The sequence below is a fragment of the Taudactylus pleione genome, unplaced genomic scaffold, assembly GCF_031769625.1.
Source record: "Taudactylus pleione unplaced genomic scaffold, aTauple2 ptg000117l, whole genome shotgun sequence".
NCBI lineage: Eukaryota > Metazoa > Chordata > Amphibia > Anura > Myobatrachidae > Taudactylus > Taudactylus pleione.
Window position 1 is genome coordinate 20969824 of NW_028284519.1, and position 144179 is coordinate 21114002.

Sequence of the window (144179 nt, forward strand, 5' to 3'; positions counted from 1 at the left end):
TTTATGTCAAACAACTATATAAATTATACTTTAAACTATAAAATTGTGAATTCATTTTTTTTTCAACTGTATTCAATTGTCAAATCATTTGCTTTCTGTATTAGTGAACTTATAAATTATAAATTAAATTGTATATTAAAACCCATTAAATTGCATTATACATTGTCTATTATATTAAAAGTTTGGTCATTGCCATTATATATGTTTATTTGTTTGTACTATTATTATAAATTAACCGTCAAATAGTGGCGGTTCTAGGCATGGGCTAGCAGCCAGAGCGCAGCCCTTCCTGAACTTACCTTCAGAACGGCCAGCTCCAGCGGAAAACCCACCCCCCACTCTCCCGCTGGCATTATTGGGTAAACGCTCAGGGGGATGGGAGGGGCACGACAGTGCAGCACGGGACGGCGCTGGACGCAGGGAAGCCTAATGCCGGCCCTGCCATCAAACATACATAATATAAATGTAACTAGAACTGGAGCACTGAGCTTAACTAGATTTTAGCAGCTCAGTAAATAGTAAAATGTTGCTAACCTCTGCAATAGCATATTCTGGTAGGTAGAGCAGTAATGTTACATTTTGAGAATAAACCTAGTATACTCCACAACGTTCTTACTGGTATCAATGGCTCAGATTGAATAATACATACAATACTGTTTTATTTATTTTCCACATATGTACGCTAAAAAGGAGGGACAGTCTGATAGTATTATAGAACAGCATTAGGGGCCTGATTCAAGGGTAAATTCTAATATGGCAGCATGTGCGACTTTTTACGCAGCACAACAGCGTCTTCATGCTATAGCTCCTCTAAGGCATAGCCTGTTCTCTCTCTCTCACTCTATATATAAAGATCTCCTCCTATTTCTTGTTTGGAATGAATAGATGTATGAACAGATAATCTGCATTTCATTTCTGTATTTGACTGAGTTGTAAAAAATGAATTGTACCCCGAATGTGTGACCATAGGGAGACAGCCTGAGGTTGGAGATGGGACAACCAGGGGTGTCATTGAGGGATTAGTAAATGTGATAGTATTTGATAGTGATTGGACGTGCTGGAAACAGGAAATCTCGTTCCTCACTGTACAGTTATGAAGAATATTAGATCTGAAATAAATTCCTGTGTACTCCAACCTGGGCTGCCGAGAGTTTGGGTGGGCCTAGGTGCTGGGGCCACTGGCTATGTATAATTGCTATGGTGTACGCATGACCATAACATTACAGTGGAGGCATGATTGCCCCTTTCAAGGCCTGCCAGATCCATGCCCGGCGGTTGGAATCCCGACAGCGGCATCCCGGCAGAGGAGGAAATCCCAATCGTCCTAAGGTAATTATATACTAACCTATTTCTATCCCCTAACCCTCCCTTAGGGGTGCCTAACCTTAACCCTCCCCTGCAGTGCCTAACCCTAATCCCGCCTCTAAGTGCCTAAACCTAACCCCCCCTTCCCCGCCGCCTAAACCTAAGTCCCCTGGGGGGTGCCTAACCCTAAGTCCCCCCCGGGGGTGCCTAAGGCTAACCCCCCCTTCCCCTAGCCTAAACTTAATCTTCCAGGGGGGTGCCTAACTCTAAGTCCCCCCCGGGAACCCTAAACCTAACCCTCCCCCCTGCGCGGCTATCTGCGCTCGGCATCCCTTCAATTGGGTTGCCGGCCGTCGGGCTCCTGGCGTATGTCTAATGACATGCGTCGGCATATCGACGCCTGTCTTTAGACCCTTGCCGGGATATGACAGTCGGGAAGCCGGCTGTCGGGATTAGGTCCGCCAGCTTCCCAACTGTATACCCTTTCAAGGAACCCTGCAGAGGCACAGGTAATCTGTACAAGCTCCCTCCCCCTCTCGGCACTCCTGGCAGCTCCTACCCACATATACAAACCCTCTCATGCCCAACTATGTAATTTACTAAGGAAACACATTCCCAACAGGCTACCAAATATTGGATATCAGCACATAAGCAGTATTAATAAGTTAGCATTAATAAAGATATATCTATATATTACTATCAGACAGGTTAATACCAAATAAACATATATATAGAGATGACAGCATTGCTAAGGTACCTGTTCTGTTAATGTATCCTTTCATCCTGTCCCAAAAGCCCTGCACCAGAGGATACTCCCAGACCAAATGCCCAAAGGTGCCAGGTATGGCAACACATTTAGGGTAGGAAGTTGGTCGGCCACCTCCAAGTTAGCCATCCTGGAGTGAGTGATATATATAAAATATAATGTTGGACATGCTGGAACAGTGCTAACATAGTACCACACCACAGGGGGCCTAGCGCAGTTTCCCAGTCCTCATCCAGGAGCGGACATAAATCTTCTCACCTGGAACAAGCTGGAGCAGGCCATCTTCCAATACATAGTCGTAAGTTCGTAACATTGCAAAACAAATAGAGAAAAGCTGCCTGGACCAGGGTTGTAGTCAGATTTATTATAATGTACTTAAATACAGTTTCAATTTCTATGTGACCCTGGTTCTTTCTCCTCAGCTGCCCATTGGAGGGGCTGGGTAAGAAATTTCCATATACATTCTTAATGCAGTCAGATGCTTGGTTGTCAGGTAATGGAAGCACACGAAACCCCCTCCTCAGAAACACATTCCTCATACAATGTTGTACTTAGCGTCTATAGAAATAAATGTATATACTGTATATTGGGATAATAATTCCCACAAATATACCCAGGCCTGGTGTGATTGGTTCTCTTAAATCCCAGGGCTTTCCAGACCATCTACTGTAGTCACGTTAACATAAACTAATCAATTGTATCCGTTCAATGTGTTCTATTGTGTTCTGCCTTCCATCAACCAGGGCAGTAGAGGTCCCGGATGCTAGGCCTCTGGTGACATATATAATATATATATATAATAGCTGCCCTTATGTCAGCTGTTTTCATATTAAAATATAGTCTTATTTTTAAATTAAAGTTCTTAAAAACACAAAAAAGGTCACTAACTTATTTCCTGTAAAATAATGCATGTTTTTGGAATATCTATTTCTGAATAGACTCCTCTGTTGGCTCACAACACTATGCTTACCCTACTGCAGTATGTATATGTATTTATACTTAGAATAATATCCTGCACACTATTACCTGTATACCATCACCTATGATACAGGTGCTTCACCTCTCAATTTTTCTTTAGAATGATCCATCATTTGGGAACCTCTCAGGCCCTCACAAAATGTCGGTGCAGGTAACAGGTGACACCTCCCCGGAAGCCTACGTGATAATTGGCCAACACTTTCCATAGTTCAGTTTTATGGCCAATATGATATTAAATTACAAATATCTCAATACATGAGGGAGGGCAGTGTTGTAACAGTGTTTTATCCTTAGCTGAGGTGATTACTGATGCAATGTACACAAAGATATAAAACACAATGCAGTGACAGTGATAACTGGGCTCATATAGTAAATGATCACAAGGAAAGCCCGGACATACATTAATAAATAATATTCTGATGTTAGTGGAGCAGTTTTAAAAACAGAAAGAGAAATTACTTTTGCACATTTCCCTTAAACTGGTCTTGGCCAGATTATTGATTTAAAGTCAACGTAGAAACAATATTTTTTTATTTAAATAAGAATACATTTAAGGATTTTCGATGGTTTTGCAGTAGGATTTAAAAGTAGCAATTTTTCTTTCAAAGGCAAAACACAGCGTATTGGTAACACACCCCTATATCTTGTTCACATCTAAACTTAGTTACAGCTACTGGAAAAATAATGTTGCATATATGCCGCAGGTATACTGGGTCTCATTCAGACCCGCTCGCAAGTGCAGGACGCTCGCAAGCGGGTCGATGTTACCCAAATGCGCATGCACATAACGGAGGGAGCTCCGTCGTGCGCATGCGCGAGACCCGGCTAGTGACAGCTAAGCTGTCGCTCCGTGTCTCGCACCAAAGGGGGCGTGCTGTCGATGGTGAGTGACAGCATGCCCCCTTTGGTGGGCGTGCCAGGGGCGAGGCTGCCAGGCGGAGGCGTTCCCATGGGAAGGCCTACCGTCTTGGTCCGGCCCCACTGACATCACTAGTGATGTCAGTGGGAGTAATTTTGGCTCTGATAGAGCCAAAATCACTCCAGGGCTTGCGGCAGTGAGACCCTACCGCAGGGACTCGTCGCAAGCCCGATGGTCGTGATGGTCTTGACCATCGCGACCATCATCATGGACGCTCGCATAAGCTGTGGGTGGTAACCCACAGCTATGCGAGCGTCCAAAAGGCCGCTCAAAATTTAAATAGGACGGCCTTGATTCAGAGCGAGCGCTCTGAATCAGGGCCACTGTACGAAAAGGTCAAGTCACATTATATTTCTATCTCCTTGGGATTCAACATGTCCTGGAAAAAAGATTTATGAATGACTCTTTGAAACAATAAAAGTGATTGGTCTGTAGTGTAGGTTTTAAGGAGGGTATCCACTACCCGACAGTGAAAAGACTGAACGATATCTTTCAGTTGTTCACTACACTGCAGGGTGCCCACACTGAACGATATGTCGTTCAGTGCAGGCACAATCAATCATCTGCAAACATGCTGAACCTGACGATATCGTCAGGTTGACCAGCATGTTTGTACGATGATAGATGTCTATAAGACCAAATTTTCAAACGATGTGCAAACGATTATCGAACGATTTTATCATTATCGTTGAATCCTTTATTGTGTGTTGTGTCACACAGACCTTGGACCACATTTATGAAGCACAAAACATCTGAGGTAAAATTCTCTTTGGAAACGTGCACATTAATTGGTGCACGCATGGCAGGGTCTCTGCTACATTGCACAGGGGTAAAGAGCAAGATGGCCGTGTTTGAGAGGAGCATAAGTTTACGACGGCCATTAGAAGGTGTTGGGTGTAAAGAGGACGTACCTTATAAAGTACGGAGCGGGCACAATGGTGCATAAAGGTTAGTGGATCAGTGAAAAATAAAAGATTTCAATGTACAAAGAGTATTACAATTAGATAAAGCAGTGAATAGAGCACATTGTTAGAGGTGATGTTCGCTGTGCAGAGAAGCGCGCAACTTTTTCAACTCTGAATAAGGAATTGATTTTTGCACCAACTCTGAGCTGAGACAAGCTGTAACTAATCCAGTGTTCTCCCCAGAAATTTTTTGGAGCCGGGTGGCATCAAGAAGTAGCCAGGTGGGGGCCTTCGCAATTATGCGCGTGCCGGGAAAAGGGGTATCTCCCTTACCATTCCAGCCAGACAGGTCTCAGGCTGCTCCCCCACTGGCTCTCAGTCAAAAGGTGCCCATTATGCAGTGCCCCCTGTAGTTATCCCCATATGCAATGCCCCCCCTATTTGTCCCCTTTATACAGTGCCCCCTGTAGTTTTCCCCTTTATACATTGCCCCCTGTAGTTTTCCCCTTTATACAGTGCCCCCTGTAGTTTTCCACTTTATGCATTGCCCCCTGTAGTTTTGCTTTTCCCTTATGCAGTGCCCCCAGGCTGAAGTAGTGTCCCCAGACTGGACCCTTATGCAGTGCCCCCAGGCTTAGTGTCCCTTATGCAGTGCCCCCAGGCTTAAATAGTGTCCCTTATGCAGTGCCCCCAGGCTTAAATAGTGCCCCTTATGCAGTGCCCCCAGGCTTAAATAGTGCCCCTTAGGCAGTGCCCCCAGGGTTACATAGTGCCCCTTAGGCAGTGCCCCCAGACTGGTCCCAGCCCCAGCCCAGAGCTTACCTTAACTCGCTCGCTGCTCGTGCTGCCACTCCCGCTGCCTCGCTCTAACTAGATCCAGTAGGCGTGCGGGGCAGGCTCCTCACGTCGCAGGTGACGTCACCCGCACACTGCATCACTGGCAACGCTTGCCTCTGAAGCCATCTGAGGCTTCTTTAGCCTCCGGTCACTTCAGAGGCCAGCGTTCCACAGCAGGGGTCAGCGGGGGAAAGTGCCGGGCAGTAGACTGTTTCTGCCAGGCGATGCGCCCGCAGAAAACAGCCTGGGGAGAACACTGTAATCCCCATAGTTTTGATGTCACACATTTTACACCTTCCAATAGGAGAAACATTTCTAGGTAGAGTCTTGCTCAGTGTAAAGCAAAGCTTTATATCCATGAATTAATATACACATATAATAAATACAGTCCCAAAATTCCCTCATTCTCATATTTGATTTAAACCACAAATGAGGCAAAACCAAGGAGAATTTTGGCAAAATGACTGAACGGCTTCATATAATGAAGTTGATGGTTATAAAGTGGTAGGAAGTTGGAGTAGTGATGTAACGTTTACAACTGTGCACCAAGGTGGTAAAATCTATCTCAGGAGTGGAAAGTAGTTATACACAATAACTTGGACAGGATGGATGCACAGGTGCAATATATGCATTTTACACTGTACATCAAGTGGGTTTCGTAAGTGACCTCCATAAAAAGTTTCCTGAGGCTAGCAACAATATTGGGCAGATATAAATACAGATTAGCTATGAATATGTCTCATATATGTCTAGTGTTCCTGCTAGGGTGGTGTAGCGGGGCGCCGCGCCCTGCCCGATTTTAAAATGTCAAAATACACCCTGTTCTTATGGCAGTACATCTCTGAAGCAGCCTGCACTCAGCTGACCCCACCCTCAGGCTGCGGTGGGAAAGTTGCGGTTTAGCACTCACAGCCGGTGAATAGACGCTGTGTGAACGTGCACCGCTTCTATTCATAGTGCGGGGAGAGCTGGGGGCAGACCAGCATTTCCGTGAGTGTGGGCATGCCCCCATGAGTGATGTAAAAGGGGCGTGACATGAAGCCACACCCCTCCTGGTGTGACCACGCCCTTTTTCGGGAGCACATGCGCAGAATAGTGCTCCTTCTCCCGGACAGCGCCCTGCCTGCTGTTTAACCTAGAGCGTCTATGGGCCAAATGTATTAGGGTGAGAGTTTAGAAAACGTGAGAGTTTTGCAGTAAACTCTCGCACTATTACATCAGTCAAGTTGTATATTTAAAATGGGAAAATATCTGGATGAGAGTTCAATCGTCAGTTTTTTGAGTCTGAAAAATATACGAGTTTGCATGTTCTCGGACTCTATTACATTGGCTGAGTTTCAAAAGTGAGAGAGTTTACTGCTAAACTTTCACATCCTCTAAATTCTCACCCTATTACATTTGGCCCCTTATGTCTAAAGTTAATGTTGATCTTTAGGTGTGACAGATGCTGGCTGGTGATAAGTTGCCTTCCAAGGATGCTTCTCTTTGACAACTTTCAGAGTGTATCTCTTCAAATGAGGACAGTGCATCATAAAAGCCTGAATTACATCTGGTTCTACAACACAGTAGCAGTGAATTTCTTCCAACTTTATGCATTTTCTAGCTAAATCAATGAGACACGAGTTGAGACTGCTGGAGGAGGTAGTCTGTATTACCAGCTTCCTCAGAGTCTTTGTGTAGTGATTGCTGACGAAACGCAGCTGATTTGACATTTCATTGTAAGTGTTGAGTTGTAATGTGGCCACAGGGATATTTGGTTTTAAGTTTCGTGGGATTTTCCATGCTGGAACCGTGTGGTCAAACTCCAGATCCACAGACAGAGAGAGGTGGCGTTGACAGAGTGCTCCCCAAACTTTATCAGAGACAGCAAGAGAGTATTTGTCTAAACGCTCACACAAGATGTCCAGGTGGGTAAAGGGCGGCCTTTCTGGCTTCATCAGTTCTTGAAATACGTCTTCTGATAGACTAGCACAAAAGACACCTAAAACAGACAATTTAGGACACACTCGTAGAACCTCTATCAGAGTGTCAGGAGTCACTTTGCAAACTAACGTTCTATTATTGATGTACAAACTACGGAGGTTTGGACTCCCAGTAGCAATAAGTCTTGTAAAACCATCACTTAAAGTAAATGGGAGTTTACGTAAGTCAATATGGTGGAGGTCTATGTGACTTTCCTTCCGGCACAGCTCCATAATGCTGTCCAGGATTTCCAGACCAGAGTAGAACAAAGGGTTCTCCCCACAACAAATGATGTTCAAGCTCTCCAACTTCCTGCTCTCCTTGGCCAAACATTCCAGGATTTGAATCACATTTTTTCTTGTTGCTTCCTTGGATTGATCAAACTGAATCTTTAGCTGCCTAATCTGGCCAATAAAATGCTGCAGAGCTTCAAGGGATATTATCTCTTCTTCCGTTTCCAATCTTTAATAGAAGGGAAAATACAAGGTTAAATGAATGGACAATTTGGAACAAGAGCTAATTAATACACTGCATATTCTCTACACACTAGCAACACCAGAAATGTTTTTCTCATCATAGAAAACATTACAGAAACCATTTATTTCATGTGTTTTTCAAACAATTGTTATATGTGATTCCCAATATTCTTTAGTATTATTAAGATAAAAGTGTAGGAAGCTGTACATGACTTTTGCACTTGAATTTGTTGCTAGGATTTATGATCAAATCCTCAGTCAGCTATTGTCACAGGATATGGTCATTAGATCAACAATAAATAATGTTGTCATTTTAACAATGCCGACATCATATATGTCAGTGTCAGCACTGTGGTGTCGACATTGTGAATGTCAACAGACAACATGTCAATATTCTCAGAATGTCAACATGTGAAATGCCAACATTGTCGGTATTTTGGCATTAGGGCTAGGCTGCGGGACAGGAGGGTTGGGGTTAGGCACTAGGGTCAGGCCCGCTGAGAGCCGCAGCGGGCCCGGGTAATAGGGGGCGTGGCCTAATCGTGGGAGGTGTGGCCACGCCCCCTTCCTGAAAAAAAAGTTTTGCAGCACGGCGCTGCGCGCTGGGGAGGGAGGCGCTCTGGGCCCCCTCAGCCCTGCTCAAAGCCAGGGGGGGCGCGATCAGTGTGAAAACTCCCCCCCACAGGCATAGGAGACTGCTGTGGCTGCTGCTCAGCAACCACGAGCAGTCTCCACTGCAGCTCAGCACACGCTGTGTGCTGGGCTGCTCTGAGGGAGGGGGAGCGGCGCCGGACCCGGGCCCCCTCCGGGCCCCTCAGGAAGCCCGGGCCCCGGTAATCCCCCCCCTCTCGGCGCCCCTGACTAGGGTTAGGCTATGGGGTAGGGGTGAGGTTTGAGTTAGGAACTACAAGGAGAATTAGGGTTAGGGATAAGTAAACTCATCTAACCGCCGGGACCTGGAAGACGCCGCTGCAGCTGGTCGGGAGCAGGTAGATCATTCTAACATGTCAACATTTCATCAGTCTACAAGGTCAATATCAACATTATGACCATGTTGACATTCTCAGTTCGACATTATGACCTTATTGTCACCTATACAGCTTTAACGCCGAGGTAATTGATACTGTCTTCCCATGGCCTAAGACGTTCTACATCTACAATAGCAGAGAACTCTATGACATGTAGATCTTCTCATGTATATCCTGACCTGCCAATGCTGCTTTTTTTATGTTATTTTGACTCCGCCAGGCTTACTAAAGCCAAAAGTGCTGAAGATTGCCTCGTTTTACAAAGCGCAACATTGCCATCCCGATTTTTATCAGTGAACACTGGCCCTGATTCAGAGCCGGACGCTCTGACAGAGCGCTCGCTCTGAATCAGGGCCGGGCTATTTTTTTTTTAGAACGGCCTCCTGGCTGCTCGCATAGCTGTGGGTGACCACCCACAGCTATAGCGAGCGGCCAGGAAGATGGTCGCGATGGTCAAGACCATCGTGACCATCAGGCTTGCGACGAGACCCTTGTGGTAGGGTCTTGTTGCCGCAAGCCCCAAAGAGATTTCGGCTCTAACAGAGCCGAAATCTCTCCCACTGACATCACTCGTTATACGCCTCCGTTTGGGCAGCTACTCCCCCGGCCCGCCCACCAAAGGGGGCGTGCTGTCACTCAACATCGACAGCTTTCCCCCTTTGGTACGAGACCCGGAGTGATGGATTGCCTGTCCCTATCCAGGTCTCGCGCATGCGCACGACGGAGCCGGCTCAGTCGTGCGCATGCGCACTGCCCCACCATCGATCCGGTTGCAAGCGCACAGCGCTTGCGACCGGGTCAGAATCAGGCCCACAGAGCTAAATTTATCAATGTGTGATTTGTCAAACCAGAGTAAACTAAGCCAGAAACCCAGCAGGAGAAAGAGATGGTTGTGATTGATGAGATAGCGGAAAGTGCCGCATAGTGCCGGCAATTTTCACCTACAAACTGTTGGATAGTAAATGCAGTAGTTTTGAAGTGAAAATCATTAGCGATGTGCAGCGGTTTTAATACCGGTAAAAAATAAACAGTACATTTCCCTCCAAATGTCAGCGCTGTAACATATTTAAGTAATAAACCCTCCAAAAGACAGAGTTACTGCTTGAATGAGTTCAAGGCATGATGCAGAGTAACATCAAACTACCCAGGGAATTACTGGCCAGTAATAGTCTGTCATAAGGGGATTATTACATAGGCTCCCAGTCGAAGCAACTCGGTTTGCAGCAATGTCCAACTAAAGCAACCCTGTAGTTTGTGGCAAAACTCTCTTTTCTCACTCCCTCTCTTCCACCTCTGAAACTTTCAGTGGTTACACCATTAGGCTTTGCAATAAGCTCTGCTAAAGCCACTGCCCTCATAATATAAATTACTGTTATTGGTACAGCACACTCTGAGCCGGCTGGCTGCCAAAATTTCCAATCCAGGTATTACTAGTAGAATAACGCGTTAGATCAGGCGGTCAACTTCGACAGCTGCAAATGATAACAGTCACAGTCTATAATAAGATATAGGGCATTGGGGTAGATGTATGAAGCTGTGGAAAGTGATAAAGTGCAGAGTAATAAATGACCAACCAATCCGCTCCCACCTTTAATTTTTCAAACACAGCCTGTAACATGACAGTTGTGAGCTGATTGGTTGATCGTTTATCACTCTGCACTTTATCACTTTCCAGTGATCTGCCCCATTATGTAATAGCCTGCGAGATCATGCACGAGCGTGATTTGGCAAGGTTGGTTTAGCATTTTAATTCACTACCCCTTTAAAAATACAGAATCACGCCCGTGCCTGTGTCTCGCAGTTTTAATGTACAGATATTTGTAAAAATGAATTACCCATATTAAAATACATTGCTAGTGTGTACAAGCTATACTACAAGGTACATGACAGTAAGAAAGCAGAGCAATAAATAGGTAAATATTTTTAGGTGCAACTGAGGAGTGTCAGCCACTCACTGTACCCACTGTATAAAACTGGTTAACTCAGAAAAGCAGATTAAACCTTAAGAACAAATAGTTTTGATGTGAGGCTCCCGTCAAGCTGGTGAAGGAAAACTAGTGTGATATGTGCCTCTATAGCAAACTTTTCATGCTTTTACCTTGTTTAATATATGTACATTAAAAAGTTGTCTTGCAATGGGAAAGCATAGTTAATATTCCTGGATGAGAATCCCATTTCGGTTTCAACTGATCTCTTCCTTTTTACGCACTGGATTAAATCTTCCTTCCAATATTTAAATAAAAATGTTTTCGCGTTAATATTTGTCATTCCATTTCCGAATATTATTGCAAAGATTGAAACCATTGTAGATAAAAAAGCAATATTTCATTAATATCAGCCACATCTTTAATACAGACAACTTTTATATCAGCACTTGTCTAAGACGCCAATTGTGAAACGCGACGGTACATGCTGGCGCCATATAAATAACTCTTACTAAATAAAAATAAATAATAAAGAAGGCTGAAATTACATACGGCATGGCATATTAGTCTGCCATTTACAATAAGTGTGCAAAAGGTTTATATATTAATGTTATTACTATTGCTTTGTTTAAAAATTAATAATTTACTAAGTATCTATTTGAAGGTTTTCATTCTTTTAGTACTGGTCATAAAGTTAATAAGGCGCTACGTATATGTTTTCCTAGGTATTAATCATTTATTAAAGAAACCTGGAGTTTAAAGTGTAATACATTAATATATTTCACATCTATTCAAGTAAAATAAAAAAAATAAAAAATAATAAAAAAAAAATTTCTGCACTTCCCATGCTTGTATATTAAGCAAGTTAACTTTACACTTGGTTTGTACGTGCATATGGTAGAAAATTAGATTGTCAGCTCCTGTGGGGCACGAAGTGTTGTTTCTGGATAGTAGGAAATGATTGTGTAGTCTGTGGAAAGTGTTGGCACTTTGTACAGTTTGTCATTTCGGAGTAATGTACTCACAGTAACAGTATTCTTAATCCTTTCCAGATTGTTTGAGCAATAGTTGGCAGGGATGGCAATCTATACTGTAACAGTCCAGCTGGCCAACTATTTCTGAGATCAGATTCAAGACTCTAATTCCTGTAACCATTACTCACTGGCCAGTTACTCTTCCAGAAAAGGATTATAGGATTTGGGTAAATCCAAAAAACAAGTCCTTTTTATCTGTGTTTTTGTATTCGTAAGTTAGAAAAATAAATAGTACCCCCACCACCATTACCGCTTCCTCCCTTCTCTCTATAGAGATATTTTCGTGTGAGTGTTCACAGTACATCCGCTTCTATGTAACGTGTGTAGGATTTATGAATGTAGAATTAATGCTGCAGCAAGATAATTAGCTCAGTGCAATAAGTTACATAAGTCAAAATTCAATATCAAAGTACTGTATTTGCTGTAAGTCCCATTTAGTACTGTTGATGGGACAGGATGCAACAGGATTTAGTGATATCAAAACCTTGGATTGTACGTCTAATCAGCATTGAAGGAAGTTGTAATTGTTGAAATTAAAAGCAGGATGTTCAATATTTCTGAAAAAAATAGAGCGCCAAGAAAATTTTTCAACCACACAAACGAGAATTTGCTTTGCAAGAAAAAATATTGTAATTAATAAAAACAGATATATAATAGGAGAAATATATAGCACTTACATACTATATAAAGAAGGCAACCAGTGGACTATATGCACCAGATACCTGCAAAAGTGTTTATGCTCTATGGCTAACTTCCTCCATTTTCAAATGTATGCGCTCATCCTACAGTGCTGCCCTTTCCCTCTCTAAACCATAAAATCTTTTTTTCAAGGACCTCATCTCCTCCCAGTCCTCAAACCCCCGGCGTCTTTTCGCTTCCCCTCCTCACTCTCTGCCTTTGACTTGCCACCTACTTTACATCTAAAATTGACTCCAGACCCTCAGCACTCCACCCTGCTCCTTTCCCAGACCACCTCTCCCCATTCATCTTACCAACTCTGACATCTTTATCCCTAGGAAAGTCATGACTCTCATCCGGTCCTCCCCCCCCTCCCCCCTTGACCCTATCCCCTCCCGCCTCCTCTACTACCTCTCTCCTTCTGCCTGTTCCAATCTTGCCCACCTCCTCAATCTCTCCCTCTCATCAGGCACTGTGACATCTGCATTCAAACATGCCCTTTTCTTCCCCATTCTTAAAAACCTACCCTTGATCCTAACACACTCTACAAATACCGACCCATTTTTTTCCTCCCTTTTGCCTCCAAACTCCTTGAGCATACCACCTTTCTTTCCTCCCACTCCCTGCTTGACCCATTTCAGTCTGGCTTCTGGCTTCTGTCCTTTCCATTCCACCAAACTGCCCTCACGAAAATCTGTAATGACCTCCTTGCTGCCAAATCCAAGGGCCACTACTCTCTGCTCATTCTCTCCAACCTCTCTGCTGCTTTTGACACTGTGGACCATCCTCTCCTCATGCAAATCCTTCACTCCCATGGTCTAAGTGATACTGCCCTCTCCTGGCTGTCCTACTACCCATCTGTCCATTCCATCTCTGTCTCCTCTTATCACTCCTCCCCCTCCCCTCCACTTCCACTAATGGTGGGTGTCCTCCAAGGTTCTGTTCTTGAACCCCTCCTATTCTCCCTTGACCACTCTCATTCGTATCTCCAAATGTCTCTCTGCTATCTCTTCCAGGATGTCCCAGCACTTTCCTAAACTTAACATATCTAAGACTGAGCTGATCGTTTTGTCACCTTTCCGCATAACCTCACTTCCTACAATTTCATTATCTATTGATGAAACAACCATCTCCTCTAGTCCCCAAGTACGTTGTCTTGGTGTTATCCTTGACACATCCTCTCTCCTTCAAAACACACATTCAGTACCTTTTAACTGCTGTCATTTCCATCTCGAAAAGATTTCCACTCACTGGTCATCTCCAGATTGGACTACTGTAACCTCCCTCTATCTGGCCTCCCTGAATCCCACCCTGTCTCCACTATAATCTGTCCTCAATGCTGCTACTCAGCTCATCTTCCTCTCCAAATGTTCTACATTTGCCTCTCCTCTCCTACAAGCCCTCCACTGGCTCCCTTTCCCCTTCATAAGCCAATTCAAGCTTCTCACCCTCACCCAATCCCCTCCCATTTACATCTCTGACCTCATCTGCCTTAACACACCTGACCACCCAATTTGCTCCACAACTGCATGCCACCTCTCCTGCCAACTAATTACTTCCTCCCACTCCCAGCCCGTTCTGCTCCCTACCTCTGGAATTCTCTCCCTCTATCAGACTTTCCACTTCTCTACTAACCTTCAAACAGGCTCCCAAGACCCACTCCAACATCTAAGCCTTCCAGCTCTCATCCTAACCCACTGCTCGATGATCCTTCCTCACTTGACTACACCTGTGTCAGCCCCTCCCCTTAAGAATGTAAGCTCTCACAAGCAGGGCCCTCTTCCCTGATGTGCTTCTCCTTCCCTTACTTACACTTTCCCTTACTTACACTATCACTTACTCCTAACTCCCCACAAATGCACCTAAAACTTGGCTGCTGACCCCTTGCTTCTTGTTGAAGTGTTATGATAGCGAATGCAGCAAATTGTATAAACCATGTCCTTGTCCCGCATTGTTTAATAACTGTTTTCTTGTGTGATCATTTGATTATGTACTTTGTAAGGCGCTGCGGAACTCTTGTGGCACCATATAAAAGGATAATAATAACTATATATCAGATGGACATGGCAATAATATCCAAAGTACATACCAGTTCAGTGATGTACCGTACATAACAGACCCTCCAACATGACCCCTTCCATTAGGTACAAAATGCTCTGCTCCTGGATTTCCCTCTTAATTTATGATTGCAGACACCTGTGCTGAAACACCTGTCTCATCAACTAACTAGCTCAACACAGGTGACTGCAATAATAAATTAGGTGGGAAATCCAGGAGCAGAGCATTTTGTACCTGATGGGAGGGGTCAAATACAAACGTCTTGTTTATTTGGCATATTCTGCCTAAAAAAACAAAAAATTGGGATTTAATCCTGACTAAAGAAATTGAGATTAGTGGCATGTAAACGTTGTGATTAGTGGCATGTAAACGTGGCGGCCATTTTCCGGCATTCTGTGCATGCACAGCAAACTCCTGGCACTAGAGTGTGCCTGGAGTCTACTTCGGATGCGCAGAACACCGGAAAAATGGCCACGGCGGCCATTTTCCGGTGTTCTGAGCAGCACTGACACCCGCCGCGGGACCACGGACAGGTAAGTTTAAAATAATATGGGTGCAGGGTGAGCGGTGCCCCCCTGGACCCGGGGCCCGTGTGCCCCGCACACACTGCACCCATTATAGATACGCCACTGCCCTGACCTAAAGTTTTGTATTGTATTACTAACATACTGGACCCGGCCTGCACTGGGTCATGGGGTCTCACATCCCCATCGCCCCTTCACCTACACTTATCCTGGACGCACTATCCCAGCTGCCCCTACTATCTGTTCCTGGTAGTGGAAGCAATTAGCGTTAGGAAGATGTGTGCACCGGCTCCCACTTCACATGTGTAATGTCCCATTTTAACTTGGGACCAGGTTCGAATTCAATCAGAGGGGCAAGCAATGTGTTTCGCTATTTAACAACAGACACAATGACAGACATATTTACAAGGGTTCAACGCAATTTTAATATGCAATAAAACAAATGACACATAACAATGGTCCATTTAATACATTATCTCAACTTCACTTTAATAGAGTTTTGCTACAACTCATTCACCACAATAAACATTTCCTAAACAGCTTGTTTCAGAAAACAATTACACTTTGTGTTATATACAGTATTAAATAAAAACACACATTACAGCATAACAGTGGAAGCAAGGATTTTCCTACAGTTCCACAGTTTTAGTTTTTAACAAAGCATAGTCCAGCATAAAGAAATATCAGAGATTTGCATACAGTTCATGGCTTAAGCCTTAAGCAGAGTCCAGCATTAAGGGAAATGAATAGAGATTAGCATACAGTTTGCGGCATTAGCTATAAGCAGAGTCCAGCATTAAGGGAAATGAATAGAGATTAGCATGCAGTTTGCGGCGTTAGCTATAAGCAGAGTCCAGCATTAAGGGAAATGAATAGAGATTAGCATACAGTTTGCGGCGTTAGCTATAAACAGAGTCCAGCATTAAGGGAAATGAATAGAGATTAGCATACAGTTTGCGGCATTAGCTATAAGCAGAGTCCAGCATTAAGGGAAATGAATAGAGATTAGCATACAGTTTGCGGCATTAGCTATAAGCAGAGTCCAGCATTAAGGGAAATGAATAGAGATTAGCATACAGTTTGCGGCATTAGCTATAAGCAGAGTCCAGCATTAAGGGAAATGAATAGAGATTAGCATACAGTTTGCGGCATTAGCTATAAGCAGAGTCCAGCATTAAGGGAAATGAATAGAGATTAGCATACAGTTTGCGGCATTAGCTATAAGCAGAGTCCAGCATTAAGGGAAATGAATAGAGATTAGCATACAGTTTGCGGCATTAGCTATAAGCAGAGTCCAGCATTAAGGGAAATGAATAGAGATTAGCATGCAGTTTGCGGCGTTAGCTATAAGCAGAGTCCAGCATTAAGGGAAATGAATAGAGATTAGCATACAGTTTGCGGCGTTAGCTATAAGCAGAGTCCAGCATTAAGGGAAATGAATAGAGATTAGCATACAGTTTGCGGCATTAGCTATAAGCAGAGTCCAGCATTAAGGGAAATGAATAGAGATTAGCATACAGTTTGCGGCATTAGCTATAAGCAGAGTCCAGCATTAAGGGAAATGAATAGAGATTAGCATACAGTTTGCGGCATTAGCTATAAGCAGAGTCCAGCATTAAGGGAAATGAATAGAGATTAGCATACAGTTTGCGGCATTAGCTATAAGCAGAGTCCAGCATTAAGGGAAATGAATAGAGATTAGCATACAGTTTGCGGCATTAGCTATAAGCAGAGTCCAGCATTAAGGGAAATGAATAGAGATTAGCATACAGTTTGCGGCGTTAGCTATAAGCAGAGTCCAGCATTAAGGGAAATGAATAGAGATTAGCATACAGTTTGCGGCGTTAGCTATAAGCAGAGTCCAGCATTAAGGGAAATGAATAGAGATTAGCATACAGTTTGCGGCATTAGCTATAAGCAGAGTCCAGCATTAAGGGAAATGAATAGAGATTAGCATACAGTTTGCGGCATTAGCTATAAGCAGAGTCCAGCATTAAGGGAAATGAATAGAGATTAGCATACAGTTTGCGGCATTAGCTATAAGCAGAGTCCAGCATTAAGGGAAATGAATAGAGATTAGCATACAGTTTGCGGCGTTAGCTATAAGCAGAGTCCAGCATTAAGGGAAATGAATAGAGATTAGCATACAGTTTGCGGCGTTAGCTATAAGCAGAGTCCAGCATTAAGGGAAATGAATAGAGATTAGCATACAGTTTGCGGCATGAGATATAATTTAAAAAAAAAACCAGTTCACCATATTTCACTGCAGTTGGCACTAAACATATACCTAGGAGCAACATGGAGGCATTTCACATAACAGTAATAACAGTTCATTTCAATAACACATAACAGTTAATTTCTTAACAGTAATAAGTGTAGCCCATCCTTTTACTTATTACAGGCCTCCATAAGAAGGCATTAGGATGTGCTTACTAGCAAATAATCCTAAAATGCTAGCAAAGAGAGGCGTGTAAACATAAAGCATTTAAATACATTGTCATATACGAATGACCAAGCAAAAAAAACAGTTGTCAGAGATGAATAACAGACTATGGGCCTGATTCAGAGCCGGACGCAATTAGCGCTCGCTCGTCCTGATAATAGGGGTGGCTATTCAAATGAACCGTTCGCTGTTTGCGGTCTGTTCACGCCTCTAGGTCTGAACGAGCGAACAAAACTTGTGGTCGTTTTTTGGGAAACTACGCCCCCTGGCCGCTCGCATCCTACGTCATGTCCGCTATTTATTAGATTAATCGAGTACATCGACCAGGGTATGAACTGCTCGCTATTCTTGTGGTTGGTTTTTGCTACCACAATTTTGCGAGCAGTTCTGGCTATTAAATAACCCAGTGACGTGGTCAATGACGCTGCTGTTTTAAATATGCACACCCATAAAACGCCCGTTTTGACCTTTAAGCACGCCTGCGATCGGATCTCCACTCCCCGTTTTCAAGCACCTTCCCCTGTTACCACCCACATACGCCTCATTCTGTCACTCAAATTATCAGGCATTCGCTATTTTGCGAGCACATGAATTTCGGCCGCACTGACTGGTTCGCGCATGTGTATAACGATCCGTGCGCATGCGCAGTTGGGCAAACATCACTCGGAGCGAACGAGCTGCCGCTTGCGAGTGGCTCTGAATCAGGCCCTATGCTATTAGCAGTAACGTCCCTATGGTAGTAGATTCAAACCAGAAGTTTCCTTCCCTAAGGTTACACAAAAGCTGTAGGTCACTGGTAAGTCACGTAATAAGCTGCCAAACCATTATGCACAGATTTCCATACAAGTAGCAGGTGATAAAAGAGCATGCAATGAAGCGCTATGTTCTATTTATAAATGACAACACCAGCCAGCACTACTAATCCTCATTCTGCACATCGGCAACACTATACCCCCAGACAGGCATCCACACCACGAGAGAGAGAGAGAGAGAGAGGAGAGAGAGAAAAATTAAACCATGGGCCTCACCCCCAGCAGCGGCTCTTCTGCCTCCCACGAACTCCAACACAGCCCGGGATGCTGAGCACCGCACCGGGCTGTGCTCCATATGGCCAAGCTCTAGAAATGGGCTCCTTTAAAGTGTCCTCTATGGGTTTTCCCTCCGGTGTGGTGTAGTCCGGGGCTCCGTCGTTTCCACAGGTCCAATCAGCAGCCATTTCTGCGGCAGCAGACAGCGTCAGCTACCACTCTGTAGGGGTCCTCTCAGCAGGCGTCTCTTTAGCGGCAACAGGTCTGTCCCAGGGTCCTCGTCAGCAGGACCGGTATGCAGTTGCGGGTGCCTCCTCAGCTGTGTCCTATTCTTCTTCCAGGCTCCAGTCAGCGACAAAAGGCTCTCCCCAGCGGCAGCGTCCTCCAGACACTATCCTGGGCTAGCAGTGGGGTCCTCCAGGTTTGCGATCAGCAGGGGCTGTCCTCCTCAATGCCCGCGCTGGCCAGCGGTCCTCTCCGCTCCACCTGCAGAGTTTCCTGGCAGCCGGGGTACCCTCGACTGGCGGCTGCGTCCAGTTCCAGGCAGCAGCGACCTTCTCACTCCGGCAATGGTCACCAGCTCTTCAGTGGGGGTCCTCCGGTCCGCGGACACTCTTCAGACATGGTGAGTGGGGCCTTCCTGCTGGGACCTCCGGCTTTCCCAGCAGATCCCTGCGGTGGAGTCCTCCGTTTACACAGAGGGGGACTTCAGGCTTAACCCCAGTTGGCAGGGTCTGGCTTTACTCCAGATAGCAGACGGCTTCCAGCTGAGTCATCACCCTGTGGTGCACTCCTCCCGGAGTTCAGGCGGAAAGGCAGGATTTTCTGGGAACATTCTTACTCTCTGAGTCCCAGCAGCAGTCACCAGCAGGGGAGAGCAGGTGGGTGTTTAGAGGTGTGTGTGAGGGGTCCGGCAGACAGTCCTCAGCTCCTCTGGTGATTGCTTCTGCTGGATCCAGCTGCACTTCACCCTGACAGGGCAGTAGGTCCAGCGATCACTCTCCTTTACCCTCCCCAGAGCTGGGATCCTCATAACAGCTCCCTTGTTCCTGCTCTGCATGCAGCAACTCACTCTTCCATCAGCCCGGCCAGGTCCCATTACAGCCAGGGTCTGTCAGGGTCAACCCTGACACTAGCAGGGGAACTTGCCAGGCTTTACACAGCCGGGTACACTTCACTGGAGCAGCTCCCTGTGCCCTCAGCCGCACCCTCCTGCAGGTACACTTTTGATTTTTCTCCCAGCTACATGGTGACTCCGCAACACAATTAATTTCCCATGTGTGTCTTCCCTTTTGTGACAGCTATTTCTCCAGGGTCAGGCAGTCTTTCCCCTACTGCAGGATCTCTAAACTCCATATTAACTACATGCCAGCACCTGGTGCCCAGCTCCTTCCAATCAGGGTTCTCTTCCACCCTCCGGGGAACCATTTTTATAATCTCCCTACACTGCTCTGCCCGCCTTCCTGGGTCTGTACCGACTCCTCTGAGTGGACAGGGGGCCCCAGTAACACACCGCACCTGGGCTCTTCTACCCAGACACCACCAATAAAAGAAAGGACATTTTCCCGTGCAAAGGGGTTGCTGGCCGGCTGTAGAATCTTCCCCCCTGGGTTGTGCAGGCTCAGAAGCAGTCAGAGCCAGTGGGGTCAGAAAACATTCATCAGCCTGCTAACTATAGGGAATGGGGCTGCAGTATATGTATAGTAAATGGAATACAATAATAAAAAAATAAAAAAAGTGGGGGACCTCTTTTTGGGTACAAATATGGGGGTACCACACATGTCTGACTTGGGATAGACCATTTATTATTGCTCTGCATGGAAAACCTGTTGATATGACATAGAAATGTTATATGATCAGGTAGATTAGAGGTTATGCTGATGTAAGGGAACATGGGCTATGATCACTGTCAACCCTGCTAGCATAAAAGCTCGCATGATGTGCAGTTTCCTTATAGTGTGTATATTGATATACTGGAGTATATAAATACCATAGTTGCCTACTTTCCCAGAATATCAGGAAGACTCCCAAATTTCAGGACTAGACCAGCCTCCTGCATCCGCCTGAGGAGTAGACGACCCGGAGGCTCGATTATGCAATTTGCAGTGATTTGCGTCACTGTACAGCGTGGGTGGGTCCACGACTCATGACACTACGCAGCCGACACCTCATACCTGCCCCCCCTCCGCATATCCCAGGTAGAAAGTTGACAAGTATGATAAATACAAATCTGTGTTATTTTTCTAGTCCAACCCTAACTTGCTCTGTGGCACCAATAATACGACCTGTGGGGCCTTGAAACTAGTTACAGCTCTGACATGAATCTTGGAAGCTGGCAATGCAGAAAGACAGACTAGTCAGATATGTCATGTATTAGCAAGTGCAAAGTTCTCTTTCTTCTGATCTTTACCAACTATCTATGTAGTCAATTGGTAATATAACAACATCATGTCCCTACCTGATTTCTGTGTAGTGCCAGACAGAGTTTGATGCCACCGCAGATGCCCAAAAGTCACACACCCGGGAGACAGCCCATCTGTCTGCAAGAGGCAGATAATAGAAGATCTGTGCAAGCACTTCCTGTGGCATGTACTCCCACTGTAAGGACATGGTGGCTGGCTTGACCGCTTCTAGGTAAACCTGTGTACAGATGCAAAGTGAGAGGCAGGTAATATATATTCCATGATACAGGATATTGCAGAACAATGACTCAGCACATTCTCTGCTCCCTCATTGGTTTATTGGAACAGCTATTGCTCAAGGCTAGTTTATGGCTCCCTAGGTAAACATTTCATTAAAAGGTTTTGCTTTTAAAATGATATCATTGAGAACAGGTTTAAGGTGACTTGGTCATGTAAGGAGAGGCTCCACTTAATAAGTCACAGCTAACAGGGCAGTGCTTTACATACTGTAATCAGTGGCACAATCCCTGGGTGGGGAGACTAGGGGGTACATTTACTAAGGGACTTTTTTTTGCCACTTTGCAGTGCTTTTTAGCCCTCAAAACCACAGGATTTACTGTCCTTCGGTTTGGAGGGTGAAGACTCAAACTGCACCCAAAAATAATACTGGATCCCCCACTTATAATAAATACATACTTTCCCCACTGAAATTTATTGCCTCTCTTGATAGGGATCGGTATGAAATACCGGCGGCTGTTTAGTTCAAATCCCGACAGGAGATGCACGACAGGAGGTGATCCCGACACCGGCTGGTAAGTACCATAATCCTCCCTTAGGGGTGCCTAACCTAAAACAACCGGGGTGGTGCCTAAACCTAACCCCCCTTTCTCGCACCCTAAACCTCCCGGGGGGGCATAACCTACCTCCGGCGGTGCCTAACCCTTCCCCCCTAGGGATGCCTACCCAAATCTCCCCCCCCAAACCTAACCCCGCTACACTACCTAACCTAACCCTCCCCCCTGCGCTGCTACCACTAAGGACGCTCCAAGCTTACCTCGTCCGGGCTGTGGTGCCTCGGTGTTCCAGAGTCAGGATTAAAATAGGAGTCAGTATTTCGACGCCTATCTTAAGTTCCCCGTCGGGCTTCTCCTGTAGGGATATAAACCGGTGGCATTTGGTCCGCCGGTCTATTAACTGCTTCCCATCTTGATAAACTCTTAATGACAACACTGATAATAAATATTTATTGCCCACATTCATGATAAATGGTTAATGCCCCTGCTGTTAATAAATATGTGAATCCCCGCTGACAATTAATATTTAGAGGCTAATGCAGACTTGCCCGTATTGGCATTGCACATACTCAGAAAGTTAATATACGCATATAAAGACCAGCACGCATTTTGCATGTATTAAACTTTGCACCTGGAGAGGCACACTGGGGGAGAAAAGGGGCTTTGTCATGTAGGAGGTGGTATCTTTTGCACCTGCTATAGGGCTGACACAAGTTAGCAATGATGATGATGACGGGTAGTAAACCAGGTATATATGTTGCCGATGCGTCCACATCTCAAATGCTTACAGCGCTACATAAATATACAATTATTCCATGCACTTTTCTAATTTTGCTAGTAATTTATGCCCATTTTACTCCTGGCTGCAATGTCGCCTCTGATAATGAATATTTAATGCCCCCGCTGATAATTACTTCATACTTACCTACTTTTCTGCCTTATGGGAGATACAAGGGGCATAGTGCTGCAATCGCATCATAGTGCCCCACCCCCCACTATACAAGGCAGAGATTACTGGCCTTAGTGGGAATTCAATGGTTGCCAGCTATCGGATGCAGCTTTCAATGACCATCCGATGGCTGGCTGTGGGAGGAGCATTCACACGGCATCTATTCACAGTATAAGGCCTATTTCACACCTGCCGGATTTTGTGTAAAATTTAATTAAACAGGGAACCTGCTGGGTCCTTACATACGGCATGGGTACGTCACAGTCGCCGTGTAACAGCCGGGAGTATCCACTGAGCAGGACGGCTGCCGTGCCGTCCAAGCCGGCTTGTACTGCAGCTGCTGCGCATGCCCAGGGGAAAAAAAAAACACATTAAAAACGTCTCAAAGCCATTCCATGTGAAAGTCACTGAGTGCCTGATTCAGAGCCGGAAGCTATTTGTGCTCACTCGTCCAGAAAAAGGGGCTGGCTATTTAAATTGACCGTTCGTTCTTTTCGGTCTGTTGACGCCTCTATGTCTGAACGAGCGAACAAAACATGCAGACTTTTTTTTGTAAAAAACGCCCCCTGGCCGCTCGCATCATACGTCATCTCCGCTATTTATTAGATTAATCGTTTACATCGAAAGGCATCTGAACTGCTCGCAGTGCTTGTGGTTGGATTTTCCTACCGCAATCATGCGAACAGTTCAGGCTAAGAAACAACCAAGTGACGTGGTCGATGGCGCTGCTTTGTTAATTATGCACACCCTTAAAACGCCCGTTTTGATCTTTTGGCACGCCTGTGTTCGGATCTCCACGCCCCGTTTTCAAGCACCTTCCCCTGTTACCACCCACAAACGCCTCATCCTGTCACTCAAATTAGCAGGCACTCACTATTTTGCGAGCACACGATTTTCGGCCGCACTGACTGGTTCACGCATGCGTACTAAAACCCATACGCATGCGCAGATGTGCAAACATCGCTCGGAGCAAACGAGCGGCTCTGAATCAGGCCCTGAGTGCCTGAAAAAAACCGTCCGGCTCCTGCCTGTTTTGTGTCCGGCCGGCCAACACCGGCAAGTGTGAAATAGCCCTAAGGGAAGCCTGTAGGCAGCCCAGCTTCTCAGTGCTGGGCACACCCCCACAGTTATGTGAATGGAGATGCCTCGAAGCTCTGCCCCTTTCAGCCTTCAGTTATACCATTGAATGGTTGAGATGCGATGGCAACTAGCCAATGCTGAACTTCATGTCGAAAGCCCGGCAACCATTCAATGCCGGGCTTCCGATGTCCATCCCTAAAGTTTCGTACATACGATACAATATATCCCATGATATATATCGTTCCAACGCAGATCAAAACAATACATTGCACACATCGGAGTGCGTACGCATGATCCGTCGTTAATGGCGGTCGTTCATCACATCGTCCCATCTGCTGTCTGCAAAGCAGATCGGTCGATGCAATGAACGACGCAGTGCTGTTACATGAAGCATGTAACGACACATTGCGCCATCGTACACCAGACCGTGCAATGTGTGCGGCACGTACGATATATAGTTACATCGCATTGCACTGTGGCTGGGTGACACATCGTATAGTGTGTACCCAGCTCAGGATTGATGCAAGCCAGGAGAGCAGATGTCCCTCAACCCGGCGAATGATGGGTCAAAAAACTAGTGTCCTCATAAAACAACATATAATGTGGATTTTTGTATTCTACTAGAAAGAGTGAAAGAATTGCTTTCACAGTGCTGCGGAGTAGTAGATGCCATTAGGCCACAGAAGGGGGTACATAAGTCATCCTGGCAGCAGACCCCTCCCAAATCTCCTTCCTAGTTGTGGAAACATCAGGGCAGGCAGATAAGTGGTTAAAAAATAGTTTCTTTAATGCAACAGCAACACGCAGTTACAGGGTTCTATGCAATATACAGACATACATGTGTATAATAATGTAAAATATCATATCCCATATATCACAGCAGTTAATGCCAATCATGCAATGCACACCCATTAAACTCACCAGCATAGAAATCCTGAATTCCCTTCCTGGTTCCTTCCTGATACAAGTCAGCTGCCAGTTTCCTTTCCCTCCCACACAGATGTATTGGCTCTTTAGAGTCAGGTGACACACAGAGAACACACACTGTAACAGGCTGCTTACGATAATAGTCTAGTTACTTGTATGGCCAAGTTTATAATGAGAGAGATAAGTTAGTATAAGATTAACTTATATCTGTACTAGCATACAGGAAAACCATATTAGGTCCAGGCACATAACCTACGCCGGCCAGATTGTTGCTTAGTTTTTTCAACTATTGTAACACGTAAACTGGAACTAAACTTATAACTGAAAGCATCTACACTAACATAAGGCATAATCTATTCACTCATTTGAAAAAATTGCCTTATAGTGATTCCCACCATCTGTGCATTCTCAAACTAGCATGTTAAAAAAAAAGTTACTTTAGGATGTAGGGAAGATTATTGTGACATACATTTAAACATATATGGCATCATGCCGTGAGCACGTTATAATGTTGAAAACAGGGGCGTCTTAAGAGAGGAGGGGGCCTGTGTGCACTCCCTGTGCGGGGCCCCTTCCTCTCTCCCTGTGCGGGGCCCCTTCCTGACGCGGCTAGCCAACCACCGGTGCCATAGTAGACTTCGGGCACTAGAGTGTGCCCGGAGTCTACTGCACATGCGCAGAACGCCGGAAAATGTCCGTGGCGGCCATTTTCCGGTGTTTTGAGCAGCGCAGACACCCGATGTGGGACCACGGACAGATAAGTCTAAAATAATATGGGTGCAGTGTGTGCGGTACAGTTAGAAGCTGATTGGTTGGTGATATATATATCTTACAATTGCAGGGGCAAATGTAGGATTTTTAAGGGGGGGTTTCCATACATTACAGTATATATTTATATATATATATATACACACAGGGCCGTAGCTAGGGTAGTGTGGCCATCGCACAGGGCACCACAGGTCAGGGGGCGCTGTTTGGGCCTGTAAAATTTCTGTTTATTATCATTTTTGCTTGTAGCTTCCTCTCCTATCTTTTCCCTGGCCCTTCCCCATGAAGCCATGGCCCTTTTTTGGGTGCATTATGTCCCTTTGAAAAATGAGGGGGGCGCCAATGCTCTTTCTGGCACAGGGCACCAACAAGTCTAGTTACGGCTCTGTGTATATACTGTGTATATATAGATAGATAGATAGATAGATAGATAGATAGATAGATAGATAGATAGATAGATAGATAGATAGATAGATAGACATATACACAGGGCGATTTTTCTGGTAAAATACACAAACACACTTATTTTGTTTTACTGTAGTAGATTGAATATGTATTGGGCAGGCACTGCCATTAGTGAACCTAGATGGTTACCTACTTAGCCAGGGTTTTTTAAAACCCTTAGAGCACCCCTCAGACACGCGCACCACACACACACCTCTGCATATAAACACTGCTGACATAATTTTATTAAAGATGTGCCCCCCCAACACAAGTTGTCCCCACATAAGAAACAATCACATTTCCCCCCACATTAAAATAAACATTGCATTGTCCCCACAGAAGGCAAAACAATACATCCCACATAAAAATAGAACCACACTGGCTATAAGATTTTATATTGGCCCTACCTGTCCGTGGAAGAGAAAGGTGTTTCCTGCCCCTCAGGCATGGAAGCGGGTACAGCGGCAGCCTATCATGGAGGACCTCTCACTGCGCAGCAGGGAGCACTGTGCGGGCGTGACGGCGAAGCTGCGGGCGTGACCTATGATGTCACGCCGCCGCGTGTCCATTGGTCATGGCCCGGGCAGCGGCTGAGACCCAAAGTAAGTTAGTTTACTGCGGGCACGGGATCTCTCCACCTCTTCTCCGGCGGCACACCTGGAAACCTCTCGATAGGAGGAGGCAGATGCCGCGTTACTGACACAGCTGTCTCATATCGGTCAGAAGCAGCGACTGATCAGCAAGCACTCAGGTACTAAGAAACCCCCCCTGCGTGCGCTAGTGAATTGTATCTCACATCAAGCTTTGATACATAGGCCCCCATGTTTCATAATATATACAGTTGCCATCTGTCCCTATAGTCCAAGTAGAGTCAAAGTTTTCTAGGCTTATCCCTTAAATTATTTTTATTTCAGCAAAAAATAACTACTCGGTACAATCCATATATGCTTTCTAAAACTAAAGAGAAGGTCCACTTTCTGATTACTTAACTCTGCTTGATGATATAAACGTGAAAAGCACACAAGGATGTAGTTGGCACACAATGTCTGTGCTCGGAATCCCGAAGTCGGAATTCCAACGGCTGCGATCCTGACGGTGAGTATTAGGGTTAGGCACTAGGGGGGAGGGGGCTTAGGTTAGGCTGCGGAAAAGGAGGGAGCGATTATGGTTAGGCTGTGGGAGGAGAGGGTTAGGCTGCGAGAGGGGAGGGTTAGGGGAAAAGTTAGAATACTTACCTACATGCGTCAGGATTTCCACCATCGGGATTATGCTGCTGTGATTTTGACCTCATTATTAAAAAATAACAGTAGCGCACCTGGAAATGATTTAACTGCTTCCGTGCTAACTATTTAACAAATAGACAGATAATAGTATCAAGTATGAAGGAAGCACTTACCTAAATTGCAAAATAAAACATATGTATTTGTGATCGAATGATTGGACACAATTAGCAACAAATATGTGATTTTGACCTCTGGCATTATTAGCGCCAGGATGGCGTACCCGACCTAGCACACAGACTAGCATGAATAAGCAAGGTATTTGGCAAAGGATGCCGGAGGGCATATACAAGCCAGTAAGCTCGAGTCATCTGAAGGTGGAAAAGTCCTTCCATATTTAACGCTTCAGAGTATTAAAAATGCAAAACAAATACGTATTAACTAAACTCAGCAAACATTATACAGGGGTTATAGTTTTCCAGTGTCCACCTACAGTATACAGCATGATGTCCTTCCATGCAACTGGAAATTATTTTTAAAAAGTTGATAATTGTGTAAAATATACAACATTTAGGTTTAATTCCACTTTAAAACAATTTTCTCATAAAGGGACCTATTTGTCAATATGGGACACACACATTTTGGGTAATATCTGCAAATTTTAAGTATCACCTAGGTGCATGTAAGGGGGGGCACAGCAGCAGATAAGAGAGAAGCCTTTACCCTTTGTCAGAATTGATTGTTTCTTATGTCAGCCAATTGTAGCATAAGCCAAGGTTTGACTTTTCTGTTTGATTAGCCGCACCCTTTATTCATTGTGATGGTTTATAGCCTCAGTGTTTTCAATGACTCACTCTGCAATAAACTTGAGACAAAATCTTAGAGCATTCCAGCATTGTTCAGCTACATGAGAGCGCTGTACACTCAACACGGAATATGGTTCATAAGTGAAACACCCCTTTGGTTACATGCCTTTTTGGTGAGGTTGTGTACAAGTGATGCCCATGCAACAACAGTCTTTTTTCTGTATCTGTGTCTAAATATTGGCAGTGCCTCCACCTGAATCTGTAAAGGCCTCAGGGGTAATGAATGGATCTTCCGCCCACCAGAGATCGATTCAGGAAACCTCTGCGCCAACACCGCTAACCTTTTAGAATAAAGTAAACCAGTATGAACTACGTAATGCTTGTTGCCAAAACCTCAATGTTATATTTATCTTAAATATAGAAAAATTGGTGGCAACCTTTAAGCTGGGTACACAGTAGACAACGTGTGTACCTAGCAATGCCTTAGATGGAGATAAAGTGAACGGAGATAAAGTACCAGTCAATCAGCTCCTAACTGCCATGTCACAGGCGGTGTTTGAAAAATGACAGTTGGTACCTTCTTGTTGTCTGTGTCGTTATTTATTAGTTTAATTTAAGTAAGCTTGGCAAGGTTGTTAAGGGTTAGAAGCAAATAACCAATGTATATCTTAAACCAAGTAGGATTTTTTTTAACCTCTGACATGAAATGATAGATGTATTATCAATAGGATACTGACATATATGAAAAGATCTGTGTGTATCTAATGAAAAAAACATTCACCCCATGACTGGTTCAAACCCCAGCTTCAGTTTTTTTCATTGTTTATTTCTCTGATTCCTGACGTATATTTGATTATGTATAGAACTGTCAACCCTTTTGTGTTGCCCTAAACTAAACCACCAAATCAGTTTTGCTGCTATGCATGATAGGATTTTGATGTAACAAAAATAAGATCCCCAACTCCTTGAAAAACACAACCTAACATGGTGTCACTCAGACCAGATTACTGTGTGACAGCCGAGTTGTGTGGTTTGCACACTACAATAAATTGCAGGGTCTTACGCTTTGCGCTCTTCATCCATCCGGTTGATTTGTCTGCCAACAAATACTCGAATCTTAGATTTCTCCCATCTCTTTTTGTGGCTCAGAAGGTAAGGGATCAGTAGAGTAAGTCCTGCAAGAAAGAGACTTTGTGTAACCACATGACCCCAATAACTGTCCCTTTCTTAAAATATTGACGCTATAGGACATGTAACGGTCACCAGTAGGATGGAGGATAATGTGGAAACCACATAACTGGTTCTTGGATTCTGTGAAGTGTTCAGTTTCTGGACAGAACAAACATTATAGCATGATCTGAGCAAACACTAAGTGAGTCACACTCACCTCCATCATCAAACAGCCAGTAAATATCAATCTTCTTGTTTCCTTGGTTAATCTGGAAAATGGTGCTGGCCTGTTGTTCAGCGGTGACAGCCTCTGGGTCCACTGTAATCAAGCAATTGTACACCTTTTTTTCAATTATAATGTGACCTGTAGACATATGGGAGGTTATTTATAATGAGCTAAATGTCATCTGCTTGGGTGTATTTCTGAGGTTACTGCATGGGTGTGAATGTGTCAGCTCTGTATGACAAAAAAAGGCGGCTTTGGCAGAGGAGAACACAGCTTTGTGGAACAAGATGGCAGCAATAGAGCTCATTGTTATATAAGAAAAACTCTAAGGTGGATATTTTCTTATGTTAGTTTTTTAAATGGGATGCAATCGGCTGCTTTAATACCGGCTGCCTTAATACCGATAGCCGGCTTCCCGACTGCTTTATCCCAGCGTGGGTTAAATGACAGGCGTCTATATCTAGACTTAGGGTTAGGCACCCCCCCAGGGGACTTAGGTTTAGGCAGTGGGGAAGGGGGGGTTAGGTTTAGGCACTTAGAGGGGGGATTAGGGTTAGGCACTTGGGAGGTTAGGGTTAGGCACCCCTAAGGAGGGTTAGGGTTAGGGGGTTAGGTTAGTTTATACTTACCTTAGGGACGATCGGGATTTCCAGTGCTGTCGGGCTTCCGCTACCGGGAACTCTGCATCTGTTGGCCTGCCGCTGCCGGGAATCAAACCGCCAGCCGGCGGTATTTCATAGCGATTCCTTTTAAATAAGTGTTTTGAGGTACTGTGAGGTAACTAGAAGCTTGACAGTGCCAGCAATAGAACCCAGTAATACTGCACTCAGGCTGCAATTATCTGCCCCCCTCTACTGCTGCAGAGCTACATGTGCAGATGATGATGGAGTAACAGAGAAGGAATTGTAGTATCCGTGATACCCATGACTGGTGTACTTACTAATCTCAAACTTACATGTTCCTTGTGGTAGACAGTCCGCTCCATTCTCATCCCCTTCTTTCAGTGTTGGTCCCTCCGTTTTTGAAACACAGGGTTAACTATATAGAGAGGATTATATATATTTGGGTATGGATGACAAAAAGCTTCTGAACATATAGTTCCCATAGATAAAGCCCCATTTACACTCGGATTTCCAACATTATGTTCTCATAAAAGACACACAGGGTTTCATTCATTAAGTCAGTGGTTCCCAAACTTTTTTGAATCACGGCACCCTAGAGTATCAGCATTGTTTTCACGGCACCTTTAAGCCAAAAGTTTGTTATTGAGAGATTCAGATAAAAATTATTAAGTAAATTGTGCTTACCTGCCATCCTTAGGGTCAGTTATGTGGTAGTGCACAAGTCTTTGCGCATCTGTTTGTCCACATATTTACATTACATTGACCAGTAATAATTTGATTTGGTGCTGGACCACTAACCTGAGGCACCCCTGCAAGTGTTCTGAGGCACCCCAGGGTGCCACGGTATACAGTTTTGGAACCACTGCATTAAGTACAAAAATGGCTGAGGGGCATCTGCACAGGCTGCAGGGTGCCGTCCTCTTCCAGACACCCTGCAAGCCACACGCAGGTCATACTTGCCTATTTTGAAAGTCTTCTCTCTGGGAGAAGCTGGGAGAGGAGATGCAGCCAACCACTTCAGGGGGTGGGGTCATACTCTCACATAAGGCCCCGTCATGCCAAAATGATGTTAATCACAGATCACTGGGAAGGGGCCAGAACTAAAATGATGTGTTTTGCATTATCTTAGCTCTGCCCTGCCCTCTCTCTACGGAAAGGCGTTTCCAAGTATTCTCTTCACCCACTTCACTAGGATGTGGGAGGGAGATCCGGTCACTGTTCCAGTACTGCGAAAAGAAATCGTGAGTCTCCTGCACCTTCTGGGATAATAGACAAGTATAATGCAGGTGCCGTGGGGCAACGACGATGCTGTCCCCAGGGCCCTGCGCAATTGCACTGCTTGCACACCCCTAGTTATGGCCCTGGGGCAGCGAATGCCAGCTCTCCTTAGGGAAACTTTGGAGGGAACCAGCTACTAGATATTTCAATTAGCGTTTCACCCCTTATACCCAGGTCAGACCCAGGTTTGTTTCTAGCTTTCACGCTATAAAATACATGAATTTTGCACTAGCTTTGAGGAGATGTTTGAGGCTTGTCCTAAATTTGTTTCATGCATTGTACACTTTTCTGTAGACCTACGTTGGCGCAGGTCATTTAGAAGCGCACAGTAAAAGAGTTGTAAACACACAAAAGTACCACATGTAACAGAGACATGTCCTTTTATTCATTATACATTTAAGCAGGGGCATTTTAAGAGCTGGAGGCCCATGTGCAGCTCCACCCCCCTCCCCCATACCTGGTCTCAGTGACGCCATCTGTGACCATCGCCATGAGTTACGGCGAATCATCAAAGCCCCATGTCATGACTTTATGTATTTTTGTGTGCTCTGGATAAAGTGTGTGTTATTATAATTCTATGTTCCAGGAATGGATACAGTATGGCAAAGCTGGATTGCATAAGCTAATCAGGACTAAAGGGTCAAGTGACACCTGGCCTTTGAAGCCAAAGCTTCCTTAATGTAATGTTTGTTCACACACTAGGGGGCCATGATGCAAGTCCAGTACACAGTCACACTGGCTACTAGAAGAGTCATTTGTAACACTTTATGCTAGCAATCTTCCTATCATAAAATACCTTAAAGGTCCAGGGAGGTATATTAGTGTCAGGTCTTGTAGTTGTGCTAATTTGCATCTACAGAGACCCTGGGAGAACAAAGGACAGTATTTTTTAGCCTGAAAAGGGTGGAGGCTACTGGGGGAGAGCAGGTCATGGAACTATAAGGCTCAGCAGCCCACACTGCTAGTTGTTCACTCTTCCAGAGAGTAGCTGAGAGCTAAGGAGTGCTCCCCATGTCGGTCTGTGGTGGTCTCCCTCCACACAGATCCCCTAATATCTCATCGTAAGATACTTTAGGATTCTGATACTTCATTATTTTCTTTGACCATATGGAAATGAACCTCTATATACCCCTGCCTGTACCTTCTAAAACCCTTCCTATAAACCTCTAAGGATGACGCTAATTTGCGTACGCAGTCATACAATAAATAGAGACTCCAGACTCAGAACATGTGGTTCCGAAGCACAAAGTATTATTCAAGTAAAAGTACAGTCAGTTACACGCTATGATCTGTGTACAATAAGCACAAATAAATCATAAAGTCACAAGATACAGTTGATATACATATGCATGATTATACAATGAGAGACACAGAGTGAGAGACAGAGAGACACAGAGAAAGAGAGACACACAGAGAGACACAGATAGAGAGACACACAGAGAGAGAGAGAGACACACACAGAGAGATACACAGACAGAGAGAGAGACACAGACAGAGAGAGAGAAACACAGAGAGAGAGAGAGAGAGAGAGACAGAGAGAGACACACAGAGAGAGAGAGACACACATAGAGATAGACAGAGAGAGGCACACAGAGAGAGAGGCACACAGAGAGAGAGAGAGACACAATTTAGGCGCAAAAGGAAATTATACAGACCCCAAGTACAGTATACATATGCAGGCGCTTCCGGACCCAGAGATAGGCATCAGCAAGAGACCCCATTCAGCACGAAGACCCAGAACCAGCGTTCGTGCACTCATATTTATACCCCCCCAGAATAAACAGAAGAATAGGGAAGTCTGTTGCTGATATCATTGGTTCCCAGGGGTGAAGCATCTTTTACAGCACATTTAACAGGCTGGTTCAAACAGACTCTCCCTGCCTCTAACAGCTGGGGGTCTTCCTCTTCACGCCTCCTGCAGCATCCTAACAGTTTCTTCTAAAATATACATTTTGTTGCTTGTAGGCTCTGCGATCCATAACTCGGGAATGTATGATGCGATCTCCCCACCGATAACACCGGAATACTGTAAAAAGGATATGCATCAGTACAACTCCAAACATGACTTGTTTAGCATGTATAATACCTTAGTTATCAAATATCTTTATTTTTCAGCATTTAACTAACTGAACCAACTTAAATCATACACTTTAGAGCTTATTGAACCTTATGTGTGAATATGTAATGTGTGGGTATTCGGGGTTTGATATAAGGACGCTAGTTATTAATGGGTGAGATTTGAGTGCATAATTTCTCATACACGAAGTGAACATTCAGCAGTGTGGATTGCTGAGCATTGTAGTTCCATGCCCTCTGTCAGCAGGCCCCCACCTGTCCTGTGTTCAAAGGAAAAAACCTCTTTTGTTCTCCCAGACTCTTGTGTGAACTGTGAATCAAGCTGTGAAGTTGGAGCCATCCTGTCTAGGATTCAGACAAATCCAATTGTGTAGATCAATGCTTGGATTATATTACAATTGCCACAACTATACTTTATCTGCATCCAGGGATTCCCAATTTGTATGTAAAAATACCCATTGTCTATTCTATTTACTCTTAATCAGAAAGCTTGTTCCTCCAGTTGCCCTTGGTAGATTAACAAAAACATTGCCATCTGTTCTTAGCTGCTGAGTTGTAACTTGAAATGACGCTGGTCACAAAATGACCGCTGCACGCTTCAATTTTAAACTGATCTTGTCTCAGCCAGTTATTCAGCTTCGACATCTTTTATCTGAATCAATCTGTGCATTTATTACTGTATGTCTTATTTATTCACATATTTCCCTTGTAATTTAACCCTGGAGATATTTCTCAATAAATTCTAAAACTTTATCAGCGTTATCTCTGTTCTCTAATGAATTCAAGTGCCTGGAGAGGCCCATGCTATATTTGTGTATAAATGTTAGTGTCAGTGAGATTTAAGTGTCTGGCGAACGTAAGAGCGCTATTTTAATACTCTTCATGGTGGCAGCTTAGGTAAAACCCACATTACAACCACCCAGCTACATCAGGTTGGCGTATCTGAGCGTAAGCTGGGCACGGTTTCGTGACACCATCTTTCTGGTGAAATATTCCAAAAGATGGCGCATTCACAGAAGAGAGCAAAGACCCTGGACCAAAGGTTCCAAAAATCGATCCTCAGGGCTCCCCAACTGTCAAGATTTTAAGGATATCCATGCTTGACCACAGGTGACTTAATTAGTACCTCAGTCAATTTGATTTAACCACCTGTGCTCCATCATGGATATCTCTAAATCCTGAACTGTTGGGGTGCCTTGAAGACTGAGTTTGCCCTAGACCTTATCACAGGAAAGATGTTGCACAGGGGAGGCACAACTCCACAAGGACAGCTACAGTGGCCAGTCCCCAGTGGTGGGTGTATGGCACTGCATTTAAGCTATAGATGAGTATAACCCAGATAACATTGTAACAGTAAAAGATCTATAGTGGTGGGAGTTTAGATGTTGATGTGCTGTTTACACATTTACACAGTGCACCTCTTCCGATTTCCCTGCCTCCCTGAGGGCCTGATTCAGAGCCGGACGCTATTTGCGCTCGCTCGTTCAGAAAAAGGGGCCGGCTATTTAAATTGAGCGCTCGCTCTTTGCGGTCTGTTGACGCCTCTATGTCTGAGCGAACGAAATACGCGCTTGCTATTTTGTAAAGACGCCCCCTGGCCGCTCGCATCCTACGTCATCTCCGCTATTTATTTGATTAATCGAGTACATCGAAAGGCGTCTGAATTGCTCGCAGTGCTTGTGGTTGGATTTTCTTACCGCAATCATGCGAACAGTTCAGGCTAAGAAACAACCAAGTGACGTGGTCGATGACGCTGCTTTGTAAATTATGCACACCCTTAAAACGCCCGTTTTGACCATTTGGCACGCCTGCGTTCGGATCTCCACTCCCCGTTTTCAAGCACCTTCCCCTGTTACCACCCACAAACGCCTCATCCTGTCACTCAAATTAGCAGGCACTCGCTATTTTGCGAGTGCTCGATTTCCGACCGCAATGACTGGTTGGCGCATGCGCATTACGACCAATACGCATGCGCAGTTGTGCGAACATCGCTCGGAGCGAACGAGCGGCCGCTTACGAGCGGCTCTGAATCAGGCCCTGAGTCCCTACACACCTAGGTGCACTTTTAGTCTGCAGAAGCATCACCAAACACTGGTGTACACAGTGCACTTCTCAATGTCAACAGATGTCAAAGTGTACTTACTATGAGCCTGCATGACACGGGATACATTGAGACCATCTTTCATCCTAAGCACACACAGGCCATAGTTAAAGTCAAATACATCACTGTACAAAGAAAACAGTATTTTGTTTACTTGATTAGAAGCAATTTTCAAGTCTGGGTGACTATAGTACAGGTGAAAACATAATTAATAGGTGGGGGGTGTCACGACCAGCCGGCCAATTCTTCAGATACCTCAATCTGAGAATCGCCACCAGTGACTTATGGTTACCTCAGCACGTGCGGTTACTCTAACACGTTTCTGCCACCACCAACGAAGTTAACGGGAGTCGTTAGGTTCTCCCCTTAAATCTCAATATGCACACTCACTTACATATAGGTACGTAGCTTTGACCTCACAGGCTCGTGAATTCGACAAGAACACGTAGAATACACTGGATTAAGAATGTTTAATCCGAAAAATATTTCCAAGGTTATTGATTACAGAAAAAGATAGTACAAATATGGACAATACAAATATATCACAAATAGGTTTCAGAAAATAAAAGGAATTAAAAATGAAAAAAAACCCAGAGTCTTTACATCTAGACTCCGTCGTGAAGGAGACACAGGAGCATTGGATTCCGGTCAGTCGTCAGGACTCTCCTTGGGCACAAGAACACTTATCACTGAGGGAGATGCATAGTTATACTCTCACAGCTGCACTAGCCCCCACCTTTGGGTTTTTAACGCTTTCTTTGCTGGACACTGGGCATTAAGAAATCAGTCACACCCTTCCATATTGTCTATAGGAAGTAGGGGGTCTTGAAACAGTGTGGAGGGGTCTTTAGAAACCAATAAGCAGGTAACATACCCTACATTCCTGTCATCTCCATCCTAAAGGATTTTATATCCCATGACCTGGCTTGACCAGGTCTGACCATCTGCATTAAGGATGTATCTTTCCCCAAACTTTATGGCCTGTAGAGATAAGAGATGGTTATCTAGATGCCTGGTTCCAGGAAGACAAATCTCCTCCAAGCTTTGTATTCCTACAGGTCAAATACAGGACACTGCCTAGAAACCATGATACACACATTTATATATACATTTACATGGCATCATTCCTGGCGATTATTCTTGAGATAAATGCCACAGGGGGGTTCCGTAGATATATATATATATATATATACATATAGAGAGAGAGACAAATAGTGGTATATGGCGCTAGTCCTTTAAAAAGTCTTATAAAGTCCTTAAAATAAATCAAAGCACTCCAGCTCTTCAGAGTGGCAGCTCCTTCTCCCAGATACTGTAGTTCCAACAGTTGAAATCTAAAAAACACAAAATGGAAAGGGAGCGCCTCCTAGTGCAATCTCATATGGACTTAGGTACCCTTCACCAGTAAAAATCACCTATGTGATGGAGGTGTACCTTCAGCGGTGGAATTTAACCACAAATGAATCAGCATAAAACACACCGGTGTAGTCAGCACTTCACTTTCTTATTCAGAGCAGGGTTGCTCAATTTCATAAAAGTACCATCCGTAATGACATGCAATAAATAGTATAAACAGAGAAAGGACCATAGTGTAATCCAATAACACAATAAAATATTAATGCACACATAAGGTAAAGTAAAAATGCCCATACATAATAAAATCATTCTATTAGCTTATCTATAATGTCAGTAGTCGCTTAGCAGGATCCCTGGGCAGAAGATATCACCAAGCATAGATAACCTCAACGCGTTTCGTCCAAAATTCATATACAGGACTTCATCAGGAGGATAACAAACAATCATAACCATGCTCCTTATATACCCTAAAACATCCCTTAATTAATGGCCGTGAGTACCACCATTCTATAACCGGAAATGTGTTCCAATAACCCAGAAATGGGCTGGAAATGCGTTCCACACACCTGGAAGTGGTTTCTCTAAAAGTCCATTTTAGGACTCATAGTAGTATTAATAAATGTTCCCTATCATGAGCGTTTCGCCCGCTCAGAGCTCACCGGCATGCTGGATAAGCTGACTAGGTCACAGTGCCCTCAGCTCCAACTGCCGCGTGTAACTCCGGCGGACTCCGCTCGTGAATGACGGTGGCCATTTTGTTGTAGATCAACCTCTAGCAATCCCTCTAGCGTTTGGCAATCGCCATTTTGCCATAGTCCGCACAAACACATACATGATAAGAAGGGTGCAACCTATAATATCCAATACCAGAGGCATTTTAGTAAATATTAAGGGGCATAATTCAATAATAATACATAAACCAATATATTAAAAAACTATTAAGGATCATAAAACTTCCCATAAATAACAACGGTAAGTAATTCAGGAGATTAATAATGAAAATATAGGAAAATATACATATGAATATATGTATATATATATATATATATATATATATAATAACTATATAATTATAAAAAATAGGACCAGACGTAAAATTTAATATAATAGCAGCAATGGAGAATAATATAATAAAACATGTAAAAGCTATATATTAAAACTGTATATTAAAACACCATGTTATTAAAAGGTCAATAATTATATGTAATTTAGAACCTAAAACAAACCATAAAAAAGCCTAAAAGAATATATAGCAGTAATAATAATATAAAAATTAAAAATTAAAGCCAGTATTTAAGTCTAAAAATGGAGCAATTTCATAATTGTCATTAAGACCATTGGGGACCATAGTATTCAATGAATATATCCAATACATCTCACGTCTAGATAATTTATTATCTAAATTACCTCCTCGTTCCCCAGTGGTGACATGCTCTATGGCCTTAAATTTAAAACCATTTAATTCAGAATTATGGAATAGTTTAAAGTGCCTGGGGACATTTTGATTATCTAATTTATTTTTTATACTCCGTACATATTCCTGAATCCGCATTTTCAATGGTCGTTTTGTTTTGCCAACATACTTCAACATGTAAATTTACATTCCAACATGTAAATCACCCACGTTGTTAAGCAATTTATAAACTCATAAATCGGAAATTTTTTTGAGTCATCAAAATTCGTAAAACACTTGTTGTTAGGATGGGTGTATTTGCAGATAATACAATGTCCACACTTGAAAAAACCTTTTCTCTGGTTCTCCCAAGGGTTCACATTTCTATTTGTTATGACCTTTAACTGGCTTGGAGCAAGTATAGTTTTCAAATTTTTGGCCTTTTTTAAAAACAACTTTGGGTCTATCAGGTAGGACGGTATTTAATATGCCATCCATTTTTAAAATGTCTGTGTTTGGTCAGGGTTTTACGTATCCATTTTTCATCTCTATTGTAGGTAGTAATGAAAAGAACCTAATTTCCTTTATTTTCAATTTTTTCTTTATATTTTAACAAGTCTGATCTATTAATATTCTTTGTTCTAGGGATAGACTCACTCAACAGATCATTAGGGTATCCCCTTTCTTTGAATCTGCCAGAATAGAGTTGTACTTGCTCATCACATTTCTCTTGTTCACTACAATTCCGATTAACTCTACAAAATTGAGAAAAAGGTATATTCGTTTTCCATTTGGATGCATGACCACTTTTGAAATGAACATAAGAATTGGTGTCAACAGTCTTGATGAAACTTTTAGTTTGAATAACATTATTAGTGCTGGTTAGAACTAAATCCAGATATTCCACCTGGTGATCATCAAAGTTATACATATTCTCATCAATATACTTCATAAAGTTTTCAAATGTCGACTTAGGACCCTTCCATACAATTAAAATATCATCAATATAACGTTGATATAGGATGATATGGGTCCTAAAAATATTCTCCCCATAAATAAACATATTCTCCCAGCTTCCCATATGCAGATTGGCAAAACTGGGTGCAAAAGTGGTTCCCATTGCCGTCCCACATATATGAAGGTAAAAATCGTTTAAAAATGTAAAATAATTGTTTCAATATAAAATCGATTAAAATGCAAATAACATTTTTTTATGCAATTCACTCAAATCTGGATCTTCCAATAAGAATTCCCTACATGATTCTATACCTTTAATGTGATCAATTGATGTATATAATGATTGTACATCAGTAGTGACCCAGTGATAATCCTCCTTCCATGCAAAATTCTCTAAAATTTGTAGTATTGCTGTGGTATCCTTTGTATAGGATTTCAATTTATGTACATACTTTTTTAAAAATATTTCTACATATTCAGAAATATGTGCTGTCAGGGAGTTAATGCCGGCCACTATTGGTCTCCCAGGAGGATTATCCAAACTCTTATGTATCTTGGGAAGAAAATAGAAAATAGGTATCACCGAGGGGTCCGTGTCTAATTTTTTATATGATGTAGCATCATTTAGTAATCTAAATCCTTCAGTCTCGTATTCCCTTGCAATATGGTTTGTTCAGGTTCAAAGTTGAGAGAGATATCTCACTCTATTCCCAAGTCTGAATCATGCCCTTAGTCAGCTGTTTAGGGACACATTTCTATAAGATGTGACCCTTAACATTTACACCTGGCTTAAGATGAGATGAAAGCTGAATAGGCTTAAGGATATATGAGTCCTTCGTTTTTTGTAATTGGTTAGAATCTGGTCAACTGTTGCAATGTAGAGTAGTTTGGGGTTTTTAACTGGTTGGTTGGTTCTGACCATGTGTGAGATATTGGGAGTGGCAACTTTCTTTCTGAACAGTGTTTGTCCCTCGGTACCATCCTGGACAGTGACTGTTTATTTTCTGTTTATTTTCTCCTTGTCTGTTTGTTCACTGTTACTTTTCTTTCACTTTCTCTTTTTATTCTTTCTATCTTTCTTTCTCCTTGCCTCATTTTATATTTCACTCCCCCCTCATGCCTTGCCCTAAGCGCTATGCTCCCCGTCCGTATTGATCCATGTAACCCCCTCGCAGCTCCCGGGGGCTGCCCGCCTCTGCCTCCCTGCCTTTTTTGTTCCAGTCCGGAGCTTTCACTCTGGCCTGGAGCCCGGCCATGCCCCCCACCGCGTGTACATCCTTTCCTCAGTCCCTGCCAGGCAAGCAGTCCCTGTCTCCTGTGGGGACACCGCTCATCCCCTGTGCATTCACCAGCTACTTTCTATTTGCTCCCTACCGATGGTGGCCATGGGTCCCTCTAGCGGCGCTTCGCCGGCGGTGCCTGCACCCACCAGTGGCCCTCCTGCCTCATCTGCCGGGTGCCCCCCCATTGTTTTGTACTAGGCTGCGGGGTTCCTGACTCCATACCCCCTGTCGTGCCCCCCCCAGGGTTGCCTAAGCCACCACGGCCATCTTTTCTCCTAGCCCCACCCCCTTCCCTGTGTTTTCAGCCTTTTACCTGTCTATGCAGCAGGGCCTTGCTACTGGGGGATTGAATTTTACACCCCTCCTTTTGTGCCTGGTTGGGGTCCAGTTTCCCCTCTCTCTCCCCAGGCTCCTTCAGTGCCTGCCATTCTCCATCGCAAACCTGTTTAATCTCTCTCCGCTTTCCCTTTTATCCCATAGTCTTTCTCTGCCCGCCCTCTTCTTTTGCCCTCACAGTCTCGCCCTCCCAAGGTTTTTCTCCTGTTTACCCCCTTCTTTCCCCCCCCCCCCTTTTTCTTGGCCAAGGTGCTCATCCCATTTTCCTTTTCTTGCCCGGGGCTCAGTTCCCTTATTGGCAACCTTCTTTGCCTCAAACTTACCCTTTCTCTCCTTACCCTGTGCAATTTTTCCCTGGTTTTCACCTCCCACCCTGTCTTGGCCGCAGCAGTTCATGGCACAGGTAGGGCGATTCCGCACCCACCATTGCGTTCTCCTCCATGGAGTGTTTTTGGCCACCCCCTTCTCCAGCTGCTCCTTCTCCTCCTGTTCCTGCCCTTTCCCCAGCTCCAGTTTCAGGTCCCTCATCTGAGGTGTCCCATGATGTACCCTTATTTGCGTCTCAACGTAGTGTTTCGCCTAGTGTTCCCACGATGATGTCGGCCGGTGTTGTGGTCTCCAGTGGAAGCACTGTAGCAGGTACTTTGTTATGTGATACTGACTCTTAGGGGCCTAGTGGTAGTAGCTCATCATCAGGGTCGCCTGGCGCATTACATGTGGTCACCACCCCCCTGAATTTGTGTTCGTACAGAGAGCTCTCCCATGTGGTATGACAGAAAGTGTTTGCTTAGTGGCTTTGGGCCATATGTCTGGCCCTTTTCTCCCTTTTCAGGACCTCTGCATTTTCCATCTCGGTGTTGTTCCTGAGAAGGTCCAGGGCCAATTTCATTTATCCAGCATTTGTCGTGTCCTCCTGGGAGCTCTATGAACGATGCAATCCCCCACTTGCTTTGCCTGATTCAGTATCAGTTATTCGATAGGCTATGACAACGGGTTTGGTCATGGGGTTTTTTAGGGCAAAATTGGTTGTTGAATCCACTTTTCACCTGCTGCCTTTGCACCCTGAGTTACCACGTTTTATGGATTTTCAGTTAGATGGACAATTTTTGTGGACAGGTGCCTCCCCTTGGGCTGCGCTATCTCGTGTGAGTATTTTGAACAGTTTAACTCTTTCTTACATTGGTGTATCCAGGCTGGTATGGGCCATGTGGGAATTGCACATTATTGGGATGACTTTTTGTTCGTCGGGCCATCAGATGGCGCAGTTTGTGGGGAGGATTTATTTTCTGCGCAGGTCGCTTTTCCGGGACTCAGATTGCCGGTTGCCTTGGACAAAACGGAAGGCCTGACTTCCTCTTGTCTTACCTTGGAATTGAAGTGGATACAGTTGATGGGTGCTGCCGGTTGACGGCTGATAAAGTGCAGCGGTTTGCTAGGGCAGAGTCAGTGTTGTTTGGCTTCCTGGCGGTTTAAATTGCGTCAGGGCAGTCAGTCCTAGGTTGCATTTAATATTGCTTGCTGGACTATTCCGATGGGGCTGTTTTTTTCTGTAAGATAGAGCGTGCTGTTGCGGGGGTCTCCAACCCGCATTTCAGTGCTCACTTATTCAGGGAAATTTTTGGTTTATTTTACGTGAATGGGCTTCAATTTTGGTTGATTTTAATTTGGAGTTGATTGGCCCTTGCAGCCGGTTGACAATGCCAAGTTGCAGTTGTTCACCGATGCTGCTGGTTCAACTGAATTCAGAGCGTTCTTTCAAGGGGACTGGTGCGCTGCTCCATGGCCTGTGTCATGGATATCATGTGGCTTTCAGACCAACCTGCTGTTATTGGAACTTTTTCCAATAAATAGTGGCTGCTGATTTGTGGCTGTTGTCTGACAGGAATTCATTTTTGGTGTGACAGCCTGGGAGTAGCGCACACTATTAATAATCAGCGTTCCTCTTCTCCTATGGCGCTGCGTCTGTTGAGGTCCTTGGTTTTGCAGGCGATTATTATTTTAGGGTGCGACACGTGCCAGATATTGAGAATGGGATAGTGGATTCCCTATCCCATTTTCAATTTAATAGGCTTTGGATGTTGGCCCCTAAGGCCAATCTGATTGGGGTGACTTGTCGGTCTTCTGTCTGGCAGATTGTCGAGTTGAACTAGTTGGTCTGGCCTGGGGTTCCCGTGCTCAGCCTACTTTGCGGGGTTTACAAGGCAGCATGACGCAACTGGGAGACTTATCAGGTTAAGTTTCTTTCTGCGGGTGAGTCGTTGGATCAGCACTTGGTTGAGTTTGTGTGGGGCCATTATCAGAGGGGCCGATCTAAGGCGGCCATCGCTTCCGCCCTAGCGGGTATTGCTTTTTCTCTCGCCTTCATGGCGGTCACCACCCCCACAGAGTTGTTTTGTGCTGTCTGAGCCCCTTAAGGGTTGGACTATAGACAGCTCCATTGTAGGCGATTTTCACTGCCCAGTTGATGTGGCACTGCTGCGTCTGGTAGGGGTGGTTTCATTGATTGCTTCTTCTGACTTTGAATCTGTTTTGTTAACTGCTGGGTTTCTTTGGCGCGTTTTGGATTAGCAAGCTTGTGGCATCTGGTGGGGGGTCTGCTGACTCCGGTCTATTAAGCATGTGGTACTTCAGGCTGGGGCTGTCCTGTGCAAAATTCCCCCACTTCTAAAGCTGTTCAGTTAGGCATTGGGTTACCATCAAGCCTCATCCTAATACGGAGATTGCCTTTTGTGCTTGGCTGGTTTATAAGCGGGTCTGTGCCCATCAGTCGGCCCGTAATGGTTATTGCATGCGGACCCCCTTGACTAGTTCCAGTTAGCTGCTGTGCTTAAGCACTGTTTGGGTCAGTTGGGTCTGGATGTTGCACAGTATGGTACTCACGCTCCTTGCTCAGCGGCCAGTGGGTTGCCTCCATCTGCCATTTAATCTATTGGTAGATGGAAGTCAGCCGCCTTTAGTCATATGTTAGATGTGATAAGTTTAAGTTGCGTTTTTCCTACCCAGAAACTTTGTTTACCTGCCAGTTTTTGAATGGCTAGCATTCAAAAATTGAGGGTGTGAAGGGATTTTTTTTATTTTTTCTCCAAAAGGGCCTCAATTCAATTGGCTTATTATTCATGGCGCACGGGAGGTCTTTTAGATTTTCTCCTTTGCTTGGGAATTGCTACTAACATTCTCCTTCTTGGTTACCACTCTATCCTTTTTCTTATATATGTTCTGATTACTGCAACGTTTTAGTTCTATTTGTTCTTTTACAGCTTTGTCCGTGTCTTCTGAGCAAGTGTGGTTTGTGGGCCATTCATTTATTTATTGGACTGAGAAGCATGGGTTGGTAAGAAGGGCGTCCCTGTTATTAGGTGGTTGTCAGGATCGGTGGTTTGGGGTCCGAGGTATGCATTGGTCGGCTCTTTTGGACCTTCTGATTCATCATAAGAAGAGCTGTGGGCGCCTGTCATGGTTGGCGATTCACCTTGGAGGCAATGATATTGGGCAGTTGAGGGTATTAATCTGATCTTGCGTATGAGGGCTGACTTGGCTGCCCTGCAGTCGTGGTAGCCTGAGGTGTGCTTGGTGTGGTCGGAAATTGTCCTTCACCATGTATGGAGGGTTTCTAGAGACCTTTTGGCCTTGGATAAGGCCCGCAGGAAGATAAATAAGGCTGTTTCTCGTTTTGTCTTCGGGTCTGGTGGTTTGATGGTGCGGCACCCAAGTTTGCGGCTGGAACAGGCTCAAGATTTTCACCCTGATTAGTCAGAGTGAAGGTAGGTGTGTTTTTGGGTGCTGTTTTTCTTTTTGGATGCATCTAGTGTTTTGCTTTGGGCGGCAGGCTGCAGTTCTTTGAACCTGGCGGTGGCGAGAAGGTGCTACAAATTAGCGTCCAAGTAAGATGTAAGAAAACGCTGTGGAGCACATATCCTTTGAAGGGTCATAGTATGGACTACCTCAGCAGGAGAACTTTGGGTGTCCGTCTCTGCGGACACGCTCATACTCAGTATTATAGGGGGTTGTGAGTCTTCACAGCTAAGCTTACAATGGCCACAGGGAGGGGAGTATCAGTCGCTCCCTAATATTGGCTTAAGTAACATATGGCTGGAGCTGAGTGTTTGTACATCCTTCTTTGCCTCCCAAAAGTAAATTAAAAGCTCAGGGTCATACCTTCAATAAAAGCAAGTTATGACCATTTAACCAAAGCAGTCTGTGCCTTTATTTTAGTATAAGTTAGTTGTAAGTTGTTATATTGTCTTTAATTGCAATAAAGTTATGGACGCCTTATTATACCAGTGTAATCAACGAACTTATTTTAGGGACAAAGCTTTAGAGTTTTAACAAAGGACTCAATGGATTGCTATGTGTGTTGTTCTGCTCATTTGACCAGAGGCCCTGATTCAGAGCCGGACGCTCTGACAGAGCGTTCGCTCTGAATCATGGCCGTCCTTCTTGTTTTTCGGAACGGCCTCCTGGCCGCTCGTTTAGCTGTGGGTGACCACCCACAGCTATAGTGAGCGGCAAGGAAGATGGTCGCGATGGTCAAGACCATCGCGACCATCGTGCTTGCGACAAGACCCTTGTGGTAGGGTCTCGTTGCCAAGCTCCCTCCTTCGTGCGCATGCGCAGTGGGGCAGCATCAACCCGCTTGCGAGCGTCCTTAGGGCCTAATTCAGAGATGTAGACTAATGACACCGCAGCGGCGATCCCGTAGGCAGCTGCTGCGCTGAAATATGCAAATGTCGCAGCTGCCAGGATATTTTTATCCTGACGCCCAGCAGCATCTTTGCAAATCCAAGGATCTGCGTACAAAGACGTACAAAAGAAGATTTTCTTCTCCCTCTAAAGCCCATTCTCCTAGTGATTACATCAGCTCTATTGGCCTTTAATATCACCTGCACGCTCTCCTCTCCTCCTTTACCATCTCCCCGCCCATCTGCCTAGGTTTCCAATTGGCTATCTGAAGCTCAGTATGTCTAATACGGAAATCACCGTTCCCCCACCTCCACTCCAGGCTATTAGTTGAAGGCAAAACACTCTAGGGAAGACCATCGACCATCAATGGCTTGTCACCAATTGTCGATGTCTTTGCCATCAATAGCGGAGATCCAATGGTTCCCCGACACCAATGGCAAAGAATGCAGCAATTTCATTTTTTCAAGGTGCAGGGGTTACAGAGCTTAATTCTTCCCTGATGCATCGCTTAGCCACCTTCTCCGCATCCTGACTGACCTGCCCCCACCAAGTCTCATAAGCTGGGATGTTCATTGATGGTGTAAACCCTATATAGTTTCCCATCAAAGGTTTCCCACCATTGATGTAAATCACAGATGGCACAGACAATGGTGCACCATTCGATGGCCATCCCTAAAAGAATCTCTTTTGTCTGTCATGCAGGGTACACACTATGCAATATGTCGTTCAATCAGCCAATTAACGACACATCACATAGTGTTGTTCATAGACATCGGTCCTGCAACACAACAGATGTTGATATATCTTGCGGATATATCGGTGCACCTGGCTGTGTGTACGGGTGACCCGCTGACTGCTCATACACTTGATGCAGTGACCCGCCGATACTGACATTTCAGCTAGGCGGGTAAATTTAAATGCCCATCCAGTTGTGATGTCAGCGCAGGCATATTGAGCGACAGATTGGTGTTTATCGGCTTACCAATTGGCCTCTCAGTCTGTGAATCCCTGGGTTGGTGGACAAGTGTTCCAGGTGTGTACCCAGCCTCAAGACTGAATCTTAGGAGTCATCATTGACCCATCCCTCTCCTTCACTCCCCATATTGAGTCCCTCTCTGATTCCTGTTGATCCTGCCTATGCAACATCTCCAGCATCTGGCCTTTCTCCTTTCTCACCATGGAAGCAAAAGTTTTCATTCAGTCCCTCATTATCTCTCACCTCATTTACTGAACTCTGGGCCTGATTCAGACCAACTCGCGAGCGCTGAGCGCTCGCAAGCGAGTCAATGTTGGCCCAGTGCGCATGTGCACGACGGAGCCGGCCCTGTCGTGCGCATGCGCGAGACCCGGATAGTGAAGGGCAAGCCGTCGCTCCAGGTCTCATACCAAAGGAGGCATGCTGTCGATGGTGAGTGACAGCACGCCTCCTTTGGTGGGCAGGCCGGGGGCGTGGCTGCCCAGCCGTCGCTCCAGGTCTCATACCAAAGGGGGCATGCTGTTGATGGTGAGTGACAGCATGCCCCCTTTGGTGGGCGGGCCGTGGGGCGTGGCTGCCCAGACGGAGGCGTTCCCATGGGAACGCCTACCATCTGGGGCCGGCCACCCACAGCTATATGAGCGGCCAGGAGGCCGCTCTAAAAGTTAAGAAGGACGCCCTGATTCAGAGCGAGCACTCTGTCAGAGTGTCCGGCTCTGAATCAGGCCCTCTGCTTTTATCTGGTCTATCCATGTCCCATCTCACCCCTTTTCAATCCCTCCGATGTGCCTCTACCTGCCTTATTTTCTTCTCTCTGCTCTCTACCTCAGCTGGCCCTCTCTGCCAATCACTACACTGTCTCCTACAGATTAAACTCATTACTCTGACCTACAAAGGCCTCTGCCACTACTCTCTCCTATACATCTCCAATGTCATTTCCAGGGCAGGATTAAGGCTACTGGTGGTCCCAGGGGAAATAAGGTTGTGGGGGCCCTATCAATAAAATAGCCACAGCCCCACGCAGTGACTACTATGCCCGTTACCTTGTCTCCGCTCTCTTCACTGACCAGCAAGGTCGCAGCATACTACATCATGTCCACGGCACTGCTGGTAACCAACTCCTGGTAGCATAGTGAACATGATCTAGTACACTGCCAGGGGCAAACACAGGATTTTGAGTGAGGGGTTAGAGAGAAAGGGAGAAGGAGGGAGAAGGAGGATCAAGGAGGGAGACTGAGAGGGAGAAAGGGAGAGAGAGTGAGACAGAGAGGGATGGGGAGCAAGATAGAGGAAGAGAGGGATAAAGAGGCAGAGAGGGAGAGAGATGGAAGGGACAGAGAGAAGGATGGAGGGGAAGAGAGAGAAAGAGGGAGGGAATCGGTATGATTTACCACCGGGTTGGAATCCCAACAGCGGCTGCCCGACATGGATGAAAATACCCATCGTCCCTAAGGTAAGTATTCACTAACCTAATTCCATACCCTAACCCTCCTTAGGGGTACCTAACCCTAACCTTCCCCCCTCTAAGTGCCTAACCTAACCCCCCCTTCCCCGCCGCCTAAACCTAAGTCACCCCCAGGGGGTGCCTAACCTTTCCTCCCCCTAGCCTAAGCCTAACCCTAACCTCCCGGGGCAGTGCCTAACCCTAAGTCCCCCCCGGGAGCCCTAAACCTAACCCTCCCCCCCACAGCTTTCCGCGCCCGGCGCCTGGCATCCCTTCCATCGGGATGCCGTTTGCCGGTCTACCTGCATCGGTAAAATTACAGGCGTTTAGATTTAGATGCCTGTCATTTAACCCTCGCCGGGATAAAGCAGTCGGGAAGCCGGCTGTCGGGATTAGGTCCACCGGCTTCCCAACTGCATACCAGAGGGAGAGAGGGAGGGAGAGAGAGAGAAAGAGAAACAGAGAGGGAGGGAGACAGGGAGGCAGAAAAGTCATGAGGGAGATAGAGGGAGAGGGGGGAGGGAGAGAGGGGGAGGTAGAGAGGGTGGGGGGAAAAAGGGAAAGGGAGATAGAGAGACAGACAGACAGAGGGAGATAGAGAGGGAAGAAGGGACAAGGAAGGAGACAGACAGACAGAAAGGGTGAAGGAGACAAAGAGGGGGAGAGATGGAGGGAGGAGGGACAGAGAGAAAGAGAGGGCTGGGGAGAGAGAGGGAAAGAGAGAAAGGGAAGGAGGGGGAGCAGCACACACACTACCTATTGCAGCATCAGGGCAGGCTTCTTCTGATGGGGGAGGGCACTTCACAACACTAGGCTCTGCCGCTACCCACTCAGTCGTGAATCACGGCATTATATTAGCATAGGGGCGGGCTTCCAACGTCAGCCATGGTCCATCATTGCCTAAGTGTGCTGTCACTACTGCCGGGAGCCGTCCAAAAAGGTTCCAGAGTGGCCCAGAAAGTTTACAGCAGTGTGGGGACCCCCAATGTGTGGAGACCGCTGGGCAACTGCCCCGCCTATAATCCAGCACTGCTCATTTCTACCTACACTTCCTCCCGTCCACCTCCAGTCTGCCAAAGACAACATTGATAACCTCTTTGCTATCCCACCTCTAGGATTTTACTGCTGACCTGTGAAACACATTCCCATGTCTTATTAGATTACACACTAGTCACCAAGGCTTCAAACGTATCCTCAAAACTCACCTCTTCTTTCAAGTCTATCAGCCCTCCTAACTCATCTCTGCAAACATATTTACTCCTCCCTTCTTGCCACCCTATTTGTATTTGCCCCTTCACTCTAGGATGTAAGCTGTCACCAGCGGGACCCTCTACCCTTGTGTTTTTCTTCCTATCACTGGACCCCTGTAGCACTGGTTCTCAAGCCGACAATAGTGAGTACTGGCCTACCTCATCTGGGTGCTACTTATAACTGATGCTCAATGTCTTGTCAATAGCTGGATTTACAATCCTCTCAATTTATACCCTGTCATTTTCTTGTAGTAAATCACTGTAGAATTTTGTGTTGTGGAATGATGTATTATTCCTTATTGTCTGTGCATTGTGTAATATGTTCTCTGTTCACCCCTATGTACAGTGTGCTACGGACCATTTGTGGTGCCTTGCAAATAAAATAAAATAATAATGTAACATTGTATATTATTGGTTTGTCATCAGCATTAATAGCACATTTATATACTGTGGGGGCACTGTGGCATACTATATGTGAACTTGGTTTCTGTGTGGCATAATGTGAACTGGTGGCATTACAGTGTGTTTATCACATTTGTGGTGCTGAGAATATTTACACATAATACTTTATAATCACATCACCAGAATATCTTAATGGCAATGTTATTGTTACGGGGGCCGGACAAATGGTTGTACCTTCACACTGGGCCCACTTCACCTCCTATAATTCCAACAATACTTCTATGCCTGATCGTTCACCAAATATGCATGGGTAGAGTAATCATTAAAAATAAAATATTTGACCCTTAAACACTGGGAATCTATTCAGCTTTCTTCCTTCTCCCTCTCTAAATGCACCTATCATACTGAAATGCAGGTCAAGCTCTTAAATAGATTGAACTTGACTCCCTCGAAACTCCATAGGATATGGCCTGCGACTTCCAAAATTTTGCTGGTGTCTCTGCCATTCTGACGGTTCTATTTTCCATGTTTTTTGGAAATGTCCTGTATTACGCCCTTTTTGGATGGAAGTGCTTACCCTTATACATGATGTGTTAGGCCTCACCCCAGACCCCTCCTTAGCCCTTCTACATTGGTATCCGCCCATCATTCCTAAATCTATACGTTATGTCCTTGGTCACATTTTAGTATATGCCTACCTCCATTTTGAAATTGAGACTAGAGAGATTCCTTACTCTACACACCCTTCTTCTCTTATTATGAGGTGGCTTCCATGGCACATATATGTCACAGAGGGAAAGTGTGCTCCCCCCCTGCACATGCTTCTCCCCCCCCCCACCTTTTCAATTCAATTGAAATGAAATGAACCTCTGGTGGTATATTCAGACGCCTGATCAATATACTTAGTCATTTCTGGTTTATTGTTTGTTTGATGCCTGTGGATGACCTGTCTCTCCTATCCCCCTTTATGTTTTTGTTTTCCCCCTTGTTGTCCACTATAATTTTTTCTGTACCCCTATAATTTATTTTTGCATATATTCAATACAAATGTAATGATAAAAAAAATATTTGGAGTTATGGACTCGATTTAGCTGTGAACATGTGATGGGAATATGAATGTTGAGCTAGTAAGAATGGCATACAGTACATGTATCTAGCATGGTGGACAAGTCTTTGCCTATTAATTGACTAAAAAAACACAGAAGATGGATCTCTACCTCCAACCAATAATAGGTCCTAAGATTATTTTGCAGTGGAATGAAAAATGTGACTTAAGATAGAGGTAAGACACAGACAGATGTAGGTCATATAACCTTTGTCATATGTAGGTCATATAACCATTGCCATTTTGTTGCTGAACCAATGAGTGAGTGTAAGGAACACACTCCTATTACTTTAAATCAATTTCATACACATTCAAGCATCGTATACGTACTGCAGCATTGCCATGTAGCTTTCAACGTTCCTTGGGTGAGAAGTCTGCCAGTTCTTCTTATATCCCAAAAACAGGACATTTGGCTTCATCTTACCTAGGCCAGCAGACTACATAAGGTAAAAGAATAGAAATTGTGTAAAGATATGATCTATGGAAGAGACTAAATAATTACATATGTGGAAGCACTAAACCTTCATGAAATGTATTAAATCAGTTAGATGAACTTACAGAAACTATGAAATAAGAGACTTGTCACTGAGGAAGACAGGGCCTTTATAAGGGTGGTACCTGCGTAGGTACATTTGCAAGTAGCCCAAGCTGTAAAGGGGGCACGATGCTGATGATCCTATCCTACATTTCATTCACCACTTGCCGATCAATTGCACCATCAGTTTGTCTTCTATCCGGAAGCCATAGTGGCTGAGTTGTTAACATAGGTCTCAGTGCATTTCTGGTCTCCAGAAAAATGGCTATCGCCAGTAATAAAGGTACGCTGATGTGCTAAAGACATTATTTAGAAACTGTACCTCAGCAGAATGAAGAAGCCTGGAGATCTACCACAGGCAGGTTCTGTGCTGATGGAGCCATATCCCTGGATGCAATTCTCAGTCTCCGCTCTATGCAGATCTGTCTGTGTCAGTGTGTATAATCTGTATCCCATGTTTGTTTTGTGACATTGGTGAGGTTGGGGACACAGAGGTTAAGTGGACCCTGCATGTTTATTTGTACTGGGCCCCACTACTTCCGATGGCAGCCCTGGCTGTGGCAGTGTACACCTGGGAGGATGAGATAATTTTCTGAACAAATAACTGTTCCAACAGCTCTGGAATGGTGAGCAATTATAATTTCATGTTATATAGCAACACATGCAGAAAAGTAAAATAGATCATAATATAAGTAGGACTTATACTAACAGTAATATGACTGAAATGCTCAGAAAAACATATAGAAATAAGTTATTGTGCATGTGCCCTATATCAGCTTCCCCTGGGCTGACACTATCATCAATATTACCTGAATTTGACTCCTCCCTCTCATTTGCATACTATTTATAAAGTGAAAGTGTCTAATAAAAAGGTATAGAACTAAAAAGCTATACAAAATATTTTTTGGAACAAATGAACAAGATAATGTCTATCTTTCTAATAGGATTTTAACTTAGAAGATATTGTTTGATAGTAACAATTACACATTAGGGTACATTTACAGAGCACTGCTTTTCAAAGCCGACGCATCTTCGGGGGTTTTGGCCTCTAGATTTCAATGGGCAATAACATTAAATGCAAAACATGCATCATTTTCTATTTAATATTATCGCCCCTTTAAACTGAGTGCGTAAAACCACCAAAGGCGCTGCAGCTTTAAAAAGCATCACTTGATCATTTTAACCCTAAGCATCTTTAAACCTTGCAGCAGATGATTACTATTACAGCACATGGGTACCTGGATGAGCATCTGAACGCCACTGCGAAGGTCATCGGCAGGGCCGTTTCTAGGGGCAGGCGACCCGTGCAATCGCACGGGGCGCGCTGCCTCCTACCCCTGCTGTAGAAACAGCATGTTAACTGCCGGGCGCCCGCTGAGATTCAGTTACCAGCGGGCGCCCGGCAGAGCAGGGCAATACAACTGGGGACACTACTACTGGGGCACTACAACAGGAACCATTACTATTGGGGGCATTACTGATGGGGGCATGACTACAGGGGACATGACTACAGGGGGCACTGCATAAGTTACACTACCACTGTGGGCACTGCATAAGGGGCATAAATACAGGGGACACTGCATATGGGGACAACTACAGGGGGCACTGCATAATGGGCACTTTTGCCTGAGAGCCAGTGGGGGGGAAGCCTAAGACCTGTCGGGATGGAATGGCAAGGGAGGGGGCTGGAATGGTAAGGGAGGGGGCTGGAATGGTAAGGGAGGGGGCTGGAATGGTAAGGGAGGGGAGAGAATGGTAAGGGAGGGGGCTGGAATGGTAAGGGAGGGGGCTGGAATGGTAAGGGAGGGGAGAGAATGGTAAGGGAGGGTAGAGAATGGTAAGGGAGGGGGCTGGAATGGTAAGGGAGGGGGCTGGAATGAAGTGTGTATTATGTGAATCATGTTTTTTCAATGTGTTTTATGTGTTTCTGGATTTAATAATGTATTTGAGGTGGATGTGGTTTTAAAACGTAGTTTATGTGCCTCTGGCTTTTCCAATATATTTTATGTGGAAGTGGTTTGTTGCAGTGTATTTTATGTGGATCTGGCTGGGCTCGCTCCCAACGCGACTAAAACCGGGTGTGATGCAAGGTCATACTTCTGCAAATGTCACACCACAGGCATGCACACAGAAATGCGGCGTGGACTTGTGACAGCTAGGGCACACCCCATTTTTTGAGCGCGCGCCTACGGCGCGCGCATGCTGTCTATCTTTTATTTAGCTACATATATTTTTCAGCGCTTTGCCTCTGACAGGTTAGACACCCTTGTACTCAGTAGTCACGGTGGCTGTCATTCTGTGGTCTTTCTAGATCACGCTCCCTTACTGTGATACCACACCCCCTCATGATGACGCCACGCCCACTCCACAATATTACTGCTTCGAGGGGGGGGGGGGGGCGCATTTTGACTGCTCGCACTGGGAGCCTCAGACCCTAGAAACTGCCCTGGTCATCGGCTACTATCCCTGTATAGAAGCCTCTCATTTTTCTCTTATTCAGCCACTTGACGTGACCATCTGGGTTCAACTCCTGGAGTTTCTGTTTCCGAGGGCCCTGGGTAAGGAACATATACAAATATGACCCTGAAAGATGTTCCTATGCTGCACTAAAATTGTTACTTGTGCAAGTACAGTACATGAGTTTAGTATAGATTAGGGATAACACTGAAACAAATTCAAATATGCAATTAATTTAGCTAAAAGGTACAGGTGTTAAATTCTGCTAAGCATTTATTTATTTATTTATTTACTTATAATGTTCTTTATAGTTATATAAGTTTCACTATCCTTGTCAACATTTAGTCCCCCCCCCCCTTCCCCCTCCCCCTGGGAGATACATGAAGGAATTTGGAGGTGCTAACTGTGGGGAAAGGGGCAGCAAAATAGTGCAATTTTACCAACAACAAAATGCATTGTGGGGGTTGGAGCTATGATGACGCGATTCATCGACAACAGTTCTGCTCATTACACTAGGAGGTGAGAAGGTGATCTACTCTTTCTGGAGTGTGTAGCAGACCACCGGACATTCCAAGAGATTGGGAAAGTATTAATCATAGTTTCTAAGAAAAGTATTGGTCACCTCCTAACAACATATGAAACGCTGGCCACTGGCCAGTTCATGTGGCTTTAGAACCCTACTGCTTACGTAAAATAATATATTAGACAGAGTGCACACATGTTATAATACTGTTAATATAGAATATTATGTATTGGTGTTTTATAGTATCATAATGTAGTTTTTCTGATAAGTTAAAGGCCATCCATTGTCCAAGGTAACTTTAATAGCTGGCCCAAGACTGTCCATGACCTCGCCTTTGAACCTGCAGATGGTTCTTCTCATGGAGAACATGGACAAGACTGTTATAGAGGCAAGGCAGGTAGCAGAAGCCCCTGGTTTCATTTCCTGAAATGTATAATATGACTTTAATTATTATTTAATGGTTGATAGTTGTGAAACATCACTATTTCTACTTGTAAACACTTGAACAGAGCTTGGTGCCCAGAATGATTTTCCTGGCTGCATAATAAAAATAAATGTACCCAAATTCAGGTAGGTTAGAAATCATAACATTAATGCCTGCTTGTACTTACAATAATTATATTCCCACATAGCATCGGGCTCTGTTTTTTTGTAAATGTTCCCACAAAATCCACAAGAGCCGGACGGAAATTGGGAGGTCCAGTTAGGACTAAACACTGCGGCCTATAAGGAGAGGATACACAGAGTAGATCACAGTTCTGCAAAAGTTGAACCTGCATCACATTTGCACACTACACTAAAAAAGTTCTTCATGAAGCCTGTATCACATTACGCTATGAATAAAAGAAAACATTTAACCAGCCCTCTGGGAGATGTAGAGAGAAAGCCTAAAAAGTCAGGGTGGGCATTCCAGGTGACGCGTTTTGTGTCATCACTGCACTCATACTATTGCATCAACTGTCTGCCCAACAATGCACAATGACATCTATGCAGGGCTACACCATGGTATAATGACATGTTTCACATCATTGTGCAGCCTTGAATCTCAGAATTGTGCTAATCCCCTTCCCCTGCCATCCAGGAGATCTGTAGATTTTTTTAGGATTAAATGAGGATTCCCAGAAATCCAGTGGATTGGACCTAAAGACCGGACACTCAGTTACATTCACCTGAAATTTTTGATGTGATCCTCCACTTGGTTGAGCCCCACACAGTAAGAAAGAGCCATGTTATAGGATCCTGCCTGCACAGAGGAGCCCCAGTTTGCCTCTACAAGTAAATGTCAAATGCTGTGTTAGAGGTCATGATAAGTATATGCATGCATCAGGTATATAAAGTTATAATACACAAATAACTACTATAATAAAAGTCTAAAAAATTGTGTTATTAGAATCTGGTAGTAGTCATGTAATCAGTAATAATGTGACCGTTCTAACAATTGTCATCCCAATATTCATTAAGAACACTGTTACAGCGTTCACATGAAATCATATTTTTATAAACCCACTATAAATAATGATGATTGTTTTCCATGGAAGAGTGATAGTAGCACATGGCACAAAGTTATGTGTCTTAAATGTTCTAGATTTTTCAAAACAGACCTGTATTTACTATTTTATCATTGGAGACCTAGAACATGGAATGTTTATTTTCCCAGAATTCAGCACCCAGTGGACCCAGATTACAGGGAAAGGCTGACCACTGATAACCAGGTGGCAGATACTAGACAGTGGTCCATTACACTTGACCACCAGCCCAGAAAGATGCGTTTGTGGGTAGGGCTGGCATTTGGCATCCCATGATCAGCCTACTCCAGATTAATCACACTCACAAGTATTTTCTTGCAATATTTGTGTAACATCTGCTGTGTAACTTCTTGTATGGCCCAGTAAGTCCAAATAAGTGTCTGCATACACACAAAGAGGATTTTATGGTGATTGTTAATTACACTAATGGCAGCAAAATAAAGCAATTACACAGCTGTAAGAACATTAGTCATACTAGAAAAAGATATAGCTACTTCAGTACATATCTCATCCAAAAAGTATTAACGCTCTCATTTTCAATGGGAACCACATGTTATTGTGTGACGCTCTACCCTACCCTACACTTCTTCCATGCTCCACTAGTCCTTGGGTTGTATCTTTGTGTCATCCCATGTACTGGTGCATAATTGTATTGTTTAATCTCTGTACGGCACTGCGGACACCTTGTGACATTATATAAATAAAGATAATATCATAATTCAAGCACAGGCCCGGGCTCAGCACTCCCGCCTAGACTAGAGGCATCAGTATGATAGCTTGTGCACAGTGTACTTACCAGGCTTCTTATACAGGACATAGGCCAGCAAGAAGATGACAATACCGATCGCGATCAGAGCAGATTCCCAGGCCAGCAGGAACATGATGACTACAGACACTATTGCTCCAAACAGTGAGGCCCATTTGCTGTAATATTTAAATGAAGGTCTCCAGCCTGGTGGGGATACAGCATTAATTATGTAAACAACAAATATAAATATGTCCTCAGGTTTTTTTTTTATTACTGAAGAAGAAAGAAGGAAAAGAAGGAAATAGGTAGGAAAAAGGACGGTAGATGAAGATACAATAGGAATTCATCAGGCCATAAAGAATAAATATAAAGGGGGATTGGCTGAGTCTATACTTCAAATAAATGAAATGTAATATAGTGTCAATGTGTATATTTCTACGGTAACTAACAGGTCCTATTTGTCCATGAATGCTAAGGCGTGCTGATGCTTTGTAGGCTATAATAGAAGTATTGCTTACCAGGTTTCCTGGAGTAACCGCTGATCGATATTATGTTATAAAATATTTATTTTGTCATTATACACCTTCCGATTATACCTATTATAAATTATGTGAATAGATGTTTGCTATCTATGCTATCAGGCTTACGAGCGAGTGAGAAACAGGGATATTACCCGAGTGATCACAGCGCTGAAAGCTGGGATTATCAAAGAGGCTAAATCTAAACATTGTTATTATTGAACTGCGAAATGCTTGATATAAACTGCACTGAAATGAGATCACAGCACTATATCATATCTCCGTTGAGACTTATGCTTAAAAATAAGTTATGCAGGACGCTGGAATCACTGACTTGGTTGTTATACAAGTCATTATAATAACCTTTCAATAAAGAACAGGACTAATCGGTAGTGAAATGATATACAGTGATCAGTGGTGAAAAGGGAATTTTTAAATAAAAAATAAAACAAATTCTTAAAAAATATCTCTTTCACACTCTAACTTTATGCACAATTCATTATTTAAAATTAATATTTCGCATACTTGTTGAACACAATATTTTAAGAAGGAATTAATAAAGTTTGATTATATTTTAATATAATTTCACAGGATACTTATTCAATATTGATCCTAAGTGCACCAAATTAAAAACTCTGCTTGTCTTTTCTCTCTTTTAATAGAAGTATGTTATGGCAGCCATAGGTATGCGGGCACTTGTAGCAGTGGTGCCGGATACCAAAATACTATTTTTAAACTATTGCTCTCATGTTACCACCACAACACCCACCACCACCCATGGGAGGTAAGAGGAGCTCAAGTGTTGTCAGGATGGGGGTTGTTTTTCCTAGAAGGGGAGCACAAGCACTTTCCTTTACCCCCACATTAGTTTTTACCAGCCCTGGCTATTAGCACTGGTGCTAGCTTAAAGCTGGGTAAACACTGGAGCGATGTCGGGCCGATTTGCCAATTCGTAATAACAAATCGCCTACATTGCTCAGTGTGTACGCTCAATATGCGATTGCCCGCGGTCACTAGCGACCACATCTGTTTTGACGTGATGCACATCAAACCTGATGATTTCGTATGTGACACAATTTATGTTAATGGAGGACGGAATGAATGATCAATCCGTCGTTCACTAGTCACTGTAGTGTGTACCTACAATCATATTACTACATGTTACTCTGTAGGGGAAGGGCCATGCCACAATCTGTATCTATTTTTTTATGTTTTAACACTGGAAAGATCTGTGCAGATGATCATTATAAATAATAAGGATATATATCTGCACTAAGAGTCGAGCAAACAGGAGTGGTCTGGATATAGGTCACACTTACATGTACACATCCGTACTGTACTAACACAGCATGTGCATGCCCTCTGATCCACCTCCAGCTAAAGGGGCTACAAGGGCTACCTGGGCAGAACTCAAAAGTCAATGTCGTTTTACTGCGCCTGTAAAACAAAGCAGAATTTTGCACATGAAAGCTGGACTGTAAATGAGAACCTTAGTCACTCGCTATTAGATGCAAAAATTACACTAAATCGTGGCAACCAATCAGTCACTTCCTCATTGTCAAACCACAAAATAGATTAAAGCTAAGTGCTGATTGGTTGTTGTGATGAAGGCAAACATGAGCTCTAATAAATGAAGTTGAGAAGTCACAACCGAGCATTATATGAACATAAACCATCCAGATGAGGCTGCGGGAGTGTCGCAGAGATGTGTAAAGCAAGTTAGTAGCTGGGACCAATATATGCCACTTACCTGGAGAATTAGTTATAGATGCATGGAAACAGCTGAAATTAATCAGGGCATATGAACACAGGAAGAAATTAGAGATGATGGGAGCAATGGTGTTCAATTCACCTGTAGGAGACAGAAGCACTACAGTATAATAACAATGTATCCGTATTCACCACACTCATGATTTTCATATTAGAGCTTACCTGTCAGTTAACACCCTGTGATTACACAGTATTAACCAAAAATACTTAGTTTTGGTATTCGTATCAGGAATGTTAACTATCATGATTGATCTAATCTCTATGAAGCATATTCATCAATCTGTCAGTATTCTCGGCGTTAACACAGTTTCTGTATCGCAGCAACAAAAAGGTGCTTGCAGAGTTATTTATCAATCTGACACCCATCGGACTGGTGATGCAATAAATCAGGTCTCTGGCGATGTATTTGTACCTCCTGCAGCCGGTATAACTCTGACTGTGAAATCCACCAACTCTTGTCCTTTACTTTTCATAAAGGTAGCACATGCTCACTACACAACAGCAGGATCGCAAGGTGAAATAATCTGATCATAATAGGGATGGCCATCGGTGCGTATCCAGCGATGGTACCATTGGTGGTTAACCTTGATAGTATGAAACCATCGACAGGGGAACTATCAATGGTTTCACCCATCACTGGTCATCCCTGCTCTATCTCTCACCGGGTTGTAGGCCAATCGCAGGTCATGTTGGGGTAGTGCTATGCTCTGTGTCCCAGTATCAGGTAGAAAGAAAAAAAAAAAACATCGGAAGGGGTCTCTAGACCATTGGATCTCCGCCATCGGTGGCAAAACCATATGCTGACCATCGATGGGCGATGGCCATCCCTAGATCATATTGCTTTATCCCTTCCGCCATACTGTGCATGCAGAAGCCAAAAAGTTTTGCATGCACAGAAGGATCACTAGGAGAGTCCGGATGCCTGTGGGCCTGTAGTAAATAAGCATGTACTATATAATATGATTCTAACACAAGCAACTAACAGCTGAGCTTTTCTTTGCTTTATAATTGACTGTCTTCTATGGGGTCGGTGTCAAAGTGTAAAAAACAGAGGTACCAGGAGAGAATATGGAGAAGCAGTAATAACCCTTTTTGAATACTAAAAAGCAGAAAAAGGTGTTATCACTACTTGATAAATAGACCCCATATATGTGTAGACCCCATATGAGTGTAGAGTGTGCTTTTCACCAGTGCAGGGCACGGGATCTACAATTTTTAACAATCACATTGTCGGCAGTTTAATGTTGATCAGAGTATGATGACACTTTACTAACATTAATTCAAGTGTTGTAACCGTGTCGGCACTATAACTTTTAACATGATGGTGCAGACCTGGTTACAATGCTTGAAAGAACGTTAGTACTGTGTCGGCATACTCTGATTGACATTCCACTGCCAGCAATTGTGAATGTAGATATTGTCGCATTCATAACTATCTCTCCAGGTTACAGAGAATCAAATTCAGCAGACATTCTAGTAGATTAAATAAACAAATATAGCCATTGCAGCTGTGCATTAGGGTATAGAATATATACAATATATGTAACCGGAGGTGTATCTAGGGTTCTGAGCACCCCTGGAAAGTAATGGACTGGCGGCCCCCTCCCTCCATATTTTCTGAATAATTACTTTCTGTCTCTTCAGCCATCCCCCTTCTTTCTTCCTAGCCATTCCCCTTCTGTGTCACCAGCCATCCCCCTTCCCCGTGGCCCACACAGATACTTACCATCTCTTCTGGGCCTGGCTGTGGCTGCGGTAGAGAGTGAGTGCAAAAACACTGCGCATGTGATGTCATGACATCACGGGCTCCTTGTGTCAAAAAAGAAAAAAGGTTTATTAATTGCTTGTACCAGACAGCCGCCAGCAAGCGCCTGTAGCTACCCGGCCCTAAACATCTGCCCCGGGTAGGAGCCAGGGGCGTACCCAGGAGCCGGGACTCAAGTCCTGGCAGTCCCGGTCTGATTCTACCCCTTGGCCATGGGTGGCACCACCGGATGTCGCCCCCCCTCGGTCAGCGCCCCTGGCGAGTGCCATCCTGGCCAATGGGTATGTACACCCCTGCACGGAACCTTCAAGATTTGAAGACTGGTTGTGTAGAAAAATGGGCCAAAATCTCACCTGAGCAAAGCATGCGACTAGTTTCTCCATACAGGAGGCGTCTTGAAGCTGTCATTACCAACAAGGGCTTTTTTATGAAGTATTAAATGCATTTCAGGTAGCGTGTTCAATAATTTTTCCCTATGTCATTTCACATTAGTACACATAACTTAATTTATGGACATCTAGGGTTTGATTTCTTTGCATGTGTGGATTGCATGGATTGTTGCTGACATTTGGGGAAAATGTCATTACAATAGCCCCATTACAGATATATTTACTAAGAAAAATGTTGATGTGTTCAATACTTATTTTAACCCGCTGTATAATGAGCACTGCATAAAAAAACATGAGAAGCGGTATTGTGCAGTTGCCCCACATTCAGAGCAAATACAGATACTGAGCATTGCCTAAAGGATATAAGAGGTGTTGTTCAACTTATACAGTTGTCCCACATACAGAATAATAATAAATACTGAGCATTGCATAATTTATATGGAAAGTGGTGCTGTGCAGTTGTCCCACATACAGAGTAAGTACAGATACTGTCAGGTTATATGTGTGCAGTGCAGATGTCCTACATGTGTACACACAGAATAAGAAGTGTTACTGAGGATGTATGCAGCAGCAGCAGCAGCAGGGATGAGGTAACATCTTCTATACATATTACATGGATGCTCTGCCCCTGTATTCAGCCAATGCCTGCATAAATGTCACAGTCCCTGGGAAATATCTCCTGTCTCTGAGGATATATACAGTATGATTATTGCAATCCCCCTCCCCTCCGTGTCCTCCTCACACTGTGGCCACATACAGCAAGAATAGCAGTGAGAGAGAGAGACTCCCATCCGAGGGTCCGCACACGGTATAAATCCCCGGGCAGCAGCCGCCACATACCATACTCGGCAGTGTCATGGGTGGAAGGGTCTGTCCTGCAGTGAGTAGCAGGGCGCCGGGCTTTGTGTGAGTCCGGGCAGTATCTCTCCACGGTAGCGGCTGTGAGGACGGAGATGCTGCTGCTGACACTGGGTAGGCGCCAGGGGCGTACCCAGGAGCCGGGACTCCAGTCCTGGCAGTCCTGGTCTGATTCTACCCCTTAGCCATGGGTGGCACCGCCGGACGGCGCCCCCCCCCCCTCGGCCGGCGCCCCTGGCGAGTGCCATCCTGGCCAATGGGTAAATACGCCCCTGTATATAACATATAATTTATTGTAATATAGTGTATATAATGTTTGCAGAACCCTCTGTACAGAAATGTCCAGCTGAGCTTATACTATGCATTTAATGCAGGGAAAACAGGAATGAGGCAACATGAGGAATCGCACCGCTAGCTATGACACAAAGTATAAATAAAGAGTCATTAACAAACCAATGAGGATAAATGCGATAAGGAAGGTGAGGATGTATCCCCGAATCGGCTCATTGTTTTTTCCATAGCCTTTCCCGAAGAAACCAATCAATGGGTAGAGGTTGTCTTTACAGAGGCACTGTGCGGAGGGAGAAAGGGGTAATAATCACATAGATTACCATCATAACCTGACCTTAGTGATTACAGAGGCACTGTGCAGAGGGAGAAAGGGGTAATAATTACAGAGATTACTATCATAACCTGACCTTAGTGATTACAGAGGCACTGTGCAGAGGGAGAAAGGGGTAATAATTACAGAGATTACCATCATAACCTGACCTTAGTGATTACAGAGGCACTGTGCAGAGGGAGAAAGGGGTAATAATCACATAGATTACCATCATAACCTGACCTTAGTGATTACAGAGGCACTGTGCGGAGGGAGAAAGGGGTAATAATCACATAGATTACCATCATAACCTGACCTTAGTGATTACAGAGGCACTGTGCGGAGGGAGAAAGGGGTAATAATCACATAGATTACCATCATAACCTGACCTTAGTGATTACAGAGGCACTGTGCGGAGGGAGAAAGGGGTAATAATCACAGAGATTACTATCATAACCTGACCTTAGTGATTACAGAGGCACTGTGCGGAGGGAGAAAGGGGTAATAATTACAGAGATTACCATCATAACCTGACCTTAGTGATTACAGAGGCACTGTGCAGAGGGAGAAAGGGGTAATAATCACATAGATTACTATCATAACCTGACCTTAGTGATTACAGAGGCACTGTGCAGAGGGAGAAAGGGGTAATAATTACAGAGATTACATCATAACCTGACCTTAGTGATTACAGAGGCACTGTGCAGAGGGAGAAAGGGGTAATAATTACAGAGATTACCATCATAACCTGACCTTAGTGATTACAGAGGCACTGTGCGGAGGGAGAAAGGGGTAATAATCACATAGATTACTATCATAACCTGACTTTAGTGATTACAGAGGCACTGTGCGGAGGGAGAAAGGGGTAATAATTACAGAGATTACCATCATAACCTGACCTTAGTGATTACAGAGGCACTGTGCAGAGGGAGAAAGGGGTAATAATTACAGAGATTACCATCATAACCTGACCTTAGTGATTACAGAGGCACTGTGCGGAGGGAGAAAGGGGTAATAATTACAGAGATTACTATCATAACCTGACCTTAGTGATTATAGAGGCACTGTGCAGAGGGAGAAAGGGGTAATAATTACAGAGATTACCATCATAACCTGACCTTAGTGATTATAGAGGCACTGTGCAGAGGGAGAAAGGGGTAATAATTACAGAGATTACCATCATAACCTGACCTTAGTGATTACAGAGGCACTGTGCGGAGGGAGAAAGGGGTAATAATTACAGATTACCATCATAACCTGACCTTAGTGATTATAGAGGCACTGTGCAGAGGGAGAAAGGGGTAATAATTACAGAGATTACTATCATAACCTGACCTTAGTGATTACAGAGGCACTGTGCAGAGGGAGAAAGGGGTAATAATTACAGAGATTACCATCATAACCTGACCTTAGTGATTATAGAGGCACTGTGCAGAGGGAGAAAGGGGTAATAATTACAGAGATTACTATCATAACCTGACCTTAGTGATTACAGAGGCACTGTGCAGAGGGAGAAAGGGGTAATAATTACAGAGATTACCATCATAACCTGATTTTAGTGATTATAGAGGCACTGTGCGGAGGGAGAAAGGGGTAATAATTACAGAGATTACCATCATAACCTGACCTTAGTGATTACAGAGGCACTGTGCAGAGGGAGAAAGGGGTAATAATTACAGAGATTACCATCATAACCTGACCTTAGTGATTACAGAGGCACTGTGCAGAGGGAGAAAGGGGTAATAATTACAGAGATTACCATCATAACCTGACCTTAGTGATTATAGAGGAACTGTGCAGAGGGAGAAAGGGGTAATAATTACAGAGATTACCATCATAACCTGACCATAGTGATTACAGAGGCACTGTGCGGAGGGAGAAAGGGGTAATAATCACAGAGATTACCATCATAACCTGACCTTAGTGATTACAGAGGCACTGTGCGGAGGGAGAAAGGGGTAATAATTATTTATTATTAACAGTTTCTTATATAGAATTCTTATATAATTACAGAGATTACCATCATAACCTGACCTTAGTGATTACAGAGGCACTGTGCGGAGGGAGAAAGGGGTAATAATTACAGATTACCATCATAACCTGACCTTAGTGATTACAGAGGCACTGTGCAGAGGGAGAAAGGGGTAATAATTACAGAGATTACATCATAACCTGACCTTAGTGATTACAGAGGCACTGTGCGGAGGGAGAAAGGGGTAATAATCACAGAGATTACCATCATAACCTGACCTTAGTGATTACAGAGGCACTGTGCGGAGGGAGAAAGGGGTAATAATTACAGAGATTACCATCATAACCTGACCTTAGTGATTACAGAGGCACTGTGCAGAGGGAGAAAGGGGTAATAATTACAGAGATTACTATCATAACCTGACCTTAGTGATTACAGAGGCACTGTGCGGAGGGAGAAAGGGGTAATAATTACAGAGATTACCATCATAACCTGACCTTAGTGATTACAGAGGCACTGTGCAGAGGGAGAAAGGGGTAATAATTACAGAGATTACCATCATAACCTGACCTTAGTGATTACAGAGGCACTGTGCGGAGGGAGAAAGGGGTAATAATTACAGAGATTACTATCATAACCTGACCTTAGTGATTATAGAGGCACTGTGCAGAGGGAGAAAGGGGTAAATAATTACAGAGATTACCATCATAACCTGACCTTAGTGATTATAGAGGCACTGTGCAGAGGGAGAAAGGGGTAATAATTACAGAGATTACCATCATAACCTGACCTTAGTGATTACAGAGGCACTGTGCGGAGGGAGAAAGGGGTAATAATTACAGATTACCATCATAACCTGACCTTAGTGATTATAGAGGCACTGTGCAGAGGGAGAAAGGGGTAATAATTACAGAGATTACTATCATAACCTGACCTTAGTGATTACAGAGGCACTGTGCAGAGGGAGAAAGGGGTAATAATTACAGAGATTACCATCATAACCTGACCTTAGTGATTATAGAGGCACTGTGCAGAGGGAGAAAGGGGTAATAATTACAGAGATTACCATCATAACCTGACCTTAGTGATTATAGAGGCACTGTGCAGAGGGAGAAAGGGGTAATAATTACAGAGATTACTATCATAACCTGACCTTAGTGATTACAGAGGCACTGTGCAGAGGGAGAAAGGGGTAATAATTACAGAGATTACCATCATAACCTGATCTTAGTGATTATAGAGGCACTGTGCGGAGGGAGAAAGGGGTAATAATTACAGAGATTACCATCATAACCTGACCTTAGTGATTACAGAGGCACTGTGCAGAGGGAGAAAGGGGTAATAATTACAGAGATTACCATCATAACCTGACCTTAGTGATTACAGAGGCACTGTGCAGAGGGAGAAAGGGGTAATAATTACAGAGATTACCATCATAACCTGACCATAGTGATTACAGAGGCACTGTGCGGAGGGAGAAAGGGGTAATAATTATTTATTATTAACAGTTTCTTATATAGAATTCTTATATAATTACAGAGATTACCATCATAACCTGACCTTAGTGATTATAGAGGCACTGTGCGGAGGGAGAAAGGGGTAATAATTACAGAGATTACCATCATAACCTGACCTTAGTGATTACAGAGGCACTGTGCAGAGGGAGAAAGGGGTAATAATTACAGAGATTACTATCATAACCTGACCTTAGTGATTACAGAGGCACTGTGCGGAGGGAGAAAGGGGTAATAATTACAGAGATTACTATCATAACCTGACCTTAGTGATTATAGAGGCACTGTGCGGAGGGAGAAAGGGGTAATAATTACAGAGATTACTATCATAACCTGACTTTAGTGATTACAGAGGCACTGTGCGGAGGGAGAAAGGGGTAATAATTACAGAGATTACCATCATAACCTGACCGTAGTGATTACAGAGGCACTGTGCGGAGGGAGAAAGGGGTAATAATTACAGAGATTACCATCATAACCTGACCTTAGTGATTACAGAGGCACTGTGCGGACGGAGAAAGGGGTAATAATTACAGAGATTACTATCATAACCTGACTTTAGTGATTACAGAGGCACTGTGCGGAGGGAGAAAGGGGTAATAATTACAGAGATTACCATCATAACCTGACCGTAGTGATTACAGAGGCACTGTGCGGAGGGAGAAAGGGGTAATAATTACAGAGATTACCATCATAACCTGACCTTAGTGATTACAGAGGCACTGTGCGGACGGAGAAAGGGGTAATAATTACAGAGATTACTATCATAACCTGACCTTAGTGATTACAGAGGTACTGTGCAGAGGGAGAAAGGGGTAATAATTACAGAGATTACCATCATAACCTGATTTTAGTGATTATAGAGGCACTGTGCCGAGGGAGAAAGGGGTAATAATTACATAGATTACCATCATAACCTGACCTTAGTGATTACAGAGATTACTGTGCAGAGGGAGAAAGGGGAAATAATTACAGAGATTACCATCATAACCTGACCTTAGTGATTACAGAGGCACTGTGCGGAGGGAGAAAGGGGTAATAATCACATAGATTACCATCATAACCTGACCTTAGTGATTATAGAGGCACTGTGCAGAGGGAGAAAGGGGTAATAATTACAGAGATTACCATCATAACCTGACCTTAGTGATTACAGAGGCACTGTGCAGAGGGAGAAAGGGGTAATAATTACAGAGATTACCATCATAACCTGACCTTAGTGATTACAGAGGCACTGTGCGGAGGGAGAAAGGGGTAATAATTACAGAGATTACTATCATAACCTGACCTTAGTGATTACAGAGGCACTGTGCGGAGGGAGAAAGGGGTAATAATCACATAGATTACTATCATAACCTGACTTTAGTGATTACAGAGGCACTGTGCGGAGGGAGAAAGGGGTAATAATTACAGAGATTACCATCATAACCTGACCTTAGTGATTACAGAGGCACTGTGCAGAGGGAGAAAGGGGTAATAATTACAGAGATTACCATCATAACCTGACCTTAGTGATTACAGAGGCACTGTGCGGAGGGAGAAAGGGGTAATAATTACAGAGATTACTATCATAACCTGACCTTAGTGATTATAGAGGCACTGTGCAGAGGGAGAAAGGGGTAATAATTACAGAGATTACCATCATAACCTGACCTTAGTGATTATAGAGGCACTGTGCAGAGGGAGAAAGGGGTAATAATTACAGAGATTACCATCATAACCTGACCTTAGTGATTACAGAGGCACTGTGCGGAGGGAGAAAGGGGTAATAATTACAGATTACCATCATAACCTGACCTTAGTGATTATAGAGGCACTGTGCAGAGGGAGAAAGGGGTAATAATTACAGAGATTACTATCATAACCTGACCTTAGTGATTACAGAGGCACTGTGCAGAGGGAGAAAGGGGTAATAATTACAGAGATTACCATCATAACCTGACCTTAGTGATTATAGAGGCACTGTGCAGAGGGAGAAAGGGGTAATAATTACAGAGATTACTATCATAACCTGACCTTAGTGATTACAGAGGCACTGTGCAGAGGGAGAAAGGGGTAATAATTACAGAGATTACCATCATAACCTGATTTTAGTGATTATAGAGGCACTGTGCGGAGGGAGAAAGGGGTAATAATTACAGAGATTACCATCATAACCTGACCTTAGTGATTACAGAGGCACTGTGCAGAGGGAGAAAGGGGTAATAATTACAGAGATTACCATCATAACCTGACCTTAGTGATTACAGAGGCACTGTGCAGAGGGAGAAAGGGGTAATAATTACAGAGATTACCATCATAACCTGACCTTAGTGATTATAGAGGAACTGTGCAGAGGGAGAAAGGGGTAATAATTACAGAGATTACCATCATAACCTGACCATAGTGATTACAGAGGCACTGTGCGGAGGGAGAAAGGGGTAATAATCACAGAGATTACCATCATAACCTGACCTTAGTGATTACAGAGGCACTGTGCGGAGGGAGAAAGGGGTAATAATTATTTATTATTAACAGTTTCTTATATAGAATTCTTATATAATTACAGAGATTACCATCATAACCTGACCTTAGTGATTACAGAGGCACTGTGCGGAGGGAGAAAGGGGTAATAATTACAGATTACCATCATAACCTGACCTTAGTGATTACAGAGGCACTGTGCAGAGGGAGAAAGGGGTAATAATTACAGAGATTACATCATAACCTGACCTTAGTGATTACAGAGGCACTGTGCGGAGGGAGAAAGGGGTAATAATCACAGAGATTACCATCATAACCTGACCTTAGTGATTACAGAGGCACTGTGCGGAGGGAGAAAGGGGTAATAATTACAGAGATTACCATCATAACCTGACCTTAGTGATTACAGAGGCACTGTGCAGAGGGAGAAAGGGGTAATAATTACAGAGATTACTATCATAACCTGACCTTAGTGATTACAGAGGCACTGTGCGGAGGGAGAAAGGGGTAATAATTACAGAGATTACCATCATAACCTGACCTTAGTGATTACAGAGGCACTGTGCAGAGGGAGAAAGGGGTAATAATTACAGAGATTACCATCATAACCTGACCTTAGTGATTACAGAGGCACTGTGCGGAGGGAGAAAGGGGTAATAATTACAGAGATTACTATCATAACCTGACCTTAGTGATTATAGAGGCACTGTGCAGAGGGAGAAAGGGGTAAATAATTACAGAGATTACCATCATAACCTGACCTTAGTGATTATAGAGGCACTGTGCAGAGGGAGAAAGGGGTAATAATTACAGAGATTACCATCATAACCTGACCTTAGTGATTACAGAGGCACTGTGCGGAGGGAGAAAGGGGTAATAATTACAGATTACCATCATAACCTGACCTTAGTGATTATAGAGGCACTGTGCAGAGGGAGAAAGGGGTAATAATTACAGAGATTACTATCATAACCTGACCTTAGTGATTACAGAGGCACTGTGCAGAGGGAGAAAGGGGTAATAATTACAGAGATTACCATCATAACCTGACCTTAGTGATTATAGAGGCACTGTGCAGAGGGAGAAAGGGGTAATAATTACAGAGATTACCATCATAACCTGACCTTAGTGATTATAGAGGCACTGTGCAGAGGGAGAAAGGGGTAATAATTACAGAGATTACTATCATAACCTGACCTTAGTGATTACAGAGGCACTGTGCAGAGGGAGAAAGGGGTAATAATTACAGAGATTACCATCATAACCTGATCTTAGTGATTATAGAGGCACTGTGCGGAGGGAGAAAGGGGTAATAATTACAGAGATTACCATCATAACCTGACCTTAGTGATTACAGAGGCACTGTGCAGAGGGAGAAAGGGGTAATAATTACAGAGATTACCATCATAACCTGACCTTAGTGATTACAGAGGCACTGTGCAGAGGGAGAAAGGGGTAATAATTACAGAGATTACCATCATAACCTGACCATAGTGATTACAGAGGCACTGTGCGGAGGGAGAAAGGGGTAATAATTATTTATTATTAACAGTTTCTTATATAGAATTCTTATATAATTACAGAGATTACCATCATAACCTGACCTTAGTGATTATAGAGGCACTGTGCGGAGGGAGAAAGGGGTAATAATTACAGAGATTACCATCATAACCTGACCTTAGTGATTACAGAGGCACTGTGCAGAGGGAGAAAGGGGTAATAATTACAGAGATTACTATCATAACCTGACCTTAGTGATTACAGAGGCACTGTGCGGAGGGAGAAAGGGGTAATAATTACAGAGATTACTATCATAACCTGACCTTAGTGATTATAGAGGCACTGTGCGGAGGGAGAAAGGGGTAATAATTACAGAGATTACTATCATAACCTGACTTTAGTGATTACAGAGGCACTGTGCGGAGGGAGAAAGGGGTAATAATTACAGAGATTACCATCATAACCTGACCGTAGTGATTACAGAGGCACTGTGCGGAGGGAGAAAGGGGTAATAATTACAGAGATTACCATCATAACCTGACCTTAGTGATTACAGAGGCACTGTGCGGACGGAGAAAGGGGTAATAATTACAGAGATTACTATCATAACCTGACTTTAGTGATTACAGAGGCACTGTGCGGAGGGAGAAAGGGGTAATAATTACAGAGATTACCATCATAACCTGACCGTAGTGATTACAGAGGCACTGTGCGGAGGGAGAAAGGGGTAATAATTACAGAGATTACCATCATAACCTGACCTTAGTGATTACAGAGGCACTGTGCGGACGGAGAAAGGGGTAATAATTACAGAGATTACCATCATAACCTGACCTTAGTGATTACAGAGGCACTGTGCAGAGGGAGAAAGGGGTAATAATTACAGAGATTACTATCATAACCTGACCTTAGTGATTACAGAGGTACTGTGCAGAGGGAGAAAGGGGTAATAATTACAGAGATTACCATCATAACCTGATTTTAGTGATTATAGAGGCACTGTGCCGAGGGAGAAAGGGGTAATAATTACATAGATTACCATCATAACCTGACCTTAGTGATTACAGAGATTACTGTGCAGAGGGAGAAAGGGGAAATAATTACAGAGATTACCATCATAACCTGACCTTAGTGATTACAGAGGCACTGTGCGGAGGGAGAAAGGGGTAATAATCACATAGATTACCATCATAACCTGACCTTAGTGATTATAGAGGCACTGTGCAGAGGGAGAAAGGGGTAATAATTACAGAGATTACCATCATAACCTGACCTTAGTGATTACAGAGGCACTGTGCAGAGGGAGAAAGGGGTAATAATTACAGAGATTACCATCATAACCTGACCTTAGTGATTACAGAGGCACTGTGCGGAGGGAGAAAGGGGTAATAATTACAGAGATTACTATCATAACCTGACCTTGGTGATTACAGAGGCACTGTGCGGAGGGAGAAAGGGGTAATAATTACAGAGATTACCATCATAACCTGACCTTAGTGATTACAGAGGCACTGTGCGGAGGGAGAAAGGGGTAATAATTTCAGAGATTACCATCATAACCTGACCTTAGTGATTATAGAGGCACTGTGCAGAGGGAGAAAGGGGTAATAATTACAGAGATTACAATCATAACCTGACCTTAGTGATTACAGAGGCACTGTGCAGAGGGAGAAAGGGGTAATAATTACAGAGATTACTATCATAACCTGACCTTAGTGATTACAGAGGCACTGTGCGGAGGGAGAAAGGGGTAATAATTACAGAGATTACCATCATAACCTGACCTTAGTGATTACAGAGGCACTGTGCGGAAGGAGAAAGGGGTAATAATTACAGAGATTACCATCATAACCTGACCGTAGTGATTACAGAGGCACTGTGCGGAGGGAGAAAGGGGTAATAATTACAGAGATTACCATCATAACCTGACCTTGGTGATTACAGAGGCACTGTGCAGAGGGAGAAAGGGGTAATAATTACAGAGATTACTATCATAACCTGACCGTAGTGATTACAGAGGCACTGTGCGGAGGGAGAAAGGGGTAATAATTACAGAGATTACCATCATAACCTGACCTTAGTGATTACAGAGGCACTGTGCGGAGGGAGAAAGGGGTAATAATTATTTATTATTAACAGTTTCTTATATAGAATTCTTATATAATTACAGAGATTACCATCATAACCTGACCTTAGTGATTACAGAGGCACTGTGCGGAGGGAGAAAGGGGTAATAATTACAGATTACCATCATAACCTGACCTTAGTGATTACAGAGGCACTGTGCGGAGGGAGAAAGGGGTAATAATTACAGAGATTACTATCATAACCTGACCTTAGTGATTACAGAGGCACTGTGCAGAGGGAGAAAGGGGTAATAATTACAGAGATTACCATCATAACCTGACCTTAGTGATTACAGAGGCACTGTGCGGAGGGAGAAAGGGGTAATAATTACAGATTACCATCATAACCTGACCTTAGTGATTACAGAGGCACTGTGCGGAGGGAGAAAGGGGTAATAATTACAGAGATTACTATCATAACCTGACCTTAGTGATTACAGAGGCACTGTGTGGAGGGAGAAAGGGGTAATAATTACAGAGATTACTATCATAACCTGACCTTAGTGATTACAGAGGCACTGTGCGGAGGGAGAAAGGGGTAATAATTACAGAGATTACTATCATAACCTGACCTTAGTGATTACAGAGGCACTGTGCGGAGGGAGAAAGGGGTAATAATTACAGAGATTACCATCATAACCTGACCTTAGTGATTACAGAGGCACTGTGCGGAAGGAGAAAGGGGTAATAATTACAGAGATTACCATCATAACCTGACCGTAGTGATTACAGAGGCACTGTGCGGAGGGAGAAAGGGGTAATAATTACAGAGATTACCATCATAACCTGACCTTGGTGATTACAGAGGCACTGTGCGGAGGGAGAAAGGGGTAATAATTACAGAGATTACCATCATAACCTGACTTTAGTGATTACAGAGGCACTGTGCGGAGGGAGAAAGGGGTAATAATTTCAGAGATTACCATCATAACCTGACTTTAGTGATTATAGAGGCACTGTGCAGAGGGAGAAAGGGGTAATAATTACAGAGATTACAATCATAACCTGACCTTAGTGATTACAGAGGCACTGTGCAGAGGGAGAAAGGGGTAATAATTACAGAGATTACTATCATAACCTGACCTTAGTGATTACAGAGGCACTGTGCAGAGGGAGAAAGGGGTAATAATTACAGAGATTACCATCATAACCTGACCTTAGTGATTACAGAGGCACTGTGCAGAGGGAGAAAGGGGTAATAATTACAGATTACCATCATAACCTGACCTTAGTGATTACAGAGGCACTGTGCAGAGGGAGAAAGGGGTAATAATTACAGAGATTACCATCATAACCTGACCTTAGTGATTACAGAGGCACTGTGCGGAGGGAGAAAGGGGTAATAATTACAGAGATTACCATCATAACCTGACCTTAGTGATTACAGAGGCACTGTGCGGAGGGAGAAAGGGGTAATAATTACAGATTACCATCATAACCTGACCTTAGTGATTACAGAGGCACTGTGCGGAGGGAGAAAGGGGTAATAATTACAGAGATTACCATCATAACCTGACCTTAGTGATTATAGAGGCACTGTGCGGAGGGAGAAAGGGGTAATAATTACAGAGATTACTATCATAACCTGACCTTAGTGATTACAGAGGCACTGTGCAGAGGGAGAAAGGGGTAATAATTACAGAGATTACCATCATAACCTGACCTTAGTGATTACAGAGGCACTGTGCGGAGGGAGAAAGGGGTAATAATTACAGATTACCATCATAACCTGACCTTAGTGATTACAGAGGCACTGTGCGGAGGGAGAAAGGGGTAATAATTACAGATTACCATCATAACCTGACCTTAGTGATTACAGAGGCACTGTGCGGAGGGTGAAAGGGGTAATAATTACAGAGATTACCATCATAACCTGACCTTAGTGATTACAGAGGCACTGTGCAGAGGGAGAAAGGGGTAATAATTACAGAGATTACCATCATAACCTGACCGTAGTGATTACAGAGGCACTGTGCAGAGGGAGAAAGGGGTAATAATTACAGAGATTACTATCATAACCTGACCTTAGTGATTACAGAGGCACTGTGCGGAGGGAGAAAGGGGTAATAATTACAGAGATTACCATCATAACCTGACCTTAGTGATTATAGAGGCACTGTGTGGAGGGAGAAAGGAGTAATAATTACAGAGATTACCATCATAACCTGACCTTAGTGATTACAGAGGCACTGTGCGGAGGGAGAAAGGGGTAATAATTACAGAGATTACCATTATAACTAGGGGTGAGCGGGTTCGGATTTCTGAAATCCGAACCCCCCCGAGCCGAGTCCGATCCGAGTCAGGCTCGACTTTTCCCGCCTGACTCGAGGCAAAACGTCATCATCCCGCCTTCCGAGTCTCGCGGGTTTTGGATCCTATATAAGGTACCCGCGTCGGCGCTATTTTCTCACTCGGCTGTGGACAGTGAAGAGGGAGGGTGGGAGTTAGGGCTGTGTAGTGTAGTGTAGTGTAGTGCTGCTGTTGTCCACTACTTCAAAGTCCATAGGGGCTGGCTGTGTTGTGCTGTGCTACTGTTGTTAATAGGGGCTGTGTCCACTACTTCAAAGTCCATAGGGGCTGGCTGGACTGTGTTGTGCAGTCAGTTCTCCATAGGGGCTGTGTCCACTCCAAAGTCCTGTGCAGTGTCCCAGTCCTAAAGGGGTGCTGTAGTGTTGTCCAGGGGGTGCTCTGTCCATCAGGGGTGCTCCCCCCAAGTGCTAAAAAAATTATATATTTTCTGTGTTTGTGAATTGTGTGCGCAGTAGCCGCACGTGCATCAACAAAGTAGTGCCAAGCGTGCGCCTGTGTCATAAGTAAAGGGCCGGCTGGCTTGACCGTTAAAGGGTGTTGTAAACCCAAAAGTACACTCTCAGTCCAAACCAAAAAAAAAAATATTTTCTGTGTTTGTGAATTGTGTGCGCAGTAGCCGCACGTGCATCAACAAAGTAGTGCCAAGCGTGCGCCTGTGTCATAAGTAAAGGGCCGGCTGGCTTGACCGTTAAGGGTGCTGTAACCCCCGAAAGTACACTCCAGTCCAAACCAAAAAAAAAATTATTTTCTGTGTTTGTGAATTGTGTGCGCAGTAGCCGCACGTGCATCAACAAAGTAGTGCCAAGCGTGCGCCTGTGTCATAAGTAAAGGGCCGGCTGGCTTGACCGTTAAAGGGTGCTGTAACCCCCAAAGTACACTCTCAGTCCAAACCAAAAAAATAATTATTTTCTGTGTTTGTGAATTGTGTGCGCAGTAGCTGCACGTGCATCAACAAAGTAGTGCCAAGCGTGCGCCTGTGTCATAAGTAAAGGGCCGGCTGGCTTGACCGTTAAAGGGTGCTGTAACCCCCAAAGTACACTCCAGTCCAAGCCAAAAAAAAAATTATTTTCTGTGTTTGTGTATTGTGTGCGCAGTAGCCGCACGTGCATCAATAAAGTAGTGCCAAGCGTGCGCCTGTGTCATAAGTAAAGGGCCGGTTGGCTTGACCGTTAAGGGTGCTGTAACCCCCAAAAGTACACTCCAGTCCAAACCAAAAAAAAAAATATTTTCTGTGTTTGTGAATTGTGTGCGCAGTAGCCGCACGTGCATCAACAAAGTAGTGCCAAGCGTGCGCCTGTGTCATAAGTAAAGGGCCGGCTGGCTTGACCGTTAAGGGTGCTGTAACCCCCGAAAGTACACTCCAGTCCAAACCAAAAAAAAATTATTTTCTGTGTTTGTGAATTGTGTGCGCAGTAGCCGCACGTGCATCAACAAAGTAGTGCCAAGCGTGCGCCTGTGTCATAAGTAAAGGGCCGGTTGGCTTGACCGTTAAAGGGTGCTGTAACCCCAAAGTACACTCTCAGTCCAAACCAAAAAAAAAATTATTTTCTGTGTTTGTGAATTGTGTGCGCAGTAGCCGCACGTGCATCAACAAAGTAGTGCCAAGCGTGCGCCTGTGTCATAAGTAAAGGGCCGGCTGGCTTGACCGTTAAGGGTGCTGTAACGCCCGAAAGTACACTCCAGTCCAAACCAAAAAAAAAATTATTTTCTGTGTTTGTGAATTGTGTGCGCAGTAGCCGCACGTACATCAACAAAGTAGTGCCAAGCGTGCGCCTGTGTCATAAGTAAAGGGCCGGCTGGCTTGACCGTTAAAGGGTGCTGTAACCCCCAAAGTACACTCTCAGTCCAAACCAAAAAAAAAATTATTTTCTGTGTTTGTGAATTGTGTGCGCAGTAGCCGCACGTGCATCAACAAAGTAGTGCCAAGCGTGCGCCTGTGTCATAAGTAAAGGGCCGGCTGGCTTGACCGTTAAGGGTGCTGTAACCCCCGAAAGTACACTCCAGTCCAAACCAAAAAAAAAATTATTTTCTGTGTTTGTGAATTGTGTGCGCAGTAGCCGCACGTGCATCAACAAAGTAGTGCCAAGCGTGCGCCTGTGTCATAAGTAAAGGGCCGGCTGGCTTGACCGTTAAAGGGTGCTGTAACCCCCAAAGTACACTCCAGTCCAAACCAAAAAAAAAATTATTTTCTGTGTTTGTGAATTGTGTGCGCAGTAGCCGCACGTGCATCAACAAAGTAGTGCCAAGCGTGCGCCTGTGTCATAAGTAAAGGGCCGGCTGGCTTGACCGTTAAAGGGTGCTGTAAGCCCCAAAGTACACTCCAGTCCAAACCAAAAAAAAAATTATTTTCTGTGTTTCTGAATTGTGTGCGCAGTAGCCGCACATGCATCAACAAAGTAGTGCCAAGCGTGCGCCTGTGTCATAAGTAAAGGGCCGGCTGGCTTGACCGTTAAAGGGTGCTGTAAGCCCCAAAGTACACTCCAGTCCAAACCAAAAAAATAATTATTTTCTGTGTTTGTGAATTGTGTGCGCAGTAGCCGCACGTGCATCAACAAAGTAGTGCCAAGCGTGCGCCTGTGTCATAAGTAAAGGGCCGGCTGGCTTGACCGTTAAAGGGTGCTGTAACCCCCAAAGTACACTCCAGTCCAAACCAAAAAAAAAATTATTTTCTGTGTTTGTGAATTGTGTGCGCAGTAGCCGCACGTGCATCAACAAAGTAGTGCCAAGCGTGCGCCTGTGTCATAAGTAAAGGGCCGGCTGGCTTGACCGTTAAGGGTGCTGTAACCCCCGAAAGTACACTCCAGTCCAAACCAAAAAAAAAATAATTTTCTGTGTTTGTGAATTGTGTGCGTAGTAGCCGCACGTGCATCAACAAAGTAGTGCCAAGCGTGCGCCTGTGTCATAAGTAAAGGGCCGGCTGGCTTGACCGTTAAAGGGTGCTGTAACCCCCAAAGTACACTCCAGTCCAAACCAAAAAAAAAATTATTTTCTGTGTTTGTGAATTGTGTGCGCAGTAGCCGCACGTGCATCAACAAAGTAGTGCCAAGCGTGCGCATGTGTCATAAGTAAAGGGCCGGCTGGCTTGACCGTTAAGGGTGCTGTAACCCCCGAAAGTACACTCCAGTCCAAACCAAAAAAAAAATTATTTTCTGTGTTTGTGAATTGTGTGCGCAGTAGCCGCACGTGCATCAACAAAGTAGTGCCAAGCGTGCGCCTGTGTCATAAGTAAAGGGCCGTCTGGCTTGACCGTTAAGGGTGCTGTAACCCCCGAAAGTACACTCCAGTCCAAACCACAAAAAAATTATTTTCTGTGTTTGTGAATTGTGTGCGCAGTAGCCGCACGTATATCAACAAAGTAGTGCCAAGCGTGCGCCTGTGTCATAAGTAAAGGGCCGGCTGGCTTGACCGTTAAGGGTGCTGTAACCCCCGAAAGTACACTCCAGTCCAAACCAAAAAAAAAATTATTTTCTGTGTTTGTGAATTGTGTGCGCAGTAGCCGCACGTGCATCAACAAAGTAGTGCCAAGCGTGCGCCTGTGTCATAAGTAAAGGGCCGGCTGGCTTGACCGTTAAGGGTGCTGTAACCCCCAAAAGTACACTCCAGTCCAAACCAAAAAAAAAATTATTTTCTGTGTTTGTGAATTGTGTGCGCAGTTGCCGCACGTGCATCAACAAAGTAGTGCCAAGCGTGCGCCTGTGTCATAAGTAAAGGGCCGGCTGGCTTGACCGTTAAAGGGTGCTGTAACCCCCAAAGTACACTCCAGTCCAAACCAAAAAAAAAATTATTTTCTGTGTTTGTGAATTGTGTGCGCAGTAGCCGCACATGCATCAACAAAGTAGTGCCAAGCGTGCGCCTGTGTCATAAGTAAAGGGCCGGCTGGCTTGACCGTTAAGGGTGCTGTAACCCCCGAAAGTACACTCCAGTCCAAACCCAAAAAAAAATTATTTTCTGTGTTTGTGAATTGTGTGCGCAGTAGCCGCACGTGCATCAACAAAGTAGTGCCAAGCGTGCGCCTGTGTCTTAAGTAAAGGGCCGGCTGGCTTGACCGTTAAAGGGTGCTGTAACCCCCAAAGTACACTCTCAGTCCAAACCAAAAAAAAAATAATTTTCTGTGTTTGTGAATTGTGTGCGCAGTAGCCGCACGTGCATCAACAAAGTAGTGCCAAGCGTGCGCCTGTGTCATAAGTAAAGGGCCGGCTGGCTTGACCGTTAAAGGGTGCTGTAACCCCCAAAGTACACTCCAGTCCAAACCAAAAAAAAAAATATTTTCGGTGTTTGTGAATTGTGTGCGCAGTAGCCGCACGTGCATCAACAAAGTAGTGCCAAGCGTGCGCCTGTGTCATAAGTAAAGGGCCGGCTGGCTTGACCGTTAAAGGGTGCTGTAACCCCCAAAGTACACTCCAGTCCAAACCAAAAAAAAAATTATTTTCTGTGTTTGTGAATTGTGTGCGCAGTAGCCGCACGTGCATCAACAAAGTAGTGCCAAGCGTGCGCCTGTGTCATAAGTAAAGGGCCGGCTGGCTTGACCGTTAAGGGTGCTGTAACCCCCGAAAGTACACTCCAGTCCAAACCAAAAAAAAAATTATTTTCTGTGTTTGTGAATTGTGTGCGCAGTAGCCGCACGTGCATCAACAAAGTAGTGCCAAGCGTGCGCCTGTGTCATAAGTAAAGGGCCGGCTGGCTTGACCGTTAAAGGGTGCTGTAACCCCCAAAGTACACTCCAGTCCAAACCAAAAAAAAAATTATTTTCTGTGTTTGTGAATTGTGTGCGCAGTAGCCGCACGTGCATCAACAAAGTAGTGCCAAGTGTGCGCCTGTGTAATAAGTAAAGGGCCGGCTGGCTTGACCGTTAAGGGTGCTGTAACCCCCGAAAGTACACTCCAGTCCAAACCAAAAAAAAAATTATTTTCTGTGTTTGTGAATTGTGTGCGCAGTAGCCGCACGTGCATCAACAAAGTAGTGCCAAGCGTGCGCCTGTGTCATAAGTAAAGGGCTGGCTGGCTTGACCGTTAAAGGGTGCTGTAACCCCCAAAGTACACTCCAGTCCAAACCAAAAAAAAAATTATTTTCTGTGTTTGTGAATTGTGTGCGCAGTAGCCGCACGTGCATCAACAAAGTAGTGCCAAGCGTGCGCCTGTGTCATAAGTAAAGGGCCGGCTGGCTTGACCGTTAAAGGGTGCTGTAACCCCCAAAGTACACTCCAGTCCAAACCAAAAAAAAAATTATTTTCTGTGTTTGTGAATTGTGTGCGCAGTAGCCGCACGTGCATCAACAAAGTAGTGCCAAGCGTGCGCCTGTGTCATAAGTAAAGGGCCGGCTGGCTTGACCGTTAAGGGTGCTGTAACCCCCGAAAGTACACTCCAGTCCAAACCAGAAAAATTATTATTTTCTGTGTTTGTGAATTGTGTGCGCAGTAGCCGCACGTGCATCAACAAAGTAGTGCCAAACGTGCGCCTGTGTCATAAGTAAAGGGCCGGCTGGCTTGACCGTTAAGGGTGCTGTAACCCCCAAAAGTACACTCCAGTCCAAACCAAAAAAAAAATTATTTTCTGTGTTTGTGAATTGTGTGCGCAGTAGCCGCACGTGCATCAACAAAGTAGTGCCAAGCGTGCGCCTGTGTCATAAGTAAAGGGCCGGCTGGCTTGACCGTTAAGGGTGCTGTAACCCCCGAAAGTACACTCCAGTCCAAACCAAAAAAAAATTATTTTCTGTGTTTGTGAATTGTGTGCGCAGTAGCCGCACGTGCATCAACAAAGTAGTGCCAAGCGTGCGCCTGTGTCATAATTAAAGGGCCGGCTGGCTTGACCGTTAAAGGGTGCTGTAACCCCCAAAGTACACTCCAGTCCAAACCAAAAAAAAAATTATTTTCTGTGTTTGTGAATTGTGTGCGCAGTAGCCGCACGTGCATCAACAAAGTAGTGCCAAGCGTGCGCCTGTGTCATAAGTAAAGGGCCGGCTGGCTTGACCGTTAAAGGGTGCTGTAACCCCCAAAGTACACTCCAGTCCAAACCAAAAAAAAAATTATTTTCTGTGTTTGTGAATTGTGTGCGCAGTAGCCGCACGTGCATCAACAAAGTAGTGCCAAGCGTGCGCCTGTGTCATAAGTAAAGGGCCGGCTGGCTTGACCGTTAAGGGTGCTGTAACCCCCGAAAGTACACTCCAGTCCAAACCAAAAAAATTATTATTTTCTGTGTTTGTGAATTGTGTGCGCAGTAGCCGCACGTGCATCAACAAAGTAGTGCCAAACGTGCGCCTGTGTCATAAGTAAAGGGCCGGCTGGCTTGACCGTTAAGGGTGCTGTAACCCCCGAAAGTACACTCCAGTCCAAACCAAAAAAAAAATTATTTTCTGTGTTTGTGAATTGTGTGCGCAGTAGCCGCACGTGCATCAACAAAGTAGTGCCAAGCGTGCACCTGTGTCATAAGTAAAGGGCCGGCTGGCTTGACCGTTAAGGGTGCTGTAACCCCCGAAAGTACACTCCAGTCCAAACCAAAAAAAAAATTATTTTCTGTGTTTGTGAATTGTGTGCGCAGTAGCCGCACGTGCATCAACAAAGTAGTGCCAAGCGTGCGCCTGTGTCATAAGTAAAGGGCCGGCTGGCTTGACCGTTAAGGGTGCTGTAACCCCCGAAAGTACACTCCAGTCCAAACCAAAAAAAAAATTATTTTCTGTGTTTGTGAATTGTGTGCGCAGTAGCCGCACGTGCATCAACAAAGTAGTGCCAAGCGTGCGCCTGTGTCATAAGTAAAGGGCCGGCTGGCTTGACCATTAAAGAGTGCTGTAACCCCCAAAGTACACTCTCAGTCCAAACCAAAAAAAAAATTATTTTCTGTGTTTGTGAATTGTGTGCGCAGTAGCCGCACGTGCATCAACAAAGTAGTGCCAAGCGTGCGCCTGTGTCATAAGTAAAGGGCCGGCTGGCTTGACCGTTAAGGGTGCTGTAACCCCCAAAGTACACTCCAGTCCAAACCAAAAAAAAAATTATTTTCTGTGTTTGTGAATTGTGTGCGCAGTAGCCGCACGTGCATCAACAAAGTAGTGCCAAGCGTGCGCCTGTGTCATAAGTAAAGGGCCGGCTGGCTTGACCGTTAAAGGGTGCTGTAACCCCCAAAGTACACTCCAGTCCAAACCAAAAAAAAAATTATTTTCTGTGTTTAGCCGCACGTATATATCAAATCGATATAACATAAATGGAGGACCAAACTTTCTCCGATAAAAATAAAATAGAGAAAGATCAAGAACCACTTCCTCCTAGTGCTGAAGCTGCTGCCACTAGTCATGACATAGACGATAACATGCCATCAACGTCGTCTGCCAAGGCCGATGCCCAATGTCATAGTAGAGGGCACATACAATCCCAAATGGCAAAGTTCAGGAAAATGACCTTGAAAAAGATATTTAAATCAGCTGAAGAGAAACGTAAACTTGCCAATATGCCATTTACGACACGGAGTGGCAAGGAACGGCTAAGGTCGATCCCTAGTATGTTCATGACTAGTGGTTCAGCTTCACATGATGATGGAAGCCCTCCTCCCACTAAAAAAATCAAAAGAGTTAAGCTGGTAAAAGCACAGCGAAGAACTGTGCTTTCTAAGAAGATATCACAAATCCCCAAGGAGAGTCCAAGTGTGGTGGTGGTTGTAATGCCTGACCTTCCCGGCACTGGACGGGAAGAGGTGGCTCTTTCCACCATTTGCACGCCCCCTGCAAGTGCTGAAAGGAGCACCCACAGTCCACTTGCTGATATGCAAATTGAAGATGTCACTGTTGAAGTACAACAGGATGAGGATACTGGTGTAGCTGGCGATGAGGAGGAAGTTGGCGAGGAGGATTCTGATGGTGATGTGGTTTGTTTAAATCAGGCTCCGGGGGAGACAGTTGTTGTCCGTGGGATGAAAAAGCCCATCACGGTCATGCCTGGGCAGAAGACCAAACATTCCACCTCTTTGGTCTGGCAATATTTCTATCCAAATCCGGACAACAACTGTCTTGCCATATGTACCATATGTAAAGGTGAAATAAGTAGGGGTAGGGACGTCAACCACCTAGGAACATCCTCCCTTATACGGCACCTGCAGCGCGTTCATAAAAAGTTACTGTCAAGTTCAGAAACTTTGGCTAAGACCGTAAGCAGTCCAGGGACACCTAAATCCCGTTGTCCTGTTGTATCCAAGCGCCTGCAAACCACACCGTCAACTCCCTCCTCGTCAATTTCCTCCTTAGTCAGGATCGGAAGTAGTCCTGCAGGCCATGTCACTGGCATGACTGACTCTCCTATCCGGGATTCCTCCGGAGGATCCTGCATTGCTACGCCTACTGCTGCCGCTGCTGCTGTTGCTGCTGCTGGGACTCGTTCATCATCCCAGAGAGGAAGTAGGAACACCACTACTTTTACTAAACAATTGACCCTCCAACAGTCCTTAGCGAGGAGGATGAAGTACGACAGCAGTCATCCTGAAGCAAAACGTATAACTGAGGCCTTGACTGCTATGTTGGTGTTAGACGTGCGTCCGGTATCCGCCATTAGTGCAGTGGGATTTAGACAATTGATGGAGGTAGTGTGTCCCCGGTTCCAAATCCCGTCTAGATTCCACTTCACTAGGCAGGCGATACCGAGACTGTACAGAAACATCAGAAAAAGTGTCCTCAGTGTCCTGAAAAATGCCGTTGTACACAATGTCCACTTAACCACGGACATGTGGACAAGTGGAACAGGGCAGACTAAGGACTATATGACTGTGACAGCCCACTGGGTAGATGTATCACCTTACGCAGCAACAGCAGCAGCGTCACCAGTAGCAGCATCTCAGAAACGCCAGCTCGTTACAAGGCAGGCTACGCTGTGTATCACCGGTTTCAGTAAGAGGCACACCGCCGACAACCTCTTAGAGAAACTGAGGGAAATCATCGCCCAGTGGCTTACCCCACTTAGATGGGGGATTTGTGATATCTGACAACGCCACCAATATTGTGCGGGCATTACATCTGGGCAAATTCCAGCACGTCCCATGTTTTGCTCACACAATAAACTTGGTGGTGCAGAATTTTCTGAAAAGCGACAGGGGCGTGCAGGAGACGCTTTGGGTGGCCTGATAAATTTCTGGCCACTTTCGCCATTCAGCGACTGCGTGCCGAAGACTGGAGCACCAGCAAACACTCTTGAACCTGCCCCGCCATCACCTGAAGCAAGAGGTTGTGACACGTGGAACTCAACCCTCTATATGCTTCAGAGGATGGAGGAGCAGCAAAAGGCCATACAAGCCTATACATCCACCTATGACATAGGCAAAGGAGGGGGTATGCACCTGACTCAAGCGCAGTGGAGAATGATTTCCGTGTTGTGCAAGGTTCTCCAGCCCTTCGAACTTGCCACACGTGAAGTCAGTTCAGACACTGCCAGCTTGAGTCAGGTCATTCCCCTCATCAGGCTTTTGCAGAAGCAGCTGGAGAAAGTGAAGGAGGAGCTAAGACGGAGCGATTCCGCTCGGCATGTGGGACTTGTGGATGAAGCCCTTCATTCGCTTTGCCAGGATTCCAGGGTGGTCAATCTGTTGAAATCAGACCACTACATTTTGGCCACCGTGCTCGATCCTAGGTTTAAAGCCTATGTGGTGTCTCTCTTTCCGGCCGACACAAGCCTGCAGAGGTGCAAAGACCTGCTGGTGAACACACTGTCAGCTGAAGCGGAACGTGACACATCAACGGCTCCTTCTTCATTTTCTCCCGCAACTGGGGCTGCCAGGAAAAAACTTAGGTATCCTAAGCAACCCGCTGGCGGTGATGCAGGGCAGGCAGGACCAAGTTTGGACATCTGGTCCGGACTGAAGGACCTGGCAACAATTTCTGACATGTCTACTGTCACTGCATATGATACTGTCACCATTGACAGAATGGTGGAGGATTACATCGGTGACAGCATCCAAGTAGGCAAGTCAGACAGTCCATACCTGTACTGGCAGGAAAAAGAGGCAATTTGGAGGCCCCTGTACAAACTGGCTTTATTTTACCTGAGTTGCCCCCCCTCCAGTGTGTACTCCGAAAGAGTGTTTAGTGCAGCCGGGAACCTTGTCAGCGAAAGGCGTAGGAGGTTGCTTCCACAGAATGTGGAGAAGATGATGTTCATCAAAATGAATTATCAGCTCTTCCAGGGAGACCAGCCTCCAGAAGGTACAGAGGGACCTGTGGTGGTGGATTCAAGTGGGGACGAGTTAATACTTTGTGAGGATGAGGATGTACACACTGAAGAGGGTGAGGAATCGGTGGATGAGGAGGATGAGGATGACATCTTGCCTCCGTAGAGCCAGTTTGTGCAGGGACACATTAATTGCCAGCTTGTTTTGTGGGGGCCCAAACGAACCAATCATTTCAGCCACAGTTGTGTGGCAGACCCTGGCGCTGAAATGATTGATTTGTTAAAGTGTGCATGTCCTGTTTATACAACATAAGGGTGGGTGGGAGGGCCCAAGGACAATTCCATCTTGCACCTCTTTTTTTTCTTTGCATTATGTACAGTTTGGGGCCAAGTTTTTCTAACTGCCATCCTGTCTGCCACTGCAGTGTCACTCCTAGATGGGTCACGTGTTTGTGCCGCCCACTCGTGTCGCTTAGCATAGTCATCCAGCTACCTCGGTGCAACCTTTTGGACATAAAAACACTATTGTGAGGTGTGAGGTGTTCAGAATAGACTGGAAATTAGTGGAAATTAAGGTTATTGAGGTTAATAATAGCATAGGAGCAGAAAAACCTACAAATTCTGTGATTTTAGCTGTTTTTATGCTTTTTTAAAAAAAAATACAGATCCAAAACACAAAACCCAGAACCCAAAACACGGAAGGGTGGTTTTGGCAAAACCAATCCAGATCCAAAACACGAAGAAAGATCCAGATCCAAAACCAAAACACGAAAAGTGGCCGGTGCACACCCCTAATTATAACCTGACCTTAGTGATTACAGAGGCACTGTGCGGAGGGAGAAAGGGGTAATAATTACAGAGATTACTATCATAACCTGACCTTAGTGATTACAGAGGCACTGTGCGGAGGGAGAAAGGGGTAATAATTACAGAGATTACTATCATAACCTGACCTTAGTGATTACAGAGGCACTGTGCGGAGGGAGAAAGGGGTAATAATTACAGAGATTACCATTATAACCTGACCTTAGTGATTACAGAGGCACTGTGCGGAGGGAGATAGGGGTAATAATCACAGAGATTACCATCATAACCTGACCTTAGTGATTACAGAGGCACTGTGCGGAGGGAGAAAGGGGTAATAATCACAGAGATTACCATCATAACCTGACCTTAGTGATTACAGAGGCACTGTGCGGAGGGAGAAAGGGGTAATAATTACAGAGATTACCATCATAACCTGACCTTAGTGATTACAGAGGCACTGTGCAGAGGGAGAAAGGGGTAATAATTATAGAGATTACCATCATAACCTGACCTTAGTGATTACAGAGGCACTGTGCAGAGGGAGAAAGGGGTAATAATTATAGAGATTACCATCATAACCTGACCTTAGTGATTACAGAGGCACTGTGCAGAGGGAGAAAGGGGTAATAATTACAGAGATTACTATCATAACCTGACCTTAGTGATTACAGAGGCACTGTGCGGAGGGAGAAAGGGGTAATAATTACAGAGATTACTATCATAACCTGACCTTAGTGATTACAGAGGCACTGTGCGGAGGGAGAAAGGGGTAATAATTACAGAGATTACCATCATAACCTGACCTTAGTGATTACAGAAGCACTGTGCAGAGGGAGAAAGGGGTAATAATTATAGAGATTACCATCATAACCTGACCTTAGTGATTACAGAGGCACTGTGCAGAGGGAGAAAGGGGTAATAATCACAGAGATTACTATCATAACCTGACCTTAGTGATTACAGAGGCACTGTGCAGAGGGAGAAAGGGGTAATAATTACAGAGATTACCATCATAACCTGACCTTAGTGATTATAGAGGCACTGTGCAGAGGGAGAAAGGGGTAATAATTACAGAGATTACCATCATAACCTGACCTTAGTGATTATAGAGGCACTGTGCAGAGGGAGAAAGGGGTAATAATCACAGAGATTACTATCATAACTAGGGATGTGCGCCGGAGCATTTTTGCCGGATTTGGATTTGGATTTGGCTCTAATTCGTCGTCCGGCTTTGGATTTGGATTTGGATTTGCCAAACTGCGGTGACTGGCTTTGGATTTGGATTGTTTTACAAAAATTGACAAAAAAAGCTAAAATCACATAAATTGGTCTTTTTTTTCTTCCTAGAGTATTATTAACCTCAATAACATTAATTTCCAGCCAATTTAGACCATATCACAGTTTATAATATTGTTTTCAACATTATTGGCCAAAGGTTGCAGTGAGCTGACTGGTTACTAAGCGACAAAGCAGCGGCACAACGACACAGACACCACAGTATAAAGCACATCTATGACACATTGCCACACAGCAGTGGCAGAAATTAAAAGTAGTGCACCCACCCAGTGGGGTACGGCCAGCAGAATCACAGTACTTGTTTACGTAGTGGGCTACGGCCCAAGGAGTCACAGTGCACAATCTTATTCACATTACACCGCACATAGGGCCTGATTCACATTACACCATAAAGTAGTGTCTCTTATTTATGTTACGACACACAGTAGTGCCCCTTTTACACAATGCCCACAGAAGTGACCCTTTTACACAATGCCCACAGTAGTGACCCTTTTACACAATGCCCACAGTAGCGGTGTCCCTTACACAATGCCCTCAGCAGTGGTGCCCCCTATGCAGTCCCCTTAGTAGTAGGGTCCCCTATGCAGTGCCCCCAGTAGAATGCCCCCCAGTAGTATGCCCCCCATTAGCAGGCCCCCCAGTAGTATGCCCCCCATTAGCATGCCACCCAGTAGTATGCCCCCCATTAGCAGGCCCCCCCAGTAGTATGCCCCCCATTAGCAGCCCCCCCAGTAGTATGGTCCCCCCAGTAGTAGGCGGCCCCAGTAGTAGGCTGCCCCAGTAGTATGCCCCCCCCAGTAGTATGCCCCCCCAGTAGTAGGCTGCCCCAGTAGCAGGCCCCCCCAGTAGTAGGTCCCCCCCAGTAGTAGTAAGCCCCCCCAGTAGTATGCCCCCCCAGTAGTATGGCCCCCCAGTAGCAGGCCCCTCAGTAGTATGGCCCCCCCAGTAGCAGACCCCCCAGTAGCAGACCCCCCCAGTAGTATAGCCCCCCCAGTAGCAGGCCCCTCAGTAGTATGGCCCCCCCAGTAGCAGACCCCCCCAGTAGTATAGCCCCCCCAGTAGCAGACCCCCCCAGTAATATAGCCCCCCAGTAGCAGGCCACCCCAGTAGTATGGCCCCCCCGCACCCCCGGTAGCAGACCCCCCCAGTAGCAGATCCCCCCCAGTAGCGCCCCCGGCCCTTGCACAAGTAAAAAATAAATAAATAAAAACTTACCTGATTCCCCGCTCCCGCGCCGTCCACTCTGCTGTTACACGCTGAGGAGTGAGCTGGAAGACGGAGCTCATGTGTGAGCTCCAGCCGGCTCCCTCCGTGCAGCAGCCAATGAGAGTCTGTGTGACTCTCATTGGCTGCTGTAACAAACACACAGCTGCCGCTGGCGGCTGTGTGTTTGTGTCTGTTTAGGGCAGAGCACTATCACAGTGCTCTGCCCTACACAATAGGAGCCCTGATGTCGGATCAGGGTTCGGGTGGACTCGGATCCCCAATGTTCGGAGCGGTTCGGATTCCACAGAATCCGAACCGCTCATCTCTAGTTGTGATAGGCCCAGGGGCTCTCTCCTACCCCCCACTGCTGCACAATAGAGGTGACAGGCAAGGGCCCGCCGTCCTGCTCCGTCCTGCGCTCCCGCTCCATCTCCTACCTAGGCTGCTGCCGCCCGTGCAATAAAGTTTTTAATTGTTGTGAGCCAGCATGTGTGACGTCATGAAGTCACGCCACACCGCTGAAAGAGGGGCCATAACATGTGAGGACTGGACTGAGGCTAGCAACAACCCTGGATGGAGGGGCAGCCAGAATAGAAGGAGGTAAGGTTAGTATCTTATTATTCTTGCATTATTGTTGTCCCTGCTCCAGGAGGCTGTGGGGGAAAGAGGGGGATTGTGGCGGGGGGGAGCACTAGGGGAATAAGGGGAAATAGTACTATATCTAGCTGATAATCAGTATAAGTATTTTGTTCCATGAACCAATCATTAATTTATCTGTAAAAGACTGACACTGATTAAGAGGGTAACTCTGGGATTCCAACCCCTCCCGAATTGTGTATAGCCACTAACCTTGAAAGGGACACTTTTGCCACAGAAAGTGGGTCATTTTCTTATTTAAAGAAAAATAATATCTGATTTAGACAAGCTAATTGGCAACATTTGCATGAAATAAAAAATCTTTGGGAAGATAATGCTTTTTAGGAAAGCCGCATGCCCCAAACTGGCAATAGCAGTAATTCCCAACTGTCAAGCATAGTGACAATTTTGTCTATAACAGCAGAGAAATTAGCAGTATAAAGCTGAGACAGATCAGAATAATCTGTACACCCAAATATTTAAGTTTAGAATCAGCTTGTTTAATTGAGTCATGGTGGGAATCACTTCGTGTGAAAACGCAGGACCCATTCTGCCCACTAGCAGAATGGGTCCTGTGCACGCGCAGATTTGCGATAATCGGGAATTTGCAATCAGTAGTGCACTTGCGTGCACTGATGAATCAGGGCCTATGTGTGTTTTTTTCCTTTCTGTATTGTTGATATATACTCACTTCTAAACTATAATAAGCTAACATAATAATTACACAACACATGATATAAACAAAAAAACTGGATTGGATTTATTTTATTTTTTTTAAAAACAAAAATCTAAATTTTACCTCAAAACACTCCTCATCCTCTCCACAGACTCTTAGATAAGCCCCAAATAATTGATTAGGAGGTTCAACTCCCTCCTCAGTACATCCTGCCAATCAGGCCTCTGACGTTCTGCATCTGAAATAGAAATGAAAAAAAGAATATCAGCATATTTCTGACACTTTATGTACAAATGCAAACAGTAACATACAATAAAAACTTATGCACAAGATTATAAATAATAAATAAAATAAACATCACAGTGTAATGCTGGAGACACACCTGATGATATTTTGTCCAATCTAGCAGATTGGAGAACATATTGTCAGCACTGGCCAGTGTGTACTATATCGCTGATGATACGCTCTCCCGCACGTTGTCATACACATTGCCCATTGTGCACCCTGCATGCAGGAAACTTGTTGCATTTCATAAATGGAGCAGAAGCACACAGTTGACACTTAGGGGTAAATTTACTAAGATTCGAGATTGACCCAATTTGCAAAGAGATTAATCTCACTGTAAATCGCCAAAACTCAGGGGATTTAATCACTTTTTTTATTCCAAATTTACTAACAGGCGATTTGAGGTTAAACGAGTTTACAGGAGATTTCTCACCTGAGATTGCAGTGTTTTCTCTCTGCAAATCTCTCCTGAGCTAGCAGCCTGCACATATCAGTGAGTTATGTGAAGGCTGCTTATGTGTTAGACCTGTAAAAACTTGTCAGCCTGTCCTGGTACCTAAAATTACAGGGAACAAAATGAGTAGGGTTCCACCATAATTTAGGTATGAGTATCAGGCTGCAGAGCCAGTCCTGGTTTTAACTATAGGGGGGAAAAAATTACGTAGGAGTCCCACTATAATTAAAACCAGCACCGGACCCAAAACGACCAGGGTATAATGCCACAACCAAGAGACCCTATTACCGGGTCTCCAGAGCTTAAGCATTCTCACACCAAGGCTCTACATGGGTAATAAAGTGTAAAATAGATGTAAACTATTGTATTTTGCCTTTGGCACTTGTGGAACTACAAGAACCAGCTGGCGGCCGGCACCTGTACCCAGGGCTGGCCCTAGCCCAAATTTTTTGGCAAGCGAGTATTTTTTTGGCCCCCCCCCTATGCAGTGCCCCTTTTACAGTGCCCCCGGTAGTGGTCCCTCCAGTGCAGTGCCCCTTGTGCCCCCAGTAGTAAGCCCCTTATATAGTGCCCCAGTAGTACTCCCCCCCATGCAGTGCCCCCAGTAGTGGTACCTCCCTATGCAGTGCCCATTATATAGTGTCCCTAGTAATAGTCCCCCCTCTTGTTGTGCCCCCAGTAGTAGCCCCCCTTGTAGTGCCCCCAGTAGTATTTCCCCCCCTTGTAGTGCCCCCAGTAGTATTTCTCCTCCTTGTAGTGCCCCCAGTAGTATTTCCCCCCCTTGTAGTGCCCCCTGTAGTATTCCCCCCTGTAGTGCTCCCAGTAGTCCCCCCCTTGTAGTGCCCCCAGTAGTATTCCCCCCCTGTAGTGCTCCCAGTAGTCCCCCCCTTGTAGTGCTCCCAGTAGTCCCCCCTTGTAGTGCCCCCAGTAGTGTACCCCCCCTGTAGTGCCCCCAGTAGTATTTCCCCCCCTTGTAGTGCCCCCAGTAGTACTCCCCCCATGCAGTGCCCCCAGTAGTATTCCCCCCCTTGTAGTGCCCCCAGTAGTATTAACCCCCTATAGTGCTCCCAGTAGTCTCCCCCCTTGTAGTGCCCCCAGTAGTAATCCGCCCCCCGCAGTAGAGACATAATAAAAAAAGAAAAAGAAAACAACACTTACCTGACACCCGCTCCTGGTCCTGCCACCGAGATCAGCTCCTCCATCCGCCGCTTTGCATTATGGGAGTGACGCATCATGGGAGTGACGCGTCACTCCCATTACCCACTGCGGGAGCCGGAAGATGTCCGGCTCCGGCAGTGGGAGCAGCAGCCGATGAGAATCTGTCAGACTTTCATCAGCTGCTAAAGCAAACACACAGCTGCCGGCTCCGGCGGCTGTGTGTTTGTGCTGTGTAGCGCTGACCAAACTCCGTCCGGTCACCGCTACACACGCGGTGCAGCTGTGTGACAGAGACACAGTCTGCACCATGGCCCGCATGGTATGCAGCTGAGGTGCCCTTCACTATGTGGCGCCATACGCAGCTGCGTACCATGTGTAACGGGAGAACCGGCCCTGCCTGTACCCCCACTGTAAAATAACTAGTTAAATAAAGACATGACACACACCATAGTTAGTAAAGATTTATTACACACATTCATCAATCACACATACTTACTTTCTACCAGATGTTTCTGTCCTCTTCTCCGAGTAGAATCCGTGTGTATGGACCAGCAGCAAAGATCCTATACTCACCTAATCCTCACACTGGTCTCCGTAGGATGCCGGGGGGGGGGCGGTCTTGGCAAAATAAGAACACGCTTACCCGATACCATACGGACTAGAATTTGTTTGTGTCTTGTCACACATACAAATACTACATGAATGCCAGCTGACTGGACGTCATTGGGTTTCCCACATTCTGCCAGCGAATCAGAGGCTGCTTCACATCTAGCAGCCTCTCATTGGTAGGGGTACAAATGGGTACCAGCCAATGAGAGGCTGCTAGATGTGATTCGGCCTCTGATTGGCTGGCGGGATGTGGGAGACCCCGTAACATCCCATCAGCTGGCATTTGCGTATTATTAGTATGTGTGACAAGACACATACCAATACTAATACTAATAAATAAACCACCTTATTGATAGCATTGATATTGCATCTGCAAATATAACATAATGCAAAATACCTAAATACTGTATGGAGGTTCCCTTTAATCACACTGTATATATGGGTTCATTTAAAATGTTTCATATTGTCTGCAGTAAGTGAGTTGGAAATTACAGTATAGCTCACTATGTGCAAATGCTGAATAATATTGAAATTAGAGATGAGGGGGTTTGGATTTCCACGCCGAGTTCGGATTTTTCTGGCAAAAAACAGGACTCAGAAAGAGGCAAAATGTCATCTTTCATGGACAAACATCATCATTCCTGTTCAAAAGTCCAGGAATGATGATGTTTGTCAATGAAAAATGATGTTTTGCCTCTTTCTGAGTCCCGTTTTTGCCGGGAAAAATCTGAACTCGGCGTGGAAATCCGAACTAATCTGAACCCGCTCATCTCTAATTGAAATAAAACCATTTATCTGCTTTTCCAATTGGTTGGACTTTTCTGTATAGATCATTATATGAATGAACGCCCCTTATACATCCCATTCTGCATCTGTGATTAGTAGGCCGTGTGATGGATGCCCAGCTCACATCATCATAGTTGCTTGTTGTTATTCTATTCTCCACTTGGCCTACACATAATAAATAGGGAAATGTTATGTGGTGACTAAGGTATATGTAAATACTATAAAAAAAGAAATAAACCACCTTCTTGATGGCATTGATATTGCATCTGCAAACATAATGTAATGCAAAATCAGTGTTTTTATTTTGTCCTTGTAAAAGTACTATAGGATTTTGCCATTTGTCAATTTGGATTTCAAAATGCTAATGATTTGAAATATGATCATTATACCATTCACTCATTCTTACTGTGTATTCATTATGCCAGAATTTAGGCTACAGTAAATATACTGTAGGTGTTTATGATAAAAACATAAAAGGCTGAAATTGCATTGTTATGTCATAGTCAGGTCCCCCTCAGTAGCGCACGCAGGGGGGGTTTCTGAGTACCCAGAAACCCCCCTTATAGCCAAATTTGTTTTTCAGAGATGGAGACAGTCTTGTCTCCGTCTCTGCACTAGCCGCGGGTGCAATGGAGCTGCCGCGGCTCCACTGACAAAGAGCTCTGATTGGCAGAGCTCTCTGCATAGGATACGAGGGGATTAGGCCACCGGGAAAAGTTCCCGCTGGGCCAGCCCCATCATCTCCTCTGCCAGGCCGGCTTACTACCTGCCAGGCCGACTCAGGCTGCCTGCAGGCCCGCCGGCGGCAGTGCTTCCAGGGTTTGCAAAGCTGACACCCTTCCTCCCCACCACCTGCACTCATTGGTGAGCGACGGCGGCGGCAGTGACAGTGCTCGGACTCGGAGCCGCGGAATCAGTGCCGCAGCAGTGGGGAGCTGTGGTAAGTGTATTGCAGGGGACACTGACAGTGTGGAGGCTGCAGTATAGGGCCGGGCAGAATATCAGAGAGCTGTGGAAGCTAGTCACTGGCCTGTGGTTGAGTAGGATACTTTGATGTCTGCAGTGTGAGCTGAGAGCAAGGGGTTTGGTAATGGGCTGAAGAAGGTGCAGCAGAGTGCTGTTGTGACTGCATAGGAAAACAAAAAACTCTGTAAATAAACTGGGGCACATGGATGGTTTACAAAATGTACTTTTTGTTTCATTTTTACTAGGGGTGTGCACCGGCCACTTTTCGTGTTTTGTGTTTTGGTTTTGGATCTGGATCTTTCTTCGTGTTTTGGATCTGGATTGGTTTTGCCAAAACCACCCTTCCGTGTTTTGGGTTCTGGGTTTTGTGTTTTGGATCTGTATTTTTTTTTTAAAAAAGCATAAAAACAGCTAAAATCACAGAATTTGTGTGTTTTTCTGCTCCTATGCTATTATTAACCTCAATAACCTTAATTTCCACTCATTTCCAGTCTATTCTGAACACCTCACACCTCACAATAGTGTTTTTATTAGGGGTGAGCGGGTTCGGATTTCTGAAATCCGAACCCCCCCGAGCCCCCCCGATCCGAGTCCGATCCGAATCAGGCTCGACTTTTCCCGCCTGACTCGGATCTGAAATCGAGGCAAAACGTCATCATCCCGCCTTCCGAGTCTCGCGGGTTTTGGATCCTATATAAGGTACCCGCGTCGGCGCCATTTTCTCACTCGGCTGTGGACAGTGAAGAGGGAGGGTGGGAGTTAGGGCTGTGTAGTGTAGTGTAGAGTAGTGCTGCTGTTGTCCACTACTTCAAAGTCCATAGGGGCTGGCTGTGTTGTGCTGTGCTGCTGTTGTTAATAGGGGCTGTGTCCACTACTTCAAAGTCCATAGGGGCTGGCTGGACTGTGTTGTGCAGTCAGTTCTCCATAGGGGCTGTGTCCACTCCAAAGTCCTGTGCAGTGTCCCAGTCCTAAAGGGGTGCTGTAGTGTTGTCCAGGGGGTGCTCTGTCCATCAGGGGTGCTCCCCCCAAGTGCTAAAAAAATAATATATTTTCTGTGTTTGTGAATTGTGTGTGCAGTAGCCGCACGTGCATCAACAAAGTAGTGCCAAGCGTGCGCCTGTGTCATAAGTAAAGGGCCGGCTGGCTTGACCGTTAAAGGGTGCTGTAACCCCCAAAGTACACTCCAGTCCAAACCAAAAAAAAAATTATTTTCTGTGTTTGTGAATTGTGTGCGCAGTAGCCGCACGTGCATCAACAAAGTAGTGCCAAGCGTGCGCCTGTGTCATAAGTAAAGGGCCGGCTGGCTTGACCGTTAAAGGGTGCTGTAACCCCCGAAAGTACACTCCAGTCCAAACCAAAAAAAAAATTATTTTCTGTGTTTGTGAATTGTGTGCGCAGTAGCCGCACGTGCATCAACAAAGTAGTGCCAAGCGTGCGCCTGTGTCATAAGTAAAGGGCCGGCTGGCTTGACCGTTAAAGGGTGCTGTAACCCCCAAAGTACACTCCAGTCCAAACCAAAAAAAAAAATATTTTCTGTGTTTGTGAATTGTGTGCGCAGTAGCCGCATGTGCATCAACAAAGTAGTGCCAAGCGTGCGCCTGTGTCATAAGTAAAGGGCCGGCTGGCTTGACCATTAAAGGGTGCTGTAACCCCCAAAGTACACTCCAGTCCAAACCAAAAAAAAATTATTTTCTGTGTTTGTGAATTGTGTGCGCAGTAGCCGCACGTGCATCAACAAAGTAGTGCCAAGCGTGCGCCTGTGTCATAAGTAAAGGGCCGGCTGGCTTGACCGTTAAAGGGTGCAGTAACCCCCGAAAGTACACTCCAGTCCAAACCAAAAAAAAAATTATTTTCTGTGTTTGTGAATTGTGTGCGCAGTAGCCGCACGTGCATCAACAAAGTAGTGCCAAGCGTGCGCCTGTGTCATAAGTAAAGGGCCGGCTGGCTTGACCATTAAAGGGTGCTGTAACCCCCAAAGTACACTCCAGTCCAAACCAAAAAAAAAAATATTTTCTGTGTTTGTGAATTGTGTGCGCAGTAGCCGCACGTGCATCAACAAAGTAGTGCCAAGTGTGCGCCTGTGTCATAAGTAAAGGGCCGGCTGGCTTGACCGTTAAAGGGTGCTGTAACCCCCGAAAGTACAGTCCAGTCCAAACCAAAAAAAAAATTATTTTCTGTGTTTGTGAATTGTGTGTGCAGTAGCCGCACGTGCATCAACAAAGTAGTGCCAAGCGTGCGCCTGTGTCATAAGTAAAGGGCCGGCTGGCTTGACCGTTAAAGGGTGCTGTAACCCCCGAAAGTACACTCCAGTCCAAACCAAAAAAAAAATTATTTTCTGTGTTTGTGAATTGTGTGCGCAGTAGCCGCACGTGCATCAACAAAGTAGTGCCAAGCGTGCGCCTGTGTCATAAGTAAAGGGCCGGCTGGCTTGACCGTTAAAGGGTGCTGTAACCCCCAAAGTACACTCCAGTCCAAACCAAAAAAAAAATTATTTTCTGTGTTTGTGAATTGTGTGCACAGTAGCCGCACGTGCATCAACAAAGTAGTGCCAAGTGTGCGCCTGTGTCATAAGTAAAGGGCCGGCTGGCTTGACCGTTAAAGGGTGCTGTAACCCCCGAAAGTACACTCCAGTCCAAACCAAAAAAAAAATTATTTTCTGTGTTTGTGAATTGTGTGCGCAGTAGCCGCACGTGCATCAACAAAGTAGTGCCAAGCGTGCGCCTGTGTCATAAGTAAAGGGCCGGCTGGCTTGACCGTTAAAGGGTGCTGTAACCCCCAAAGTACACTCCAGTCCAAACCAAAAAAAAAATTATTTTCTGTGTTTGTGAATTGTGTGCGCAGTAGCCGCACGTGCATCAACAAAGTAGTGCCAAGCGTGCGCCTGTGTCATAAGTAAAGGGCCGGATGGCTTGACCGTTAAAGGGTGCTGTAACCCCCAAAGTACACTCCAGTCCAAACCAAAAAAAAAATTATTTTCTGTGTTTGTGAATTGTGTGCGCAGTAGCCGCACGTGCATCAACAAAGTAGTGCCAAGCGTGCGCCTGTGTCATAAGTAAAGGGCCGGCTGGCTAGACCGTTAAAGGGTGCTGTAACCCCCGAAAGTACACTCCAGTCCAAACCAAAAAAAATATTATTTTCTGTGTTTGTGAATTGTGTGCGCAGTAGCCGCACGTGCATCAACAAAGTAGTGCCAAGCGTGCGCCTGTGTCATAAGTAAAGGGCCGGCTGGCTTGACCGTTAAAGGGTTCTGTAACCCCCAAAGTACACTCCAAACCAAAAAAATATATATTTTCTGTGTTTGTGACTTGTGTGCACTGTGGCTGCACGTGCATCAACAAAGGAGCAGCGCCAAGCGTGCGCCTGTGTCCCATAAGTAAAGAGCCGGCTGGCTCATTTCTTAAAGGGTGGTGTAACCCACAAAGTGCACTACTCTCCAGCAAAAATAAAAAAATATTTTCTGTGTTTGTGTGCGCTTTAGCCACACGTATATATATCAATATAACATAAATGGAGGACCAAACTTTCTCCGATAAAAATAAAATAGGGAAAGATCAAGAACCACTTCCTCCTAGTGCTGTTGCTGCTGCTGGGAGTTGTTCATCATCCCAGAGAGGAAGTAGGAACATCACTACTTTTACTAAACAATTGACCCTACAACAGTCCCTAGCGATGAGGATGAAGTACGACAGCAGTCATCCTGAAGCAAAACGTATAACTGAGGCCTTGACTGCTATGTTGGTGTTAGACGTGCGTCCGGTATCCGACATTAGTGCAGTGGGATTTAGACAATTGATGGAGGTAGTGTGTCCTCGGTTCCAAATCCCGTCTAGATTCCACCTGCATCCTCAAAGCAGCAGCGACAAGCGTGCGTCTGTCTGTTAAAGGGTGGTGACACCCTCAAAGTGTGCTACACAAACAATTAAAATATTGTTCTTTTTTTTTCTGTCTTTGTGAAATGTGTGGGCTGTAGCCGCACCTGCATCCTTAAAGCAGCAGCGACAAGCGTGCGTCTGTCTGTTAAAGGGTGGTGACACCCTCAAAGTGTGCTACACAAACAATTAAAATATTGTTCTTTTTTCTGTCTTTGTGAATTGTGTGGGCTGTAGCCGCACCTGCATCCTTAAAGCAGCAGCGACAAGCGTGCGTCTGTCTGTTAAAGGGTGGTGACACCCTCAAAGTGTGCTACACAAACAATTAAAATATTCTTCTTTTTTATTTGGTCTTTGTGAAATGTGTGGGCTGTAGCCGCACCTGCATCCTTAAAGCAGCAGCGACAAGCGTGCATCTGTCTGTTAAAGGGTGGTGACACCCTCAAAGTGTGCTACACAAACAATAAAAATATTCTTCTTCTTTTTTCTGTCTATGTGAATTGTGTGGGCTGTAGCCGCACCTGCATCTTTAAAGCAGCAGCGACAAGCGTGCATCTGTCTGTTAAAGGGTGGTGACACCCTCAAAGTGTGCTACACAAACAATTAAAATATTGTTCTTTTTTCTGTCTTTGTGAATTGTGTGGGCTGTAGCCGCACCTGCATCCTTAAAGCAGCAGCGACAAGCGTGCATCTGTCTGTTAAAGGGTGGTGACACCCTCAAAGTGTGCTACACAAACAATTAAAATATTGTTCTTTTTTTTTTGGTCTTTGTGAAATGTGTGGGCTGTAGCCGCACCTGCATCCTTAAAGCAGCAGCGACAAGCGTGCGTCTGTCTGTTAAAGGGTGGTGACACCCTCAAAGTGTGCTACACAAACAATAAAAATATTCTTCTTCTTTTTTCTGTCTATGTGAATTGTGTGGGCTGTAGCCGCACCTGCATCTTTAAAGCAGCAGCGACAAGCGTGCGTCTGTCTGTTAAAGGGTGGTGACACCCTCAAAGTGTTCTACACAAACAATTAAAATATTGTTCTTTTTTTTTCGGTCTTTGTGAAATGTGTGGGCTGTAGCCGCACCTGCATCCTTAAAGCAGCAGCGACAAGCGTGCGTCTGTCTGTTAAAGGGTGGTGTAACTCTCAAAGTGCTCCAAAAAATAAAAAACTATTTTTTTAATGTGTTTGTGACTTGTGTGCGATGTAGCCGCACTTGCATCCTCAAAGCAGCAGCGACAAGCGTGCGTCTGTCTGTTAAAGGGTGGTGACACCCTCAAAGTGTGCTACACAAACAATAAAAATATTCTTCTTCTTTTTTCTGTCTTTGTGAATTGTGTGGGCTGTAGCCGCACTTGCATCCTCAAAGCAGCAGCGACAAGCGTGTGTCTGTCTGTTAAAGGGTGGTGTAACCCTCAAAGTGTGCTCCACAAACAATAAAAATATTCTTTTTTTTTTTCTGTCTTTGTGAATTGTGTGGGCTGTAGCCGCACTTGAATCCTCAAAGCAGCAGCGACAAGCGTGCGTCTGTCTGTTAAAGGATTACATCGGTGACAGCATCCAAGTAGGCATGTCAGACAGTCCGTACCTGTACTGGCAGGAAAAAGAAGCAATTTGGAGGTCCCTGTACAAACTGGCTCTATTTTACCTGAGTTGCCCCCCCTCCAGTGTGTACTCCGAAAGAGTGTTTAGTGCAGCCGGGAACCTTGTCAGCGAAAGGCGTAGGAGGTTGCTTCCACAAAATGTGGAGAAGATGATGTTCATAAAATGAATTATCAACTCTTCCAGGGAGACCAGCCTCCAGAACGTACAGAGGGACCTGTGGTTCCAGCAGGGACGAATTAATACTCTGTGAGGATGAGGATGTACACACTGAAGAGGGTGAGGAATCGGTGGATGAGGAGGATGAGGATGAGATCTTGCCTCCGTAGAGCCAGTTTGTGCAGGGACAGATAAATTGCCAGCTTGTTTTGTTGGGGGCCCAAACGAACCAATCATTTCAGCCACAGTTGTATGGCAGACCCTGGCGCTGAAATGATTGGTTTGTTAAAGTGTGCATGTCCTGTTTATACAACATAAGGGTGGGTGGGAGGGCCCAAGGACAATTCCATCTTGCACCTCTTTTTTTTCTTTGCATTATGTACAGTTTGGGGCCTAGTTTTTCAATGCCATCCTGTCTGCCACTGCAGTTTCACGCCTAGATGGGTCACGTGTTTGTGCCGCCCCCTCGTGTCGCTTAGCATAGTCATCCAGCTACCTCGGTGCAACCTTTTGGACATAAAAACACTATTGTGAGGTGTGAGGTATTCAGAATAGACTGGAAATGAGTGGAAATTAAGGTTATTGAGGTTAATAATAGCATAGGAGCAGAAAAACCTACAAATTCTGTGATTTTAGCTGTTTTTATGCTTTTTTTCAAAAAAATACAGATCCAAAACACAAAACCCAGAACCCAAAACACGGAAGGGTGGTTTTGGCAAAACCAATCCAGATCCAAAACACGAAGAAAGATCCAGATCCAAAACCAAAACACAAAACACGAAAAGTGGCCGGTGCACACCCCTAGTTTTTATGTCCAAAAGGTTGCACCGAGGTAGCTGGATGACTATGCTAAGAGATACGAGTGAGCGGCACAAACACGTGGTCCATCTAGGAGTGACACTGCAGTGGCAGACAGGATGGCAGTTTGAAAAACTAGGCCCCAAACAGTACATAATTCAAAGAAAAAAAAGAGGTGCAAGATGGAATTGTCCTTGGGCCCTCCCACCCACCCTTATGTTGTATAAACAGGACATGCACACTTTAACAAACCAAACATTGCAGCGCCAGGGTCTGCCACACGACTGTGGCTGAAATGATTGGTTCATTTGGGCCCCCACAAAACAAGCTGGCAATTAATCTGTCCCTGCACAAACTGGCTCTACGGAGGCAAGATGTCATCCTCATCCTCCTCATCCACCGATTCCTCACCCTCTTCAGTGTTGTACACATCCTCATCCTCACAGAGTATTAATTCTTCCCCGCTGGAATCCACAACCACAGGTCACTCTGTACGTTCTGGAGGCTGGTCTCCCTGGAAGAGTTGATAATTCATTTTATGAACATCATCTTCTCCACATTTTGTGGAAGCAACCTCCTACGCCTTTCGCTGACAAGGTTCCCGGCTGCACTAAACACTCTTTCGGAGTACACACTGGAGGGGGGCAACTCAGGTAAAATAGAGCCAGTTTGTACAGGGACCTCCAAATTGCCTCTTTTTCCTGCCAGTACAGGTACGGACTGTCTGACATGCCTACTTGGATGCTGTCACCGATGTAATCCTTTAACAGACAGACGCATGCTTGTTGCTGCTGCTTTGAGGATGCAGGTGCGGCTACAGCCCACACAATTCACAAAGACAAAAAAAAAAGAAGATTTTTTTATTTTTTGTGGAGCGCACTTTGAGGGTTACACCACCCTTTAACAGACAGACGCACGCTTGTCGCTGCTGCTTTGAGGATGCTGGTGCGGCTACAGCCCACACAATTCACAAAGACAGAAAAAAAAAAATTTTTTTATTTTTTGTGGAGCGCATTTTGAGGGTTACACCACCCTTTAACAGACAGACGCACGCTTGTCGCTGCTGCTTTAAGGATGCAGGTGCGGCTACAGCCCACACATTTCACAAAGACAGAAAAAAAAAGCAGAATTTTTTTATTGTTTGTGGAGCGCACTGAGAGTTACACCACCCTTTAACAGACAGAAGCACGCTTGTGCATTGGGTACCAGCCAATGAGAGGCTGCTAGATGTGATTCGGCCTCTGATTGGCTGGCGGGATGTGGGAGACCCCGTAACATCCCATCAGCTGGCATTTGCGTATTATTAGTATGTGTGACAAGACATATACCAATACTAATACTAATAAATAAACCACCTTATTGATAGCATTGATATTGCATCTGCAAATATAACATAATGCAAAATACCTAAATACTGTATGGAGGTTCCCTTTAATCACACTGTATATATGGGTTCATTTAAAATGTTTCATATTGTCTGCAGTAAGTGAGTTGGAAATTACAGTATAGCTCACTATGTGCAAATGCTGAATAATATTGAAATTAGAGATGAGGGGGTTTGGATTTCCACGCCGAGTTCGGATTTTTCTGGCAAAAAACAGGACTCAGAAAGAGGCAAAATGTCATCTTTCATGGACAAACATCATCATTCCTGTTCAAAAGTCCAGGAATGATGATGTTTGTCAATGAAAAATGATGTTTTGCCTCTTTCTGAGTCCCGTTTTTGCCGGGAAAAATCTGAACTCGGCGTGGAAATCCGAACTAATCCGAACCCGCTCATCTCTAATTGAAATAAAACCATTTATCTGCTTTTCCAATTGGTTGGACTTTTCTGTATAGATCATTATATGAATGAACGCCCCTTATACATCCCATTCTGCATCTGTGATTAGTAGGCCGTGTGATGGATGCCCAGCTCACATCATCATAGTTGCTTGTTGTTATTCTATTCTCCACTTGGCCTACACATAATAAATAGGGAAATGTTATGTGGTGACTAAGGTATATGTAAATACTATAAAAAAAGAAATAAACCACCTTCTTGATGGCATTGATATTGCATCTGCAAACATAATGTAATGCAAAATCAGTGTTTTTATTTTGTCCTTGTAAAAGTACTATAGGATTTTGCCATTTGTCAATTTGGATTTCAAAATGCTAATGATTTGAAATATGATCATTATACCATTCACTCATTCTTACTGTGTATTCATTATGCCAGAATTTAGGCTACAGTAAATATACTGTAGGTGTTTATGATAAAATCATAAAAGGCTGAAATTGCATTGTTATGTCATAGTCAGGTCCCCCTCAGTAGCGCACGCAGGGGGGGTTTCTGAGTACCCAGAAACCCCCCTTATAGCCAAATTTGTTTTTCAGAGATGGAGACAGTCTTGTCTCCGTCTCTGCACTAGCCGCGGGTGCAATGGAGCTGCCGCAGCTCCACTGACAAAGAGCTCTGATTGGCAGAGCTCTCTGCATAGGATACGAGGGGATTAGGCCACCGGGAAAAGTTCCCGCTGGGCCAGCCCCATCATCTCCTCTGCCAGGCCAGTGTGAGCTGAGAGCAAGGGGTTTGGTAATGGGCTGAAGAAGGTGCAGCAGAGTGCTGTTGTGACTGCATAGGAAAACAAAAAAGCTCTGTAAATAAACTGGGGCACATGGATGGTTTACAAAATGTACTTTTTGTTTCATTTTTACTAGGGGTGTGCACCGGCCACTTTTCGTGTTTTGTGTTTTGGTTTTGGATCTGGATCTTTCTTCGTGTTTTGGATCTGGATTGGTTTTGCCAAAACCACCCTTCCGTGTTTTGGGTTCAGCTTGTTGCTGCTGCTTTGAGGATGCAGGTGCGGCCACTGCGCATACATGTCACACACAAACACAGAAAAAAAGATTATTTTATTTAGTTGGAGCGCACTTTGGGGGTAACACCACCCTTTAACAGACAGATGCACGCTTGTCGCTGCTGCTTTGAGGACAGTATCATATGCAGTGACAGTAGACTTGTCAGAAATTGTTGGCACGTTCTTCAGTCCGGACCAGATGTCCAAACCGGCCCTTGACTTATGACACAGGCGCACGCTTGGCGCTGCTACTGTGTTGATGCACGTGTGGCTACATCGCACACAAGTCACAAACACAGAAAAAAAAATGTTTTTTATTTTTTGGAGCACTTTGGGGGTTACACCACTCTATAACAGACTTATGGGACACAGGCGCACGCTTGGCGCTGCACCTTTGTTGATGCACGTGCAGCTACAGTGCACACAATTCACAAAGACAGAAAAAAAAGATTTTTTTATTGTTTGTGGAGCGCACTTTGAGGGTTACACCACCCTTTAACAGACAGATGCACGCTTGTTGCTGCTGCTTTGAGGATGCAGGTGCGGCTACAGCCCACACAATTCACAAAGACAGAAAAAAAATAAGAATTTTTTTATTGTTTGTGGAGCGCACTTTGAGGGTTACACCACCCTTTAACAGACAGACGCACGCTTGTCGCTGCTGCTTTGAGGATGCAGGTGCGGCTACAGCCCACACAATTCACAAAGACAGAAAAAAAAGAAGAATTTTTTTATTGTTTGTGGAGTGCACTTTGAGGGTTACACCACCCTTTAACAGACAGACGCACGCTTGTCGCTGCTGCTTTAAGGATGCAGGTGTGGCTACAGCCCACACATTTCACAAAGACAGAAAAAAAAAGAAGAATTTTTTTATTGTTTGTGGAGTGCACTTTGAGGGTTACACCACCCTTTAACAGACAGATGCACGCTTGTTGCTGCTGCTTTAAGGATGCAGGTGCGGCTACAGCCCACACAATTCACAAAGACAGAAAAAAAAAAAAATTTTTTATTGTTTGTGGAGCGCACTTTGAGGGTTGCACCACCCTTTAACAGACAGACGCACGCTTGTCGCTGCTGCTTTAAGGATGCAGGTGCGGCTACAGCCCACACATTTCACAAAGACAGAAAAAAAAAGAAGAATTTTTTTATTGTTTGTGGAGCGCACTTTGAGGGTTACACCACCCTTTAACAGACAGACGCACGCTTGTCGCTGCTGATTTGAGGATGCAGGTGGAATCTAGATGGGATTTGGAACCGGGGACACACTACCTCCATCAATTGTCTCATCCCACTGCACTAATGGCGGATACCGGACGCACGTCTAACACCAACATAGCAGTCAAGGCCTCAGTTATACGTTTTGCTTCAGGATGACTGCTGTCGTACTTCATCCTCCTCGCTAGGGACTGTTGGAGGGTCAATTGTTTAGTAAAAGTAGTGGTGTTCCTACTTCCTCTCTGGGATGATGAACAACTCCCAGCAGCAGAAACAGCACTAGGAGGAAGTGGTTCTTGATCTTTCCCTATTTTATTTTTATCGGAGAAAGTTTGGTCCTCCATTTATGTTATATTGATATATACGTGCGGCTAAGGCGCACACAAACGCAGAAAATATTTTTTTATTTTTGCTGGAGTAGTGCACTTTGTGGGTTACACCACCCTTTAAGAAATGAGCCAGCCGGCCCTTTACTTATGGGACACAGGCGCACGCTTGGCGCTGCTCCTTTGTTGATGCACGTGCAGCCACAGTGCACACAATTCACAAACACAGAAAAAAATTTTTTATTTTGTTTGGAGTGCCCTTTGGGGGTTACAGCACCCTTTAGCGGTCAATCCAGCCGGCCCTTTATTTATGGGACACAGGCGCACACTTGGCACTACTTTGTTGATGCACGTGCGGCTACTGCGCACACAATTCACAAACACAAAAAAATATATAATTTTATTTTGTTTGGAGTGCCCTTTGGGGGTTACAGCACCCTTTAGCGGTCAATCCAGCCGGCCCTTTATTTATGGGACACAGGTGCACGCTTGGCACTACTTTGTTGATGCACGTGCGGCTACTACGCACACAATTCACAAACACAGAAAATATTTTTTTATTTTGTTTGGAGTGTACTTTGGGGGTTACAGCACCCTTTAATGGTCAAGCCAGCCGGCCCTTTACTTATGACACAGGCGCACGCTTGGCACTACTTTGTTGATGCACGTGCGGCTACTGCGCACACAATTCACAAACACAGAAAATATTTTTTTATTTTGTTTGGAGTGTACTTTGGGGGTTACAGCACCCTTCAATGGTCAAGCCAGCCGGCCCTTTACTTATGACACAGGCGCACGCTTGGCACTACTTTGTTGATGCACGTGCGGCTACTGCGCACACAGTTCACAAACACAGAAAATATTTTGTTATTTGGTTTGGAGTGTACTTTGGGGGTTACAGCACCCTTTAATGGTCAAGCCAGCCGGCCCTTTACTTATGACACAGGTGCACGCTTGGCACTACTTTGTTGATGCACGTGCGTCTACTGCGCACACAATTCACAAACACAGAAAATATATATTTTTTTGGTTTGGACTGGAGTGTACTTTGGGGGTTACAGCACCCTTTAACGGTCAAGCCAGCCGGCCCTTTACTTATGACACAGGCGCGCGCTTGGCGCTACTTTGTTGATGCACGTGCGGCTACTGTGCAAACAATTCACAAACACAGAAAATATTTTATTTTTTTTTGCACTTGGGGGGAGCACCCCTGATGGACAGAGCACCCCCTGGACAACACTACAGCACCCCTTTAGGACTGGGACTCTGCACAGGACTTTGGAGTGGACACAGCCCCTATGGACAACTGACTGCACAACACAGTCCAGCCAGCCCCTATGGACTTTGGAGGAGTGGACACAGCCCCTATGGACAACAGCAGCACAGCACAACACAGCCAGACCCTATGGACTTTGGAGGAGTGGACACAGCCCCTACGGACAACAGCAGCACAGCACAACACATCCAGCCCCTATGGACTTTGGAGGAGTGGACACAGCCCTTATGGACAACAGCAGCACAGCACAGCACAGCACAACACTACACTGCACTACACTACACTACACAGCCCAGCCAGCCCTAACTCTCACTCTCCCTCTTCACTGTCCACAGCCGAGTGAGAAAATGGCGCCGACGCGGGTACCTTATATAGGATCCAAAACCCGCGAGACCCGGAAGGTGGGATGATGACGTTTTGCCTCGATTTCAGATCTGAGTCAGGCGGGAAAAGTCGAGCCTGACTCAGATCTGCCTCGGATCGGGGGGGCTCGGGAGGGTTCGGATTTCAGAAATCCGAACCCGCTCACCCCTAATTTTTACACAGCAAAATTATGTTCTGAAAAGCGTATAGATGTACAGCGGTCTCCTTGCTGTGTGTATGTAAAGTATGTACAGTATGCTGTGTGTAAGTTTTCTTGTGTTTTCATGTACTGTATATATGCACAGTATGCATGCCGTAAGTATGCTTATGTATGTAAATATGCTTACGTGTGTGGGTGTGTCTGCAGGGGCGGATTGGGCATTACATTTTGCAGGGAAAATCCCAGTGGGCCGATTGGTTGTGGGGCCGCTTGTTAATTGAGGCCCCGCCCCCCGATTCGCGTCACTCAGCCGGCTCCTATGTGTTTTACACAAGGAGCCCGGCTGCCTATCAGTACTGCCTGGCCGCGCGTCTGAGCCTCTCTCGTGAGAAGAGAGGCCAGCGTATAGTCGGCGTCAACAAGGAGGAGTGAGGTGAAGTGGCGCGGGACCGCAGGTGACAGCGTGGCTGCGGTGAGGGTAAGTTGCGGCGGGGATGGGGGACCGGTCAGAGCAGTCTGTCAGCCTGATCACATCCTCTCCACTCTCCCCTCCCCAGGCTGTGAAGTGTCATGTTTAAGTTTCATTTCACAGCCTGGGGAGGGGGCAGAGTGGAGAGGAGACAATTGGGTTTGGCTGCAGTCTAGGGGGTGATAATCTGTCTGTGGAGGAGGGGGGGTCTGATATACTAGGGGTGGAGATGATGATCTGTCTGTGGGGGAGGGGGGTCTGCGGTATTAGGGGCGGGGGAGATGATGATCTGTCTGGGGGAGGGGGGTCTGCTATACTAAGGGCGGGGGAGATGATCTGTCTGTGGGAAGGGGGGTCTGCTATACTAGGGGTGGGGGAGATGATCTGTCTGGGGGAGGGGGGTCTGCTATACTAAGGGCTGGGGAGATGATCTGTCTGGGGTTGGGGGTCTGCTAACTTAGGGGTGGGGGAGATGATCTGTCTGGGGGATTGGGAGTCTGCTATACTAAGGGCGGGGGAGATGATGATCTGTCTGGGGATGGGGGTCTGCTACATTAGGGGTGGGGGAGATGATCTGTCTGGGGGAGGGGGGGTCTGCTATACTAAGGGAGGGGGAAATGATGATCTGTCTGTGGAGACGAGGCGGTTTGATCTGTCTGGGGAGGGAGGGTATTCTGTGCTAAGGGGAGATGATCTGTGTGTGAGAAAGAAGGGCTATTCTGTGCTAGGGCAGGAGGATGCCACTGAGGAGACGCAGGATGATGGCGCTCGGGAGACACAGGAGGATGGCACTGTGGGTGGATGGTGCCGGAGTGAATTGGGGGTGGCACTGGAGAGGCGCAGGGTGATAGCATTGAATAAACACACGAGAGGGGATAGGTTGGAGACACACCAAGGCGGTGGTGCTGGAGACACACATATAGGATGGTAGGAACGCTGATACTATTAGAAGAAAACACTGGGGCACAGTAATCTTCAGTAAGATAACAATTCTAATGAAACCATATTCTGATGTAAATGGAACCAAAGGAGCAAATATATTTTATTAATATAAAATTGTTTGATATGGGAAACCCACATTTATAATCTGGTTGAACCTCTGTTGCATGATAATAACATTGGTTTTATTGAGACACATACAGACGGCTTCCAGACCATGGGATCTCATGCATGAATAGCATATACCAACTCAAGACACTGCCTGTCCAGGGAGGATCAATTTCTTCAGAAATTCCCCGTTGCAGAGAAATCATATAGGTAAGAAAATACTCATTCACATGCTTGATGTTCTTAGTCACTGGAGAGAGGGACTGTGGGCATACCCATCAGCTCCTGGAGCGGTAGGCATGGCCCCAGTGTGACTATGACTGAAACAGGGGAAGTGGCTTGCGGGCATGGTGTTTCGCATTAGGCCGCACCCCTTTTCATGAGGCCACACCCACTTTTTCGGCGCGCACACCGAGAGCCGCTTTCACAGATTTTTCCAGGGCCACTTTCAATTCCCAATCCGCCCCTGTGTGTCTGTGTATGTTATGTGTAAGTATGCTTATAAATCGTGTGTGTATGCTATGTGTAAGTATGCTTATAAATCATGTGTGTATGCTAGGTGTGTGTATGTTTATATACATAGAAAAAAAAATAAATAATATATATATATATAATATTAGAACCCACCCATAAAAATCTTGCGTTTGCCACTGCCGCTGAGCTCTGTGATGTTACAGGATTCTCATCACTCTGAGAGAGTTGGTTGGACAGAGAGGTTCTCAGAGAATTTGTCCCAGGACAGATATTTGCACAGTTATAGGATTTTTCTTTATACTGTATAGATTCAAAACCCAATTCCAGGAGGCCGCCTCTTCACCTGAACAGGTAATGAAACTGAGATCTCATAGTGGTTCATAATATTTGTTTAATCTGTTATATTAATACTATAGCTAGACTGGGCAGACACACACCACTTTAGGAACTGTAGTTATAGTACATAGAAATCATCTGCCCACTTTATTTATATATATATGTATTTTACCAAGGAATAATGCATGCATCATATTGGCCTAAATACATTATATACATATAATACAGACCAGAGGCTCTGGGCATTACAATTACAAACACCTTTATATAGTGATAAGACAGAAGCTTTGCTATAAGGCAAGTGAGAGTTATAAGTAACTATAGTAGGTTCTCATATATGACTTCTTATAACGAGTAGGTTTCTTATATGGTGATGTCTCTTGTTCTACTCCTCCTATTAGCCTGAAACTATAACATTGCCAGCTGCATTGTGTCAGGGATTTATTCTAGTAATAAAACTGCAACATGGAAAGTAATGGTAATAGTTTCAGACATCATTATTATCAATTGACAGAACAATACTGATAAAGGCATCAAGAGTGAATCAGAAAAGAGATATTGAATTCGGGTCATAAATGTATAAAATAATATTTTTTTTTTTTAGTGATATTTGGGAACCAAAGTAAAACTATACCTATAATATTATGTGAATGCTATAGGGACTAGATAACTCAAAGCATACCCTGTCTCTGACACCAACCAACCAACCAAGCAACATCATAATGAGTAATGTATACATGAGCTAGTGATGGCAGTGGGGATGTATAGATGCTGCAGGCCCTTCATTTAGAATTTGTTTTTTAACTTTTAGTTTATTGATATTTTCTATTAATTTGTATGAACTTTAAGTTCAGAGCCGCAACAAGGAATGTATGCGTGGTGCCACCATCCATTGAACAATGCCTGGGGTGACATTGCAACTGCCCTGTTGCACCTGCATTTGGTTTTTAGGGTGTCTGAAATGTAGCCTATAGAGCTGTCACAGAGCCACCTTTCGGTGCTCCAGGCAAATGTCCTGCAGCCTGTAGAGCTACTGGAGCATCCTTTGAACATTCCTGGGAACTCTTCTTCCTCCTTGTCCTGGTGGACCCAAATCCTCAATGTGATGTCATTCCACGACATGAGAAATTTCAGAGGGCAGGGCTGGCATGGGGTGGATTATATCCCTGCTATGGCCCTGTTTAGAGATAGCTTCAGTTGGAAGGATTTTATTTTCATTACTTTAACACCTTCCTCTCCCCAACCATATGGTTATATCATTGATGGCCAGGCTAAATTATCATCAGCTCAATACTCTATACCCAGGTTTAGCTAGTGCCAATCACTAGTGGTATAATGGGTCCAATTCTAATCTTGTCATAACACATATATTTCTCCCAGCTCAGAAGTGAACAATACAGAAGGGAGATGTAGGACTTTTTATGTAATAGTACAGAGACTAGAGTAGATGAGTGACAAATTGCATGAACCAATAGAACCAATAGGACACAAAAGAAGTGACATCAGGCATTACTACCAACTGAATCCAGTTCTCAATAGGCCTCTTACATTCATTGAAATTTACTGTGCACAAGATCTATTTTGATGGCTATTTCTGCTATTCTATATAAGGTGCTTGATGTGTGGCATCTCCAAATGTGTATTGTATTAAAAATAAATTCTAAGATTTTAATTGATATTAATACTTGCCTCAATATGTTTTCTATATATAATGAATTGTGTAGATATAGGCTCCTGACATTTACCAGAGCTTACAGTCAGCAAAGCAGAGAAGATGGGCAGATGTTACATGTAGAACAGTGCCCATTACTCTGTGTATTAATTGCGGAGCAAGGAACACTATTTTATCTATTGATAGACTCAGTATGGAGCCGGACACCATTTCTGAGAGAAACTTACCAGTATTTGTAGTTATGAGGTTATGTTCTCTTCCTATTTACACATACAGGGTGCATATAATCCAACTGCTATTTGTGCCTAATAGGTAGCTATGGAAGGCTGGCCTCCAGGTGACACTTGGGGAGAAACACCTACAAGTTATGTAACCTGGGTAAGTGATAATGACCATGACTGTAGTGTAAATCCAGTTACTGTAGTTTACAAAATGTTTAAACATCTATGCTAATAAACTATGATATACAAATAGTACATAATACCATATACAGTATATCTATGCTAATAAAGAGGAAAATTAGTTTTATAACAATTAAAAGTTACACCATTACCAACCTTCCATTCCAGAGTTATGGGGTTGCTCTTTTTGTACCACAATCCTCAACACCAGGGAGCCACCCTGAAATTGGGCCTCCATAAAGGAAAAACCAGCCTGCTTTACAGGCCACAGAGTAGGGATGCATGGTTTTGTTCTACACTAGACATAATGATATATGCAAGCTTCAACACCCATAGTAACCACTCTATCACTTACACATGTCATAAGGTCAGTGTGCAGAATTCAGATAGCTGTACCATGATTTGACAGATGTGCTGACATGACACATCCCTATGTTAAGTCTGCAGGGCAGTGTGTCCACACTGGGAAGGCTAATAACAATAGCTTGGTGTTTCTCCAGCACTGACGGGGGCAACAGTTTAGGGTCCCACCAACTAGAATATGAGTTCTTTTCACAAACTGGAATAGCTATCTACAGGATACAGTCAGGGGCAGAACTATGGGAGACAATGGAGACGCCTGCCGCCGGGCTCCACGGTCTGAAGGGGCACCTCCTTCATTGTCCACAACATTTTCACCCCACTTTGGGCTGTAAATATGTACCCGGAGTGTACCATCACAGCTGCCCCCAATACATGGCGCCCCTTCCCGGCACCTGAGAAGCTACCATATACTAGAGGACAGCTCCATGTTAGACCATCAGCTTCTGCCTTCGTCTATCTATAGTCTGTTTGCAAGCAAATAGCTAAATTACAGCATCAGTGGCTGTGATGGGGGGGCACCAAATTATAACTTCCCTCCGGGCATCTGGGATGAACTTATGCCACTGGATACAGTAACTGTCCTTTTAAATGTTTTATAGTTGATTCACTAAAGCAGGAGAACATTAAGTGCCCAAATTATATTTCATTTGTCTGTCTAGGGTTGGGATGCATGAGGCATCGCATTCGGGATGTGATGCATCCTGCCACCCTTCGCATGCATGCAGACGATAGCAACGCCAGTATGCATGATGAACATGGCAAAGGACCGCTCTCTCGGTAACAGCGGCCCTTTGCAGTGTAAGAACAAGGACCCAAGCCCCACGGGGGGTGCTGGGAGGGATAGAATTAGATCCCTTTCACAGCACTCTCCCGCTGGAAGCCCATAGGCTTCTATAGGGTAATGCCATCAGGAAGATGGCGTTACCCACTGCAACCAGGCCCCGTAGTGCATCGCATTCCGGGGCTTGGTGCATATGAGAAATGCTGCCAACCTGAATTTTGGGGGTTTGACCACATTTCTCCCCTTGCTACATCCTGCCCTAGATGAGGCTGCCAAGAGCTTTTTAGTGGCACATGCAGGTTTGGGTCATGTCCCTGTAGCCCAGTCCATTTTAAAAATAACTTCAAGTTTCCTAGACCGTGGTCCAGGCTGGGACTGGGTGAGAGAGAAAGGGAGTTGGCAGAATTCTTGTGACACAGAGCCTTAGATTCCTGTTGGAAATACCTATCTGGGTGCTGCCTGTGCATAGGACTTCCCTTCATCTTCATTGGGACTTTTTAATAGTGTTCAGCAGTATGGAGTAACTGAATGATGGCATACAGTATGTACAATGTGCTTCCTCTTTTCCTGCAGTAAATTCTGCAGATATTACATGTATAAGCAGGCACTTTTTGTTTCTTTTGCAGCCCCTTCATACCATACTAGCCTCCTCTCCCGGAAGGTGCGGGAGGATTATGATTTTTCAAGTAGCCCCCCGCACACTTGGAAGAGTGACTGAATCTTTTGCATCCCGCCCACTTTCTAGTGAAGTGCGCAGGATGGGGAGACAATTACCGGGAATCGCGAGTCCGTATGGAGGGGAGAGAGCCAAAATGATGCAACCGCATCCCTAATGATGTAAAGGGCCCAGCCCTGCCCCCTACATGATGCATCTCCTCTCTGGGCTTTTACTGTACCTAAGAGAAGATTAAACATGTTGGCAAGTATGCTTCATACAGACAGCTGGTCTCTGTATTACAGACCGGTATAAGAGCCTGACTGTACATTAATAATTATTATTATTATTATTATTATTACATTTTATTTATAGGGCGCCACAAGTTGTCCGCAGCGCCGTACATACAGTAAAGGGTACACAGAACATTACATTACAATACAGTAACCAACTTATAAACAGAGCACAAGTAACAATTAGCAACACAATTCTCCATACACAATACAGCTGGGAAGGTGAGGGCTGTCATAGAAGTGCTAGAGAAGAAGGCTGTGAGACAGTGGGGAGGAGGACCCTGCTCCTAGGAGCTTACAATCTACAGACAGCTGGTCTCTGTATTACAGACCGATATAAGAGCCTGGTTGTACATTAATAATCATACAGACAGCTGGTCTCTGTATTACAGACCGATATAAGAGCCTGGTTGTACATTAATAATCATACAGACAGCTGGTCTCTGTATTATAGACCGATACAAGAGCCTGGTTGTACATTAATAATTATACAGACAGCTGGTCTCTGTATTACAGACAGATATAAGAGCCTGGTTGTACATTAATAATCATACAGACAGCTGGTCTCTGTATTACAGACCGATACAAGAGCCTGGTTGTACATTAACAATCATACAGACAGCTGGTCTCTGTATTACAGACCGATATAAGAGCCTGGTTGTACATTAATAATCATACAGACAGCTGGTCTCTGTATTACAGACCGATATAAGAGCCTGGTTGTACATTAATAATCATACAGACAGCTGGTCTCTGTATTACAGACCGATATAAGAGCCTGGTTGTACATTAATAATCATACAGACAGCTGGTCTCTGTATTACAGACCGATATAAGAGCCTGGTTGTACATTAATAATCATACAGACAGCTGGTCTCTGTATTACAGACCGATATAAGAGCCTGGTTGTACATTAATAATCATACAGACAACTGGTCTCTGTATTACAAACCGATATAAGAGCCTGGTTGTACATTGATGATCATACAGACAGCTGGTCTCTGTATTACAGACCAATATAAGAGCCTGGTTGTACATTAATAATCATACAGACAGCTGGTCTCTGTATTACAGACCGATACAAGAGCCTGGTTGTACATTAACAATCATACAGACAGCTGGTCTCTGTATTACAGACCGATATAAAATCCTGGTTGTACATTAATAATCATACAGACAGCTGGTCTCTGTATTACAGACCGATATAAGAGCCTGGTTGTACATTAATAATCATACAGACAGCTGGTCTCTGTATTACAGACCGATATAAGAGCCTGGTTGTACATTAATAATCATACAGACAGCTGGTCTCTGTATTACAGACCGATATAAGAGCCTGGTTGTACATTAATAATCATACAGACAACTGGTCTCTGTATTACAAACCGATATAAGAGCCTGGTTGTACATTGATGATCATACAGACAGCTGGTCTCTGTATTACAGACCAATATAAGAGCCTGGTTGTACATTAATAATCATACAGACAGCTGGTCTCTGTATTACAGACCGATATAAGAGCCTGGTTGTACATTGATGATCATACAGACAGCTGGTCTCTGTATTACAGACTGATATAGGAGCCTGGTTGTACATTAATAATCATACAGACAGCTGGTTTCTGTATTACAGACCAATATAAGAGCCTGGTTGTACATTGATGATCATACAGACAGCTGGTCTCTGTATTACAGACTGATATAGGAGCCTGGTTGTACATTAATAATCATACAGAAGTAAGGAGAGATTAGACAGCCAAACACAGCAAATGACAATGGCAATGTATTACTTCCCTACACAGATACCTTATTATTATTATTATTATTATTATTCGACTTTATTTATATTACACAAACATATTACACAGTGCTTTTTAGAGAATGTTTAAAAGTTTTTTTTAGTCCATTTTGGGCGCCATATGTCAGAAAGACATTGATTTTAATATAAACAAACTACTGGTATCTATATTACAGAATGAGGTCAGAGTCTACATCAACACGTATATGACTCCCAGCGGTTACATAATCGAGACATTGATGTTTCAGCAAATTATAATGGTGAGTCATCACCATGGGAACGCCTACCTTCTGAAGCCGACCCCACTGACATCAGTAGTGATGTCAGTGGGAGTGATATTGGCTCTGATAGAGCCAAAATCACTCCAGGGCTTTTGGCAGCGAGACACTACCGCAGGGTCTCCGTCGCAAGCCTGATGGTCGCGATGGTTTTGACCATCGCGTCCATCATCAGGGACGCTCGCTATAGCTGTGGGTGGTCACCCACAGCTATGCGAGCGTCCAAGAGGCCGCTCCATTTTCATGTAGGAGGGCCCTGATACAGAGCGAGCGCTCTGAATCAGGCCCAGTGTTTTATAGAGAATATTTTGTAATCAATATTTATGATTACACTTTGGCCAGCCAATGTAACAAAAACATTTCTTTTTATCTAAATGGGCTGTTCTATACATATTTATATTATAGGCAGGACTGAGAGTCATCGCTAGCCTGTACGATGTGTCCAATAACTACGAGATGCAATATTTAATCACACAGGGAATTACAATGGTGAGTAATCACTTTACTACACAAGTAAATTGCTAACAGTATTATAATTAGTAGCAGAAGTAGTAGTAGTAGTAGTTTTACTATTATTATCAACCCTGAAATAGCCTAAATACTTAACAAAGCGGCATATTTATCAATTATCAGGTTTAGACCCAATAATTATCATTTTCTATCACTGATATTCTCACCAACAAGAAATTATATACCTCCCAGATATATGAAAGAACACATCCAGGTACAGGGGCTAATAGGAGCCCATCCCTGCGATGAGTAAAGTGATCGCTGATGTGATCACTGGGTTTGATTTAGCATGGATTGCTATTACGATCGCGGCTGCAATTGCACACACAGGTCTGCTGTGAAAATCTGCTAATGAATGGAATCACAAAGCCGTCGCACAGCCAGCATAGAGACAACCACTACCACTATCTCACATCCGAAATACTTTGGAGTCCGGTGTACACATTGGAAACATCAAGTAACATTGGTCCCTCATGCACAATTACAGGAGGTCTGACCTTACTCAGAAATTGCTAACCTTGGCCCTCATTCAGAGCCACTCGCTATTTGCGGTCGTTCGTTCTAAAACAAGGGGTGGCTATTCAAATGAACCGTTCGCTGTTTGCGGTCTGTTCACGCCTCTATGTCTGAATGAGCGAACAAAACTTGCGTTCGTTTTTTGGAAAAATACGCCCCTGGCCGCTCGCATCCTACGTCATGTCCGCTATTTATTAGATTAATCGAGTACATCGACAAGGGTATGAACTGCTCGCTATTCTTGGGGTTGGTGTTTGCTACCACAATTTTGCGAGCAGTTCTGACTATAAAATAACCCAGTGACGTGGTCAATGACGCTGCTGTTTTAAATATGCACACCCATAAAACGCCCGTTTTGACCTTTAAGCACGCCTGCGTTCTGATTTCCACTCCCCATTTTCAAGCACCTTCCCCTGTTACCACCCACATACGCCTCTTTCTGTCACTCAAAATAGCAGGCATTCGCTATTTTGCGAGCACATGAATTTCGGCCGCACTGACTGGTTAGCGCATGCGTATAACGATCCGTATGCATGCGCAGTTGGGCTAACATCGCTCGGAACGAACGAGCGGCCGCTTACGAGCGGCTCTGAATCAGGCCCCTTGTCTCCTGCAGTAAGTACTCAAGCTATATGTCGTCGCAGTGGCTAATTTATGCATGCCCATGCAACGCTATTCAAACGGACAGACACGCCTGCGTTTCTCCGACCACTCCCCCGTCACCACCCCCAAAAAGTCACTGCTTGTCACTCACTCTGTGATGGCTTTCTTTCTGCGTGCAGTGATCGCAGTACCATCGCAATGCTATCTCACGCCTGCGCACATGCATGCGCACTATGCACCATCGGCCAATCTGCGTATGCTGTTGCAGTTGGGATCTGTGCTGAATCAGGCCCACTGTACTTTCTGCTGCGGGATCCCTGGCACGCTAGTGGGTATGCGCGGTCTTCAGATTGCACATATTGAAATGGCCATTACCAGAGGGGGATCCAATGGATTGCTCTACTGGCAAATTGTGCCATATGAAGACTATAGGATAAAAATGGAGTTAGTTATCAGGGCAATGCTCCAGAATGCTTCACATTGGTAAATTTCACAATATAGCTGCCCCCATAGAAACTTTTGGGGGCTGCAAGTCCAAACTGAAACAGGGGAACCATAGCATCCAGGGGATGAGGGAATTCTCTCAAAATGTGTTTCATAAATAAGTTCTTTATAGAAAATACTTAATCAATATTTATGTGTAAGATTTGGGCCCCCATAGTAACAATGACATGGGGAACTATAGCATCCAGGGGATGAGGGATTTCTCTTAAAATGTGTTCAATAAATGAGTAAGATTTGGGCCCCCATAGTAATAAGGACATTGTTTTATTCTAAATGGACTATGGTTTTCTTTATTACAGAGTGAAATCCTGTCATATAATGATGTGCCCCATCACCGTGATAACTTGCCACATCTTATGATCACCAATGAAGTTACAATGGTGCGTAATCACTAATATGCACAAGTAAATAGTCATAATAAATTTACTACAGATGAGTCCTCATATCCCCAGTGTGTTTGTGCCTTATGGCACAAGAAGCCTGGTGCGACTGAGCCACGTAGAAAGGTGTAGTGTACCATCTTTTTCTTTATATTATGCACCTTATTTGCATCACAGACTGCAGAAAATCACCACTCACAGTGTACTAGAGATGCTGGGCTGTGACTTTAGCTGCACATGACTTACTGTAGTTTAATGAAGGGGCTCTACCATGGTATATGTGTATAACGGGCTCTACTGTAGTGTAATATGTATAAGCAGCTCTACTGTGGTGTAATGTGTATAAGGGGCTCTACTGTGGTGTAACATGTATATGGGGTCTACTGTTGTGTAATGTGTATAAAGGGCACTACTGTGTGGCATAACGTGTACAAGGGGCACTACTGTGTAGTGTAACGTATATTATTTATTTATGTATTACCAGTTATTATTTATATAGTGCACACATATTCCGCAGTGCCTTAGAGAGAGAATATTTGACCATTCACATCAGTCCCTGCCCCAGTGGAGCTTACATTCTATATTCCCTAGCACATGTACACACACATACACACTAGGGGTTAATTTTGTTGGGAGCCAATTAATCTACCAGTATATTTTTAGAGTGTGGGTGGAAACAAGAGTACCCAGAGGAAACCCACGCAAGCACAGGGAGAATATACAAACTCTACACAGTTGTGGGCATAGTGAGAATCAAACCCACAACCTCAATGCTGTGAGGCAGTAATGCTAACAATTACACCGTCTGTGTGTATAAAGGGAACTACATTGTGGTGTAATATGTATAAAGTAACATTGGGCCTGATTCAGCACGGATCACTATTGTTATCGCAGCTCCATAATCACATGCAGTCTCATTGCAAAAATATGTTAATGATTGCAATCACAATGCCATCCCAGCCAAACATAAGGACACCCACTTTACCTTACAAACATCCGTCACAGTTAGCAAGTCTGCGAAAGCATCTAGAACATCGAGTACAATTGCAGTCTCATGCAAACTTGTACAAGGTCTAACCTTACTCAGAAATTGCTAACCTCATTGCATGCAGTGCAAGCCCAAGCTGCGTTTGGCATCGCAGTGGCTAAAATATGCACTCCTCTGTAACGGCGGGGAGGACAAGCAAAAGGTAGGCAAGTATGGTCTAATGTGACAAACGAACACTACTGTGCATTGTAATGTAAATTGGTACTGATTCTCTGTCTAGCACAGGGCACCAAAATGTCTAGCTACGGCTTACTTACTGTATGTGGTATCCAGGGCCTTATTAACCCGTATATCTATAGTGTTCCTCCTAGGCCATCTCAACAGGATGCCGCACCCTGCCTGATATGAAGTAAATGAAAGGCGCCCCGCTGAAACAGCCATCCCACCTGCGGGCTGCTGTGTCCCGCATGGGGGAAAAGTTCCAATGAAACAGTCACCAGCAACTCGGCCAAGTGAATAGATGCCATGCACATGCATACGGCATCTATTTACACTGCTGAGAAAGCATGGGGGCAGCCCAGCATCTCCGTGAGTGCTGGGCATGCCCCCTTTTCTAGCGACCACACTCCTTTTTCAGGTGACCAACAATGGTGCAACAATATTCCAATCACATTCTTTATATACAGCTCACTTGTGGTGCGGATGTCCCATGGCACTGAAGCTCGTGAGATCTGTGATGTCATCACATGCATTGAAGTGGCGCCATGGGTGGTCCGGTGTGAGTATTAGGTATTATGTCTGTATGCACCCTGATGAAAATTAGAATCTTGCACCTGTGTGTTTGGATATAGAATATATAGTATGCAATGACCGGCACTCGTCACAACCACTGTACAGCTTGTCAGAGTGCTACTCCCACCAGTAAGGTAATGTAGTAGCCCTGAAGAAATGTCATAAAGACATGAAACATTGGAATTGACAAGGGTCGCTGTTACTGTGCATTGTTAATGTGAGGCCAGGAGTGCCATCCCTTATAACAATAGGTATACATATTTCTTTTTTCACGGGTGGCATATATTTTCTGGTTAACTTTCCATTGATGGGATCAGTAGTTGGAATGTGTGCTGATCCTTGTTGTGCCATATTGGAGGATATAGGTGGCCACCAGGTGAGTTAGCTCAGAAATTATAAATACATATGACCCAAAGTGGGTGCTATTATTATATAACGTAGGACCACCAAAAGCAGAAACACCTTGGTGTGGCTGGTGGCTTAGCCATATATTTGCAATTGTATGTAACTGAGATCTCTGGATTTACTATCATGGCCGTAACTACCATAGGTACAAGGGGTGCAGCTGCTATGGAGCCCAGAGCTTAAGGGGGGCCCATTTTCTTTGTCAAAGTTATATGTGTTATATACATTTTTTCCATTGGCTGGTATATTGGGCCCTTATAAACCTTTGCTATGGGGCCTTCAAATACCTAGTTAAGAAGTAATCACTGCCGCAGCATATAGTTCCTTTATATAGATATAGGATATGAGTTATCTTTAATGAATTAAACATTGAACCTACTAGTTATTGTACAATGTCTGAATAATAACTAGTAGATTGTCTGGTAACAGTCATACTGACAGAACTATTCCTATCACTTTAGAGGACACATATAACATACTGTATATAATTTATATCTCCACCAGGTGAACTCGGAAGAGATGGAGGAAATAGAAGAAGACATCATGCCTGATGCAGACAGGGATCAATCATCAGATAATTGCACAAAAAAGAAGAGATCACGTCTGCAATCAGCGCTACATTACCTGCGGAAAAGATGTCGCCAGCTGCTCTGTTGCTGTGTCCCCTAATAACATCTGGGTGACAGTAATAATATTTACCATCTTAGTCCCCTAATAACATCTGGGTGACAGTAATAATATTTACCATCATAGTCCCCTAATAACATCTGGGTGACAGTAATAATATTTACCATCTTAGTCCCCTAATAACATCTGGGTGACAGTAATAATATTTACCATCTTAGTCCCCTAATAACATCTGGGTGACAGTAATAATATTTACCATCTTAGTCCCCTAATAACATCTGGGTGATAGTAATAATATTTACCATCATAGTCCCCTAATAACATCTGGGTGACAGTAATAATATTTATCATCTTAGTCCCTAATAACATCTGGGTGACAGTAATAATATTTATCATCTTAGTCCCCTAATAACATCTGGGTGGCAGTAATAATATTTACCATCTTAGTCCCCTAATAACATCTAGGTGACAGTAATAATATTTACCATCTTATTCCCCTAATAACATCTGGGTGACAGTAATAATATTTACCATCTTAGTCCCCTAATAACATCTGGGTGGCAGTAATAATATTTACCATCTTAGTCCCCTAATAACATCTAGGTGACAGTAATAATATTTACCATCTTATTCCCCTAATAACATCTGGGTGACAGTAATAATATTTACCATCTCTGTCCCCTAATAATAACATCTGGGTGACAGTAATAATATTTACCCTCTTAGTCCCCTAATAATAACATCTGGGTGACAGTAATAATATTTGCCATCTTAGTCCCCTAATAACACCTGGGTGACATTAATACTATTTTATTAATACTATTTGTCAACTTAGTCCCCTACCGGACATTTCACCTATGCTTTATCCACTAAAGAAATCCACTTATGCCAGATACCCTGGTTGAGTGACTGATAATCAAACCAATAAGGTGCAAGATGAAACACCCAACCAGTCATCTGCAGCATCAGTTTGAATTTAGTGCTCCCTATCAATCTTTTGTTTGATGCATTGTATGTATACACGTATGATATCGGCTTTATTGTAAGGTGACATCAGATGTAATTGTCCTTTACACACTCATTAAGTAAAGATATTTTACTAAACATGTTATTTGGTCTTCTCTCTTTTCACTCATTATTGACACATAACAGTAGAGGTTTATAGAGCGCAGTTTTTCTTTCCTATTGTTTATAATATTTATTGCTGAAGGCCGGCATCCTTCTTTTTTTTTCAAATACTTTTATTTAAGCATCACATCAAATTACAATAGTCGATCATAGTATAATACAATAAAGGATATATTGGTGTACATATATATGCGTCTGCAATTCCACACAACAGAATACAAAATTACAGACTGATACATATAAATAAAGTGGCAGTTCTCCTATACAGAGGCGTATATAACGCAGCCTAGCTGATATCTTGGAGATATATTCCAGCTAGGACCTAGAGATGAGGAGAGCCAAGAAGACCCAAAATCAGTAGACAATCTATCAAGTAAAAGCTAGTTCTCTAGTACTATGGGAGGTTCACCCAGTAGAATTCTTGTCTCATACCATTCTGTGTTATGAAGTGAGTGTTTAATTCGACTCTGAAGATCCATTGATAAGATGGAGATGTAACTCTCCCAAGAGTCCAAAAATTTGACTCTTGGGAGAAATTAATGCTATTTGTCATCAAAGTCCTTAGTAACATCCGGGTGACATTAATACTATTTGTCATCTTAGTCATTAATAACACCTGGGTGACATTAATACTATTTGTCATCTTAGTCATTAATAACACCTGGGTGACATTAATACTATTTGTCATCTTAGTTCTTAATAACACATGGGTGACATTAATACTATTTACCATCTTAGTCCCCTAAACACACCCACACCTGGGTGATATTAATACTATTTGTCATCTTAGTACCCTAATTACAGCTGAGTGAAATTAATTCTATTTTTCATGTTAGTCTCTAAAAGCACCTGGGTGACATTAAACCTATTTGTTATCATAGTCCCCAATAACACATGGGTGACATTAATACATTTTGTCATCTTAGTCCCTAAAATCCCATGGGTGGCATTAATGCTGTCATCTTAGTACCTAAAAACACCTGGGTGACATTAAAACTATTTGTCATCTTAGCCCCAAAAAAGATCTATGACATTAATACTATTCATCATCTTAGTTCTTAATAACAACTAGGTGACATTAATACTATTTGTCATCTTATGCCTTAATTACACCTGAGTGACATTAATACTATTTGTCGTCTTAGACCTTAATAACACCTGAGTGATATTAATACTATTCATCATCTTAGTCCGTAATAACATCTGGGTGACATTAATACTATTTATCATCTTAGTCCTTCATAACACCTGGCTGACATTAATACTATTTGTCATCATAGTCCCTGATAACACCTGGGTGACATTAAAACTTTTTGTCTTCTTAGTCCTTTATAACACATGGGTGACATTAATACTTTTTGTCATCTTAGTCCCTAAAAACACCTATGTGACATTAGTACGATTCATCATCTTAGTACTTAATATATAACAACAAGGTGACATTAACACTATTTGTCATCTTAGTCCTTAATAACACATCGTGGAAATTAGTACTATTTGTCATCTTAGTCCTTAATAACACATCGTTGACATTAGTACTATTTGTCATCTTACTCCTTAATAACAGCTGGGTGGCATTAATAATATTTGTCATCTAAGCCACTAAAAACACATGGTTGACATTACTACTATTTGTCATCTTAGTCCCCTAATAAAACCTATGTGACATTAATACTATTTGTTATCTTAGTCACTAATAACACCTTGGTAACATTAATACTGTTTGTCATCTCAGTCCTTAGTAACACTTGGGTGACGTTAATGCTATTTGTCATCTCAGTCACTAATAACACATGGGTGACAGTAAAATATTTGTCATCTTAGTCCACTTATAACAAATGGGTGACATTTATAGTATTTATCATCTTAGTCCCCTAAACACACCTTGGTGATATTCACACTATTTGTCATATTAGCCCCTATGAACACCTGGGTGACATTATTACTATTTGTCTTCTTACTACTTAATAACACCTGGGTGACATTAATACTATTTGCTATCTTAGTTCTTAACAACACCTGGGTGACATTAATACTTTTTCTCATTTCAGTCCCTAGTAACACCTGTGTGACATTAAAACTAATTGTCATCTTAGTCCTTTAAACACCTGGGTGACATTAAAACTATTTGTCATCTTAGTCCTTAGTAACACCTGGGTGACATTAATACTGTCATCTTTGTCCCTATTAACACCTGGGTGACATTAAAACTAATTATCATCTAAGTCCTTAAAACACCTGAGTGACATTAATTCTATTTTTTATCTTAGACCTTAATAACACATTTGTGACATTAGTACTATTTGTCATCTTATTTCGTAATAACACCTGGGTGACACTAATAGTATCATCTTAGTCCAAAAAACACCTGGGTGACATTAATACTATTCATCATTTTAGTCCTCTAATATCACCTGGGTGACATCAGAAATATTTGTCGTCTTTGTCCCTAAAACACCTGAGTGACATTTGTACTATTCATCATCTTAGTCCTTAATAACAACTAGGTGACATTAATAATATTTGTCATCTTAGTCTTTAATAACACCTGGGTGACATTAATACTGTCATCTTAGTCTCTAATAACACCTGGGTGATATTAAAACTAATTCTCATCTTAGTCCTTAAAACACCTGAGTGACATTAATACTATTTGTCATCTTAGTCCCCTAATAACACCTGGGTGACACAAAAAACTATTTATCATCTAAGTCCCTAAAAACACTTAGGTGACATTAACACTATTCATCATCTTAGTCCTTAAAAATAATAGGTGACTTTAATACTGTTTATCATCTTAGTACTTAGTAAGACCTGGGTGACATTAAAACTATTTGTCATCTTAGTCATTAATAACACCTGGGTGAAATTAATACTATTTGTCATCTTAGTCCTTAATTAAACTGTGGATGATATTAATACTATTTGATATCTAAGTATTTAATATCACCTTTTTGACTTTTATACTATTTGTCATTTTAGTCAATAATAACAAATGGGTGACATTAGTACTATTTGTCATCTTAGTCCTTAATCACACCTGCGTGACATTAATACTATTTGATATCTTAGTATGTAAAAACACCTGGGTGACTTTAATACTATTTGTCATATTTGTCCCTAATAACACCTGGGTGACATTAAAACTATTTGTCATCTTAGTCATTAATAACACCTGGGTGACATTAATACTATTTGTCATCTTAGTCATTAATAACACCTGGGTGACATTAATACTATTTGTCATCTTAGTTCTTAATAACACATGGGTGACATTAATACTATATACCATCTTAGTCCCCTAAACACACCCACACCTGGGTGATATTAATACTATTTCTCATATTAGTACCCTAATTACAGCTGAGTGACATTAATTCTATTTTTCATGTTAGTCTCTAAAAGCACCTGGGTGACATTAAAACTATTTGTTATCAAAGTCCCCAAAAACACATGGGTGACAGTAATACATTTTGTCATCTTAGTCCCTAAAATCCCATGGGTGGCATTAATGCTGTCATCTTAGCACCTAATAACACCTGGGTGACATTAAAACTATTTGTCATCTTAGCCCCAAAAAAGATCTATGACATTAATACTATTCATCATCTTAGTTCTTAATAACAACTAGGTGACATTAATACTATTTGTCATCTTATTCCTTAACTACACCTGAGTGACATTAATACTATTTGTCATCTTAGACCTTAATAACACATCGGTGACATTAGTACTATTTGTCATCTTAATCCTTAATAACACCTGAGTGATATTAATACTATTCATCATCTTAGTCCGTAATAACATCTGGGTGACATTAACACTATTTATCATCTTAGTCCTTCATAACACCTGGCTGACATTAATACTATTTGTCATCATAGTCCCTGATAACACCTGGGTGACATTAAAACTTTTTGTCTTCTTAGTCCTTTATAACACATGGGTGACATTAATACTTTTTGTCATCTTAGTCCCTAAAAACACCTATGTGACATTAGAACAATTCCTCATCTTAGTACTTAATATATAACAACAAGGTGACATTAACACTATTTGTCATCTCAGTCCTTAATAACACCTGGGTGACATTAATACTATTTGTCATCTTAGTCCTTAATAACACATCGTGGACATTAGTACTATTTGTCATCTTAGTCCTTAATAACACATCATTGACATTAGTACTATTTGTCATCTTACTCCTTAATAATACCTGTGTGACATTAATAATATTTGTCATCTAAGTCACTACAAACACCTGTTTGACATTAATACTATTTGTAATATTAGCCCCTACGAACACCTGGGTGACATTAATACTGTTTGTTATTTTAGTTCTAAATAACACCTGGGTGACATTAATACTTTTTGTCATTTTAGTCCCTAAAAACTCGTGGGTGACATTAATACTGTCATCTTAGTCCCTAATACCATCTGGATGACATTAAAAGTGTTTGTCATTTTAGTCCCTAAAACACCTGGGCGACATTAAAACTATTCATCATCTTAGTCCTTAATAACAACTATGTGACATTAATACTATTTGTCATCTTCGTCATTAATAACACTTGGGTGACATTAATACTATTTGTCATCTTAGTCCTTAATAAAACCTGGGTGACATTAACACTATTTGTCATCTTATTCCTCAAAAACACCTGGGTGACATTAATTCTATTTGCCATCTTAATCCTTTGATAACACCTTAGTGACATAATACTATTTGTCATCTTAGTCCTTAATAAAACATGGGTGACATTAGTACTATTTGTCATCTTAGTGATTAATAACACCTGGGTAACATTACTACTGTCATCTTAGTCCACTAATAACACCTGGGTGACATTAAAACTATTCATCATCTTAGTCCTTAAAAACAACTAGGTGACATAAATACTATTTGTCATCTTAGTCCTTAAAGCATCTGGGTGACATTAAAACTATTTGTCTTCTTAGTCCTTAAAGCATCTGGGTGACATTAATACTATTCATCAGCTTAGTCCCCACATATCACCTGGGTGACATTAAAACTATTTTTCCTCTTAGACCCTAATAACACCTTGGTGACATTACTACTATTCATCATCTTAGCCCTTAAAAACAACTAGGTGACATTAATACTATTTGTCATCTTAGTCCTTAATAACATATCTGTGATATTAATACTATTTGTCATCTTAGTCCTTAATAACACCTGGGTGACATTAATACTAATTGTTATCTTAGTCCTTAATAACCCCTGGGTGACATTAATACTATTTGTTATCTAATTCCTTAATAACATATGGGCGATATTAATACTATTTGTCATCTTAGTCCTTAATAACACTTGGGTGACATTAATACTAATTGTTATCTTAGTCCTTAATAACCCCTGGGTGACATTAATACTATTTGTTATCTTAGTCCTTAATAACATATGGGCGATATTAATACTATTTGTCATCTTAGTCCTTAATAACACCTGGGTGACATTAATACTAATTGTTATCTTAGTCCTTAATAACACCTGGGTGACATTAATACTATTTGTTATCTTAGTCCTTAATAACCCCTGGGTGACATTAATACTATTTGTTATCTTAGTCCTTAATAACACCTGGGTAACATTAATACATAAATAGTAGCAGCAAGTTGAGGCGGTCAGTACTGATTTCCAAGTGCGGGATACATTGCCGGATCCCTAATTGCATCCATCAGCAACGTGCAGAAGAGGGAGGTTTAGCAGCTGGGGACCACAAGGACCCTGGCTTCTGGCATCTGCCGGTGTGTCTATTGCCGCATACCCTATACTTCCGAAAGTCCAGTGAGCTAAAAATTACATTATTGCTCTACTGTCTTTTCTGCATAAAAACTGCCTCTATGAGCCAACAATCACATCATCGCTCCACTGATTATTCTACATGAAAATTGCCTCTTTGATTTGAGATGGAATCTATGTGATATAGTTACAGTATTTAAAAACCGGCCACCTTTTTCTGCAAAGAAACCGTGCTATATGTGACAGTGTGGTTTGGCTATCAAAAGACTTTGCTGCTGCTTTTTACTATTTTTAACCATTTGGACTTTTTCATCTGTTTTACAAGAAAAAATAACCGTTACTTTGTTTATCTAATCCTGCTTCTTGGTAATACAATTGGATACAACTGCTGAAACTACAAAAGCTTTTGCAGAAAAAGGAAACATTGTACACCTTTTATAGTTTTCTATTACAGTATAAACCAGCGGTTGCCAACCCATCGCTCGCGAGCCACCGGTGGCTTGCAGATATAAGGACGGTGGCTCGAGTCCTGTATTACTATATCCTTGTTGTGATAGGCCCAGGGGCTCTCTCCTACCCCCCGCTGCTGCACAATAGAGGTGACAGGCAAGAGCCCACCCTCCCGCTCCGTCCTGCGCTCCCACTCCACCTCCTACCTAGGCTGCTGCCGCCCGTGCAATAAAGTTTTTAATTGTTGTGAGCCAGCGCGTGTGATGTTATGAAGTCATGCCACACCGCTGAAAGAGAAACCACGACATGTGAGGACTGGACTGATGCTAGCAACAACCCTGGATGGAGGGGCAGCCAGAACATAAGGAGGTAAGGTAGGTATCTTATTATTCTTGCATTATTTTTGTCCCTGCTCCTGGAGGCTGTGGGGGAAGGAGAGGGATTGTGGCGGGGTGGGGGGAGCACTAGGGGAATAAGGGGAAATAGTACTATATCTAGCTGATAATTAGTATAAGTATTTTGTTCCAAGAACCAATCGTTTATTTATCTGTAAAAGACTGACACTGAGTAAGAGGGTAACTCTGGGATTCCAGAGTCATGTTGGGAATCACTGCGTGTGAAAATACAGGACCCATTCTGCCCACTCGCAGAATGGGTCCTGCGCACGCGCAGATTCCCGATAATCGGGAATTTGCAGTCAGCAGTGCACTTGCGTGCACTGATGAATCAGGGCCTATGTGTGTTTTTTTTCCTTTGTGTATTGTTAATATATACTCACTTCTAAACTATAAAAAGCTAACATATAATAATTACACAACACATGATATAAACAAAAAAAACTGGATTGGATTTATTAATTTTTTCTTAAAAGCAAAAATCTAAATTTTACCTCAAAACACTCCTCATCCTCTCCACGGACTCCTGGATAAGCCCCAAATAATTGCTCAGGAGGTTCAACTCCCTCCTGAGTACATCCTGCCAATCAGGCCTCTGACGTTCTGCATCTGAAATAGAAATGAAAAAAAGAATATCAGCATATTTCTGACACTTTATGTACAAATGCAAACAGTAACATACAATAAAAACTTATGCACAAGATTATAAATAATAAATAAAATAAACATCACAGTGTAATGCTGGAGACACACCTGATGATATTTTGTCCAATCTAGCAGATTTATACAACATATTGTCAGCACTGGCCAGTGTGTACTATGTCGATGATGATACACTCTCCCGCATGTTGTCATCCACATTGCCCATTGTGCACCCTGCATGCAGGAAACTTGTTGCATTTCATAAATGGAGCAGAAGCACACAGTTGACACTTAGGGGTAAATTTACTAAGATTCGAGATTGACCCAATTTGCAAAGAGATTAATCTCGCTGTAAATCGCCAAAACTCAGGGGATTTAATCACTTTTTTTATTCCAAATTTACCAACAGGCGATTTGAGGTTAAACGAGTTTGCAGGAGATTTCTCACCTGAAATTGCAGCGTTTTCTCTCTGCAAATCTCTCCTGAGCTAGCAGCCTGTACATATCAGTGAGTTATGTGAAGGCTGCTTGTGTGTTAGACCTGTAATAACTTGTCAGCCTGTCCTGGTACCTAAAATTACAGGGAACAAAATGAGTAGGGTTCCACCATAATTTAGGTATGAGCATCAGGCTGCAGGGCCAGTCCTGGTTTTAATTATAGGAGGGAAAAAATGATGTAGGAGTCCCACTCTAATTAAAACCAGCACCGGACCCAAAACGACCGGGGTGTAATGCCACAACCCAGAGACCCTATTACCATGTCTCCAGAGCTTAAGCATTCTCACTCCAAGTTGGTCAGGTCCATCCAGGGATCTCAGGGGAGGTGGGGACCCCTGAAAAAAGGGTCCCCCTCTCCCATAATCTCAGGCTTGGCCTGAAGCCTGGGACTCTTCCCCACACCCCTGGGCTGTGGGTATGTGGGTAATAAAGTATAAAATAGATGTAAACTATTGTATTTTACTGTGGAACTACAGGTGCCAGCATGCCTTTGGCACTTGTGGAACTACAAGAACAGCTGGCGGCCGGCACCTGTACCCCCACTGTAAAATAAATAGTTAAATAAAGACATAACACACACACCATAGTTAGTAAAGATTTATTACACACATACATCAATCACACATACTTACTTTCTACCAGATGTTTCTGTCCTCTTCTCCAAGTAGAATCCGTGTGTATGGACCGGCAACAAAGATCCTATACTCACCTAATCCTCACACTGGTCTCCGTAGGATCCTGCGGGGGTCTTGGCAAAATAAGAACATTCTTACCCGATACCATATGGACTAGAATTGGTATGTGTCTTGTCACACATACCAATACTACGTGAATACCAGCTGACTGGACATCATGGGGTTTCCCACATTCCGCCAGCTAATTAGATTCCGCTTCACATCTAGCAGCCTCTCATTGGTAGGGGCACAAATGGGTTCCAGCCAATGAGAGGCTGCTAGATGTGATTCGGCCTCTGATTGGCTGGCGGGATGTGGGAAACCCCGTAACATCCCGTCAGCTGGCATTTGCGTATTATTAGTATGTGTGACAAGACACATACCAATACTAATACTAAGAAATAAACCACCTTCTTGATGGCATTGATATTGCATCCGCAAATATAATATAATGCAAAATACCTAAATACTGTATGGAGGTTCCCTTTAATCACACTGTATATATGGGTTCATTTAAATGTTTCATATTGTCTGCAGTAAGTGAGTTGGAAATTACAGTATAGCTCACTATGTGCAAATGCTGAATAATATTGAAATTAGAGATGAGCGGGTTCGGATTTCCACTCCGAGTTCGGATTTTTCAGGCAAAAAATGGGACTCAGAAAGAGGCAAAATGTCATCTTTCAAGGACAAACATCATCATTCCTGGTCAAAAGTCCAAGAATGATGATGTTTGTCCATGAAAAACGATGTTTTGCCTCTTTCTGAGTCCCGTTTTTTGCTGGGAAAAATCCGAACTCGGCGTGGAAATCCGAACTAATCTGAACCTGCTCATCTCTAATTGAAATAAAACCATTTATCTGCTTTCCAATTGGTTGGACTTTTCTGTATAGATCATTATATGAATGAACGCCCCTTATACATCCCATTCTGCATCTGTGATTAGTAGGCCGTGTGATGGATGCCCAGCTCACATCATCATAGTTGCTTGTTGTTATTCTATTCTCCACTTGGCCTACACATAATAAATAGGGAAATGTTATGTGATGACTAAGGTATATGTAAATACTATAAAAAAGAAATAAACCACCTTCTTGATGGCATTGATATTGCATCCGCAAACATAATTTAATGCAAAATCTGTGTTTTTATTGTGTCCTTGTAAAAGTACTATAGGATTTTTCCATTTGTCAGTTTGGATTTCAAAATGCTAATGATATCATTATACCATTATACCATTCACTCATTCCTACTGTGTATTCATTAGGCCAGAATTTAGGCTACAGTAAATATACTGTAGGTGTTTATGATGAAAGCATAAAAGGCTGAAATTCCATTGTTATGTCATAGTCAGGTCCCCCTGAGCTCTGTGATGTCACAGGATTCTCATCACTCTGAGAGAGTTGGTTGGACAGAGAGGTTCTCAGAGAATTTGTCCCAGGACAGATATTTGCAGTTATAGGATTTTTCTTTATACTATAGATTCAAAACCCAAATCCAGGAGGCCGCTTCTTCACCTGAACAGGTAATGAAACAGATCTCATAGTGCACGATTCAATTCAGCGCGATGTAAATAGCGCCGGGAGATAGTTCCCGGAGCTATTAAATTCATTGCGCTGTTAGGTCGGGGAAGGCTTGTTATCGCGCCTTAAACAGGGTTTTTAGGCGCGATAACGGGCATTCCCCGACCTAACTTCCCGGCGCGAGGCTGTTTTCCCGGCGCTAAGGGCAGAAAACAGCCTCGTGCCGGGACTTTTGTCGGATTTCTTCTCTCATCCCCGGATGGATGAGAGAAAAAATCATTAGTTGGACTTGTCAGAGCGGTGTATTGAATAGCTCCGGGAGCTCACTCCCGGAGCTATTTACATCGCGCTGAATAGAATCGAGCCCATAGTGGTTCATAATATTTGTTTAATCTGTTATATTAATACTATAACTAGACTGGGCAGACACACACCACTTTAGGTACTGTAGTTATAGTACATAGAAATATAGTACATAATTTATATATATATATATATATATATATATATGTATTTTACCAAGGAATAATGTATGCATCATATTGGCCTAAATACATTATATACAGATAATACAGACCAGAGGCTCTGGGCATTACAATTACAAACACCTTTATCTAGTGATAAGACAGAAGCTTTGCTATAAGGCAAGTGAGAGATATAAGTGACTATAGTAGGTTCTCATATATTATTTCTTATAACGAGTAGGTTTCTCATTTGGTGATGTCTCTTGTTCTACTCCTCCTATTAGCCTGAAACTATAACATTGCCAGCTGCATTGTGTCAGGGATTTATTCTAGTAATAAAACTGCAACATGAAAAGTTATGGTAATAGTTTCAGACATCATTATTATCAATTGACAGAACAATACTGATAAAGGCATCAAGAGTGAATCAGAAAAGAGATATTGAATTTGGGTTATAAATGTATAAAACAATAATTGATGGTTTTAGTGATATTTGTGAACCAAAGTAAAATATGTCAATGCTATAGGGACTATATAACTCAAAGGATATCCTGTGTCTCACACCAACCAACTAACAGCACAGTGAGTAATGTATACATGAGCTAGTGATGGCAGTGGGGATGTATAGATGCTGCAGGCCCTTCATTTAGATTTTGTTTTTTAACTTTTAGTTTATTGATATTTTCTATTCATTTGTATGAACTTTAAGTTCAGATCCGCAACAAGGAATGTGTGCGTGGTGCCACCATCCATGGCACAATGCCAGGGGTGACACTGCAACTGCCCTGTTGCACCGGCATATGGCTTTTAGGGTATCTGAAATGTAGCCTATACAGCTGTCACAGAGCCACCTTTGGGTGCTCCAGGCACCGGTCCTGCACCCTGTAGAGCTGCTGGAGCATCCTTTGAACATTCCTGGGAACTCTTCTTCCTCCTTGTCCTGGTGGACTCACCTCCTCAATGTGATGTCATTCCACGACATGAGAAATTTCAGATTGCAGGGCTGGCATGGGGTGGATTATAGCCCTGCTATGGCCCTGTTTAGAGATAGCTTCAGTTGGAAGGATTTTATTTTCATTACTTTAACACCTTCCTCTCCCCAACCATATGGTTATATCATTGATGGCCAGGCTAAATTATCATCAGCTCAATACTCTGTACCCAGGTTTAGCTAGTGCCAATCACTAGTGGTATAATGGGTCCAATTCTAATCTTGTTATAACACATATATTTCTCCCAGCTCAGAAGTGAACAATACAGAAGGGAGATGTAGGACTTTTTATGTAATAGTACAGAGACTAGAGTAGATGAGTGACAGATTGCATGAACCAATAGAACCAATAGGACACAAAAGAAGTAACATCAGGCATTACTACCAACTGAATTTAGTTCTCAATAGGCCTCTTACATTCATTGAAATATACTGTGCACAAGATCTATTTTGATGACTATTCCTGCTATTCTATATAAGGTGCTTGATGTGTGGCATCTCCAAATGTGTATTGTATTGAAAAAAATTCTAAGATTTGAATTGATTTTAATACTTGCCTCAATATGTTTTCTATATATAATGTATTGGGTAGATATAGGCTCCTGACATTTACCAGAGCTTACAGTCAGCAAAGCAGAGAAGATGGGCAGATGTTACATGTAGAACAGTGCCCATTGTTCTGTGTATTAATTGCAGAGCAAGGAACACTATTTGAACTATTGATAGACTCAGTATGGAGCCAGACACCATTTTTGAGAGAAACTTACCAGTATTTGTAGTTATGAGGTTATGTTCTCTTCCTATATACACATACAGGGTGCATATAATCCAACTGCAATTTGTGCCTAATAGGTAGCTATGGAAGGCTGGCCTCCAGGTGACACTTGGGGAGAAACACCTACAAGTTATGTAACCTGGGTAAGTGATAATGACCATGACTGTAGTGTCAATCCAGTTACTGTAGTTTACAAAATGTTTAAACATCTATGCTAATAAACTATGATATACAAATAGTACATAATACCATAGTTATCTATGCTAATAAAGAGGAAAATTAGTTTTATAACAATTAAAAGTTACACCATTACCAACCTTCCATTCCAGAGTTATGGGGTTGCTCTCTTTATACCACAATCCTCATCACCAGGGAGCCACCCTGAAATTGGGCCTCCACAAAGGAAAAACCATCCTGCTTTACAGACCACAGAGTAGGGATGCATGGTTTTGTTCTACACTAGACATAATGATATATGCAAGCTTCAACACCCATAGTAACCACTCTATCACTTACACATGTCATAAGGTCAGTGTGCAGAATTCAGATAGCTGTACCATGATTACACAGATGTGCTGACATGACACATCCCTATGTTAAGTCTGCAGGGCAGTGTGTCCACACTGGGAAGGCTAATAACAATAGCTTGGTGTTTCTCCAGCACTGAAGGAGGGAACAGTTTAGGGCCCCACCAACTAGAATATGAGTACTTTTCACAAACTGGAATAGCTATCTACAGGATACAGTAACTGTCCTTTTACATGTTTTATAGTTGATTCACTAAAGCAGGAAAACATTAACTGCCCAAACTATATTTCATTTGTCTGTTTAGGTTTGGGATGCATGAGGCATCACATTCGGGATGTGATGCATCCTGCCACCCTTTGCATACATGCCAACATTAGCATACGCCAGTATGCATGATGAACACAGCAAAGGACCACTCTCTCGGTAACAGCGGCCCTTTGCAGTGTAAGAAGAAGTACCCAAGCCCCACAGGGGGTGGTGGGAGGGATAGAATTAGATTCCTTTCACAGCACTCTCCCGCTAGAAGCCCATAGGCTTCTATAGGGTAATGCCATCAGGAAGATGGCATTACCCACTGCAACCAGGCCCCGTAGTGCATCGCATTCCGGGGCTTGGTGCCTATGAGAAATGCTGCCAACCCGAATCTTGGGGGTTTGACCACATTTCTCCCCTTGCTACATCCTGCCCTAGATGAGGCTGCCAAGAGCTTTTTAGTGGCACATGCAGGTTTGGGTCATGTCCCTGTAGCACAATCCATTTTAAAAATAACTTCAAGTTTCCTAGACCGTGGTCCAGGCTGGGACTGGGAGTGAGAGAAAGGGAGTTAGCAGAATTCTTGTGACACAGAACCTTAGATTCCTGTTGGAAATACCTATCTGGGTGCTGCCTGTGCATAGGACTTCCCTTCATCTTCATGGGGACTTTTTAATAGTGTTCAGCAGTATGGTGTAACTGAAAGCTGGTCTCTGTATTACAGACCACTATAAGAGCCTGGTTGTACATTAATAATCATACAGACAGCTGGTCTCTGTATTACAGACCGATATAAGAGCCTGACTGTACATTAGTAATCATACAGACAGCTGGTCTCTGTATTACAGACCGCTATAAGAGCCTGGTTGTACTTTGATAATCATACAGACAGCTGGTCTCTGTATTACAGACTGATATAAGAGCCTAGTTGTACATTAATAATCATACAGACAGGTGGTCTCTGTATTACAGACCGATATAAGAGCCTGGTTGTACATTGATAATCATACAGACAGCTGGTCTCTGTATTACAGACCGATATAAGAGCCTGGTTGTACATTAATAATCATACAGAAGTAAGGATACATTAGACAGTCAAACACAGCAAATGAATTACTTCCCTATACAGATACCTTATTATTATTATTATTATTATTATTATTATTATTATTATTATTATTAGACTTTATTTATATTGCACAAACATATTAGACATTGCTTTTTAGAGAATTTTTAAAAGTTTTTTTTAGTCCATTTTGGGCGCCATATGTCAGAAAGACATTGATTTTAATATAAATAAACTACTGGTATCTATATTACAGAATGAGGTCAGAGTCTACATCAACACTTATATGACTCCCAGTGGTTACATAATCGAGACATTGATGTTTCAGCAAATTACAATGGTGAGTCATCATTTCAGTGCATTGGTCAATTATATTATTATTATTATTATAATAATAATAATAATATTATTATTATTATTATTATTAATATTATTATTATTATTAGTAGTAGTATTATTGTTATTGTTGTTGTTGTTGATAATAGTATTTTTAGCAGAAGTAATAGTAGTATATTCACAATTATTATACATAGCACTTTACAGTTTTTAATTATTTTTTTATTTTGTCTTGGCACATTGTTTTTAATCAAAACGGATTACTGTTATCTGTATTACAGACCAATGTAAGAACATATTCATATGTGTTTGAAGATGTAAATGGCAACAGTACAGAGTATTTTGTAACCCAAGCACATACAATGGTGAGTAATATCTTAGCTACAATGCCAAATTATTATTATCAATATCCTTTATATAGTTCAAATATACTACACAGTGTTTTATAGAGAATATTTTGTAATCAATATTTATGATTACATTTTGGCCAGCCATTGTAACAAAAACATTTTTTTTTATCTAAATGGGCTGTTCTATACATATTTATATTATAGGCAGGACTGAGAGTCATCGCTAGCCTGTACGATGTGTCCAATAACAACGAGACGCAATATTTAATCACACAGGGAATTGCAATGGTGAGTAATCACTTTACTACACAAATTGCTAATGGTATTATAGTTAGTAGTAGTAGTAGTAGTTTTACTATTATTATCAACCCTGAAATAGCCTAAAAACTTTACAAAGCGGCATATTTATCAATTATCAGGTTTAGACCCAATAATTATCATTTTCTATCACTGATATTCTCACCAACAAGAAATTATATACCTCCCAGATATATGAAAGAACACATCCAGGGACAGGGGCTAATAGGAGCCCATCCCTGCGATGAGTAAAGTGATCGCTGATGCGATCAGTGGGTCTGATTTAGCATGGATTGCTATTATGATCGTGGCTGCGATTGCACACACAGGTCTGTGAAAATCTGCTAATGAATGGAATCACAAAGCCGTCACACAGCCAGCATAGAGACAACCACTACCACTATCTCACATCCGTAATACCTCGGAGTCCTGTGTACACATTGGAAACATCAAGTAACATTGGTCCATCATGCACAATTACAGGAGGTCTGACCTTACTCAGAAATTGCTATCCTCATTTCCTGCAGCAAGTACTCAAGCTATATGCCGTCACAGTGGCTAATTTATGCACGCCCATGCAACGCCGTTCAAACGGACAGGCACACCTGCATTTCTCCAACCACTCCCCCGTCACCACCCCCAAAAGGTCACTGCTTGTCACTCACTCTGTGATGGCTTTCTTTGTGCGTGCAGAGATTGCAGTACCATCGCAATGCTATCTCACGCCTGCGCACCGTGGTGCACATGCATGCGCACTATGCACCATCGGCCAATCTGCGTATGCAGTTGCAGTTGGGATCCATGCTGAATCAGGCCCACTGTACTTTCTGCTGCGGGATCCCTGGCACACTAGTGGGTATGCGCGGTCTTCAGATTGCACATATTGAAATGGCCATTACCAGAGGGGGATCTAATGGATTGCTCTACTGGCAAATTGTGCCATATGTAGACTATAGGATAAAGATGGAGTTAGTTATCGGGGCAAAGCTCCAGAATGCTTCACATTGGTAAATTTCGCAATATAGCTGCCTCCGTAGAAACTTATGGGGGCTGCAATTGCAAACTGACACAGGGGAACCATAGCATCCAGGGGATGAGGGAATTCTCTAACAATTTGTTTAATAAATAAGTGCTTTATAGAGAATACTTAATCCATATTTATGTGTAAGATTTGGGCCCCCATAGTAACAATGACATGGGGAACTATAGCATCCAGGGGATAAGGGATTTCTCTCAAAATGTGTTCAATAAATGAGTAAGATTTGGGCCCCCATAGTAATAAGGACATTGTTGTATTCTAAATGGACTATGGTTTTCTTTATTACAGAGTGAGATCCTGTCATATCATGATGTGCCCCATCACCGTGATAACTTGCCACATCTTATGATCACCAATGAAGTTACAATGGTGCGTAATCACTTATATGCACAAGTAAATAGTCATAATAAATTTACTACAGATGAGTCCTCATAACTCCAGTGTGTTTGCACCTTATGGCACAAGTAGCCTGGTGCGACTGAGCCACGTAGAAAGGTGTAGCGTACCATCTTTTTCTTTACATTATGCACCTTATTTGCATCACAGACTGCAGAAAAACACCACTCACAGTGTACTAGGGATGCTGGGCTTTGACTTTAGCTGCACATGACTTCCTGTAGTTTAATGGGGAGGAGGAATGAGGTGCAGGGGCTCTACCATGGTATATGTGTATAAGAGGTTCTACCATGGTATATGTGTATAAGGGGCTCTACCATGGTATATGTGTATAAGGGGTTCTACAATGGCATAATGTGTATAAGGGGCTCTACTGTGGTATAATGTGTATAAGGGGCTCTACTGTGGTGTAATGTGTATAAGCAACTGTACTGTGGTGTAATGTGTATAAGGGGTCAACTGTGTGGCATAATGTGTACAAGGGGCACTACTGTGTAGTGTAACATATATTATTTATTTATTTATTACCAGTTATTATTTATATAGTGCACACATATTCCGCAGCCCCTTACAGAGAGAATATTTGACCATTCACATCAGTCCCTACCCCAGTGGAGCTTACAATCTATGGGCCTGATTCAGACCCACTCGCGAGCGGCTGTCCGCTCGCAAGTGGGTCGATGTTCTGGACTGAGCATGCGCACGACGGAGGGAGCTCCGTCGTGCGCATGCGCCAGACGCGACGAGCGAAGGAAAGTCCTTCGCTCGTTGTGTCTGATCAAAGGGGGCGTGCTGTCGATGTTGATTGACAGCACGCCCCCTTTGGTAGGCGTGCCGGGGGCGTGCCTCCCTGACGGGGGCGTTCCCACAGGAACGCCTCCCGTCAGAATCCGGCCCACTGACATCACTTGTGATGTCAGTGGGAGTGATTTTGGCTCTGATAGAGCCAAAATCACTCCGGAGCTTGCGGTTGAAAACCTCAACCGCAGGCTCCGGCTCGCAGTTTCGATGGTCGCGATGGTCAAGACCATCGCGGCCATCAAACTGCACGCTCGTATAGCCTGTGGGTGGTGACCCACAGCTATACGAGCGTCCAGGAGGACGCTCCATTTTCATGGAGGCCGGCCCTCATTCAGAGCGTGCGCTCTGCTCAGAGCGTACGGCTCTGAATGAGGGCCTATATTCCCTACCACATGTACACACACATACACACTAGGGGTTAATTTTGTTGGGAGCCAATTAATCTACCAGTATATTTTTAGAGTGTGGGAGGAAACCAGAGTACCCAGAGGAAACCCACGCAAGCATGGGGAGAATATACAAACTCTACACAGTTGTGGGCATAGTGAGAATCGAACCCACAACCTCAATGCTGTGAGGCAGTAATGCTAACAATTACACCGTCTGTGTGTATAAAGGGAACTACAGTGTGGTGTAACATGTATAACATAATATTGGGCCTAATTCAGCACTGATCACTATTGCGATCGCAGCTCCATAATTGCATGCAGTCTCACTGCGAAAATATGCTAATGATTGCAATCACAATGCCGTCCCAGCCAAACATAAGGACACCCACTTTACCTTACAAACATCTGTCACACTTAACAAGTCTGTGAAAGCATCTGGAACATCGAGTACCATTGCAGCCTCACGCACACTTGCACAAGGTCTGACCTTACTCAGAAATTACTAACCTCATCGCATGCAGTGCAAGCCCAAGCTGCGTTTGGCATCGCATTGGCTAAAATATGCACTCCTCTGTAACGGCGGGGTGGACAAGCAAAAGGTAGGCAAGTATGGTCTAATGTGACAAATGTACACTACTGTGCAGTGTAATGTAAATTGGTACTAATTCTCTTTCTAGCACAGGGCACCAAAATGTCTAGCTATGGCTTACTTATGTGGCATCCAGGGCCATATTAACCCACATATCTATAGTGTTCCTCCTAGGCCATCTCAACAGGATGCCGCACCCTGCCTGATATGAAGTAACTGAAAGGCGTCCCACTGAAACAGCCATCCCACCTGCGGGCCACTGTGTCCCGCATGGGGGAAAAGTTCCAATGAAACAGTCACCAGCAACTCGGCCAAGTGAATAGATGCTGTGCACATGCATACGGCATCTATTTACACTGCTGGGAAAGCATGGGGGCAGCCCAGCATCTCCGTGAGTGCTGGGCATGCCCCCTTTTCTAGTGACCACGCTCTTTTTTCAGGTGACCAACAATGGTGCAGCAGGATCCCAATCACATTCTTTATATACAGCTCACTTGTGGTGCGGATGTCCCATGGCACTGAATCTCGTGAGATCTGTGATGTCATCACATTCATTGATGTGGCGCAATGGGCGGTCCGGTGGGGGTATTAGGTATTATGTCTGTATGCACCCTGATGAAAATTAGAGTCTTGCACCTGTGTGTGTGGATATAGAATATATAGTATGCAATGACCGGCACTCGTCACAACCACTGTACAGCTTGCCAGAGTGCTCCTCCCACCAGTAAGGTAATATAGTAGCCCTGAAGAAATTTCATAAAGACATGAAACATTGGAATTGACAAGGGTCGCTGTTACTGTGCATTGTTAATGTGAGGCCAGGAGTGCCATCCCTTATAACAATAGGTATACATATTTCTTATTTCACGGGTGGCATATATTTTCTGGTTTACTTTCCATTGATGGGATCAGTACTTGGAATGTGTGCTGATCCTTGTTGTGCCATATTGGAGGATATAGGTGGCCACCAGGTGAGTTAGCGCAGAAATTATAAATACATATGACCCAAAGTGGGTGCTATTATTATATGATGTAGGACCACCAAAAGCAGAAACACCTTGGTGTGGCTGGTGGCTTAACCACATGTTTGCAATTGTATGTAACTGAGATCTCTGCATTTACTATCATGGCCGTAACTACCATAGGTACAAGGGGTGCAGCTGCTATGGAGCCCAGAGCTTAGGGGGGGGGGCATTTTTTTTGTCAAAGTTACATGTGTTATATACATTGTTTCCCATTGGGTGGTACATTGGGGCTCTTATAAACCTTTGCTATGGGGCCTTCAAATACCAAGTTAAGAAGTAATCACTGCCGCAGCATATAGGACCTTATTCAGAGTCGGTCGCGAATGCTGAATGCTTGCAACTGACTCGATGTTGGTCCACAGGGCATGCGCACGACGGAGACTGCTCCGTCGTGTGCATGCGCGAGCCCCCGCTAACGCTGGATCAGACTCAAAGCAGACGGAGCGAGCTGTCGATGTTGATTGACAGCTCGCTCCATTTGCTGGGTGGGCAGGGGGCGTGCCCGGCCAAACGGAGGCATTCCTTTCAGAACGCTTGCCGTTTTGTGGGCGTCCCCACTGACATCATCAGTGATGTCAGTTGGGAGCTTCCTGCTCAAACAGAGCAGGAAGCTCCCTGGGGCTTAAGGTTGACAAGACCCTACCCTAGGGTCTCGTCGTAAGCCCCGATGATATCGATGGTCTTGACCATCGCGACCATCTCCCTTAGCGGTCGTTAGAGCTGTGGGTGTTAACCCACAGCCTAACGACCGACATGGAGGCGGCCGTTCAGGATGCAAGCGGCCGCCCTGTTTCTGAGCGACCGCTTGCATCCTACGACCGCCTCTGAATGAGGCCCATAGTTCCTTTATATAGCTATAGGATATAAGTTATCTTTAATGAATTAAACATGGAACCTATTAGTTATTGTACAATGTCTGAGTAATAACTAGTAGATTGTCTGGTAATAGTCATACTGCCAGAACTATTCATATCACTTTAGAGGACACATATAACATACTGTATATAATTTATATCTCCACCAGGTGAACTCGGAAGAGATGGAGGAAATAGAAGAAGACATCATGCCTGATGCAGACAAGGATCAATCATCAGATAATGGCACAAAAAAGAAGAGATCACATCTGCAATCAGCGCTACATTACCTGCGGAAAAGATGTCGCCAGCTGCTCTGTTGCTGTGTCCCCTAATAACATCTGGGTGACAGTAATAATATTTGCCATCTTAGTCCCCTAATAACATCTGGGAGACAGTAATAATATTTACCATCTTAGTCCCCTAATAACATCTGGGTGACAGTAATAATATTTACCATCTTATTCCCCTAATAATAACATCTGGGTGACAGTAATAATATTTACCATCTTAGTCCCCTAATAATAACATCTGGGTGACAGTAATAATATTTGCCATCTTAGTCCCCTAATAACACCTGGGTGACAGTAATACTATTTTATTAATACTATTTGTCAATTTAGTCCCCTACCGGACATTTCACCTATGCTTTATCCACTAAAGAAATCCACTTATGCCAGATACCCTGGTTGAGTGACTGATAATCAAACCAATAAGGTGCAAGATGAAACAGCCAACCTGTCACACCTTAAAAGACAGGAAAACCAATTAAAAAGAGGCAGTATATAAAGACCGATAACACCCTTTCCCTGCAGAGAGACACCACTCACACTGTTCTATTCCCAGAAGAATACCCCACGAGGGTTGAAACGCGTTGGGGATAAGGAGATAAACATAGACTTAACGTCAAGGCGCAAGATGAAACACCCAACCTGTCACAGCAAAAATACAAGAGATACCACTCACACTGTTCTATTTCCAGAAGAAGACCCCACGAGTGTTGAAAGTGAAACACGTAGGTGAATAAGGAGATAATCATACACTTAACGTCAATACATCTTGACAGCAAACTTGTACAAGTATTTAAGTCTATTCTACATTGTCTCCCACAGAGTCATGTGACCCGGAAGTTAGCTGTACTCCACAGGCACCGAACCAAACACACAGTTCCTGAGCAGGAGAAGATCACTAGATGCAGTTCAGGTCAGTGCGTCGGCTTCTGTGTCCCAGTCCAGAGTCCCTGCTTCCAACCTCCTGGCCTACCTCCAATCAACCCTGCAAACACCCCAGGCAATGGAGACCAACATTGCGGCATTCAGAGACTCAGACCATCAAGAAGGATGAATTGTGGGTTGCTGCACTATACCTGGAACTCAATTTCAAGTGCATCTAGCACTATATCCAAGTGAATGTATAACATCGTCCACATCCACCAGTGGATCCTATTGACTCCCTTCTACCCAGACCTGACACACCATTTGGACAATGTCCTCACAATCCGTGGCCACAAAGGAATCACTGCATAACCTCTCATACCCTGTATATGCATATAATCAGACCATACCCTATATCGGCATACAAGTGGACCACAAAGATCTGCAGCATCAGTTTTTATTTAGTGATCCCTATCAATCTTTTGTTTGATGCATTGTATGTATACATGTATGGTATCGGCTTTATTGTAAGGTGACATCAGATGTAATTGTCCTTTACACAGTCATTAAGTAAAGATATTTTACTAAACATGTTATTTGGTCTTTTCTCTTTTCACTCATTATTGACACATAACAGTAGAGGTTTATAGAGCGCAGTTTTTCTTTCCTATTGTTTACAAAATTACAGACTGATACATATAAATAAAGTGGCAGTTCTCCTATACATAGGCGTATATACCGCAGCCTAGCTGATATCTTGGAGATATATTCCAGCTAGGACCTAGAGATGAGGAGAGCCAAGAAGAGCCTAAAATCAGTAGACAATCTATCAAGTAAAAGCTAGTTCTCTAGTAATATGGGAGGTTCACCCAGTAGAATTCTTGTCTCATACCATTCTGTGTTATGATATGAGTGTTTAATTCGACTCTGAAGATCCATTGGTAAGATGGAGATGTAACTCTCCCAAGAGTCAAAAAATTTAGCAACTAATCTGTCTTTATTTAAAGTTGTCTCCAACCAATCCATCTGAAAAATGTGGTGGATTTTCTGTTTAAATAATGTTAAGGAGGGCGGGGGCGTCAGAATGCACTCCTGTAGGATGGATTAGCATGCAGCTGCACTAATTGCTAGTAGCAGTTTTCTGCAGCCTTTAGAGACCCGCTGATTCTCCAGTAAAATACCAAAATTAGCCCATTCTGCTGTAAATGGCAGATAATTCACTAAAGGATCCATATACATTTTTTTAACCAGGTTCCAGAAGCACCGTATTAGAGGGCATGCCCAGAGGCAGTGAAAAAGATCTGCCCTACGTGCTTGGCAGCGGAGGCACTCATGAGAAGTGGACATTCCCGCCAAGTATTATCTGTGGGTTGAGTAGTAAGCTCTGTGAAATATGTTGTAAAACAATTCCTGGTATTGCATTGAAGGCATTGATATGTCTCAGTCTATGCCATAAGCGATATGTCGACCAGAATAAAGGGTTATCTTTTATGTCCTGATCTATCTCCGCTTCAAAGCAGTGAAGAAGGGTTGTTAGATTACCTTTTGAAAGGAATTGGGCGTCTAACGCTGTGTTAGTATAAATGTCGCTATTTGAAATCCAATCTCGCAGATGTCTCATTATAGCTGCATGATTGTATATGTGAATCTGGGGAAAGTTAATACCTCCGTTCGATTTATGTTGTTGGAGCTTTATCATTGCTATCCTTGGTCTCTTTCCTTTCCAAATGAATTTGCGAAAAAGACCATTCATTTTTATCAGGTCAGTATTGCTTATCAGTAGCGGTAGGGATTGTATTAAATACAAAAGA

General features: G+C 43.8%; 2 protein-coding genes across 2 annotated transcripts; both read right to left on the reverse strand.

Annotated features, from left to right (window-relative positions):
- Positions 1-5367: 5367 nt before the first annotated feature.
- Positions 5368-26720, reverse strand: FBXL8 (F-box and leucine rich repeat protein 8). Its single transcript, XM_088471908.1, has 4 exons — positions 26638-26720; positions 25013-25102; positions 21325-21506; positions 5368-8134 (listed from the first exon to the last, which is right to left on the reverse strand). The coding sequence occupies exons 2-4, from the start codon at positions 25016-25018 to the stop codon at positions 7129-7131; spliced, it is 1194 nt and encodes a 397-aa protein (XP_088328034.1). The 5' UTR covers positions 25019-25102; positions 26638-26720; the 3' UTR covers positions 5368-7128.
- Positions 26721-29315: 2595 nt separating this feature from the next.
- Positions 29316-109545, reverse strand: LOC148524696 (solute carrier family 12 member 3-like). Its single transcript, XM_088471935.1, has 15 exons — positions 109415-109545; positions 92065-92116; positions 62455-62572; positions 58970-59071; positions 56750-56905; positions 55597-55696; positions 55039-55150; positions 53907-54001; positions 52686-52725; positions 51243-51349; positions 35773-35855; positions 33503-33579; positions 30608-30665; positions 29644-29790; positions 29316-29431 (listed from the first exon to the last, which is right to left on the reverse strand). The coding sequence occupies exons 1-15, from the start codon at positions 109543-109545 to the stop codon at positions 29316-29318; spliced, it is 1494 nt and encodes a 497-aa protein (XP_088328061.1).
- Positions 109546-144179: the final 34634 nt, after the last annotated feature.

Excerpts from the sequence above, each read along its gene's own strand:
- FBXL8 (XM_088471908.1), bottom strand. Across the intron at positions 8,135-21,324 it reads TGGCACTACACAGAAATCAG|ATTGGAAACGGAAGAAGAGA; the intron begins GTAGGGACATGA and ends CTTCTATTAAAG.
- LOC148524696 (XM_088471935.1), bottom strand. The coding sequence starts at position 109,545 with ATGTCGTGGAATGACATCACATTGAGGATTTGGGTCCACCAGGACAAG. Across the intron at positions 62,573-92,064 it reads ATTTATTAGTATTAGTATTG|TGCCTCTGTAAAGACAACCT; the intron begins GTATGTGTCTTG and ends CCCTCCGCACAG. Across the intron at positions 52,726-53,906 it reads GGCTTCTATACAGGGATAGT|TGCCGATGACCTTCGCAGTG; the intron begins AGCCGATGACCA and ends TAGAAACGGCCC.